This window comes from Carcharodon carcharias, chromosome 6 (genome assembly GCF_017639515.1).
Source record: "Carcharodon carcharias isolate sCarCar2 chromosome 6, sCarCar2.pri, whole genome shotgun sequence".
Classification (NCBI taxonomy): Eukaryota; Metazoa; Chordata; class Chondrichthyes; order Lamniformes; family Lamnidae; genus Carcharodon; species Carcharodon carcharias.
This window is the reverse complement of record NC_054472.1, coordinates 102820437-102959384: the sequence shown is the minus strand read 5'-3', so window position 1 is coordinate 102959384 and position 138948 is coordinate 102820437. Positions and strand designations below refer to the sequence as shown.

The window sequence follows — 138948 nt, the reverse complement described above, 5'->3', positions numbered from 1 at the left end:
TGTAAGAATCCCAACATGTATATTGACAAGTGAAGGTAGTCTTTTGGTAGACTGTGGTAGAGAATCCCCTGACAGATTTCTCAACTAGCACGTCAAGGAATGGGAGTTCATTTGACTGCTTCATTTCAAAGGTGAATTTGAGAGCAGATTGGAGCCCATTAAGAAATTTAAGGAAATTGTTATATGCGGCTGCAGATTTAAATGTAGCAGAAGTATCATCCACATATCAGAAATATGCGAGACGTAGGAGGTTAGGTATCATTCCGTTGAAGACACGTTTCTCGTGGATCGCAACAAAGATGTTTGTGAGAGCTGGGCCGAGAGGGGATCCATGGCAACACCATCTATTTGGGCATATATGGTGTTCTTAAAACTGAATTGAACTGCGTGAGTTGCCAACTTCATAAGTTCAATGAATACTGATTCATGCAATGGTGGCGGGTCTAGATTGCCATGATTTAGTGCTGCAGTGCAAATATCTATGGCTTCCTTAAGTGGAACATTGGTGAATAGGCTAGCAATGTCAAATGAGCACATGGACACAGCATTGCTATCAATATGTAAGTCCCGTATGGTCTTCACAAATGTGAGGCAGCCCTTCACCATGCATGTGGAAAACTTGGAAAGCTTAGACATGTCTTTTTTTTCAGCAGTCTTCAAACACTTGAGAGTGCTGGGACTGTGGGAAGAAATAAGTTCCCAGAGGGGGCTGAGCCCTGCCTTTGGGAAGTTTGCAACAGGTGCAGAAATAACAACCATTTTACAGGGAGACACTGTGGAAAGAATTGCCTGACAGACAGGAAGTTATAGCCATGGAACAGATGAACAAGCAAGGACTAGAGAAGTCATTGTCATCAAAGTTTGGGTGACTAAGTGTGTTGCACTTAAGCTGCAGTCTGACTGCCTATGATTTCAAATAGATGTGAGTGCACAATATAAAGTAATTCCACTTCACCTATACCAAAAAGCAATGAGATTTTAAACTTGAAAAAGTGGAACCACTTATGTCCACGATTATAATTTATGGAAGGACAAGTAGGAATTCTGGTCCAACATGATGACTATAATTGTAAATTGGGCTATGAGTTCATTCATAGCGCTACTATGTAACCTCTGCTAGATAGAAAGGTGTAAATGGGCATGAACATCATTAGGGACAATCATTATGATGAAATTGATAGAACATCTTCAATTGGTGTATATACATGCACAACTATAAACCACTAGCCAAGGACTGTTCAATATTGAACACCCTCGAACATTCAGTGAAAGAATAGGACAAGTTAAGGGAGAGTGCCAATTAGGTTCAACAAGGTAGTAGATTCAGTCCAACACTCCCCATGTTCTATTTTTTTCTTTATTCTTTCATGGAATGTGGCATCACTGGCAAGGCCAGCATTTGTTGCCCATCCCTAATTGTCCTTGAACTTAGTGGCTTGCTTGGCCATTGCAGAGGGCACTTAAGAATCAATTACATGGAGTCACATGTAGGCCAGGCCAGGTAAGGATGGCCAATTTCCTTCCCTAAAGGACATTAGTGAACCAGGTAGGTCTAAGAACAATTGAAGATAGTTGTATGGTCACCATTACTAAGACTAGCTTTATATTCCAGATTTATTAACCAAATTCAAATTCCACCTGGGTCTCTAGATTTCTAGGCCAGTGACATTACTCCTACGCCACCATCTCCCCAAGAGAAAGTGTACCTGCGCCTTTAAAGGATAAGCTGAAGGAAAGACTGGATAGTTTGGTCAGATCATTGACCAGAAACTAAATTGGACTAGCCATTGTGGGCTACAAGAGCAGGTCAGAGGCTAGGAATCCTGCGGCGAGTAACTCATCTCCTGACTCCCCAAAGCTTGTCCACCATCTACAAAGCACAAGCCAGGAGTGTGATGGAATACTCTCTACTTGCCTGGACGAATGCAGCTCCAACAACAATTAATAAACTTGACACCATCCAGGACAAAGCAGCCCGCTTGATTGATGCCCCATCCACAAACATTCACTCCCTCCACCACCGATGCATAGTGGCAGCAATGTGTACCATCTACAAGATGCACTGCGGGAACTCACAAAGCCTCCTTAGACAGCACCTTCCGAACCCATAGCCACTACCATCTAGAAGGACAAGGGCAGCAGATAGATGGAAACACCACCACCTGGAAGTTCCCCTCCAAGTCACTCACCATTCTGACTTGGAAATATATTGCCATTCTTTCACTGTCATCGGGTCAAAATCCTGGAACTCTCTCCATACACCACATGGACTGCAGCGGTTCAAGAAGGCAGTTTACCACCATCTTCTCAAGGGTCATGAGGGATGGGCAATAAATGCTGGTCCAGCCAGTGATGCCGACATCCCATGATGAATTTTTAAAAAGCATCATTGCTCCTGCATCAACATTGACCTCATTGATAAGTTCGATAATAATAATATCTAAAAAGAATGGCATGCTATGCATCTGATAAGATCCTAAAAACTTGAACAAGGCTATCAACAGAGTGCATTATTCTCTGCAAACTGTTGAAGATATAGCTACATGGTGCTAAAGCCTTCACAAATCTTAATGCCCACAATGGGTTTTGACAGGTGAATGACAATAAACAGTTGTCATATCTTACAGCATTTCACACAGACCTTATAGATTATACTGCTGAAAATGTATGGCATTTTGCATCAGCTCTGCAATAGAAGTTTTCAAATGAAAAATAAATGAGCTGGCGGAAGGACTGCAAGGGATAGAGGTCATTGCAGATGATTTTGTGATGGTTAGCTTTGGAAGAACGCTTGAAGTAACAATTTGAGACCACAAAAAAAACTGGGAGTTTTCTTACATTAACACAATGATCATGGGGTGGTGTTAAATGTCGATGAAATGAAACTTCATAAGCAAGAAAGTCCTTTTATTAGACACATTGCTAAAATAAAAAAAACTTCATCCAGCCAAAGTTAAAACTGTTATGGAGATACTGGCACTGATGTAGCAGGGATCCAACGATTGCTTGTATTCATTCAATATTGGAGTAAGTTTCTCCCACATCTATCAGACATTACAAAACCAGATTTAACGTGGAAAGATACAGGATAGGGAGAATTTCTTGAATTAGTGCTGCAACATCTTAAAGTAGCAGTTACCAGCATAACATCTCAAAAAATAAATCGCTGTACAATGTAACGCATCTCATTCTGGACTTGGAGCAACATTGATGCAGAATGGACAACTGTTGTATATGCACTAAGGACATTAATAGCAGCAGAAATGAGAAAAACACAGATCAGGAAAGAACTTCTAGTGATTGTGCCGGCCTGTGATAAGTTTGAAGCTTGCATCTATGACTGGAATGTGATGAATACTGAAATAGATCACTGTCCATTAGACATCAACAGTCCTCAAGCCACTAAATATTACATCTAAGAGACTTCAAACAATGCTGTTAAGACTCCAAAAATAATGTTTGAAAGTATCTTATAAGAAAGGGGAGAAAATAGCCCTTACAGAATTTGCAGCATACATCTGCCAGATGTTAAGGCCTGCAATTTTACACAACCAGAAAGAATTGATTATTGCAAATTGCAATCACAACAACTTAATCATTGCTGCAGCAGAACAACTTAGAAGCAACTGCAGGTTTCATGCAACAAAACTGATCTGGGATCAAATCAGAAATACCTGAATACCTCCAACTCTACTTTGATTTTTAAAATAAGCTAATTGCCCAAGGGGAATTGATATTCAAAGAACAGCAACTTGTGATAATTGCTATATTATGTAAAGAATTAATGTCAGTAGTTCATTCAACTCACTGGCATAGAATGTCATATCTGCAGAATCTGTGGCAGCTTCTATTGGCCAAGGCCAATTCACCACCACCTTCTCAAGGGCATTTTGGGATGGGCAATAAATGCTGGCCTAGCCAGTGATGCCCACATCCCATGATGAATGAAACAAATGACAAAAAAGGATGTTAACAGAGCGTAATGCATTGAAAAATGTGATTTCAGTTTGGCGCATCGTAGTTCTTCAAGCAAGGAGCTATTACCACAGCATGAAATGGTGGCTAGGTCTTGGTTGAAGGTTAGGACTGACTTTTGTGAGTTACATGGCTGTACCCTGTTCATAGGAATAAACAATCAGAGTAACATTTTGTCAAATTAGCCAGCCCCTCTTCCATTGTCAAGCACTGTGTTCTGAGAGAACTCCAAGAGATGATTTCAAAATTTGAGATACCAGCCATCCCAGTCATAGATACTGGTTCACAGATTGTCCCTTCAGTATTGGCAGTGTTTGCCAAGATATATGAATTTAACTACATGGTGTCATTACCTTACTACCAAAAATCCAATGGCAAAATTGAGAATGCCATCAACTGTTAAATTACTTCACAACAACAACTTGTATTTTTTTCACAACTTTAATATAATAAAACTTCCTAAGGCAGGAGCATTATAGAGCAAAATTTGACACTGAGCTAAATAAAAGCAATATTAGGCAGATGACCATAAGTGTTGTCAATGAGGTAGATTTTTATGAGTGCCTTAAAAGAGGAAAGAATAGAGAGACGGAGATGTTTCGGGAGTTAATTCCAGAGCTTGATGGCTTGGCATCGAAGGCATGGCCACCAATGGTGGAGTAATTAAAATCATGGGTGCTCATGAGGGCAGAACCAGAGGAGTACAGATATCTCAGAGGGTTGTGGAATTCAAGGAGATTACAGAGATAGGGTGGGGTGAGACTGTGGAGGGATTTGGAAGCCAGTTAAAGAATTGAAAATCAAGGCTTGCTTAACTGGGAGCCAATGTTGGTTAGCAAGCACAGGGGTGATGGATGAATGGAACTAGTGCAAATTACAGAAAAGAAAGACTTACATTTATATAAAGCCTTTCATGGCCACCAGATGTCCCAAAGCACTTTCCATAACCTTTTTGTAGGAATTTTCACACAACTGAATCCTGACAGTTCTGTCCTGGGAACAAAATCCTGAAATACTCTTAAAGTATAGTCACTGTTGTAGGAAACGTAGCAGCATATTTGTGCACAAACAGCTCCCATAAAAGCAATGTGATAATGGTGTGATAATTTGTTCTTATGATGTTGATTTGAGGGGTGAATATTGGCTAGGACATTAGGAATTCCCCTGCTCTTCTTTGAAATTGTGCCATGGGATCTTTTACATTCATCTTAGAGAGTAGACATGGCATCAGTTTAATGCCTGATCTGAAATATAGTGCCAACAACACTACAGCACTCTAAGAACTGCACTTGAGTGAGAGGCTACATTTGTGTGGAGTGGAACTTGAACCTGCAATCTTCTGACCCAAAGGTGAGACTGCTAGCAACTGTGCTACCAATGTAACTGACACAATCTGGGATGATGCTTCTGTAAGAAATGAGAACAAATGGAACTAATAAGTACGGAGAGTTGAAACTTTTATTTAGTTGACAAAATATGTATTCCTGAATAAGCAACTTATGCAGTTCCCAACATCAAACTCAAAAACACAAAGAGAATATACATTACATACACGTAACAACTCTACCGAAGATTAATCGTCCTTCTGAGGAGGTGAAAAGTGACCAATATGACATTGGTAGATAAAAGCAAAATATTGTGGATGCTGGAAATCTGAAATAAAAACATAAAATGCTGGAAAAACTTAGCAGGTCTGGTAGCATATGTGGAGAGAGAAACAGAGTTAATGTTTTGAGGCTGTATGACTCTTCTTCAGACCTGCTGAGTTTTACCAGCAATTTCTGTTTTTATTATGAACTTAGTAGATGTAGGTTCTCCTGGGTGTTTCTCTTCACTACTGTAAGTCCGTTCCATACCAGTCTCTTATTTTTACTACATCATTTACATTTTACCTCTGACAGCAGTTACCAGGCAGTTCTAGTCTCGACTTCACAAATACTCAATGTAGTGTTCACAACACAGGAGTACATCACGTGACATATCTATCCAGGCAGTTCAATTGGCTAAATAATGAAACAATAACAAAACATACAATCTTACAGTCCTCTCCTCAAGGCAAAAGAAATCTTTCTGATTCCTCACAACATTAACCATCTTAACAATTACGCTATTTGCAAATGGTCAGTTCATCTTAGTAACCTCCCCACATGATACCTTAAGTAACATAATATAAGGCCCAATATTACCAAAGTTACCATTTGCACTAAAATAAGGATAATTGAGACCATCCAAGTCCATGGATGCTGACTGGTAATATGCAGCTTCCCACTTTTGGTAGATTCCTAGTTACTGACCTTTCTGGAAAGTTATATCATTTTCTTCTAGCATTCTAACCAGATATTTTTGAGAGATACTAGCTCATTTAATAATGGAAGTCAAGCTAAGAGTTGGGGGCATGGGGGATGAATTATATATGGTGTCCAAACTAGTAACAGCCTCGAAGCTTCAAGGAGTGTAGTGATCTTTACCTAGATTTTAGTCATATTTTGAGCCTATATCAGGATGAGATGAGAATTTCCATAATGTGCATTGTGGTAGGTCTAAAACAGAAAGCGGGGTTTGTCCATGGTACAGATCTGTCCCATGACTGTATTTAAGGGCAGAAGTAATCACACCACAACTTTCCATGGCCCACATAACTTGATTGAGTCCTGACCTCTTCCTCAGGCCATGTTCATCCAATGTGAGCTAACATGCTGGTATCCTGTTTTACAGATTGTCACATCTACACCGGTTGTGCAAACAACAATCTAAGTTGAGAGCCTCTCAGGTTGAGCCTTTCCAAAAGAAGTGCTGGGGATATTCTGTGTGTTGCTTGTACAGATATCCTTCCATGATTCCTGTAGATTCACTTTAAATATTTCCCAATGCTTGTTGCAATCTGGTGTGGTAACTGAAGGACAACAGGTGCTGGCGCTCTGTGCCATGGTCTCCAGGACATGGGATCATAGCATAGTAGGGGAGGCTGTGTTCTCTTGAGCTACATTGGCCTCTTGTACCATTTAGGCTATCCTTTAAATGGCTCAGAGTAACAAAGTTTGATATTCAATTGTTTTCAATATCAGTGAGGCCTTACCTGATTAAAAAGGAAACTCCAATACATCACAGAGACACCAACATTAGCTATTTCATCCTAGTGAAAAGTTGAATTAGTAATTATCTCATTCACCTTATCCCAGATTTTCCTTAAATGTTGATATAATGTCTAAGATTGATTTAAGGTTTTCCTGTAGCTCTTATTTGGTTATTGTCCCCCTTGCCTATCTTAGTTAGGATTCTATTTAATTAGCATCTTATGTTCTTATTGAGTTCCAACATGCTCTGTATACCTGTGCGGTTCCATGCTGTGGTTCCTTGGTGGCACCTATCCCTATTCATTCTTCTAACCCTTTCTTATGCCAGAATTTTTGTTTATGACTATTTGTTTTAGTATCATTCGCAACAAGGCTAGAGCACTTTTCCTCTCCTGGGAGGCATTGTTGATTTCCATCTCATTCTGCATTTCTTTTTATGAAAGCCCTTATTTTTGAATTTACTATTTGGCTATGAAAGACCCTATATGGGATTTTACACAAGGACCCTGGCACTTGAACAGTGGAGAGATTAAATATTACAAGGATAATTCATATATAACATCATTGTTCAACCCTCATGGCTGCAGCTGACTTCTAGATCATTGATAGGGCCTTCCTCTAAGGCTGGGCATAACCTACCATCTAATCTTTTCCTTTGATTTGGAATGGTCCACATGTTTCATCATGCCTTGATCTTAAACCACCTATCCCCACCGAACGCACTCCATTTCCACCCGTACATCTAATCTCAGCACATTTCTTGACCAACATGGAAACAAGATTGATCGGTCCCACAATTTTCATGTGGGATTCATGTTATTTTCATTTGTTTTCATGCCCTAAGGTTAAAGATAGTGTTTCACTTAGGCATCCATTGATACCATCCATTAAAGTTCATGCTACATAACAAAACATTAAACAAACACCATCTCCCACTGGCACCCATAAAGTTCCACTGAGCCTCTTTCACAATTGACAGTAAATGTGCAGTTGTTTTCATTGTTTATTCCTTTCCCGCATCTCAGGTAGTTGATTGATGACATCATTGCCATCGATTTGGCCAGGAGGGCAACCAGTGGCAGGAACAACCCCAACATTTTCCTCCTAATGATATAAACAACCAGTACTGTATTTACCCTTTCACGCTTTTTAGCTGATTAATATGACATCATTTGGTTTGTTTTACCCCATTTTCCCCCAGCGTATTGCATCAAATAAAGGGCCAGTATCATTGATAGGTGACTACTGTGTAGTTCAAAATAATGCCAATAGCATGAGTTCCCGTTCCGGCTGTGGTAGACTTGGTAGCTACTCACCTTGTTCTGCCCCTGAAAGTGGAAGGCAATGGCAAACCACCACTGACAAAAGCTGCCAAGGAAATGGCTCAGGATAAAGCATCAGCAGACAATGAGCCAAGGATCTGCCTTTGGGCAGAGCACACATGAATGAATGAGTGTATCAAATAAACAGCAGGGCTTGCCTTATCAATTCCCCCAAGCCTGTCTACCATCTACAAGGCAGTCAGGAGTGTGATGGAATACTTTCCACTTGCGTGGATGAGTGCAGCTTCCACAACACTCAAGAAGCTTGACACCGTCCAGGAAAAAGCAGCCCGCTTGATTGGCACCACATCCACAAACATTCACTCCCTTCACCACCAATGCACAGTAGCAGCAGTGTGTACCATCTACAAGATGCACTGCAGGAATTCACCAAGGCTCCTTAGTACCTTCCAAATCCCCGTCTAGAAGGACAAGGACAGCAGATAGATGGGAATACCATCACCTGGATGTTCCCCTCCAAGTCACTCACCATCCTGACTTGGAAATATATCGCTGTTCCTTCATTGTTGCTGGGTCAAAATCCTGGAACTCCCTTCCTAACAGCACTTTGGTGTGCTTACACCACATGGACTGCAGCGGTTCAAGAAGGCAGCTCACAACCACCTTCTCAAAGGCAACTAGGGATGGGGAATAAATGCTGACCCAGCCAGCGAAGCCCACATCCCATAAATTAATTAAAAAAATTATAGGGAATGGTCCATTCCATTTTGTTCAAACATCTGTTCCTTTTTCCCGTAATCGGGGACCATGACAATATCTCGGACTTGATATGGGTATATCTTTTTGTTGAAATATTTCTTTACCTGATTTTTAGATTTTCCTAAGTTCCAAGCAATAAATTGTTCTGTCTGATTGACATGTTCTACCTTCCTTTCTCTTTTGGCTTTTCTCATGTTACATGAGGTTACCACAATGCTGGTTGATCACTCCCTCATATCAACTATCACTCTTATATTTGGCAGGTGGTTTTTTCAGCTAGATGCCCTTCCTGGCATTAACCCTCCCCATTTATCCAGCCTGGGGACCAGCATCGATAGACACTAGCTTGCCTGTACCAATGGCTGGATTCTTTCCTGGCCAACAAGTGCTGAAATGGAAACAGAAAATACTGGAAAAACTCAGCAGATCTAACAGCATCTGTGGAGAGAGAAACAGAGTTAATTTTTCAAGTCCATATGACTCAGGGTAGAAGGTCAGTGATAGGTGGGGGCTAAGGGGAAATTGACAAAAAATTCATGGACACAAGACAATGGGAGTGTTATTGGTAGTGGCAAGGGCTGAAGAAGGTGCATAAAGTAAGAAAATAGAATGTGTTAATATCAGAACAAGAGTCAGCATTCTGTGAAAGAACAATATGGAACAAGTGACAGATTACCCTTTTGGGGATGGGGTTGAGGGATGGGGCAGTGGCTGGGGAAAAAGGATAGAAAAATTGATAAAAAGGGGGATAAAACAATGAATAAATGAATAAAAATAAAAATAAGTAAATTTTAAAAATAAATTTACAAAAGGGGGTGAAGATGGAGGAGAGAGTTCATGGTCTGAAGTTGTTGAACTCAATGTCAAGTCTGGAAGTCTGTAAAGTGCGTAATTGGAAGATGAGGTCCTGAAATGGGACTTGAACCAAGGGGTTTCTGGCTCAGAGGCAGGAGAGCTACCCACTGAGCCACTCCTGCTGCCTTGATTGACACATTCCACCATTTCATTCAAACATTCGTTATAACAGTTTCCCTGGAGTAATGGGCATTCCATACGTACTAATTAGTGTCCAGAAGTACACTTCAAGCATCCTGTCATTGCCTGGTAGGGCAAAATGGCTGTATTTCAGTGTGATATTTATCGCATTGTCATCAAACAGATTGACAAAATACGAGCCCATTGTGTGCGATGATCTCATGGAGTTAATAAAGTCATTATGGCACAGAAAGAGGCCAATTATTCCATCTGAACAAAACTTTAATTTTTGTTCTCAGAGATCTGTTCTCCCTTTCCACTATTTCCAGGGATTAAGGGTGGTAGAAGATGTGTAATTTTTGTTTAATTCCCCTCAATTTTCATAATTCTGTGAAAGTTTTGCCTGTGAAATGTGATCCTTGATCAATGTCCACCTGCATCAACACTCCCCAACTACAGATCACCTCACACAAGAAAATATTAGCTGCAATTCGAGCAGTATGACGGGGAGAAGCATTGATCCATTTAGTAAATTTATCTAAGATAATGAGCATGTGCTTGTGGTTTCCTTGAAAGGGACAAATTGAAATCAGTTTGGCTATATGTCCAAGGTCCCTCCCAGACCAGACTAAAATGTAACAATGCTTGATTGGGATGGGAGATGGGTTGTGCTAGATAGGCCTGGCCACATTGGAAACCATTCAAGGCTACCATATGGTTATATTAATTTTGTGAAGGATACACTCAGTGGAATAGTGTCCTCCTACTGGATAAGCATGGAATAAGTGGAAAATCTCTTCCCTGGGCTTCAGCATGTGCAGACAATGGGAAAGGAAGCAAGATTAGGACAATACATGAGGACACCATCACTGGATTGTTCTGGTAGTATTAAAGCATTGCGAGCCTGGAGGCTGTGGAAGGGATTTATCCAAAAGGCCCCAGTGTACATGCTGGCAATAAAGGATATAGAATACATGCTTGGAAGCAAGGTCAGTGTCCGGTTGGTCAGAATGATTAAGGGCAGAGACCATTCCCTATAATAGAGGATTGTATGGGAGGCTATCTAGGTTGTCTAGCTGCTTGATCCACTCATGAATTACCCACATGATGAGGATCTCCCGTTTTAGAATGGGCCTGCACTTTACCAATTAAATATGGCGCAATCCTGTTCTTAAGTGCTTGCTAGAGGGGCCTCAATAGATCCTGACAGACCAAATACTTGTCACCTACAGCTTTGAAATAATTTTCATGATAAAGAGGAGGTGACAGAATGGTGTTAAGAACATAAGCACTATCAGGCCAAATATTCACCAGCTCATCAAATGTCAGGAAGGCTGCCACTTCCACATATTGGGAAGAACGCGGAATACACTTTTGTTATTTACTACAGTTGGGAGGGATCATTGCAAAGCCAGTGTGTGCTTAGTCCTGAACATGATAAGATGAACCAGTGATGTTAATGTCCAAGCCGTCAGGAAGCAGTGCCTCCCCCGCTGGATGATTGTCAAAGCATAGAATTGGGAGCAGATGCTGAGGTAGATCACTCTGATATTGTAGAAGCTGGGAAAATAATATTGTTTATTGAGTGGTAAGTTTAATCTTCCATTTCAGGAGAGTAAAGGTCCATCAGCTGATGTGCTGAGAATAGACACAGCCTGGTTTCATGAGCAGGTTGACAAGCATGTCTGGAGAATGCAGCATGATAGTCTGAAGCCCAATGATGTAGGTGAAATGATGGACTGCTCAAAAGGTGTCACCCACAGACACTGTAGGACTTCTCGGGTAATTAGCCATGCATACGGGACTCTATTTGTTAGAGTGATAAGTGGTTATATAACTTGGGCATAATTCCGCATGAAGCATTGGACAAGGAGGCAGCCTTTCATGAACCATCACAACTGGTACAAGGATTAAACTCACGCTGATGGCAGCATTCTACACCACACATTAATCATCTATCTAACTGAGCTAATCGAACCACACCCCGCCCCCCCCAACCCCCCCGCCCCCACCAGCCAGGTCTTCCCAACTTCTGTCAAAATACGGGAGGCAAAGGCAATAGGCAAAAGTTTAGCCAGAACTTCCTGAAACAGGACATCTGTAAGACTCTGGTCAGATGACTCCATCTCTAAATGGAAGGGTTTGTAAGGGTCAGGTGTAATGAGACTTGTAGCTTTCATGACCACCTCATTTAATTACTCAACTGACCAGGTGCGATTCTTCACCCACTGACTCTGAATGATCTCCTCTTTACCCTTTAGCAGATTACATAAGGACTTAGCTGGTTTGGCAGAGACAGGGCTAAAGCTATGGTATGGAACAGCCCTAGGAACATTTGGAAGGCCATTTTGGAGGCTGACAATGGAAATCACTGAATAATGTTGATTTTATGCTGATCCAGAAGCTGCCCTGAAGCTGAGACTGAAACCCCTAGAAAGGTCATTGTGGATTGTAGCAGCTGTGTTTTCTTTGAATTTATTTTGCGACTTCCTGGCTCAACAGGCATAACAGCTCTTGTAAGAGATGCATGTGTCCCTCTCCTGATGAAGTGTCCAGTAACAGGTCAACAACATACTCGGGTCTTGAGAATGGTTTTTAGGATATTGGTCATCCTCTGGTGGGAAGTAGGGCATTGTGGAATCCCTGAGGCCGGCAAGGTCTCCATTCACTGTTTAGTGATCTGTCTCTCCCCATCAACAATTGTAGAGCCACTTTATCACATAAATGTTGGTGGAATACTGATGTTAGTCTGTAATGCCAAAACAACCTTATCTCTAGGGCTGGCAAATATATTATGTCAATTCCAACTTTCCTTTCCAACCGTCCAACTGACCAAGGGCAAGTCCCAAGGTGGATCCCTCCTATCCCAACCCTTAGTCCCAACTCTTCTGCTTACCTTTGTAAAGACATCTTGTTAACTTTACTTCAGATAGTTTATTTAGATATGTGACATGAGACACCATCTTATCAAGCAAGGGAATGCTTGCTCAAAGGCCTGTGCTTAAAGTTGACAGAGGCTTTATGAAAAATCCTGACTGTGTTATTTTGTGTATTTGTGTTAGCTCTGGCAGGCTTTCTTAGAGAGAAGGAGAGACAAAATCCTATTTTAATAATTCTCAATTTTGTATAATTTATAAGGCCATAAGACCATCTCTTACAGCCCTCCCTAGGTACTGGATGCCATTTAGTATATTAGTGTGGAGTTCTGTTAAGAGACTCTTTGCCCTCTAAATGCTCATAGTCATGCTTACTCTTCATGATGATTGTGCAATGTTTGTGGATCATGCTAAGAATCCTTGAGTTAGGGTGTACTGGTAAACTGTGTTCCAAATCCAACACTTTAATGGCAGTGCAAAGGCATCTGATATTCCATCCTCCCCAATCCATCCCTAGTTCCATCTCCGAACCATGGGTACCCCTTGGTATAATCTATGATTACATCGTACTTCTCCATTATGTCCAATCCCAAAATGCATCTCCCATCTGGAACACAAATATAAACCACAGATGGGAATGACACAAAAAGAAAACATTGAATCTAATCTGCAGTTGCAGTATGAGCTCCATTAACTGTAAAGTATTCAGTTCTATCTGTACAATGACTTTCAGGGTGCGGAGTATGTATGATGTTCACAGCTAGATCAGTGTCTACTAAAATGATCTGTTGCCCGCCCCCTTTTAGAACCATAGGAAGGTTATGGCATAAAAAGAGCCCATTCAGCTCATCATGTTTGCATGGCCAAAAAAAAACCAGCCGCTCATTTTTAATCCCACTTTCCAGCACCTGGCCCGTAGCCTTACAGGCTACAGCATTTCAGGTGCAGATCTAAGTACCTTTTAAATGAGTTGAACATTTCAGCCTTAACCACCAATTTAGGCAGTGAATTCCAGACACACCCCTTTGGTGAAAAAGTTTTTCCTCATTTCCCCTCTAATCCTTCTACCAATCATCTTAAATCTATGCCCTCTGGTAATTGACCCTCCAGCTAGGGGAAGCAGGTCTTTCCTTTCTACCCTATCTCGGCCCCCTCATAATTTTGTGCCCCTCAATTAGGTCACCCCTCAGCCTCCGTTGTTCTAAGGAAAACAACCCTAGCCTATTCAATATTTCCTCATAGCTGCAATTTTCAAGCCCTGGCAACATTCTTGTAGGTTTCCTTTGTGCTCTCTCCAGAGCAATTATGTCCTTCCTGTAATATGGTGACCAGAACTGTACATAAAATTCCAGCTGTAGTCTAACCAGCATTTTATACAGTTCCAGCATTACATCCCTGATCTTGTATTCAATACATTATGCAATAAATGGAAGCATTCCATATACTTTCTTTACTACCTTATCCACCTGTCCTGCCATCTTCAGGGACCTGTAGAAATGCACTCCAAGGTCTCTCACTTCCTCGACCCCTCTCAATATCCTTCCATTTATTGAGTATTCACTTGCTTTGTTTGCCCTCCCCAAATGCATTACCTCACACTTTTCCAGATTGAATTCCATTTGCCACTTTTCTACACACTCAACCAAACCATTGATAGCTTTCTGGAGACAATAGCTATCCTCTTCACTATCAACTACACGACCAATTTTTGTGTCATCTTCAAATTTTCCAATCATGCCTCCCATATTTAAGCCCAAATCATTCATATATATGACAAACAGCAAAGCCCCAACACTGAGCCCTGTGCAATGCCACTGGAAGCTGCTTTCCATTTGCAAAAACATCCATTGCCTATTACTCTTTGTTTCCTGTCGCTGAGCCAACTTTGGATCCAGCTCACCACCTTTCCCTGTATCCCATGGCATCTCAATTTTCTGACCAGTCTGTCAGGTGGGACCTTGTCGAATATCTTACTGAAATCCATTTAGACAACACCCACTGCACTACCTTCATCAACCCTCCTTTTTAGTTCCTCAAAAAATTATATCAAATTAGTAAGACATGATCTTCCTCTAACAAAACCATGCTGACTAAGCCTGTTTAATCCGTGCCTTTCTAAGTGACAGTTTATCTTGATTCCAAAGAAGTCAGACTGACCAGTCTATAATGTTCTGGCCTATCCCTTGCACCCTTTTAAAATATCAGTACAATGTTCAAAGACCTCCAATCCTCTGGTACCTTACCTCTATCTAGTGAGGATCGGAAAATGATCCTCAGGGCATCCGTTATTTCCTCCCTGGCTTAACAACCTGGGATACAATCAGTCTGGCCCTGGTGATTTATCCACCTTCAAGCATGCCAGTCTCTCCAGTACTTTTTCTCTCATAATGCTTATTGTATCTAACATTTCACACTCTTCCTCTTTGACTAGAATGCCAGACAGAGACAAAGTACTCATTGGGAACCCTGCCCACATCTTCAAGATCAACCCAGAAGTTAGCACGTACCTCTCTGGTAGGCTCTATCCTTTCCTTAGTTATTGTTTTGTTCTTAATGTACTGGTAAAACATCTTACGATTTTCTTTGATTTTACCTGACAATATTTTTTTGTATCGTCTCTTTGCTTTCCTAATTTCCTTTTTTACTTCACCCCTGTACTTTCTATACTCCTCCAGGCTTTCTACAGTATTAATCATTTTGTTACTATCATAAGCTTTCTTCTTTTATTTTATCTTGCCTGTATGCTTCTGGATAACCAGGGGGCTTTAGATTTGGCAGTACCACCCCTTTTCTTTGTGAGAACATGTCTGTTTTTTGCCCGTAGAATCTTGCTTTTTTATATCTCCCACTGATCTGACACTGTTTTCCCTTCTGATACCTGTATTCAGCCCACTTTTACCAGTTCACCTCTCAGCATTGTAAAATTTGTCTTCGACCAATTTAGAACTTTTACTCCTGAACTATATTTGTCATTTTCCATAATGATGCTTAATCAAACTGTATTATGGTCACAATCTCCAAAATGGTCACCCACTGCTACTTCATTTCCTAAGACTAAATCTAGAATAGTACTCCCTCTTGTTGGGCTTGTTACATGCTGGGTGAAAACATTCTCTTGAATGCAGTTCAAGAATTTTGTGCCCTCTGTGCCCTTCACACTGTTTGTATCCCAATTGATATGAGGGCAGCTGAAGTCTCCAATGATTACTACCCTAATGTTTTTGCACTCAGAACTTTGCCTACATATTTGGTCTTCTAACTCCCTTCCACAATTTGGGGGTCTATAGTACACTCCTAGCAGTATGGCTGCCCCTTTTTTATTTCTGAGCTCAACCCATATGGCCTCATTTGCTGCTTCATGTAGTATATCATCCCACCTCAAAGCTGTAATTGTTTCTATAACCAATAATGCTACCCCCACACCCTTTTTTTAAATCCCCCTTCCTATCCTGCCTGAAAGCTCTATATCCAGGGATGCTGAGCTGCCATTGTTGCCCCTCTCTAAGCCAAGTTTCTATTTTAGCGATGATATCATGCTGCCATGAGTCTACCTGTGCCCTCAACTCATTGTCTTTATTTGCTATAATCCTTGAATTTACATATTCTGCCAAATTCCTGTGCTGTGAACTTTTTAACCTGTGCTCCTGTCATTCAGAGTCACTCACTAATTCTCCATCTCCCATTTTCAGCCCCCTGCCAATCTAATTTAATTCCCCGCCCCACCCCCCACTCCCCAACAGCACTGGCAAATCTCTTTGTGAGAATTTTAGTCCCAGTCCTGTCCAGGTGTAGACTGTCCAGATTGTACAGGTCCCACCTTCCCCAGAACCAGCCCCAACACCTCAGAAAACCTCCTACACTAGCTTTCCAGCCATGTGTTCAATCGCTGAATTATCCTATTTGCACTTGCATGTGGGACTGGGAATAACCTTGAGAATACTACTTTAGGGGTCCTACTTTTCAATCTCCTGCCCAGCTCCCTAAAATCTGCTTTTAGGACCTCATCCCCTGTCCTACCTAAGTCATTGGTACCAACGTGGATCACCACAGTCTCTAGCTGATCACCCTCCTCCAGAAGAATGTCCTGCATGACATCTTGGCCTTGGCACCAGGGAGGTAACATACCATCCTGGAGTCATGTCTACATCCTGTCTGATGAAAGAAATGCCTATCTATTCCCCTAACTAATGAATCCCCTATTATTTCTGCTCTTCCCCTCTTCTTCCTCCCCTTCTGTACAGCAGGGCCACCTGTGGTGCCACATATCTGGCTCTGACTGCACTCCTCCAAGGAACCAACATCCAAAATGGAAAACTGATTGTTGAGTGGGACCCCAGCGGCCTCCTGCACTACCTGTCTAGTTCCCGTGGACTGCCTGGTGATCACCAATTCTCTCTCTGCCTCCAGGCTTCTAAGCTGGGGTGTGACCAACTCTCTGAACATGTTAACCATGGAGCTCTCTGCCTCGCGGATGCACCACAGTGGTTCACCCGCTGCTTGAGCTCTGAAACCCGGAGCTCAAGGATCTACAGCTGGTGACATTTCCTGCATATGTGGTCATCTAGGTAGCATCCAGAATTTCCCACATATTCCAGGACATGCATTCCACATGACCGATCTGTTGTTCCATGGCTTCAAGCTGCTTCGCTTATGTTAACTTTATTTTACTTAAACTACTTTATATTAGCTGACCTTCACTTTAACCTTACTTCCCTATTGTTTGTGTTTCTTACTGAAATCTAAGTAGCTCCTTCTTTTAAAAAATGTATTTTTCTAAATTATTAGCTAAGTGAAGATGCTCCCTAACAGCAGTTTCTCACCAACCAAGGAACTTACATTTCTCCTGAGATGGCACTCTTGGATGTTTTCAAAACTCAACCCTTTTGTGCAACTTTTCAACTCTTGATCTCCTGCAGAAAGAAAGAGAAAGAAAAAGAAAAGTGCACACCCCTCCCCACCTCACCGAACTCCCTTCTCACCAAAATTCACAGTAATTCCACTCTGTACCAGTGCACTTTAAAAATGACAGAGACCTGGTCTACATAACCATCATGTTGAAAATATCAACCTCTTTGCGGGTCAGGTTGCCTTCATTGTAGTCCAGACCCATTGGGTGGTGAAGAAGACACCAGATTTTGGATGGCCACCACAGGGCTCTTGACATGGCCCCAGTTCTTCCTACCATCGTTATTATAGAAACAATTTTATTGAGTCTTTGTTCCAGAACTGCTTGGTTACTTTTTGGTGGCCTTGTTTTTTGGCATAGGTTGGTAGTGGGTCTCTTCTATGTCATTGCCATCCTTCAGCCATATGGCCTTGCTTGCCACAATTGTAGCAGGAAATTCTCAGCATCCATTTAATTTGTTGAGGATGAGGCAGCCCCAGATTAGATAGTCCCTCCACAACAATGGGTGTTCTCGGATATTTGGTGTGGAACCTGTGTTTGGGATAAGGTGACTCAAATGCCCAATTGGTGGTAGTTATAATAACTGTGACCCCAATGGACCCAAGATTAATGGTTGGAGCTGACTCAAAAACATTTGTTTATAGACCTCGTAGTCTTGGCAATTAGCCACAGGTTTTCCTGCATCTAGAGAGGGTTGTGTTTGTTCAAAGAAGTCTTGCAAATGGATTCTGAAGGCAGTTCTTGTACAATTTGTGAACACAGCCAGTGGGTTTAAACTCCCAATCCCCAAGATGCTTAACAGTTCCGCGAAAATTGCATCACATTCTAGCTGGTAATGATCAGGGATATTGCAGGTATAGCTCTCCTGATTGTTCCTTCGCAAACCATAACGAGTATTTATTTTAAATCCCCTTCCTGGAACTCCTCGTGGAAATGTTTGAACGATTGCCACCAATAATTTACATCAAGTAGACCATCGGATATGACAATGGGTCCCACCTCACACCAAACTCCAACACGCGTCGGGCTTGAGATATGTTTAATTACAAGTAACTGTCACTATGGCAAGATTAGCCCCTTGTGCCAGAACAGCTCTAGTTTGAGTGGAAATAACATTGATGGGCGCACAAAAGTCAGTTCCAATCAGGACAGTCAGAATTGTGAAGACTAAATCCTAAGTCACACTGTCAATATTTATCCCCTACCCTCACCTGCCTGGACTTACGGCCGAGACAAGATCAGTTCGTTTGCCTCATCTGTCTTTGATGTAGACTGCGCGATCAGCATCTTTAAATGGCTACATAAACAGCTACCTTAGCCCCCCATCAGCATCTACATACTTGTCTCAATTTAGCATTTTCAATCAATAGTCTTTGCTTTTCGGACTTATTTTTTGTGATTTCAGACGTTGTGGTGGTGACTATAATCCTCTACAATGATGTTTTTCCAACATCATCGACAATTGGTCTTTATGCGCCGTTATACCTGCCAATTTGGCACTGAGACTTGTCATTTTTCCTCAGCACTATTTTAAGCAATATCTTTTCTTTCTTTAGTTGCCAACGGACATCGCCTGATTCATCTGTTGTTCTTCAGAACCTCTCGCATGAAAATATGTATAGGCAAGTAACCATTTTCCTTAGATAAAAGCAAAATACTGCGGGTGCTGGAAATCTGAAACAAAAACAAAAATAGCTGGAAAAACTTTTGCTTTCTTCCTGTTTTATCACTCACTTGTTTTTGGATATACTGCAGTGTGTCCTCATAAAATATTGTTTGAATTCGTCAGAGATTCAGACAACAATGTCTTAATGTCTTTTATACTTTTTCCTGGCGCCACATATTATCGTCATTTTATCAATCAAATAATTATTTTATCTATCGCTTTCAATTTTCGTTCTTCAAGAAAGGTTTTAAGGATTGTACACAATAATTAACTGGTTGAGTCTTATAGTGTATTAGGATGATCAGTCCTTTCCCCTGTTCAACTCCATTGTGGTTCCAGCTGGGTTGCCAATTTGAAAGAAACATGAACTAATTGAACACAACGTGTGGAGAGTTGAAACTTTTATTTAGTTGATAGAATATGAATTCTTTTTGGACATAACTTCTGTGTTCTCAAATTCAAAAACACAAAGAGAATATATATGTGCATAACGACACAACTGTAGACTAATTATCATCCCGAGGACGGGGATTGCGATTGAAGTGACCTTGGTCAATGTAGATTCTACTGGGTGTTGTCTTCACTATAAATGTAAGCCTAATCCATACAGGATCTCATATCCTTGCTACATCAGTTACATTAACTCCGACGGCAGTGGCTAGGCAGTTTAAGTCTCGACTTAGTGATATGTCACATGAACCGTTCACAAGAGATGATATACCTATCCAGGCAGTTCACCTGGCAGAATGATGCGAGAATAACAACATGTATATATTCACATTTAAAAGGACTACTGGGGCAGCATTGCACTGTCAAAAGGAAAATGTTAAAGATGTCTTTCCCCTGGGATGGACGTCAAAAATTCCATGGAATCCTTGAAGAAAAGTAAGGGCGTTCTCCCTGGGACCATGAGGGGTAAACCCTGGGCAATCAGTATCACTAAAGCAAATTAAAAGCAAAAAAACTGCGGATGCTGGAAATCCAAAACAAAAACAAAAATACCTGGAGAAACTCAGCAGGTCTGGCAGCATCTGCGGAGCGGGACACAGTTAACGTTTCGAATCCGAATGACCCTTCAACAGAACTAAGTAAAAATAGAAGAGAGTTGAAATATAAACTGGTTTAAGGGGAGGGTGGGACAAGTAGAGCTGGATAAAGGGCCAGTGATAGGTGGAGATAACCAAAAGATGTCACGGACAAAAGGACAAAGAGGTGATATTATCTAAAGAATGTGCTAATTAAGGGTAGAAAGCAGGACAAGCAAGGTACAGATAGCTCTAGTGGGGGTGGGGTAGGGTGAAGGAATCGAAAAGGCTAAAAGGTAGAGATAAAACAATGGATGGAAATACATTTAAAAATAATGGAAATAGGTGGGAAAAGAAAAATCTATATAAATTATTGGGGGATAAAAGGGGGGGGGGGCGGGAATGGAAAGGGGATGGGGATGGAGGAGAGAGTTCATGATCTAAAATTGTTGAACTCAATATTCAGTCCGGAAGGCTGTAAAGTGCCTAGTTGGAAGATGAGGTGCTGTTCCTCCAGTTTGTGTTGAGCTTCACTGGAACATTGCAGCAGGCCAAGGACGGACATGTGGGCACGAAAGCAGGGTGGAGTGTTGAAATGGCAAGCGACAGGAAGGTCTGGGTAATGCTTGCGGACAGACCGAAAGTGTTCTGCAAAGCGGTCACCCAGTCTGCGTTTGGTCTCTCCAATGTAGAGGAAACAGCATTGGGAACAATTAATGCAATAGACTAAATTGAGAGAAGTGCAAGTGAAATGCTGCTTCACTTGAAAGGAGTGTTTGGGCCCTTGGATGGTGAGGAGAGGGTAATAAAGAGGCAAGTGTTGCACCTTCTGCAGTTGCATGGGAAGGTGCCGTTGGAAGGGGTTGAGGTGTAGAGGGTGATGGAGGAGTGAACCAGGGTGTCCAGGAGGGAACGATCCCCGCAGAATGCCGCCAGGGGAGGGTGAAGGGAAGATGTGTTTGGTGGTGGCATCATGCTGGAGTTGGCAGAAATGGCTGAGGATGATCCTTTGAATGTGGAAGCTGGTGGGGTGATAAGTGAGGACAAGGGGGACCCTATCATGTTTCTGGGAGGGAGAGGAAGGTTTGAGGACTGATGTGCGGGAGATGGGCTGGACACGGTTGAGGGCCCTGTCAACCACTGTGGGTGGAAAAGCTCAGTTAAGGAAGAAGGAAGACATGTCAGAGGAACTGGTTTTGAAAATGGCATCATCAAAACAGATGCAATGGAGGCGAAGGAGCTGAGAGAATGGGATGGAGTCCTTACAGGAAGCGGGGTGTGAGGATCTGTAGTTGAGGTAGCTGTGAGGGTCTGTAGGCTTGTAATGGATATTGGTGTATAGTCTATCATCAGAAATTGAGACAGAGAGGTCAAGGAAGGGAAGGGAAGTGTCAGAGATGGACCATGTGAAAATGATGGAGGGTTGGAAATTGGAAGCAAAATTAATAAATTTTTCTAGGTCCAGACGAGAGCATGAAGCAGCACCGAAGTAATCATCGATGTACCGGAGAAAGAGTTGTGGGAGGGGGCCGGAGTAGGACTGAGAGGAGATTAAGGAGAAATTGTTCAGTGTGAGAACAAGTTCAGCCAGACGGAGGAGAATAGTGGTGGATGAGGATTGTTCGGGCCACTTTTCAAGGAAGAAGCGGGGAGCCCTCAGACCATCCTGGTGGGGGATGGAGGTGTAGATGGATTGGATGTCCATGGTGATGAGGAGGCTGTTGGGGCCAGGGAACTGGAAATTGTTGACATGATGTAGAGTGTCAGAGGAATCACGGATGTAGGTGGGAAGGGACTGGACAAGGGGAGAGAGAATGGAGTCAAGAAGCAAGAAATGAGTTCCATGGGGCAGGAACAGGCTGACACGATCGGTCTACCTGGACAGTCCTGTTTGTGGATTTTGGGTAGGAGGTAGAAGCGGGCCGTCCGAGGTTGGGAGACTAACAGGTTGGAAGCTGTGGAAGGAAGATCTCCAGAGGAGATGAGGTCAGTAACAGTCCTGGAAACAATGGCTTGATGTTCAGTGGTGGGTTCATGGTCCAGGGGAAGGTAGGAGGAAGTGTATGTGAGTTGACGCTCAGCCTCCGCGAGGTAGAGGTCAGTGCGCCAGACAACAACAGCACCACCCTTGTCAGCTGGTTTGATGACAATGTCAGGGTTGGACCTGAGAGAATGGAGTGCAGCAAGTTCAGAGAGAGACAGGTTAGAGTGGGTGAGAGGAGCAGAGAAACTGAGATGACTAATGTCACGCTGACAGTTCTCAATGAAAAGATCAAGAGAAGAGAAGAACCCAGAGGGAGGGGTCCAGGTGGAGGGAGAATGTTGGAGGTGGGTAAAAGGATCCATTGAACGGGGAGAGGACTCCTGCCCAAAGAAGTGAGCACGGAGACGAAGGCGGCGGAAGAAGAGTTCAGCATCGTGCTGAACCCGAAATTCATTAAGATGAGGGCGTAAGGGTATGAAACTAAGTCCTTTGCTGAGCACTGAACGTTCAGCTTCAGATAGGGGAAGGTCAGGGGTTATGGTGAATACGTGGCTGAGGCTGGAGTTGGAAGACGGGATGGGGACAGAGGGACAGGCAGGGGTGGAGGGTCCTGGATGGGTGTTGGTGTCAATGAGTTGTTGGAGCTTGCATTCCTTTGCACCTGAAAGAAAGAGACAAAGTTTCTTGTTGAGGCGTCAGATGAGACGAAGAATAAAATGAAACTGGGGACATGTGCAGCTTTGAAAAAGGGTGCAGCGGTGCTGCTGGAGGGAGAGGTCGAGTGTGTTCATATGGCGGCGCATGGCACTGAGTGTGGATCTCAGAATGCGATAAGAACAGCAGTCCGAGGAGCGCTGTATGTCCCTGAGATACCTGTAATCCTGGATGGGTTCGAAACATGAGGGATGGAACTTCAGTTGAAATCCACGTGAGGTAAGTCAGAGACAGAGACAGTCACTGAGGAAGGAAATATGGTTGTGAAAGCGGGTTTTAGTAAACACTTTGTTAAACACCAGGAAAAAAATGGAAAGCAATGAAGGTGAACAAGGCAAAAGAGAGATACGAAAATTCTGTCGGAGAGAAGAGCAATACTTCTTCAAGGTAGGCATTCCTTGAAGAGAAGTGGCAGTCAATTAAACACTAAGGTAAAAGCAAAAAACTGCGAATGCTAGAAATCCAAAACAAAAACAAAAATACCTGGAAAAGCTCAGCAGGTCTGGCAGCATCTGCGGAGAGGAACACAGTTAACGTTTCGAATCCGAATGACCCTTCAACAGAACTAAGTAAAAATAGAAGAGAGTTGAAATATAAGCTGGTTTAAGGGGAGGGTGGGACAAGTAGAGCTGGATAAAGGGCCAGTGACAGGTGGAGATAACCAAAAGATGTCACGGACAAAAGGACAAAGAGGTGATATTATCTAAAGAATGTGCTAATTAAGGGTAGAAAGCAGGACAAGCAAGGTACAGATAGCTCTAGTGGGGGTGGGGTAGGGTGAAGGAATCAAAAAGGCTAAAAGGTAGAGATAAAACAATGGATGGAAATACATTTAAAAATAATGGAAATAGGTGGGAAAAGAAAAATCTATATAAATTATTGGGGGATAAAAGGTGGGGGGGATCGGAAAGGGGATGGGGATGGAGGAGAGAGTTCATGATCTAAAATTGTTGAACTCAATATTCAGTCCGACAGGCTGTAAAGTGCCTAGTTGGAAGATGAGGTGCTGTTCCTCCAGTTTGTGTTGAGCTTCACTGGAACAATGCAGCAGGCCAAGGATGGACATATGAGCATGAGAGCAGGGTGGAGTGTTGAAATGGCAAGCGACAGGGAGGTCTGGGTAATGCTTGCGGATAGACTGAAGGTGTTCTGCAAAGCAGTCACCCAGTTTGCGTTTGGTCTCTCCAATGTAGAGGAAACCGTATTGGGAGCAACGAATGCAGTAGACTAAATTGAGAGAAGTGCAAGTGAAATGCTGCTTCACTTAAAAGGAGTGTTTGGACAGTGAGGAGAGGGGAAGTAAAGGGGCAGGTGTTGCACCTTCTGCGGTTGCATGGAAAGGTGCCCTGGAACGGGGTTGAAGTGTAGGGGGTGATGGAGGAGTGGACCAGGCTGTCCTGGAGGGAATGATCCCTGCGGAATGCTGTCAGAAAGAGTGAAGGGAAGATGTATTTGGTGGTGGCATCATGCTGGATTTGGCGGAAATGACTGAGGATGATCCTTTGAATGCGGAGGCTGGTGGGGTGATAAGTGAGGACAAGGGGGACCCTATCATGTTTCTAGGAGGGAGAGGAATGTGTGAGGGCGGATGCGCGGGAGATGGGCTGGACACGGTTGAGGGCCCTGTCAACCACTGTGGGTGGAAAAGCTCAGTTAAGGAAGAAGGAAGACATGTCAGAGGAACTGGTTTTGAAAGTGGCATCATCAGAACAGATGCGATGGAGGCAAAGGAACTGAGAGAATGGGATGGAGTCCTTACAGGAAGCGGGGTGTGAGGAGCTGTAGTTGAGGTAGCTGTAGGAGTCAGTAGGCTTGTAATGGATATTGGTGGACAGTCTATCACCAGAAATTGAGACAGGGAAGTCAAGGAAGTGAAGGAAAGTGTCAGTGATGGACCATGTGAAAACGATGGAGGGGTGGAAATTGAAAGCAAAATTAATAAATTTTTCCAGGTCCAGACGAGAGCATGAAGCATCACCAAAGTAATCATCGATGTACCGGAGAAAGAGTTGTGGGAGGGGGCCGGAGTAGGACTGGAACAAGGAATGTTCCACATACCCCATAAAGAGACAGCCATAGCTGGGGCCCATGCGGGTACCCATAGCCACACCTTTTATTTGGAGGAAGTGAGAGGAGTTTAAGGAGACATTTTTCAGTGTGAGAACAAGTTCAGCCAGACAGAGGAGAGTAGTAGTGGATGGGGATTGTTCGGGCCTCTGTTCAAGGAAGAAGTGTAGAGCTATCAGACCATCCCGGTGGTCCCATCACTAAATCAGATTATCTGATCATTGTCATTTCATTGTTTGTAAAACCTTGTTGTATGGAAACAGTCTGCCTCGTTTCCTATGTTACATCAGTGACTAGACATTCATACGCAATTGCCTATAAAGCACTTTAAGATGTCCTGAGGTTGGGAAAGGTTTTATAATAATGGAAGTCTTTCTTTTTGCTTTGAAAACAGAGATCATTTGGGCTAGATTCAGACAAGGTAGCAGTAAAGGATTCTGTAATCCAGGGTTTCCTAACTTGTGACTTCAGCTCACATCACCCTTGAATTCAAGCAATTTGGCTTTCAAATTCCTTCCCCGCCACATTTAAATGCTATGGTACAAGATATGAAAATTATTGGAAACACAGACTTAAACTTTCTATGTGGCCCTAGCAACTGAAAGACAAAAATATGGGGGCAAAACTATAGTAATCTACTACACTTATGTAATTACCTTAAAAATGAATCCTAAACGCTGCAGTCTATTCCTGTTTATCTGAAGCTTTCTTCATTTTAAAAAATCCAGCACAATAGTGCAAATGAAGCCATTGTAACATCACAGCAAATTCCAGCAACCAGCAAACTAGTGAATCAAATGATATTGTTTTTCTTTGTTCTCAAAGGCTTTTAAATAAGAGTGGAACTTGACGATCAAAATTCCAACACATTTCCTCTTAACTGCAAAGTTTACTGGTGGAGAATTGCTTTTGCAGCACAGAAAAGAAACTAAAAGCAAAATACTGCAGATGCTAGAAATCCAAAACAAAAACAAAAGTACCTGGAAAAACTCAGCAGGTCCAACAGCATCTGCGGAGAGGAACACAGTTAATGTTTCGAGTCCGTGTGACTCTTCAACAGAGCTAAGGAAAAATAGAAGAGGTGAAATATAAGCTGGTTTAAGGGGGGTGGGACAGGTAGAACTGGATACAGGACCAGTGATAGGTGGAGATAACCAAAAGATGTCATAGACAAAAGGACAAAGAGGTGTTGAAGCTGGTGATATTATCTAAGGAATGTGCTAATAAAGGTACAGATAGCCCAAGCGGAGGTGGGGTGGGGGGAAGGGATCGAAATGGGCTAAAAGGCAGAGATAAAACAATGGATGGAAATACATTTAAAAATAATGGAAATAAGTGGGAAAAGAAAAATCTATATAAATTATTGGAAAAAAAGGGGAGGATTGGAAAGGGGGTGGGGATGGAGGAGAGAGTTCATGATCTAAAATTGTTGAACTCAATATTCAGTCTGGAAGGCTGTAAAGTGCCTAGTCGGAAGTTGAGGTGCTGCTCCTCCAGTTTGCGTTGAGCTTCACTGGAACAATGCAGCAGGCCAAGGACGGACATCTCTCTCCTCCATCCCCACCCCTTTTCCGAAGCCCCCTCTTTTCCAATAATTTATATGGATTTTCCTTTTCCCACCTATTTCCATTATTTTTAAATGTATTTCCATCCATTGTTTTATCTCTGCCTTTTAGCCTATTTCGATCCCTTCCCCCCACCCCACCCCGACTAGGGCTATCTGTACCTTTATTATCACATTCCTTAGATGATATCACCAGCTTCAACACCTGTTTGTCCTTTTGTCTATGACATCTTTTGGTTATCTCCACCTATCACTGGCCCTCTATCCAGCTCTACCTGTCCCACCCCCCTTAAACCAGCTTATATTTCATCTCTTTTCTATTTTTCCTTAGTTCTGTTGAAGATCATATGGACTCGAAACATTAACTGTGTTCCTCTCCGCAGATGCTGTCGGACCTGCTGAGTTTTTCCAGGTATTTTTGTTTTTGTACCGAAAAGAAACTGTTTGATCCAGCATGTCTTTAAGGTGGTGTCAGAGCTGTTCATGGTTACTTTACTCTGTAATTAAAAGATCTATTGCTTGCTTACCTCCAGCTAAATGATCTAGTAGGATGCAACGATATCCCTGCCAAAAATTAAATTCCTAGACCATATTGTCGTTTCTGTGTCTTTAGCTCTAGAGTTGACCTTAAGCTAATTTGAAGTTGCATCCCAATATTTTTCAGTTGAAGCCAGTTTTGGTTCCATTCTGAAAACAATACCACTGGGGTGACCCATGAAGAAGAGAGATTCTGTTCGTTATTCTTCTGCTCACTACTGCAGGAAAATTGACCTTGTTTCAAATATGTTAAATCAATTTGAGATGTTTCCTGAAAAAGTGGAATGCTTTGAACAAAAAAAAATTGCAGTAAAATTTCCTTCCCCTTTAATTAAGTAGCAGCTATGGCTCAGTGGTAGCATTCTTGCCTCTCAATCAGAAGGTTGTACGTTCAAGTGCCACTCCTCGTGCTTGAGCATATAATCAATGCTCACATTTAAAAGCAGTACTGGGAATATGTGGTGTTGTCTGTTGGATGAGATGCTAAACAAAGTAGGACACAAAAGATTCCATGGTACTATTTTGTGAAAAAAAAGCAATAAATTCTCCTTGTGCAAAATCAAAATAATGCAGATGCTGGAGATCTGAAATAAATAGAAAATGTTGGAAATATTCAGATCAGACAGTGTCTGTGGATTAGAAAATGTTGGAAATATTCAGATCAGACAGTGTCTGTGGAGAGAGAAATAAAGTTAATGTTTCAAGGTGTGACTTTTCATCATGAACAATCATGACCTAAAATGTTAACTTTTGTTTCTCTTGGGTGCTGCCAGATCAGCTGAGTATTTCCAGCATTTTCTGTTTTTATTTGCATTCTCCTGGTGTCCTGACCAGTACTTACCCCTTAACTGACATCACCAAAGCAATGAGGTCTTGGGTACAATGAGTAGGTAGTGCCTCTGTCTCTGAGCCAGAAGCTCCAGGTTCAAGTTCTACTCCAGGCCTTGTTGGCCATGGAAGGAGCATTCATGACACAGTTCAACTGATTGAAAATCAGCCTGCTACTCCTTCCCCACTATTTCCCAAAGGATGTGGTGGGAGTAGTATGTGAACATACAAAGCAAACAAACCAAAACTGATCATCGGGTCATTACATCATTGCTGTTTGAGGGACCTTGTTGTGTCCAAAGTGATGATTGTGTTTCCTACATCAGTTAAGTACTTCATGGATTGCAAAGTGCTTTAGAATGTGAGATTGTGAAAGGTGCTTGCTATTACAATTTAAGCTTAAAACTTTAATTTAAAAATTGATTGGAATTTTATTTTCCTAATTTGGCAAAAAAAAACATAGCTTACAGTGGAATAGCATTTAGCTTACTAGTATATGGGTACTGTCTGTTAAAACACTTTACCTTGATAGACTTCTGGTCATTACACTCAAAATGAATGACCAATCTTTAGAGCTGATAGCAGGAACCCTGATAATGCGTTTCCCCCTGGCAGCTTGAAATATTTAGCCAGCCTGTGAAGCACAATAAACTCATGCATCTGAAAAGTGGATATTGGAAATGTTCTTATTACATATTCCCTTATCACAAACTGGTAAAACAAATTACATTTATACTGTACCTTTACTGTAAAGAAAAATCCCAGTGTTTCACAAACATGCATAAGCAAAACAAAAACAAAAACAGAATTACCTGGAAAAACTCAGCAGGTCTGGCAGCATCGGCGGAGAAGAAAAGAGTTGACGTTTCGAGTCCTCATGACCCTTTGACAGAACTAGAACAACAGAACAAGTTCTGTTGAAGGGTCATGAGGACTCGAAACGTCAACTCTTTTCTTCTCCGTCGATGCTGCCAGACCTGCTGAATTTTTCCAGGTAATTCTGTTTTTGTTTTTGTTTTGGATTTCCAGGATCCGCAGTTTTTTTGTTTTTATGCATAAGCAAAATACTGCTGATACTGGAGGGGAGAGGTTCAGATGGGTGACTGAATGCTTGATCACACAAACTGATCATAGAGAGATTTTTGTGGATGGAAAGGAAAAATCCATGATGCCAGATTATTATCGGGCCCCACGAAGTTGCTTGTTCTTCACTCTATGTCCTTGATTTCCCAGTTTGCACATTTATGTAAAAGTATGCCAAGGAAATTAGAGAAAAAATTAACCTTGGATTAAAATATTATAAGTTTAGAATTTAACTTATTAGAAGTTAGTATCAGCAGCTTATCATCAATGCTTATTTTTATTCCAGAATTTTTTCATTATTTCATGGTCAGACAGACACCAGGATGTAGGACTGCAGTGTGGTTAAGGGTTTGTAAGGGTGGCATTTTTCTGATAAAATTCTTCTATATAGATGTATTTTTACAACAAGTTATGCCTTCAAAAATTGCAAATGAGTAATTTCATTCCTCTTAAATGTTGAAAAGGGCACCTTCATGAGGACTGGATGGCATTCAGCGGTGATGTGTGGATTGGAGGGCATCAAAAATGACGCAGGGACTGATTAATTGTATACTGATCTTCCTGAATTATAACTGGGAGCAAGGAAAAATGGTAAGAAAAATGTCCTTACACAGAGAATTGGGTAACACAACGCATCTGAGGCAGTATTTTAAGGAAGAGTGGATAAATATTTGAAGCAGAGTAAGATGCAAAAGCAGGACAATGGGGTAGTTTATATTGGGATGCTGTTGGGATGGCCCCTTTGTGGCGGAAACTTCTATGGTTCTATAATTCCTATCCTTCCAGGACAATGGTATTTTTCAATTGCGGATACAATCAAATGCTAGCGGCTCAGTTTAGTTCAAGTTGGTTTAGATTCAGTTCTTGCAGCTATACCCTATTGAACTGCTGGTAGGTCAGGCTATGGTCAAATTTCATTACAGGATATATTGTTGCTTTCACATCCTGAATCTAAAAGTGTTACTCTTCAATGACCAATACTACAGTATCATGCAAGTGAATATTTACTTCCCAGGCAACAGTTATAATTCCTTCATTTAAAGACAATCCTCTTGGCTATTTAAATTGGAAATTGAAGAACAGAAGCTACTCTCTTCAGCACTGACAAAATTGTGTTTTTGCCAGATTTGAGGATTTAGTGCATTTCACTCACCATTTTTGATTTCAAAGGCAATCATTCCAAATGTTGGAAAACAAAATAAATTTTGCTCTTTGTTCATTTCCCCTTTCAATGTACTTTAATTTTCCATACAACACAACTGATGGAACACTAGATACGCATACAGCCTAAGTTCCAACCTGATGTTTTGTTGCATGCTTCGTGTGCTTGTTTTCACATCACACACATGGCCAATGGGCTTCTGTTTTCTGAAGAAAACAAACTGATGCAGGGAAAAAATCCCTGAAATTTTAGTTTTAAAAAAAAAATTTAAAACACTTTAAAGCAGTTTTTTTGGTCATAAAGCAAATTCAGAGCCGTTTTTGAATTTTTGGGCTTAACTGTCAATCACCTGAAGCCTGATTAGGGCCTGAATAGGTGTTAATTAATATTTGAAGCTCAACTTGTGCTGAGTCAACTCAGCTCTATTTAAGAAAGGGACTATCTAGAGTGGGGCACAGCCAGAGGGGTATTGGCAATTTGGTGCAAAGCGGGAATTCGGTGCATAGGGGACGAGGTGCTCTTTGCATTTTTTCCTTGCTACCCAACTTCTTAAATCTTCAGAGCATGCTGCAGCAGCAGAGGCTACAAGGGAAAGGAATCACTGATAAGTAGTGGGTAAGGTATTTACTACTTTAATCGCTTATAGTTTAAGGTCTTTTGTGGTTTACAGTTTGTATATTCTACAGTAACGAGGATCAGGAAAGAAGGGGCCTAGAGTAATTGATTTAAAAGGTTTAATTTAAAGGGATAAGCCATGGCAGGAGCGCTCAAAGCTGTGGTGTGCTCCTCTTGCTCCCTGTGGGAAGCCGGGGACATTTCCGGTGCCCAGGACCAGCATGTGTGCAGGAAGTGTGCCCAGCTGCACCTCCTGGAAGTTCGGGTTTCAGAGCTGGAACAGCGGCTGGGGACACTGTGGAGCATCCGCGAGTCTGAGAGCATCGTGGATAGCACGTTTAGGGAGGTGGTCACACTGTAGATGAAGGGACTTGAGGACAGAAGGGAATGGGTGACCACCAGGCAGTCCAAGAGAAACAGGCAGGTAGTTCAGGAGTCTCCTGGGGTCCTGCTCGCAAATCGGTATTCCATTTTGGAGGCTGATGAGGGCGCTTATTCCTCCAGAGAGTGCGGAGCCAAGCTTCTGGCACCACAAGCAGCCTGTCTGTACAGGAGGGGAGGAAGGGAGGAAGAGCAATAGTAATAGGGGATTCTATAGTCAGGGGAACAGATAGGCACTACTGTGGCCATCAACGTGACTTCAGGATGGTGTGTTGCTTCCCTGGTGCCAGGGTCCGGGATTTTACTGAACGACTGCAGGGCATCCTGAAGAGGGAGGGTGATAAGGCAGAGATCATGGTACATGTTGGTGCCAATGACATAGGTAGAAAGGGGGATGAGGTGTTGCATCAAAAATTCAGGGAGTTAGGTAGTAGACTAAAAAGCCAGACCTCTTGGGTTGTAATATCTGGATTATTCCTAGTGCCACATGCTAGCGAGCTCAGAAATAGGAGAATAGCACAGATGAATATGTGGCTTAAGAGTTGGTGCAGGAGGGAGGGTTTTAGATTCCTGGATCACTAGGACCATGTCTGGGGAAGGTGGGACCTGTACAAGTGGGACAGTCTACATCTGAACCAGAGCGGGACCAACATCCTTGCAGGTGGGTTTGCTAGAGCTGTTGGGAGGAGTTTAAACTAATTTGGCGGGGGAGGGGACACAGAATGTTAGCAGAATAGGGACACATCATAATACAGTAAAACAATCAAGTCAGAGGGAGTACAGCTGCATTAGGCTTCAAGGGAGTAAGGCAAGGCTGGATGGCCTCTACTTTAATGCCAGGAGAATTACAGGTAAAACGGATGAGTTAAGGGTGAGGATTGACACATGGAATTGTGATATAGTAGCCATCACTGAGAAGTGGTTGAGGGAGGGGCAGGATTGGCAGCTCAACATTCCAGGATATAGAATCTTCAAGTGAGTCAGGGAAGGGGGTAAAAGAGGAGGAGGCATTGCATTATTAGTTAAGGAGTCAGTTACTGCAGTAAGTAGAGATGATATCTTGGAGGGGGCATCAAATGAAGCTTTGTGGGTAGAGCTTAGGAATAAAAAAGGGGCAGCCACATTGTTAGGTGTTTATTATAGACCCCCAGATAGTCAGTGGGAAATTGAGGAGCAAATGTGTGCACAATTTGTGGAGGTGTGTAAAAACTATAACAATAGGGTAATTATATTAAGTGATTTCAACTTTCCCAACATTAATTGGGATAGACATAGTGTTAAGTGCTTGGAGTGGATTTCTTGAAATGTGTACAGGAGAACTTTTTAGGTCAATATGTAGAGGGCCCAACAAGGGACGGCGCAGTACTGGACCTAATTCTGGGGAATGAAGCCGGACAGGTGGCTGAGGTGGTGGTGGGGGAGCATTTTAGTGATGGCGACCACAACATGGTACAGTTTAAGTTTGTTATGGACAAAGAAATCAACAAGTTGCAAAAAAATGTTTTGGATTGGGGGAGAGTGGATTTTAGTAAAATAAGGCAGGATCTGACCAAGATAGACTGAGAACAGTTACTTGTGGGGAAATCTACAGAGGAACAGTGGGGGGGTGTTCAAAAAGGAAATGGAGAGGGTACAGGCTCAACATGTTCCCTCTAGGGTGATAGGAAGGAGTAACAAGCCCAGAGAACCATGGATGACCAGAAGTATTCAGGTTACGATGAGAAGGAAAAGAGAAGCTTTTAGCAGGTACAAGGGGAGCAAATCAGCAAAGGCATTTGTGGAGTACAGAGAGTGCAGGGTGGAGCTTAAGAAAGCAATTAGGAGAGCAAAGAGGGGATATGAGAAAGCTCTGGCTGGTAAAAGTAGGGAAAATCCCAAGATATTCTATAAGTATATCAATGGGAAGAGGATAACCAGGGAAAGAGTAGGGCCCATAAGGGACCAAGGGGGCAATCTATGGGTGGAGCCAGAGGACATCGCTAGAGTGTTGAATGAATACTTCACATCCGTCTTATCCAAGAGAATGAGGATGAAGGTACTGAACTTGGGGAGAGAGACTACGAGGTTCTTAAGCAAATTGATATAGGGAGTGACATGGTATTGGAGGTGTTGGCAGGCTTAAAAGTGGACAAATCTCCAGGCCCAGATGATTTGTGTCCCAGACTGCTGAGGGAGGCAAGGGAGGAGATCGCAGGGGCTCTGACCCAAATTTTTAATTCCTCTCTGGCCACGGGGGAGGTGCCAGAGGACTGGAGAACAGCTAATGTGGTTCCGCTATTTAAGAAGGGGTGCAGAGATAAGCCAGGGAATTACAGGCCAGTGAGTCTCACGTCAGTGGTAGGGAAACTGGAGAAAGTTCTGAAGGAGAGTATCTATCTCCACTTGGAGAGGCAAGGTTTGATCAGGCATAGTCAGCATGGCTTTGTCAGAGGGAGATCATGCCTAACAAATTTGATTGAATTTTTTGAGGAGGTGACCAGGAGTAGATGAGGGTAGTGCAGTTCATGTAGTTTATATGGATTTCAGCAAAGCCTTTGACAAGGTCCCACATGGGAGACTTATAAAGAAGGCAAATGCACATGGTATACAGGGTAATTTGATAAGGTGGATTCAAAATTGGCTTAGTTGTCGGAGGCAGAGGGTGATGACAGAAGAATGCTTTAGTGACTGGAAGCCAGTGTCCAGTGGCGTACTACAGGCATCTGTGCCCAGTTCCCAATTATTTGTCATTTATATAAACGACATAGGTGACTATGTGGGGTGTAGGATTAGTAAATTTGCGGATGACACAAAGATTGGCCAGATGGTTAACAGTGAGGTTAAGTGTCTTGGGCTACAGGAAGATATAGATGAGATGGTCAAATGGCAGATAAGTGGCAGATGGAATTTAACCCTGAAAAGTGAGAGGTGATACACTTTGGAAGGAGTAACTTGACAAGGAAGTATTCAATGAACAGCATGACACTAGGAAGTTCTGAGGAACAAAGGGACTTTGGCATGTGTGTCCATAGATCTCTGAAGGTGGAGGGGCATGTTAGTGGGGTGGTGAAAAAGGCATATGGGACACTTGCCTTTATCAATTGAGGCATAGATTACAAAAGTAGGGAGGTCATGTTGGAGTTGTATAGAACCTTAGTGAGGCCACAGCTGGAGTACTGTGTGCAGCTCTGGTTGCCACATTATAGGAAGGATGTGATTGCACTGGAGGGGGTGCAGAGGAGATTCACCAGGATGTTGCCTGGGATGAAACATTTAAATCATGAAGAGAGGTTGGATAGACTTGGGTTGTTTTCGTTGGAGCAGAGAAGACTGAGGGGTGACCTGACGAGGTGTACAAGATTATGAGGGGCATGGACAGGGTGGATAAGAAGCAGCTGTTTCCCTTAGTTGAAGGGTCAGTCATGAGGGGACTTAAGTTCAAGGTGAGGGGCAGGAAGTTTAGGGGGGATGTGAGGAAAAACTTTTTTACTCAGAGGATGGTGACGGTCTGGAATGTACTGCCAGGGAAGGTGGTGGAGGCGGATTGCCTCACATCCTTTAAAAAGTACCTGGACGAGCACTTGGACGTCATAACATTCAAGGCTATGGGCCAAGTGCTGGTAAATGGGATTAGGTAGGTAGGTCAGGTGTTTCTCATGTGTCAGTGCAGACTCAATGGGCGGAAGGGCCTCTTCTGCACTGTGATTCTGTGAAGTTGTCAGCTTTTACTGATCTTAGCTATCCAGATGGGCCTAATCATGGAGCTGTTGGAGGGTGAGAAGATTCACCTTTACCTACAAAGTCTACAACCTTGGCGACAACCCAAAACAAAAATCACCACTGTAATATCTTTGCAGCCACAAATAGTGACACTGCAGGTTCTCTGGTTAGATTTTCAGTTTAGTCCCTGTTCTACTCTATGCCCAATGAACTGTTTACATGCACACAATGCAACAGGGCAATAAATCTGAGGTAAGTGTGCAAAGACTGGAACAGAAGCGACTGTTGGAAATGCTTGGACAGTATATTATTGGATAGACAGAGTGGAACAAAGTGAGGGCCATCCCACCAACCTGGACAGCAGTGAAGCGTTATTGGGGGATTACATGTGGCCTACTGTATCAGAGTGTGAAGAGGTTGAGAAACAATAATGCACTGTCACAATTGGAATGCTACCTGTGACTTTGATTTGGGCCATTTCAGTGCTGTGAGATGAGTGAAAACCTGTTTGGAGAGGATTTAACTTGGGAGAAGCGGGGGAATGAACACAGACTTGGGTGGTAACAATATATGCAATGATTGGAGAAGAAAGGGTGTAGATAAGGCAACAATAGTTTGCCTTATAGAGACAGAGGTGGAAGGTTTTTTTTTGAGGGTATGATAACTATGAAAGGAGGAGTACAGTGTCTGAGGAGATGGAACAATCACAAGTCAAGGAAAATTGGGTGGTCCACAGTTTAGTGAGAATGGTTTAACGAAGCAGAAGATGGGTCATGGAGGTGAGCATGGAGAGATTTTGTGGGGGGGAGGTGGTGGTGAGATGGGGACAATAGGGAGCGGGTGTATGGCAGTAGTCAAGACACGTGAAAAAAGTGTCTCTATCTGGGTGACAAAATTCCTTGAGCTCCGCACACTTAAGAGATCAGGATGGAATGGGTGGGGGAAAGGGTGTGGTTTAGGACAAGGTAATAGTGGAGAAAAGCCAGAGATTATCTTGCTGTTCCAAACTCTTACACTCATGCATAAAATACAGTTGAGTGATAATACTTGGTTTATGTTCTTTTTAAAAAAAAACTGATTCAGTAACTACTAGAAACAATCTTACACAAATTACTTGCTCAAAGTCTATCACAAAGAAATATTTTATTAAATTCCCTTTAACCATTTTTTCAATGGAAAAACATTTCTTTCATAACTAAAACCTTTAATTTCTGATGTTCTATTGCTGTGGAGTAAACTCAAGAGCAAAAATAAAGCAATGTCAACATGATTAAAGTACTATCTCCATCTCATGCTTTCGTGCAACCAGGCTGTTGCTAGAGCTCTCATTGAGTCAGCACACTGTAGGCTTAATCCCTGTTCCAGAACATAAGCACATAATTTACAGTGACAGCAATGTGGTTGACTCTTAACTGCCCTCTGAAATGGTCTAACAAAATATTCAGTTGTACCAAATTACTAGGACAAAGTATAATAAGAATAAATCTGGACAGACCCAGCCAGCATGGACCTAGACATCGGATTTGACAAAAGGCACACCCAGCCCAGTCAATGCAGCAAAGTCTTTCTTGCTATGTTCTGGGTACCTGTGCCAAAATTGGGAGAGACAGCCAACAACATAGTCAAGCAACAGCTTGACATAATCATATTCACCAAATCATACCTATCAGCCAAAATCCCAGACTTCTCCATCACACTCCCCAAGTATGTCCTATCCTGCAGAGGTGGCAACACAGTGGTATACACTTGGAAGGGAGAGGTCATTGGAGTCCTCAGTCTTGATTCCAAGACCTAGAAGTATCACGTTATCAGGTAAAAAATGGGCAAAAATACCTGCTGCTGATTACCACCTACCGCCCTCCCTCAGTTGATGAATTAGTAGTCTGCCATGTTGAACACCACTTGGAAAAAAGAGGGCAGCAAGGGCACAGAATATACTCTAGGTGGGGCATTTCGATGTCCTTCAGCAAAACTGGCATGATAGAACCTGACTGAGCTGGACAAATTTTGAAGAACATAGCAGCCAAACTGAACCTGCAGCAGGTGGAGAGAGAACCAACATGAGGGAAAAGCCTCCTTGACCTCCTCCTCCTCATTAGTCTACCTGTCACAGTTGCAATTAATCCATGACAGTACTAGTAGGAGTAATTACTTCATAGTTCTTTCGGAGATGAAGTCCTGGATTCACATTGAGGATGTCCTCCATCATGTTAAATTGGATAGGTTCAAAACTGGATAGCCAGCAGATTCTGTTCCACCACAATCTGTAACCTCATGGCCTGTTAAATCCGTCTACCACTACCACCAAGCTAGAGGACCAACCCTGGTACAATGAGTGTAGAAGAACAAGCCATGAGCAACAATCGGCTTCCGGAAAACTAAATATCTGGTGAAACTACAACACAGGGCTACATGCATGATAAACAGCAGAAGCAGCATGCTATAAACAAGAGCTAAGTGATCGGATAACAAATGGATCGGATCGGAGCTCTGCAGACCTACCCCATACAGTCATGAATGATGGTGGATAATTAAATAACTAATGTTCATGGCAGAGATTCCATGGACATCCCCATCCCCAAGGATAGGTCAGCCCAGTACACGAATGCAAGATGAGGCTGAAACATTTGCAACCATCTTCAGTACTGAGTGGATGATCATCTCAGCCTGCTTTTGTAAGTCCCCATCATCATAGAAGCCATTCTTCAGCCAACTTAATTCAATCCATTTGGTATCAAAAAGCAGTTGAAGGCACTTGGCCCCAACAACATCCCAGTTGTAGTGCTGAAGATAGTGCTCCAGAAAAGGTTTTTCCCTTCTAGAGATGTGCCTCTAGCCAAGCTGTTCCAGTTTAGCTACAACACTGACATCTGTCCAACAATGCAAAAAAAAATTGCCCAGGTATACGCTATCCACAAAAAGCTGACAACTTCGATTAACACCCCATCAGCCTACTCTCAACAACAAAATGATCGAAGGCATTTTCAACTTTTCAATCAAGTGGCATTGGCTTATCAATAACCTGTTCACTGATGCTTAGGTTTGGGTTCCAAAAGGACTGCTTGGCTCCAGACCTCATTAACCTTGGTCCAAATAAGGCATCACTTGATGGAGTGTGACATCAAGGAGTCCTATTAAAATTGAAGTCAATGGGAATCAGGTGAAAACACTTCCACTAGTTGTAGTCATGTTTAGCACAAAGGAAGATGGTCAAGGTTGTTCAATGCCAATCATCTCAGCCCCAGGACACCACGGTAGAAACATAGAAACTAGGAGCTGAAGTAGGCCATTTGGCCCTTTGAGCCTGCTCTGCCATTTATTATGATCGTGGCTGATCATCCAACTCAATAGCCTGCTCCCGCTTTCTCCCCATATCCTTTGATCCCTTTCGCTCTAAGAGCTTCATCTAACTCCTTGAAAACATACAATGTTTTGGTCTCAACTATTTTCTGTGGTAGCGAATTCCACAGGCTCACCACTCTCTGGGTGTAGAAATTTCTGCTCATCTCAGTCCTAAATGGTCTACCCCGTATCCTCAGGCTGTGACCCCTGGTTCTGGACTCCCCCATCGGGAACATCCTTCCTGCATCTACCCTGTCTAGTCCTGTTAGAATTTTATAGGTTTCCATGAGATCCCCCCTCATTCTTCTGAACTCCAGCGAATATAATCCTAACCGATTCAATCTCTCCTCATACGTCAGTCCTGCCATCCCAGGAATCAGTTTGTTAAACCTTCGCTGCACTCCCTCTATAGCAAGAACATCCTTCCTCATATAAGGAGACCAAAACTGCACATGATATTCCAGGTGTGGTCTCACCAAGGCCCTGTATAATTGCAGCAAGACATCCCTGCTCCTGTACTCAAATCCTCTCGCTATGAAGGCCAACATACCATTTGCCTTCTTTACCGCCTGCTGCACCAGCATGCTTACCTTCAGTGACTTGTGTACGAGGACACTCAAGCTCGTTGCACAGTCCACTTTCTCAATTTATAGCCATTCAGATAATAATCTGCCTTCCTGCTTTTGCTACCGAAGTGGATAACCTTACATTTATCCACATTATACTGCATCTGCCATGCATTTGCCCACTCATTCAGCTTGTCCAAATCACACTGAAGCATCTCTGCATCCTCCTCACAGCTCACCCTCCCACCCAGCTTTGTGTCATCTGCAAATTTGGAGATATTACATTTAGTTCCCTCATCTAAATCATTAATATATATTGTGAATAGCTGTGGTCCCAGCACCATCACTGCAATACCCCACTAGTCACTGGTGCCATTCAGAAAAATACCAATTTATTCCTACTCTTTGTTTCCTGTCTGCCAACCAGTTTTCTATCCATCTCAACATACTACCCCCAATCCCATGCACTTTAATTTTACACACTAATCTCTTTTGTGGGACTTTATTGAAAGCCTTCTGGAAGTCCAAATAAACCACATCCACTGATGCCCCCTCATCAACTCTACTAATTATGTCCTCAAAAAATTCCAGTAGATTTGTCAAGCATGATTTCCCTTTTGTAAATCCATGCAGACTCTGTCTGATCCTGCTACTGTTTTTTAAATGCTCAGCTATTAAATCTTTTATAATGAACTCTAGAATTTCCTCCACTACCAATGTCAGGCTGACTGGTCTATAATTCCCTGTTTTCTCTCTACCTCCCTTTCTAAATAATGGGGTTACATTAGCTACCCTCCAATATGTAGGAACTGTTCCAGAGTCTATAGAATCTCAGAAGATGACCACCAATGCATCTACTATTTCTAGGGCCACTTTCTTAAATACTCTGGGGTGTAAATTATTAGGCTCTGGGGATCTATCGGCCTTCATTCCCATCAATTTCCCCAACACCATTTCCCTACTAATACTGATTTCTTTCAGTTCCTCCCTCTCACTAAACTCTGTGTTCTCCAACATTTCTGGTATGTTATTCATTTCCTCCTTTGTGAAGACAGAACCCAAGTATGTATTTAGTTGGTCAGTCATTTCTTTGTTCCCCATTATAAATTCCCGTTTCTGACTGTCTTCACTAATCTTTTTCTCTTCATATACCTATAGAAACTTTTACAGTCAGTTTTTGTGTTCCCTGCAAGCTTACTCTTATAGTCTATTTTCCCCTTCTTAAACAATCCCTTGGTACTCATTTGCTGAATTCTAAACTGCTCCCAATCCCCAGGTCTGTTGTTTTTTCTAGCTAATTTATATGCCTCTTCCTAATACTATCTAATACTCCTAATACTAATAGAATCTAATACTATCTCTAATTTCTCAGGGTAACACCCAAAGGCCCAAGTATCTTCACTGCTTTATCAGTGAGCTTTCCTATATCATAAGGTCATAAATGGGGAACTTTGCAAATGGATTTAGGTGCCTCATCTTTAATGCTTTAATTGTTCAGTTCCATTCATACCTAGGCATAATGAAGCGATTGACGCCCATATGAAAAACCTGGACAACATTCAGGCTTGGGCTGGTGTGTGGCACAAATGTTATTTGCCACAAATGCCACCTCCCCATGACATTTAATGACATTATCTTTGAAGTCCCCACCATTAACATCTTGGGGGTCACCCATGACCAGAAACTTAACTGGACCAGGCACATAAATATCGTGGCTACCATAATAGGTCAGAGGCCATTTATTCTGCAGTGAGTCACCTTCCAACTCCCCAGAGCCTTACAAGGCACAAATGGGGAGTGTGATGGAATAGTCTCCAATTGCCTGAATAAGTGCAGTTCTAACACTCCAGAAGCTTGACACCATCTAAAACAAAACAGTCCACTTTATAGGCAACTCATCTACCACCTTAAACATTCACTCCCTCCACTCTGCACACTGTGTCTGCGGTATGCACCAGTTATAAAATGCAATCCAACAACTTAGCATGGATTCTTCAAGTGCACCTCCAAAAACCATGACCCCTTTCAACTAGAAGGACAAGAGCAGCAGGCAAATGGGAACACCAGCACCTCCAAATCAGACAAATCTGACTTGGAAATATGTTGCTGTTCCTTAATTGTCACCATATCAAAATCCTGGAACTCCCTCCCTTAACAGCACTGTGGGTGCACCTTCAACACATGGACTGCAGCAGTTCAATAAGGCAGCTCACCACCACCTTCAAGGGCAATTAGAGATGGGCAATAAATGCTGGCCTTGCCAGTGACACCCACATCCCATAAATGAATAGAAACATATGCATTGGTAGAAAAGCCATCCTTCAAATGAGCATTTCAGCAAAGACTCTGTACTGCTCCAGTACAGTAAGGAGCCAATGACACTATTGGAAGAGAAGCAGGAACTTGTCCAAGAGTCTTGGCCAATACTTCCATTGAACTAACGCAGAAAACTCTCCAACTCAAACTGATCATTTAACTCCTTTTCTCTTTGTGGATCTTGCTGCAAACAATTTTATTTTTTCTAGATAAATCAGTACGTTTTGAATTCATTAACTAGTACTATATAAGGTTCTCCCTAAAAGGTTTAATATCGTGTTCTACACATTTTTGACCCCACAGCAGCTGATATTTCACTCTTCTGGAGCTGTAGTGTCAGTTAGTTCACGTGCTCCTAACGTAGTTCCATTACGTTTAATGGGAGTCATATTGGTACGGTAAAGTTGCTCACTCAACCAGATTTTCTGTAGTTCATTGTTCTTGATGAATCCTAGTCTAAAGCCTTGCCTCCCAATAAAGCAATGGAGCAACTTTGGAGGTTAGCTGACCCAGTCCTGTAGTCTACATCAGTGAAGTGGTTCTATATAGAAGCAGTTCTATACAGAAGCAGTATAGCATGTCTCTGGTCAAACAAAGATGGTAATCTATGAAAGATAATTAAAATAGAAATATCCTAGCATGTTCGCTGAATTTTCTTAAGCTTCACCCACCCCCAAATTTTTTCCATTACTACAGTGCAGGCATTATTCCATCACACTTCAGACTACTCTGGCCATCTCAAATTTCATCCTAACATTAACATTCCTTTCATGGCTTGATGCGGAGTAAATCATAGGCAATTAGAGGACCAACAATCAGATGAGTTTTCCAGCTTTTCTTATGGATTATGGATCATGGATTTATGGAACCCTACAGGCTACATGAAAAGTTTGTGTTTTAGAGTTTCATTACTATGTATACATCTTAAGTTACTGATGCTAACTTTAAAAAAAATCATTCACAGGATTTGGGCAGCACTGGCAAGGCCACCATTTATTGTCCAATCCTAATTGCACTCAAGGTGGTGGTGGTAAGTTGCCCTTTTTGAAAATAATGAGTGGCTTGCTCAGCCATTTCAGAGGGCAATTAAGAGCCAATCACATTGCTGGATTCACATGTAGGCCAGACCAGGTAAGGACAGCAAATTTTCTTTCCTAAAGGACATTAGTAATCCAGTTGGATTTTTAATGACAATCAGGTAGTTTCATGATCATTACTGATACTAATTTTTTTTTTATTCCAAATTTATTTGAATTTAAATTCCCTAGCTGCCATGGTGGGATTTGAACTCATGTATCGAAACGTCGACTCTTTTCTTCTCCGCCGATGCTGCCAGACCTGCTGAGTTTTTCCAAGAAATTCTGTTTTTGTTTTGTATTTCCAGCATCCGCAGTTTTTTGATTTTAACCCCCAATTATAGTTTGGAATGTAGAACAATTTCAGCCTAACAACAGAAGTCAAATAGTGGAAGAAAATGTGAAGAAGAATAACAAGGCACACAACCCAGGAGTTCATTATGGTCTAGTATCAATTGGTTTTATTTTTAAATCATGTTCTTGGTTGATTCTCTGAAATTATTAAATGCACTAAAAATGGTGCACATATATCATAAATTTTGACAAACGTATGTGAATCGAGTGTTCTCAGCACTGCTTCACAGTATGTATATTGTACAGCTACAACAGGATTTATCACATCCATGAATTTAGTTAACAAAAAAGTTATGTTAGTTTAACCTAGGTAGTTAGGTACATTTCATAGAATTGTGAATGCATTACCAAATAACTTATACTTACTGCACAAAATTTCTTTAATTCTGAAACCAGTTAAACATTCCATTAAATTTTTGTGTTGTCAATTGGAATATAGTTTATTTCTCAAATATTTCAACCTTGATGGTAAATCACATTGTTTTGAAGAAGTGCTTTGTCTGGTGGGCATGGCAAATATTTTTTTCACGTGCAATTCCTGTACAAAAGCCATTTTTTTTCCAAAAATAAATTAAACATTGTACCAGTGATAACCACAAATTGAAATTTAAATGCTTCTATTAAATGTCATGTTAGTTTGAGAATCATGAAGCATGTTTGTCATTGAAACCTGTTTGCATTCTAGGATTGTGTGTCACACAAGCCATAATGTCAGACCAAGATGGATCAATATTCTTAAGATAGTATTCAATTTAAAAATGTAACACTTAAACATTAGGTAAATTTCACATCATACAAAAAGTAAATAAAAATACACTAGCCATATCCACCATTACAACATTTGCAAAAATCTAACTGGAATATGTAAAGTTATCCCTGCACAGTTTAGTTCTTTAAAATTGGGAAAATGGACATAGCAAAGACAACTGCAATTCAACTCAGTTGTTTCTTTACTTGGTGTAATACGATATATCAATTTATGTTGTTCTGAGCAAATTGTATTTATTTAAATGATAAAGTACTACACTTTAATGCTGCACTTGGCTTCATGCTCAATTTTGACAGCACTTGTTCTTCAACAGATCACTTACTCCTATTGTTTTTCATCCTGTGCTGTGTGGCTTTAAAACTCACTTCTCAAAGGTGGTTTTAAGTGTACTCCTCTGATTAGTATTTACAGGAAATGCCATTACCTGTACTATTATTTTGGAATAACAACCTTTGGTTATCAATTATGACCTTTATTTGATTTTCTATATCAATATTTGCTGTATTAAAATACCAGCAAGTGACATTCTTTTTAGGAGTTTTTAGAAATTTGTTTCTTGTATCTTTTTTCCATATAAACATACAGATGCCATCACAGTCAAGACAGAACGAATCACATGAACAAAGCCAAAGCAAATTGAATTTGGACAGAGTAAAGGCTAGGGTGCTCAAACATTTGGGTATGAACAGCTTAAACAACACCTGTGATTACTGCAGTATTAAGAATTTATAAACCGTAGCAGGCAGAATCCAACTCATTGTAACATTGAAAGTTCCTTCATGAAAATTACAGAATGTAGATTGGGAAAAATGTGCAAGTATTAAAATGATGGATGACTGATATCTTTGAGTAAATGAAAGGAAGGATTAGGGTCTATCATGATCAGATGCTGGTGCAGCCTCTTAGAAAAATGCTTCTGATGGTCTATTAGTTGATTGGAGGTAGCTGCTTTTCAATGAATTGTTTGACGTCCATCATTTCCTAATTTTAAAACAAATGGTTGTTAAAATTGCTATGTTGTAAATAGTTGAAAGATGGCTTTAACACATGGGATGTTTTGCAATCAGAATAACGGTGTCTGGCCTCCATGTGGAACAAGAACAATACAGACAGTCTTAGAAATCCATTCAAAACAAACTCAGCACAGCACCATATTCATTAGCCATGAGGGGCAGCACCCTGAAAAACACAATTGCCAGCATGCCTGGCTCCTCCACATCATTTCAGAGCCAAAATATCCCCAGAATCCAGGCTGAACAAACTGCCTTTGGATCCCTGACCTAGATGATTCCTAGTTCAAGCAACTTTGAAGGAACCCTGCAGTCAGGGTGTGTCATGACTCAACTTATACAATATTGGAATGTTCATCACCATATGTGTGTGATTAAACACAAATATTCAAGTGAATCCTTAATCACATAGCAGCTTCACAAAATATGAATGTACATTACCCAATTGCCTACAGATGGTGTTTTGATAGCATACATAGCACAGCCAATCCTGAGGAGTGTCTTCCAGTTTGGATCATTTGTATGAGTAAACCTGCTCATTATATCAGATTTGGAAAGTTAAGTTTTCTTCCCCATGAAGCTTGACAGTCAATTAACTTTTAAATTGCTAACTTCCAAAGGTGGTGGTGGAGGGGTGGTGGGTCTAATGGGGTTCAGGATATGAGTCCATGCTGGGGTATCATTCCATAATTGCTAGCAGCCTCTGATATCACATGCAAGTGGCTATTCCTCATTAGCCTTGGCATTGAATTCCGGTACACTATTTGGCTATGGGAAGACATAACAGTTGATCTTGATTTCAAGAGATGTTTAAGCATACGCATGTTCCGAATTGCTCCCTAACTAATGATGAGTAGCAGAATGCTGGTACTTTTCCCTTCCAAAATCCACAAGTGCAGAGACCAACTAGACTAGAGCCTCTACTACCACCCTGGCTAAGAGCAGCTAACTTGGCACAGACCAAGGATAAAATTTTGAACCTTTCTACTCTGACGCTGTACCATGCCAAAAGACACATTTAATCACTGAACCATTGGAGAAGCTCACTTAATTTTTGTAACATGAGGGTCAAAGGAAGGCTATAAAATAAACACAAGAATTACACATTTCAAAGAATATCTTAACATAGATTCAAGTTGAAGAAATTAACAAAAAACTACAATACTATCCTTTTAACAGCTTATGTGCATTGCATTATTATTTCTATAAAATTATAGATATTAAAATATTGCAGTCATGATTATAACCATCAAATTCAACATAGATTATCAACACAATAACTTTGATTTTTCAGGAATACATAACTTGAAATATTAGAAGCTGAATGTAATTGCTGACCTGGGGACAAGAACCATGCATCATGCCTGCGTAGGACTTGAAAATGACATTGTCTGGATTGATGATGGTTTTTAATTTCTCAGCAGTGAGAGTACCAAACATTAGAGGCAGAAGAGAGTCAGCCTCTCCATGACATTGAAGAGCATGAATATCTTTGTTTGGACTGTTAGCAGCTGCCTTGAAAAAAAAGTAAAAATAAGATGTTACAGTACTTTCATCTGCTCTAAATTACGGCTCTCCTTTTACTCAGCAGAAATCTATTTTCAGCTAATATATAGATTAGAACATCGAAATCTTATTTATTTGTCCTACAAGTAGAAGATGAAGCTCAAAGTTGTCACACAACTTTTCACTCTTACAAAAGATCCATCAGTAACAGTCTTTTTCCTTTGCTGAGGAATAATTTTGTTTGCTATAGTGCAAAACTGTTTTGTCAGTACTCACATTTCAAGTAAGCATACACAAAAAAAAATCCCGCTGGGTTGTTCAATCACAGATGGATAGGCTTTGGCATAAGTTTAGCCAAATTAGTGAGATAAAATGCTAGCAAGGAATCTTGTTCAGTAGAACAGCCTCACTAAGCTTTTGCCTGCCATGTAATTAAAAAAAGAGGCACAATCAATGCTTTATAACTAAGAATATGAATATTCTTATGAGCTTGTAGCTATAAAAGAAATGAATAATCATTGTCACTAGTGACTTAAATTTCTTTCAACTTTAAATATTCACAATATAATTAAGAATGGGTACAGAGCCAAGTTATAAACCATGTATTACGTGCTAATGGAAGCTTCTGATAGCATGATGAATAATTAAGTGTTGTAGACACAGATACAATTAAAATACATGCAAATTTTAAAATCAGAAATTGGGGAACAAAAGATAAAAAGAAAACTATGCTGCAGTATGATCCAAATGAATGTAGAATATAGGTGAATTCTAAAACCATCCAAAGCTGCAATAACATTAAAGCACGTCTTTTGGTCTATGTTGGTTTTTAATTGCTCCCCAGCTTATTAACTATGTTTATACAGTTCAGAAACACAATTTTTAAATTATCATTGCCTGACATATTTAGACATAATTTTTTTCTGATTAATGCATAAAATGTCAATCATTTTCAGGACAGAAAAAACTATATTTACTACAAAGAACTGGCATTCAGTTTCAGCTGTGGCTCAGTTGGTAGCACTCTTCCTCTTGAGTCAAAACATTGTGGATTCAAGTCTCGCTCCAGAAATTTGAGCATAAATATTTAACCTGACACTCCAAAGTTCTGAGAGTGTGCTGCACTGTCAGAGGAGCCACCTTTCAAATGAAATGTTAAAGCAAGTCTCACCTCCCTGGCGATGTTAAAGGTTCCATGGCACTGTTTTGAAGAACAGGGGAGGCATCCCCAGTGTCCTGACCAAAATTTATCCCTCAGTCAAACATCACAAAAACAGATTATTTGGTCATTACCACATTGCTATTTATGTGCAAATTGGTTGTCCTACTTTACAACAGTGACTGCTCTTAAAGTATTTCATTGGCTGTAAAGTGCTTTGGGACACCTTGAGGTCATGAAAGGCATTAAATAAAAGCAAATCTTAGGATAGTTCAGCAATATTACATGAACTGATCTTGCGCTGACCAAATTTAAAACATACCACTAGCTAATTGGAAAGAAAAGAATAAAACAAGATTTTAAAAAGTAAAAGTACAATAGCCAGTATATGAAATAAAAGCAAAACAGGAAATGCGCAAGGTGCTGCAGTGGACAAGGATGTTTTTCTTTTATCAAACGGACCTGGGTTCAAATCCAGCCATCTCCTTTGCTGCCAGCAGAAACTTTATTGAGAAAATTAATAAGGATGATTAATGAGGGAATTCATATTGTTACACCAGAGGGTGCTCCACATTTGGGGTTAGAACAACTATAGTTACTTCATATAGATATAAGCAGGAACTATGTTTGATGTCAAAATTTGTTGCTGGTAGAAGAAAATGTTCTTCTCCAAAGCCATGGACATAACTAATTTTGGTCAATGCAAAATATAGATGAGCACAGGCACACTTCTAAAATGTATACCACACTCCACTCTATCATATCACAGAATTGTTATAGCAGAGGCCCTTCAGCCCATCGTGTCTGCACTGGTTCTCCAAAAGGGTAATTCATCTAGTGCCATTCTCCTGCTTCTCCCCATAATCCTGCACATTCATTCTTTTCAGATAACAGTCTAATTCCTTTTTAAATGCTTTGATTGAACCTGCCTTCATCACACTCTTAGGCAGTGCATTCCAGACCTTAACCACTTGCTGCGTGAAAAAGCTTTTCCTCATTTTGCTTTTGTTTCTTTTGCCAATTACTGTATATCTGTGCTCTCTTCGTTCTCAACCCTTTCATAAGTGGGAACAGTTTCTCCCTATCTAGTCTGTCCAGACCTCTCATCATTTTGAATACCTCTGTCAAATCTCTTATCAGCCTTCTTTTCTCCAATCTATCTTCATAACTGAAATTCCTCATCTCTGGAACCATTCTTGTAAATCTTTTCTGCACTCTCTCCAATGCCCTTACACCCTTTCTAAAGTGCGGCTCCCAGGGCACAATACTCAGCTGAGGCCGAACCAGTGTCTTAGTTAATTTCCATCTTAATCATAATGGCACAAGAGGAGGCCATTCAGCCTACTGAGTCCACGCTGGCTCTCTCTCCGTGATATAAATTGTCAAGAGGAGCACAGATTTTAAGATTAGGAACTAATCTAAAACAGGTAGCTGTAGCGGCAGAAATTCACCAGAAAAATCAGGAAAACCAGAAAAGGTACTTAGATAAGTGAATTGGAATATTTTAGGCTCAAGAAGGTATCAAGAATAAATTATTAGAAAAAGAGTTTACACAATTTGTAAGTATTAACCAGCATAGCTAAAGTCAAACAACAAGGCTTTTTCCAAAGTAACATTCCCCAAAGCAAGCTCACCAGTAACTCAATGTAGTGAGAGTCAATTGTATAATGAAATTGGTATTTCCAAACTTTAAAAAGCATAAATAAAAAGCATGAATAAATTGCAAGGCTGAAGAAATGTTCTTCCAAACCAACAAGAAAATGTTATGAAGGGAAAAAAGTTATTCCTTTCCTACCACAATGCTAATAATATCCTGCTATCATTGAATTGATTAGTCACCTAACCAGAAATTCAACTTCCTGTGCAGTAGATTGGAATGTATTGTTGTGCTCTCGATGGAAAAAAACAAGGTAATATGTGTACATCTGCTTCTTTAATGGATAAGATGCAACAAGTATCACTTGCTTTGTAGTTTTACTCCATACAGCTATTCCACTTTCTTAATCACACTGCAGCTAATGGAAAGGTGTTACCAAGTATTCAAGGAGATTTATTTTTAAAAATAGAAATTGATAGAAGGGAAAGTTAGGTTGAATCAAAATACAAAAGAAAATATGATAATAAATAATACATGTTGTTCAGTTTCATACAAACAGAACTAGATAGTTATTGCCAGTATCTTTGTACTAGTTTTGCCTTTGGGTGAGTTTCTCATTCTGTAGTCTGATCCAGTACTAAAAGCATATGTACTGTGGTTTTCCCTTCATGCCTCTTGTACATTAATAAGATAATCAATAAAATTAGTTACATTTTAATTGTGTAGAATTTGAAGGGATGGAAGCAGAACACAAAGAATTAGTCACAAATTTAGGAAAATCTAGCAAAGCTTAGTTTTCCATTATTTTTATAATGGCAAAGTAACACTATTTGTTCTTTCACAAAACAATTTGAGTTCTTGAATTCCAAATTTGTATCATTTCTGTTATTACAAGCTACAATGAGACATCTCTGTTAAACATGTGACAAACCAAACATGTTTGTAATGAAACAAAATTTGAACATTGTGAATCACAAAAGGCATGCAATTATTATTACAGTAGCCCAAATAAGACATATTTCATACTTTAGCATAACACAACAACTACCTATATTTATATAACGCTTTATTTTTTTTTCGCTCGTATGAAACACCTTGAGATACTTCATTACAGGGGCAGAGAGGTGTACGGAAGGGATTCCAGAGTTTGGGATCTTGGCAAGTGTGAAAACACAGCTGATTGGGAATGTACAAGAGGCCAGAATTAAAGGAGGGCAGATACCTCAGAGATTTGTGAGGTTGGTGGAGATTAGAGAGATAGGGAAAGGCAAGGTCTCAAAGGAATTTGAAAACAAGGATGAGAACTTCAAAATCAAGATGTTCCTTGACTGGGAGCCAATGTAGGTCAGTGAGCACAGGGGTGATAGGGAAACGGGATTTGTTTCGAGTTAAGACACTGGCAGCAGAGTTTATGGAGGGTAGAATGTGGGAGACCAACCAGGTGTACAGTTGAATAGTCGAGTCTAGAGGTCACAAAGGCATGGATGAAGGCTTCAGCAGCAGATGAGTTGAGCCAAGGGCAAAATCGAGCCAGGTTACAGAAGTGAAAATAGACAATCTTAGAGATATCACGAATATGAAGTCGGAAGCTCATTTCAGGATCAAATTTGACAAGAAGGTTGCAAGCAGACTGGTTTAATTTCGACTATTGCCAGAAAGAGGCATAGATTTTGAAGTCAAGGAAGGAAGTTTGGAGGGGGATTGAAATGAATAGTTTTGGTCTTTCAAATATTTAATTGGAGGAAACATCTGCTCATCCAGTATTGGATGTCAGAAAAGCAGGCTAATAATTTAGCAACAATAAGGGAGTCAAGAGAGTTGGTGGTGAGGTAGAGTTGGAACAGCATATAGATGAGAAATAGGCGGGGGCCAATGTTAAATTCTTGGGGTAATGATGTGGGAGGAGGAAGAGAAGCCATTCTCTAGCTACTTTTCGATAGATAAGAATGGAACCACATGAGAGCAGTCCCACTCAGCTGGATGATAATGGAGAGGCATTGGAGGAGGCTAGTATGGTCAGTCATGTCAAAGGCTGGGGAGGAGGGAAGATTCGTGATTTTCAAAGTGGAATTTGTCTTAAAGAAGACATGGTGCTTGTGTGGTGTTGAATACTTCAATGGCTCAAATTTCTACTTCTTATTTGTATATAGTTATTTTATTTGTTCAGTGTGTGCATAGTCACATAGTCTTGACAGTGGCTTGATGGAGTTCTTCAAGCCTGCTTTCAAGTTTAGTCAGTGGACACTCCTTGACAATAAGGGTCATTGCATGGACTGCACCACAGCTGCAGCCTGGATGGCTTTGACAACCCCACTGATTTTGGCTGGCTGCACAGAGGCCTTGGCCAGTACAGAAATGGTTTATGGTGGGAGACTGCTACTGAAACTTGTTAGTCATTGAGTAATATTAAGCAATAGTGTGGATTATTTTATTAGTACCTCTGGAAAAGAGTTCCGAAGTGGAAGCCAACAGCTAAGGCCAATCACTCCTCCAAGTTTCTGATGTGTTGTTAGAGCAGTGTACAATGACAGAGCTCCACCCTGTAAATAAATTACACCAAGAATTAAATCACTGTTAAACCATATTATAAATAAACTATTCATGTTAACATTTTCCACCTGAAGCCCTGTTTAAAGTATCTTCAAATTTCATTACAATGAGTGCTGGCTATTACTTTGTTGATCTATGTCTGTAATGGTCAATGAATATGTAATAGTGAATAATTCTACATTTCATTACAAATTCACACTAAATTTTTTAAATTCACAATAATTTAAAGTATATCATATCGTCTAATCTTAAAGCAGAGAACTGATAATAGATTTCCTTTCCATTGCAGTGGTCACAAGCAATGCTTAAAAATCTGAGATTAAATGTGCCTAGTGCAACTTGCAGTTAGTCTTCGCATATTTTACCACATCAGGCTAGTGTTCCTAAGGGTTCAGGAGCATTATTTGGTAACCTGTGGATTATATCTACACAGTTTCATTTATATCCTGTAGAGGTTCTCATGTGCTTTACACAGCACGCAGCAAGGGTAAAAATTGCAGGTTGACAAACCCTAATACCGTACACTCCTGATGACATTTTCTATCCAGACACATTTATGTGCAAATATACATGCTTCCAAAAATCTACTGGAACAGCAGTATTGTTAGAGGAAGCTTCTGCAGGAAGGAAAAGCTCCAGTCTGCAACGACGTTATTCAGTAACCTACACAGGGAGTCAACCTTACAATGGACAAGTGGCATTTACATAGGCCTGACTTTCATTCTTGACATGTGCGCCAAGTTGGCGGGAGTGGAAGCCGCGGTTGTGTTGCAAAAGCGATTTTACGCTGGGTGGCCAATTAAGATCCGCCCAGGGGCAGGAGCCTGTCAGGCACTGGGTCCGATGGCAACCCGGCAGGCGCTTTAAAACCAGCAAAGGCAGCTCCCTGAAGGCAGCCAGGGGAGAATCTTTGAGTCTGTCCAGAAGACTGGGACAATGGCCTCTCTAGTGGCTGGAAACTTAGGGCGGGAGGGTAAGTCGGGTGGGCACTCGGCCCCATTTCTTGGGCAAGTGCCTTGTGGTCCTTGTGGAGGAGATCGGTGTCAGGCGCGGCACGCTCGTACCCAGGGATGGCAGGAGGAGGCCACTGCACCTGACCAAAATGCCTGGGAGGAGGTGGCAGCCGAGGTTAGCAGCCATGACATTGTGCGGCGCCATAAAAGGTTCAATGACCTGCTGTGCTTAGCAAGGATGAGTAGTGAGTTGGCATGGGATCAGTGCGTGAAGTGTTAAGGGCTGGCCATCCCTCCGTGGAGCTCAGGGGTGTTAGAGTCTGAATGCCAACTGTCACTGACGCCAGAGCTGGCCAAGAGGGTGAGCCTGGCTGCATGGCCTGAGTCTTGCAGGCCGAGGCCACGACTTGAATGTGCCCTGCAAGGTGTTCCTCAGGTGGGGTTGGCCAGGCTGCAATTGTGCTGCAGGTAGAATAGACTAATCAATGCTTCTCTGTCCTTTCAGGAGAAGAGAAGCCATAACATCTAGGGATCAAAGACAGTCGGAGGACCCCAAACCACTTAATTTTAATGAGGTACAAAATGGATGCCTTTGGGTTGGAGTGCCGACACCCACCTCGGTCAGCCGGTAATGGAAAGGCAGGGATCTCTGACGAAGGTAAGAGTGCAGTGCACAGAGGTGAGAGTGTCAAACTGTGCAAACATTCTTGTGTAGTCTCATCATTAATGGGAACCTCAAACCTGGAGACTCCATTGATCATTGCCCCGTGATGCAGATCTCCATCGTCTCACCAGGGTGCCTAGCTTGCAGAGTGGCAGTTTGTTGACTTAAACTAATGACATGTCGTTGTTCTCCCTTAGATTCGCCAGCTCTCACTTGAACCCCGAAGAGCCACCCTTGACGCTAGAGGACAACGGGGCTTTAAACGCACCTGTGTCATACACCCTCTCGGAACCAAGCACCAGCACCTCAGTGGGCATTAGATCATCGGCCAGAATGTTGGTGCACAACTGTGAGGGCACTTCACACTCGTTTGAGCAGGTAGAGGCAGAGAGTGCCTAGGATCCCGGCAGTCGGAGGACTGCTGGAGACCAGCATCATGCTGAACCAAAGGCAGATGGGGAGCTTTTGGAGTCATCCAGTAGGTGGCAGATGCTGGATGTCCAGTGGGATGTGTGGGAAGATCTAGCAGAGATCCATGAAGGTATGCTTGGTTTATGCTTTGGAGGAGTCCATGCAGAGCATCATCACCAAATGCACTGCCTCCTTCATGTACAGAATGGCAACTCTTATGGAAAGGCAACTCCAGGAAGAGAATCACAGGTTCCTGGAGTGCATTCGGACCTGCAAGCCCTCACACAGGCACTGACCACCTGAGGTTAGTGCCAGTGTAGGAGGTGGATGAGGCACCCTGTATCGTAGCTAGGTGCCTGTCCATCAATGATGAGCAGGGAGGTCCAGAGTGACCTTATGTTGGTGCACAGCCTGCTTGTCGTCTCTGCAGGCTCCTCTCTGGGCGCCCTGGATGATGGCAGTAGCGGCTCTGCCCCTCTGCCAGTGACCGTGGCATCTGATGAGGCTGCAATGACTGGGAAGATGCCAGCTTTGGAACTGGCCGCTTCCTCCCAGTTGGGGCCAACACAGGCTCCACTGCCCAGAAGACAACCGCCATGGTCATCAAAGCTAACAGATGAGTCACCAGGCTGCCTCCAATGCTGGTGCCAGTGATTGGGCGGGGTGGGGGACAAGACGCAGCACTTGCAAATGTAAGTTTAAGGCACCATGAGCACAAGAGGGGCTGTTCACGGGTGATCTTGTTCTGCCACATTTTGTTAATATGTTTACTGGTGTGACAATTAACACCATATACAGTTATATTCATCAGATGTGTCAACATGATATAAATTTTGCTTTTGTCTTAATGGCCTGAGTATGCTTCATTTGTTCTGTAGGTGCAGGGCACGCCAGTATCTAATACTGGACGTGAGTGGCTCCAAACTTTATTGCACAGGCACTGAGTGAACTTTGGGTTCAAAGGAAAAGGTCAAACATCTGGGATGGAGGTGGCACCCATGACATGAGGTGGCACCCATGACATGAGGTGGAAGCAGATCTTTGGCAGCCTAGCAGAAGGAGCGTTGGATCAAGGCTTCCCTGGTGTCCCTGCCTCACCGAAGCATCCAGAGGTCTGCCTCCATATACTGAGTGTTCTCACCGGGCTCCTCTGCTGACTCATCTGATGACTGGATTCATCCTCTGTAGCCTGTGGAGCTGCCTCAAGACCCTCTTCCTCCATGGGTCCCTCCTTACCAGAGCCAGATTGTGGAGAGTGCAGCATGCACTCAGTGATACATGCTCCGGGGGTAATGTAGTGCTTACCCTGAATGGTCCAGCCATTGGAAGTGCATCATCGGAAGATCTATAGTCATAGCACCGTCCTTGTGGAGGCATGACTCCTATTATAACACTGCTCTGCCTCTGTTCTTGGGTGGCAGATAGGAGTCATAAGCCACCTTTCCAACTAATAGCCCTGGTCACCCAGCAGCCATCCATCCAGTCAAGCTGGAGCAGTGAACAGCCTTTACTCTTGGCATCCGAGTGTCTTAGAATGTAAGCGTCATGAGAGCTGCCAGAGTACTTTGCACAGACTTGCAGAATCTGTCTCTTGTGGTCACAAACTATTTGAACGTTCATCGAGTGGAAGCCCTTCCTGCTGACAAAGAAACCCAGCTGACCTGCTGGCACCTTGACGGCCACAAATGTCATTACCCGTCTGAATAGAGCATCAGTCACTAGCTTGACGCAACTGTGGACAGCTGATTGGGACAGTCCACAAAGACCCCCCACTGACCCTTAGAAAGAGCCAGAGGCATAGAAGTTGAGGGCCACTGTGATCTTCAGAGCCACAGGCATGGGATGTCCACCCAGTTGGAGGTGATCTCAAGCCCAATCGTCTGACAAATGGAGGTCACAGTCTCCCTGGAGAGGTAGAGCCTCCTTCTGCATTGCACCTTGGACATTGCTGCCTGTAAACCCTGGCGGCAGGATAGTGGCCCCTTATGCCTTGAACTACCTGCTGGCTCTGCGCCCCTTGTGCCTGAGTCTCTCCTCCAACAGGTCGCTCCCCTGGAAGCTGCATAGGGACACCTGGCCTCTTCTCCCTTCTACCCCTCTCTTCCTCCTCAGAGGAGGTGCCACCAGTGGAGAGGCCACCAGCGGAGAGCACAATCCCCAATACCAGAGTAACAAAAGGCTGTCTCGTGCCTGGAAAGGTCCACACAGTCAAAGTCCTCCAGGAGCCTTGGAGACACCAATGAGTCCTGAAATGCTAAGAATGAAACACAGAACAGAGATGAAGCTGTCAAGTTCAAATAAGCACCCAGCAGCAAACAATCTCCTGAACTCCTCACTACTCACAATGGCAATGCTGCTGAGCCTTTTTATCCTGCCCTTGGATGAGGTTTTGTTAAAAGTGACCTGCCCATTTTGCCCATGTGACAAGTGTGAAATTGCACGGGGAATGTAAAATCGCAAATAACTACCTTTTTAATGGCCTTAAGTGGCCTTTTTATTATTGGCGGGCACGGCTCCGACACCCACGCATTCCCTATTGCTCGCATGTGGGATGATGTCAGGATGCCCGCCCGACGTCATCTCGCACTGTTACATCCATTTGGGTTGGTCGCGCACCCGCCCGAGAGGCATAAAATTCTGTCCATAGTGTATTTGACTTAGAAAAAGCATTCCAATACGCTTCACAGGGGAGGGGGGTTTAATCAACAACAACAAATTGCTACATTAAAGGCACAACAGAAATGCAATGTCCCAAATGCTTCAAAAACAAAAACTCGCACCACAGTCAAGGTCAGAGGTCATTTTTTAGAGGGTCCTAAAAATGGAAAGGACATGGAGGACTTCAAATAGTAAATTCGAGAGCACAGGGTCTTGACAGCTGCAGCCAAAGCTGCCAATGGTGCACAAGACACCAGGGTTGAAGGAAAGTTCTTGGAGAGGCTGTAATATTCTTTGAATGTTGTCACCTCCCAAATCTGTGTCCATCATTCCCAGATCGCTGTTTGAAAATCTCCAAAATAGGTTTATATCCCTGCCACAGTATTGAAATAGCTCGTCGAAGTCACAAATGGCATCCTGTGACTTCCTTCTTAACCTGTCCTGGTGCCTGGAAAGGTCCACACAGTCAAAGTCCTCCAGGAGCCTTGAAGACACCAATGAGTCCTGAAATGAAGCCTTGAAACGCTAAGAATGAAGCACAGAACAGGGATGAAGCTGTCAAGTTCAAATAAGTACCCAGCAGCAAACAATCTCCTAAACTCCTCAGTACTCACAATGGCCTTGACCAGGTGCCTATGTCATTCTCCTCCAATGCTTCCCCACTGTCATCCAGCTGGGTTGGACTGCTCTTCCCTGGTTCCATTATCATCTTGTTTAATCACAGCCAGAGAATAATCTGCATTGGCTTCTCTTCCTGCTCTTGCACTGTTACCTCTGTTGTCCCCCAAGAATTTATCCTTGCTTCCTCCTACAAACTGCCCCTCAGCAACATCATTCAAAAACAGTGTCAGTTTCCACATCTACATTGATGTTACCCAGCTCTTCTTTGCTCAACCCCTCCACTGATGTAAACTGTCAGGTTGTTTGTTTGACATCTAAAACTGGATGAGCGGTAATTTCCTCCAATTAAATATTGGGAAGACTGAAACTATCATTTCAGTTCCCATTGCAAACTCTATTCCTTAGCCACTGACTCCACCTCTTTCCCTGACAACTTTCTGAGGCAGACACGGATTGTTTGTACCCTTCAAGTCACATTTGACCTCAAGTTGAGCTTCTAAGACCATCTCTTTCCACCTCCGTAAATTCGACCGACTCCCTCCCTGCTTCAGCTCATTCTCATCCATACCTCTACCTCTAGACTTGATTATTCCAATGCGCTCCTGGCTGGCCTCTCACATTTTATCCTCTGTAAACTTGAGGTCATCTAAACCTTTGCTGCCTGTATCCTAACTCACACCAAGTACCTTTCACCCATCGCCCCATGCTCCTGGTTAAGCAATTACTCAATTTTAAAATTCTCATGTTTATTTTCAAATTCATCCAGGGCTGCACACCCTCACCTCCAACATCCCAATCGCTGTAACCTCCATCAGCCCCAAAATTCTTCTAGATATCTCTGGATGATCCCCAATTTTAATTGCTCCTCTATCTTGCCATGCCTTCAGCTACCAAGTTCGTAAAGCTCCGGAATGCCCTCCTGTGATAACCTTTGACCCAAAAGCATTACAGTAAGAAAAAGTTGTAATTTCTTTAAAAGGTCTGTGGAATCTGTAATTTTTTTTAACGAATGTTTGAAAAGGACTTTTAAGAGATTGCATCAATTGTAAAGGGACTAGCTTGGTAAGAAATACTGGCTCCTGACCTGGAAGCAGTACCAACAGGAAGGAAGTTAAGAAAGAAGCATTTGGGTCGGTAGACACAAAGAAGCACTGCAGACACAAAGGAGAGCTACAAGCAGACGAGCTGGAGGGTAAAGGCGAACAGTGCACAGGTGCAGGCACAAAGAGAAAGCAGACAAACAGAAAGAAGAACACAGAATTCTTATGAGGAGAAGCAAATCACTCTCAGGAAGAGGTCAGTTTTTCTGTTTGGCAGAAACTGAGGTAGGAATTCTTGGGGTCCTGTGCGAGCTGGCTAAAAAGACCTAGAAAGTTGTGTGAATAGCTCAGAGATACTGAAGAACTGGATGTTGTCCCAGAAGTAGCTAAACCATTAACCAGAGTGTTATTGGTTGGTCGGCTGAAATGGAATTCTGTAAAGCTACACTATCAAGGCTGTCATGATCCGAGGGAGTGGGGGTTTGGAGAAGTGAGTCTTGCTGATGATAACAGAAGGTGAAAATTGTAGTCAGATAGAACCTCCTGGCCTACCTTGCACGAGCAAAAAACGTAGCTATGTACTCCCACATTTGTACAGGGAATGACGTGAATCCTTGTGGTTACATAAAACATAGCTTGGTTGTATCGATTATTTAAAGTGAAATTTACCTTTTTACTTGAAGTATCATTTGTCTGGCAATTTGCGTTGGTTCTGATTCGTGTTAAAGTAAAAGCTACAAAAAGTGGAATCTTGTTAGTAATTTCTTCATTCGGGATCTTTCAGTAAATTTGGTTATTTTGATTGACGGTTTCCCAGTTACAGGGATCGTAACACTCCAAGTTTTTCAGCTTCCCCATCTTTTCTCCTTGAAGATTCTCCTGAACACCAACCTCTTCCACCATGCTAGTGGTCATTTGCCCTCAATCAACATCACAAAATACAGATTATCTGGTCGTTAGCACATTGCTGTTTTGGGGAGTTTGCTGCCCAGAAATTTTCTGCTGCATTTCCTACGTTACAACAGTGACTACACTTCAAAACTGCTTCATTGGCTGTAAAGCGCTTTGAGATGTCCGTAGTTGTGAAATGCAAATCTTTCTTAATATCACTACATGGTTCGGTGTCAAATTTATATTGCTCTTGTGAAGTGCCTTAGGACGTTTTATTACATCATAGGCACTATCTAAATACAAGTTGGTATCGTTCAACCTATGGTCCAAATGGTTACAGTGCTGAGGGGCGTAATGGCATGATTGGATTTAAGCTTTAAGCTAATTTTAAATTGAAGATACTGGGCCACCAGATGTTACTGGTGTGATAGGCGAGTAGGGCTTGTAGAATAGGACATGGACAGCAGAGGTGTTGATGAGTTTATGTTTATAAAGTATGCAGGATAGGAGGCCAACCAGGATTCTATCAAGGTAATTGAATCTGGAAGTGACAAAGACATATATGAGGGTTTCAACAGATAGCCTGAGGCATGAGCTGAGATAGGCAAAGCTATAGAAGGGGAAGTAAGCAATTTCTGAGACAGAGAGGAAGTGAATTAAGAATCTCAGCTCAGCATTGATTAAAATGGTGAAGCTGTGAACAATCTGGCTCAACCCAGGAAGGGGGTTAGAATGACTGGCAAGGGTCAAAGAGGATGGCTTGTCACTCAGTCCTCCCGCTCCAACACCAGGAAAATTGTATTTGACTGTTGTTTGACAATGCAGAGCAGCGGAGGGGATCACAGAAGTGGTGCAGATTAGAACTGGGTGTCATCAGCACACCTTCATCCCGACCTGGTTAAAAAGTCAGGATGGAGCTCACCAATGGGAAGAACAACTTCCCTGAAGCTATTTAATGCCCAATTGGCTGTTAATGGACTGGAGACAGGATTTCTGCCCCTCAGGGACAAACAGTCCTGCCTCAGAGTTGCCAGAATCTGGCCTGATAATCCAGAGTAGAGTGATGGTCAGTAATTGGCCAGGTTGGATTTGTCCCGTTTTTTCTGGGCTGGACATACCGGGGCTATTTTCCACATTGTTGGGTAGATGCCAGTGTCGAAGCTTGGCTAGGGGTGTGTCTGGTCCTGGAGCACATGTCTTCAGTACTACTGCTGGAATGCTGTCAGGGCCCATGGCCTGGCCTCATCAACCTTTGTTCAAACTATGCACTTAGGTAAATTAAATGTGGTTCTACAGGAAGAGACTGCATATTCAATGGTGAATAATCGATAGCTTTATTGATTTTGCGAATTTTAAGTGGTGTGATAGGTTTCCACATGCTCTTTCAGTTACTCTCATGTTGATCAGGGTACTCTTCATCAAGCTACTGTTCCATGGCTGTCAGGCATCCTCCACTACAATGTGCCAGTGCTTTTCTTCATCTATGATCCTGGGCAGCAATTTTCAGAAAGCTATTTTGACATTAAAAGCATGCAGCAGAGCTCAATCCTATCTTTACCCACCAAACACAGGCATACATTTTGACATGAATCACAGAATAACACAACAAATTGAAAATCTAGGAAATACTTAGCAGGTCCAGCATCATCTGTGGAGTGAGAAAACAGAGTTAACATTTCAGGTCAATGATCTCGTCAATTCTGACGAAAGTAATTGACTTGAATCATCAACTCTGTTTCTCTCTCCAAAGGTGATGCCAGATTTACTGAGCATTTACAGTATTTCCTGTTTTTAATTCAGATTTCCAGCATGTGGGGAGGCGATGGCATAGTGGTATTGTCACTGGACAAGTTATCTAGGGTAATGCTCTGGGGACCTGGGTTCGAATCCCGCCAGAGTAGATGGTGAAATTTGAATTTCATAAAAATCTGGAATTAAAAGTCTAATGATGACCATGAAACCATTGCCAATTGTCGTTGAAACCCACCTGGTTCACTAATGCCCTTTAGGGAAGGAATCTGCCGTCCTTACCTGGTCTGGCTTACATGTGACTTCAGACCCATAGCAATGTGGTTAATTCTTAAAAAAGTCCTCTGAACAATGGCAATTAGGGATGGGCCAGAGATGCCTACATCGCAGGAACAAATAAAAAAAAATCCGCAGTATTTCGCTCTTATAGGAGTAGAAATTTTACCCGTCCAAATTAAGAGGTTACTTGGAAGAAGAAACAATCCTCATTATGTATTGCAAGCCTGCCACAAGACCAAAATCCTGTTTTTGATTTTGATATTGTGTTGAAAATCTGGTGCATCGGTTTTTTTTTATTCATTCATGGGATGTGGGCTTCGCTGGCTAGGCAAGCATTTATTGCCCTTCCCTAGTTGCCCTTGGGAAGGTGGTGGTGAGCTGCCTTTTTGAACTGCTGCAGTCCACATTGCTGTTAGGAAGGGAGTTTCAGGATTTTGACCCAGCGACAGTGAAGGAATGGCAATATATTTCCAAGTCAGGATGGTGAGTGACTTGGAGGGGAATTTCCAAGTAGTGGTGTTCCCATCTATCTGCTGCCCTTGTCCTTCTAGGTGGTAGTGGTTGTGGATTTGGAAGGTGCTGTCGAAGGAGCCTTGGTGAATTCCTGCAGTGCATCTTGCACATGGTACACACTGCTGCTACTGTGCGTCGGTGGTGGAGGGAATGAATGTTTGTGGTGTCAATGAAGCGGACTGGTTTGTCCTGGACGGTATCCAGCTTCTTTAGTGTTGTGGGAGCTGCATTCATCCAGGCAAGTGGGGAGTATTCCATCACACTCCTGACTGGTGAATAGGCTTTGGGGAGTCAGGAGGCGAGTTACTCGTCATACGATTCCTAGCCGCTGACCTGCTCTTGTAGCCACAGTATTTATACAGTTAGTTCAGTACAGTTTCTGGTCAATCTCCCAGCATGTTTATAATGGGGGATTCAGTGATGGTAATGCCATTGAACATCAAGGGGCGATGGTTGGATTCTCTCTTATTGGAGATGGTCATTGCCATCTTGTGTGGCGCAAATGTTACTTATCACTTGTCAGCCCAAGCCTGGATATTGTCCAGGTCTTGCTGCATTTGGACATGGACTGTTCCAGTATCTGAGGAGTTGTGAATGGTGCTGAACATTGTGTAATCATGAGCGAACATCCCCACTTCTGACCTTATGATGGAAGGAAGGTCATTGGTGAAGCAGCTGAAGAGGGTTGGGCCTAGGACACTACCCTGAGGAACTCCTGCAGTGATGTCCTGGATGAGTGACCTCCAACAACCACAACCATCTTCTTTTGTGCTAGGTCTGACTCCAACCAGCGGAGAGGTTTCCACCATCATTCCAATTGACTCCTGCTTTGCTAGGGCTCCTTGATGCCACACTTGGTCAAATGCTGCCTTGATGTCAAGGGCAGTCACTCTTACCTCACCGTGTTGCAGAATATAACTTCTGGTTTTCAGAATTAACTGTAGATAAATGGGGGAAGCTATTTGAGAAATTGATAAGCAATCCTTAAGTAAATGCAATTCAAATAAGCTTGGAGGCAATTACAGTTAAAAGTTAACTAATGCTTATCTTACAAGGTCAGAGGTAAAAGTATAAAACTTGAACATTATTGAGCCATCTCTGGGCTTGTAATGGAGCCAGAAAGTCTACCCTTACTTCAAGAAAAGATTTAAATTAGGTATGTAGCTCTCAGTTCAAGAGAAGGTAAAACCTGGTTGTAAACAACAGAGTTCCTTAACAAAGCCAGCACTTTTGGGAAAGAGTGTTGCAAAACTCCATTAGAGATGGAGATTATTCATATTGGTTTCAGAATATCTGTTTGAGCTATCTCAAAGCTTGCCACGTTGGCATAGAGATAGTGATTTCGGGGGGAGCCCTGGTTAGAAGGTTATTTTGTCTAATTCTGACAGAAGCAAGCAGTTTAGTTTGGAAACAGCCAGAGGCAGTTTTGTGTAGGATGCAACTACACAAGAGAGCCAAAATACATGAGTATTAGTCAGGCCTGCATTCTAGCAGACAAAATATGAACTTTATCATTCACTATGCGGATTGTGGGTGGGGACACAAGCTCAGTTTGGAATTTATGAGGAGGAAAGAAGCTGAAAGATTTTCCTAGTTTGAAGCTAGTGAAAGAAATCTACAGTGGTCCTCACAGAGCCTTGTGGCAGAAAGTAGTCAGCTTGAATAGTTAGCTTGGAAAGAGCTTTACAGAATCTGTGAAAGCGGACTGGGAAAAAGCAGTCTATGTATATCTAAATCCATGACAAGGAGCTGAAGAGTCCAAGTCTTTAAAGAAATTTGGAGCATCATTTAGCCAAAAGTTAATCAAAGGATTCCCATAAAATTTGTATCTTTGAAAAAGCTGGAATACGGAGGAGAATTGAAGTAAATTCCAGAGGACTATGGCATAACTTGGGGTTAGTCCTAGGAAAAGTGAAGATTTCATAAGATAAGGAAACTCTTGGGGGAAATAAACAGTAACACAAAGTTCATCGCTTAAGTAGTTATAAACTATAACTAGGTGGGAATGCGAGTGGTGATGAGGATGCTAAGAGGCTCTAAGGTGATTTAGACAAGTTGAGTGAGCAGGCAAATACATGGCAGATGGAGTGTAATGTGGATAAGTGTGAAGTTATCCACACTGGTAGGAAAAACAGAATGACAGTATTATTTACATGGTGATAGATTCAGAAATGTTGATGTATAAAGGGACTTGAGTGTCCTTGTACACCAATCACTGAAAGCAAGCATACAGGTGCAGCAAGCAGTTAAGGCAGCAAATTATATGTTGGCCTTAACTGCAAGAGGTGTGAGTACAGAAGCAAGGATGTCTTGCTGCAGCTATACAGGGCCTTGGTGAGACCACACCTGGAGTACTGTGTGCAGTTTTGGTCTCCTTTCCTAAGATAGGCTATACTTGCCATAGAGCGAATGTAGCAAAGGTTCACTAGACTAATTCCTGGGATGGCAGGATTGTCGTATGAGGAGAGATTGGACTGACTAGGCCTGTATTCACTGGGATTTAGAAGAATGAAAGGTGTCACAATCTCAGGATACAGGGTAGGACATTTAGGACCGAGATGAGGAGAAACTTCTTCACTCAGAGGGTGGTGAACCTGTGGAATTCTCTAGCACAGAGCGCTGTGGAGGCCAAGTCACTGAATATGTTTAAGAAGAAAATAGATTCCTAGACTCTAAAGGCGTCAAGGGGTATGCGGAGACAGTGGGAGTATGGTGTTGAGATAGAGGATCAACCATGATCATATTGAATGACTGAATTACCTACTCTGCTTCTATTTTCTAATTTTCTATATAAAGTTATAAAGCTTGCTTTGTTTAATTTATCTTTTTATGCAATAAAGTTTGTTTTTATTTAAAAATATGAAATTGTGTGTTGTAGGTCTGTCAGTTAATTGCTGGGTGCTTCGGATTTCTTCTTTCTACTTTAACGGTTCCTAACAGGATCATATCAAAATAAGAAAATACAATAGTAACATAGGAATGCTTCTATAGGAACAATACTTGAAGGAATCTGTAGCCATTTGTTCCCCAATCCTGTGTACCAGAAATGTTACTCAGTTTGGTACTGCACAACAACAAATTAAAGAGAGCCTGGGAGAAGTCTGTTGTGCAGCACTCTTCCCATGAATGAGAATGGAATTAATTTAAAGTTCCTTTAGAGTACATGTTGATATGTTGAAGCTGACTATCCATTGGTAGCTATGATTTTATTTACTCATAATTGAGACTTAATACATTACGGTATTTGAGCAGCAGCTTACAAAGTAGAACTGAGGATTAATTAATGCCCTTCGAGTTGAAGGTGTGCCTATTCCACATACCTTCTACTTGAAGAAGCGTAGTTATGAAACCCAAACTTGCCTTGTTGGAAAGCGCGGAGGTTGGGAGCTTAAACTCCCGACGGACCTTGGAGCTTTAGCACATGTGCAGACAGGGAGCAGGCTGCACATGTGCAGATTGGCATTTTTACATTTATTTTAGGCCCAGTGCTCTTGTGCATAAGAAAACAGTGTGAAAACCTAGGACAGGTGATCGGGAGTGGAGTGCCACTGAAAAGAAGAGTCCCAGGCAGGGGACAGGGGACAGCTAGAGGTTCTAAAGAGACAGGGACAGGAAGAGGTCCCAGTTTAGTTAAAAGGAGAGGGGCAGAGAAACAGGCTGCAAATAGGAAAAGGATCAGGAGCAAACTTTAAGTGAAGAGGACTCAAGGGAAGCCCCGGTATTGAAGAGGGTTCAGAAAAAGCCCTGAAGATCCAAGAAGGCAGTTGAAGGTTGGTGACTCTGTGCTGCAGGCTGCTGGGACAAAGGTACCCTGTTCGAGCAGTAGTGTTCTGCTTGGCGCAATTGAAGAGCTGAAGTTGTGCTTGTGAGTTGGTGTTTCAATGTATACATGGGAGTCCAGGGGAACAGAATCTTGGGACATATGATTGAAACCTTGTGAGGTGGGCCGTTGTTGAAGCCGTATGAGTTGGAGAGAATTCCAAAGTTAGATTTTGGAAGGTGAGGACTGGAATCTCTCCTGAGAGAGATAGTTTCAGGGAGATTGGTTGACTCAGTGTCACTGATGTCTGGGTGGGTTGTTGAGAAATCTGTGGGCTCTGTTTTGATCGCATTTGGCATTTATTGTGCAGAGTAGTGTGTTCAAACACAGTTTGTCTGTTAATTCACATATGCCTTATATACTCAACGTTCAGGGTTAATAAGGCAGATATTTCAAATTGATTTATCTTTCTGACCTTGTATAGTGAAGTATATTTTTGTTTGCTCAAAACTCCTGGAATCTTGTGGCTTTATTCATTGAGCAAGTATCTCACACAAAATGTTATTTGTCCCTAACTAGATCTTACTGAAAACTTGGCGGTATGGCCTCGGGATCATTAACAGGCAGCTACACCCGCCTGGTGTCCTTCCATGCCCTTCTACACTGAAAGTGACCCATACTCACTAGGATATAGTCCAAATATCTGGAACTGTGCAGAAATCTATCCAATCATAGGTTCAGCAAGCTTTGTGTTCAGGCACAGGCCTTAGCCTCCCTTACCTGTATTTTAGCCTTAGCATAATCCTTTTCTATGCCTGTTTTAGTTTCCAGGGTTAATGATACAACCCTGCATCTGGAGGATAATAAGTGTAAGTGCAAACAAAATCTAGATTTTAACATGCCTTTCCCCATTTCTGAAAAAATAAATCTCTCAACTAGCTACCTTCATATTAAAAAGCATTCCAGCAAAGTTTAATGCTGAAAAATAGTACGTGAATCATATTTATCTATACTTAAGCAACTTTCAAAAGTATGTGCATTTCCACACACACAGATAAAGATGAGAGATGAAGCTGTAGACAGTTCCACACCTCATGCTGTTCTTTCTTTTCCTCTTCTAGAAGTAATTAGTTTTTGCAATAACAAGGCCACTTGTGATCTTGCACCTGCCAGAAGTCAGCAGGCAATCCACAATAGTATATTTTTGCAGAACAGTAACTTTAGAGAAAAGCACAAGGTCATTTATCTCTTGCATTGCCTAATTCCTCAAAAATTTCTCATAAACCTATATTCTCACAAGAATTGCTAACCCCATTCATCATAAAAGGTTGCCAACACAATTTTAGGATCTTTCAGCTTTGCTTGATTTGCTGTGTCACTAGCACTTAATATTTTGTAAATGTACTGGTAGGTACTTCAGTAATGCCCACATCTCAAAGACAGAAATTGTGCAAAAATAAAGGAATTAAAATCATGAACATTGACAATGCTCCAAGGTTATTAAAATAGATTATGATGTCACAGTAGGGAGAGTTCTCTTAATATCCTTGGTTGGCATTTCTAAAACATAAAACCAATAACACTGATAAATGCCCAGAGAAACATTTAAATTTGCGACATTGAAAATTATGGGAAAACTGCTTCTCTCTCAATTCAAAGTTAGCAAAAATTAGGGCTCATTATGTTTTTATTTTGGCAGTATCTTTTCTAAAGTTACACTGTAATAGAAAAAAACATCTAATCGATCATTCTGTATTTTGGTGATAATCAGTCACCAATATTACATAGACCAAGAGATTAGACATGCAAACAAAAGCAGAATTCTGTGGATGATGGAAATCTGAAATCAAAACAAAAAATGCTGGAAGCATTCGGGTCAGGCAGCATCTGTGAAGAGAAATAGAGTGAACATTTCAGGTTCAGATGACCTTTCCTCTGTGTTCTTAAAAAGGTAATCTCAACCTGAAATGTTAACTGTTTCTTTTCACAGATGCTGCCTGATCGGCTGAGTATTTCTAGCATTATTTATTTTTATTGCATTAGATATGATGCCTTGTTCATAAGCATATGATACATTACCTGAGAAAAGCCTCCCAAAATAATTCGGTGAGATGGTATCCCATTCTTAACTTCTAGATCTATCATTGCTTTAACTGTAAAACAAATAAAATTAAGCAGATATTACATTGTATTTACTCAGTGCAGACAAAACGATGCAATCTCCTTAAGAAAATTATATATATTTTTATTTTGTATAAATTGTATACCTAAAAGAACAAGACCATCATTGCCCTCCCCCACACGCCACCTCCCCAAAAATCTTACCGTGGGTGTCACCATAATAACTCGGCCTTTGAAGTCACCCTCCAAACACAGTATAAAGATGAACTGCTGGCAAGGGCGTGGGTGGTCACCATTTTGAAATGTCAACAGCATCCGAAGCAAAGAGTGAGCATGTCTTAAACTCCCGCATGTCTTCGCAGTACAGTATGTATCTCCTACTTGATCTATTGTGCCTAGTTATAAGGCATTAGTAAGTATAACATATTTGTGGGGTGAAAAATTGAGGTTGACTACTAATGTGAGTATAGCATGTTGTGCCTTAAAAAGGGGTTGACTTATATGCCGAGTATTTGCAAATCATGATTTTTGGAGCCAGAAAATGGAGTTGCCTTATACGCCAGGTGGACTTGTATCCCACAATTTACTGTACCCTTCACCACAAATCCTTGAAACAGCTGCCCATCTCCAGTATCTCTTTCCTGTCAAAGTCCAGGGTAATTTAGTTCACTGTTAGCTTCCAAATCCATGCTCACCTTTCCCAATTCCCCATTTCAGTACCTCTAATCAGTTTGTGCTCCTTCCATAGCACCGAAACTTCTCTTTTCCAAAGATGCAAATAGATCTCTGTGACTCTGACCATGGTGCAAAATCGCTCAACTTGCCTTTAAACTTTGACAGTGCCAACCACACCATCCCCACCAATGATTCTCCTCCACTCTATATCAGAGAGACGGACATCACTTTGCTATACTCTTCCTTTCCTTATAATAGCCACATCATCTGCTGTAATGGGCTCTCTTCTCACCCCAAGCAAGTTACCTCAAGTCCTCAAAGGAAGTACCCTTGCCACCTTCCTCTTCTACATTCTGCTCCAGCAATGTTGTCCACTGGGGCACATATGTTGACAATAGCCGGCTCCACCTCTCAATTCTTCGACAGCCTTGTTGTTAAATTGTTTTCCCAACATCCAGTTTTGGTAAACTGCAATTTCCTCCATCTAAATATTGGGAAAACCCAAGTCATCATCTTAGGTCTCTGCCACAAGTGCCGCCTTCGTCACCGATTCCAGTTTGAACCAGGCTGTTAGCAATGTTGCCATCCTATTTGATCCGAGCTAAACTTACAGCCCCATATCCTCTCAATTACAGAACCATCTATTTCCATCTCTGGAACACTGCCCACCTCTAACCTTTCTTAACCCAATTGATTACTGAAACTTGCAGAAATGATGTGATAATTTCCTGCCCAGTTGAATTTCCACTTAATTTTTATCACTTTGAATGAGAAATTATTTTCAGGAAGGACACAAAAATTTATAATCTTCATTAACAAAGCTTGTGCAGTCAGGATTAAAAGTATGATTTTGATGGTAACATTCCACAGGATACCACTTCAAAGGCATTCAGTTTGGTTAGACAAGTGAGAAAAGGATGAGTCAATATTGATTCTTACCCTCAGTTACAGCAATCAACGTAAACATTAAAAAGTCCATGTTCTACATACCAGCCAACAAACATTAATTGAACTTAACATTCTATGTGGTAAAATCAACAATCATATCACAATCTCAGTTGCATAATTCCCAGTTCAAATCAAATTGGTATTCTTGCATGACTTCACTCAGGGTTAACTTAGTTGTGAAGATTGTTTACAACAGAAACTCCTCAGTCATTAAACAAGGCAACAAGAAAGTGTATGAAAGGTGAAAGGAAACAAATTAGATGCACAAATTATAATTCTTAAAGTGTAGAAATTTTTGGCTAAAACTCAATTTGAATTTGATTTGACCAATTCAAATTATTGTATGCATAATGTTTTGATTGGTAAAATAAAAACTTGAAATATATAATTAGGAAAGACTCACACAATGAAAAAATACATGAACTAATCTACTAGACAGGGAAATGAAAACACTGGGGCCATTAAAAGTTCAATGTTGAAGAAAGAACTTGCATTGATAGAGTCTTTCATGACCTCAAAATCCCAAAGTGCTTTACAGCCAATTAAGTGTTTTTTTTGAAGTGTAGTTTACTAGTGTAATGTAGGAAATGCCACAGCCATGAAATAATGACCAGGTAATCTGTTTCCCTGGCGTTGGTTGAGGGACAAACTTTGACCAGGGTGACAGGGAGCACTCAATCATAACAGTACAGAAGGAGGCCAATCACCCCATTGAGTCAATAACAGTTCTCTATCGAGTAATCCGTTTAGTTCCATTCCTCTGCTCTATCCTCAAGTTACTATACAATTTCCTCTTGAAATCATTGATCATCTCCACTTCCACCATCCTCGTTGGCAATGAGTTCTAGGTCATTACCACATGTTGCATAAAAAAGTACCTCCTCACATTCTCCTACATCTCTTGTCCAAAACCTTAAATCAGCGCTCCCTTGTCCTTGTACCATCAGTTAATGGAATGGCTTTTTGGACTGCCTTATCTAAATCTGTCATAATCTTGTACACCTCTATCAAATCTCCCCTCAATCTTCTTTACTTCAAGGAGTACAAACTCAGCTTCTCCAAACTAACTTTGTAGTTGTAGTATTAGGGTTGAAAGGGTTAATGTGTGGGACTGTGGAAACAGCACTGCCCATAATAAACATAAAAGACAAAAAAATGGGAGTGGGCCATTTGGCCCATTGAGCCTGTTCCACCATTTACTAAGATCATGGCTGATCTGATGGTGGCCTTAACAGCACTTTTTGCCTGTGCCCCATAACCCTTGAGTTCCTTATCAATAAAAACTTTGTCTAATTCAGGGATTGGTTTCTCGATTGAACATTTCCAGAGTAATAGGCTTACTAATTTTCTTCTCTTCACCATCATCCCCATAATATTTGTGAATATATTTAAAATCAAAACACATTCTACAAAAATTGAACCTTCTCAAGTTTCATTCAGAGGTCCAAGCATAATATAGCATGTTCAGACATCCAGTTGACAACTATAACATTTCCCAAGCTATTTCAACCTGCTGTTTAAAGAAGCACTACTATATGAATCAGGAAATGCCTTTAATTTAATCAAATTTGGGTTGAAGATGTTTGGTTAGTCATGTTAAGAAATTAAACTCTACAGGTTATTACACAACCAGTTGATTGCCTGTTTTATTCACTGTATTCTTTCCTTTTTATTCCTTTCATAATGGTGATGTAAGAGATATAAGACCAAGTGTCGAGAAAGAGAATGCTTCTAGCTTAGGTAGGGTATCACATAGTTGTGCATGTCTGTATATAGTTCCGTTATATCCAATAAACCTGTTACTGTTTAGACATAGCAACATCTCAGCAATAATTCCTCAGCCAGTCCGACCCAACAAAGAACAGCAGCTAAAATCCCCCATTCTTAGAACCAGACCCTCTCAAGGACTCTCACGTTTCCCAAAGTATGGTGACCAGGACTGGATGCAATACTTTTGTTGTAGCCAACCCAATGCTTTGTAAAGGTTCAGCGTAACTTCTCTGCTTTTGTACTGAATACCTCTATTTATGAAGCCCAAGATCCCATTAGTTAGCTTTGCTTTGCTAACTAATCTCTCAATTTGTCCTGCCACCATCAAAGATCTGTTCACATGAACAGATGAAGCTCACATGAAGCTCAGTTCCTTTTGTCCCTGCACACTTAATAGAACTGTGTCATTCAGTCTTTATTGCCTCTCTTATCCTTTCTGTCAAAATGCATCACTTCACATTTCTCTACATTAATTTCCACCTGTCACTTGCCTGCCCATTATGTTAAACTCTATGTCCTTTGCAACAGGTTGGTATCCTCTTCACTGTTTGCCATACGTTCAAATTTGGTATCATCAGAAAACTTTGCTTTGTATTCCAATATCCATGCCATTTATACTTATCAAAAAAGCAGTGGTCCTAGCACTGGTGTCATGAAGGGATATTAATGTATATAATACTACTGGAATTTTTCTTTTTTAAATAGATGTTTAGTCTATGTATATGTTAATTGGATTAAAGGCAGCTAGTTTGAGTGCTTTGATGTATAGTAGTTTTGAGATGTAAACAGTAAGGTAGGGGATACATTTGCATTTTGTTGAACAGAGCATTCAAAGACTGGGGGTGAAATCTTGTACCTAGCTAGGAGACACCAAGCAATATGTTTATATTACTAATAAAGTTGGTACTATGAAAGGGGTTAGAAGAGGTAGAGTTCAAAGGACCTGGTGATACAATGAGAATTTGCATTCAAAGGGAGAGGCTAGGTATAATAGAAAGGAGTTTGTGTGTGCAGGGCAGAGGCATGTAATATCTAATCAGTTGTAAGCCTACAACTGTCTGCAAAGGAACCAAATTGAAAGGAACCATATTCTGAATTTGTAAGGTGAAAATGCTTTGCCTGGTGTCTGTTTAAGTCTATTGGTTATTGTTGCCTTCGTGGAGATTAATTTGGAAATTTGTGAAAAAGTTATGATAGTAGTAATTTGTAGCCAAGTGTATGTGTTTAATTTGTTGTAAATTAATAAATGTTTCATTTAGTTTGATATAAAAACCTCTGGGTGGGTTCATTTCTGAATTCAGAGCTGCATCTCAAACATACCAATTGAAAATATAGGTTATGACAGTTGTTTAAAGTTTCCCTCTGGGATTTTAAATAACAGCCTTTACCAACTGCTGTATCATGAAACTGGCCCTTGGGGAACACCGCTATATATTATCCTGCAATCTGAAAAACAACAATTTACCCTGACTCATGTTTTCTGTCCTTAAGCCAATGTTTTTTTTTAATCTAAGCTGACATTGACCCTCCTCTTCTATGAGCCTCAGTTTTGTTTTATAGCCTTTCAGGTGGTACTTTGTCAAACACTTTCTTAAAATCCACAGACAACATTCACTGCATTCCCCTCACCTTGTGTTTAGCCAAACATAATCTGCCTTTTACAAGTGTGCTGTCTTTGTATTTCTTGTAGTCCTTTGGCTGCTCCTAACTCATATAGTACGACTTCCTTCTCTAGTACAATCCATCACGCTCACTCCTTTATGCATCTTATTTCTTCTATCGGCTTCCATATACTGTCTCCCATCCCCCTGCAATTTAGTTTAAACTCTCCCAAACTACATGAGTAAACCTAGCCACGAGGACGTTACTCCCAGCCCTGTTAAGATGCAACCCATCCACTTTGAACAGATGCCTCCTGTCCTAGAATTGGTTCCAATGCCTTAAGAATCTGAAGCCCTCCCTCATGCACCATGCCTCAAGCCACACATCAATCCTCTCAATCTTCCTATTTCTGTACTGGCTAATGCGTGGTACTGGGAGTAATTCAGAGATTACAACTGCTGAGGTCTTACTTTCAAACTTTCTCCTCATAATTGGACCTCATTATCTTCCCTCTCTATGTTTTTAGTGCTGATATGTACAACTTCTGGCTCACTCCCTTCTCCCTGCAGGACATTCTGCATCTTTTCCATGACGTCCTTTACCCTGGCACCCGGTGGGTGGGGGGGTGGGGGCACAGACCATGTGATATGCACAATGCTGATTACAGATAACTATCTGTCCCCCTAACTATGGAATCTGCTATAATGACTGCATTTTTACACTTTACTGTTCCCTATTGTTCACTGGTTCCATGGTTTGGACTGGGCTCGTCATTCCCAGCGGTCTCCAATGCTGAGTATCAGTTTGATGATGGCTCTCGCTCCTAGTCTTAGGCCAACTCTACCACCACTGTATTTAACCGTGCCAGTCTTACTCCTGGTCTTGGGCTTCCTCTACAGCCGCCATTCTATTTATTCCCCACTCTACTTTGAAAGGATGCCATGGAATGTTTCAAATACATCCAAGAGGGCAGATGGAACATTGGTTTTAATGTCTCATCTGAATGATGGCACCTTAGACAGTGTAGAATTCCCTCAGTACTATACTGGAGCTTCAGCCTGAATTTTGTGCTCAAGTGTCTAGAGCTGGATTTGAAATTTCTGACTCAAAGGCAAGAGTGCTACCACTGAGCCAATGCTGACATCTTGTGCCAGTACAGAGCACCTTCACCCAGACAAGATTTGCCAAGCAAACTAAAGACCACCATAGCAAGTAGGTTTGTCAACAAGATATAAATTTAAGTGGAACAAATGACTTTCCTTATCCTGTATTTTGTGCATCAAACAAAAAATAAAGTGGGAAATTCAAAACTTGAGTGAAGGCCCACCTCAAAGATCAATGCATTATAGATATATTATTTAGAATATATGTATGAATAGTACATCTTATAAAAGGTTTACCAGATTCCAGGGATAACATTGACAATGATGCACAAAGTGACAAGATTTGCATATTTTTACTTTCTCATGTGATTATCATCCTAATAACTGACATTACAAGATACATTCCAGAAGAACTTGCATTCTTTTGCTTCTCATTTTTCTATGAAATATGTCAGGAGTACACTGTGAAGTGGAGAAGAAGGTATAAAAGTTGCATACAGAGCAGGGAATAGAAGAATTTTAAAAGAGGGTGGGTGGAAAGAAGATAATCAAAGGAAAGGGTTCTAGACATTGAAGGCAGGGAGGGAGTAATGGTGAAGTGGTTTTGAAACAGAATTGCAGAGGGCAGAGCAAAATGACAACAACAAAAAAAATCAACTTCAAATATTGGGGAAGAGATGCAAGGAAAACGTTAAGCAGGAGTCCAGGCTAAAAAAGGCAAGAAAGAAAAAAGCAGAATTGATTGGATTCAAATCATGACGTTGATTCCCCGAGGAACCTGGGGATGGAAACTTATTTCACCTCACGGTCAAATTTTTTATCAGGTGAAGGCGGCCAACAGAGAGAAGCAGAAATGCTGTGGGAATACCGAAAAACATGCAAGAACAGTGACACATCTCAGAGTATTGGTACCTTTAAAGAGATGGTTACATAAGTGATATAAATATTTCATATTACCCATCAAACATTTTCTTAAGCAGTTAATGAATGAGGCATTCAAAGCACTCTAGCGCGAGAAAGTCTCAACATGGTTATAATTATTTATCAACACCATCAATCCACGACTTAATTGAGCAAAGATAGTTATGAGAAGTTTTTCTCCCCTACCACTTTCTGCTGCATTTCTGATACCTCCCTCATCTTCAACAGAATCCACAGAAAGTCCAATGATATCAAACCTATGGGAAAGAAAAGTTTCATTGACAAATCTGAAAAGAAACGACTTGCTATTGATTTTACTTGGGTTATCTGTTTGGGGAGACCATGTTGCTCATGTCTTCTTGTGAGCACTTCGTCATTTTGATTAGTTACTATTTTGTATTCTCCTTCAGTTTGAAGCCCATTTTCAGCTTTTAGGTCTTTCATCTCTTCTTGCCCTGTCTTCTTACCATTGATGTATGGTTTCTTCTTTGCTTTTAGACTTGGTTCTTACATTTTATTTCTCAGTGCTCCATTTTAAACGTTTCTGTATTTTTTTTATGTCACCCCAGTAAACTCTTTCTCCCTGCAAGACTTTTAGGGGTTAGTTTGCACTTTTTCTTTGTTAGTGCATTTAGCACTGCTTGTTTAGCCTGGTTGGTTTTGAGAAAGTAGCCCTCTTGTCTTATGAAATTTATTTCTTTAAATTTAGCCGGTTTCAAGTTCTCTACCAGAGCACAAATTTTAAATATTTCTGAACCTCAGATCTTGTTGAAAGTCATCATTGTGATTGTTTTCTCTTGGGGTTCTATACTCCAATATCTGGCTCACCAACACCGGTCAGGTGAAGATGAGCGCTGTGTTGTGCACAATGCCCATTTAAGTGGATATTTAGAGAATAATTTTGGTAATGCCTAGAGGTGCGGTTTTGACCACTTAAAGTGAGCATAATTGAAGTAAAAATATTTCTGGAAAGAAATGTCCTATATTACAAATTGGCTACATTTCAAAAATATTTCATCATTCATGCACTTTGGGACATTGAGATCACGAAAGGGGATAAATAAATGTACAACATACCAAATGCACTGCAGCAACTCGCTAAGGTTACTTTGTTGTGACCTCCCATCCCTACAATTTCTGTCATTACTCTGGCCAGAGACAGCCAATGATGAAGGAAGTCGATATTCAGTCCAATGGTTGGGATGTCAATCAAGCAAAGTGCTTTAATTCATTCTGAGATGTCAATACTGCACCCATCCAGGTGAGTGACAATCATATCTTATTTAATTCTTTATTCATGGGACTCAAGTGTTGCTGGCGAAGTCAGCATTTGTCACCCATTCCTAATTGCCCTCCAGGAGCTGGTGCTGAGCCACCTTTTTGAAGCACTTCAGTCCAAGTGGTGTAAGTACACCCACAGTAGTGTTAGGAAGAAAGTTCCAGGTTTTTGACCCAGTGACTGTGAAGAAACAGCGATAATAGTTTCAAGTCAGGATGGTGAGAGGCTTAGAGGAGAACTTGCAGGTGGTGGTGTTCCCCTGCAACTACAACCCTTTTCCTTTTAGGTGGCAGAGGTCGTGGGCTTGGAAGGTGCGGTCAAGGGAGTTTTGGTAAGTTGCTGCAGTACATCTTGTAAATGGTACACACTGCTGCCAGTGTGTCGTGGTGGAGGGGGTGAATGTTTAAGGTGGTGGATAGGGTGCCAATCAAGTGGGCTGCTTTGTCCTGAACAGTGTCAAGCTTCTTGGGTGTTGTTGGAGCTGCATTCATCCAGGCAAGTGCACTCCTGACTCGTGCCTTATAGATGGTGGACAGGCTTCGGGGAGTCAGAAGGCAGATTACTTACCACAGAACTCCCAGCCTCTGACCTGCTCTTGTAGCCACAGTAATTATATAGCTGGTCCAGTTCAGTTTCTGGTCAATGGTCAAACCCCCAGGATGTTAATTGTGGGGGATTCAGCAAAGGCAATGCCATTGAATGTCAAGCAATGACGGGAGTTAAGATTCTCTCTTGGAGATGGTCATAGCCTAGCACTGGAGTGGTGCGCACGTTACTCGCCACCATAAGACCATTAGACATATCAGCCCAAGCCAGAACATTGTCCAGGTATTGCTGCATGTGCACATGGACTGCTTCAGTATCTGAGGAGTCTTCAATGGTACTAAACAGTGCAATCATCAGCAAACATCTCCACTTCTGACTTTATGATGAAAGGAAGGTCATTGAAGAAACAGCTGAAGATGGTTGGGCCTAGGGTTAAGCCATTCACCATCCTGACTTGGAAATATATCGCTGTTCCTTCACTGTCTTTGGTTAAAATCCTGGAACTTTCTCCCCAACAGCACCATGGGTGTACATTTACCACATGGACTGCAACGGTTCAAGAAGGCAGCTCACCACCACATTCTCAAAGGCAATTAGGGATGGATAATAAATGCTGGCCTAGCCAGTGACTTCAACATTAATTAAAAAATGGAAACTACCCTGAGAAATGCCAGCAAATGCCCTGAGGCTGAGATGATTGGTCTCTAATGAGATGATTAGCAACTTTGTGCTAGCTATGACTCCAACCAGTGGAGAACATTTCCCCCACCTGATTCCTACTGACTTCAATTTTGCTAGGGCTCCTGATGCCACACTCAGTCAAATGCTGCCTTCATGTAAGAATAGTCACTCGCAACTTACCTCCGAAATTCAAATCGTTTGTCCATGTTTGGGCCAAGGCTGTAGTGAGGTCTGGAGTCGAAAGTCCCTGCCAGAATCCAAACTAAGCATTGGTGAGCAGGTTTTTGCCGTGCAAGAGCCACTTGATATCACTGTCATTGACATCTTCCATCAATTTGCTGATGATGGAGAATACAGCCAATTTTTCCACAGCAAGCTCCCACAAACAGCAATGTGAGTGATAAAGGCCAGATAATATTTTTTTTAAAGGACATTGGTTGAGGGATAAGGACACGAGGGATAGTTCCCCTGCACTTCTTTGAACTAGTGCCTTGAACTACACATCCAGGCAAGTGCACTCCTGACTCGTGCCTTATAGATGGTGGACAGGCTTCGGGGAGTCAGAAGGCAGATTACTTACCACAGAATTCCCAGCCTCTGACCTGCTCTTGTAGCCACAGTAATTATATAGTAATTATGTAGTAAGCACATGTGCTTACACATTCAGCTGAGAACATAGAGGGGTGTCAGCTTAACAATTTAGCTGAAGGAAAGGTGCCCTCCCAACAGTGCAGCACTCCCTCGTTACTGCACTGTACTGCCAGCCTACATTTTTGTGCTCAAGTCGCTGGAGACTTGAACTCATACCTTCAGACTCAAGAGGAGAGAATGCTACTAACTGAGCCATGGCTGTCACTGATGGGAGTGGGAAGTTGCAAAGAGACAGAATCATTAATATGAGTCGTTTACAATATTATGGCAGATGGAGTTCAATGTGGGCATGTTGATGCCAACCACTTTGAAACTTATTTTCGAAAGGAGCAAAGTGATTTGGAAGTCCAAATACAAAACTCATTAAAAGCTAGCAGGTGCATAAAGCAATCAAAAAGATATATGGAATGCTGGCCTTTATTTTAAGGGGGCTAGAATACAAATGGGAGGAAGTTACATTACAGTTGTATAGAGTCTTGGTCAGAAACCATCTGGGATACTGAGTTCAATTTTGGGTTCACCACCTCAGGGAGGATAAACTGGCCTTGGAGGGGTGCAGCACAGAATGACCAGTGTAATACCAGGACTGAGAGGATGAAATTATGAGTACAGGTTGGATAAACTTCGCTTATATTTCTTTCGGCATAGGAAGCTGAGGACTGATCTGATCATGATGATTAAAATGTTTAAAAATATTTGTTGGGTAGAAACTGTTTTATCTGGTGGGTAGAATCAAGGACATAATGTTAAATTAGAGCCAGCTATTTAGGAATAAAATCAGGAAGCACTTTTTCACACAAAGGGTTGTAGAAATCTGGAATTTTCTCCCACATAATGCTGTGGCTTTTAGGACAACTGGAGCTTTCAAGGCATTTAAATGGATTGTTGTTAGAAGAAGGTATCAATTGATAGCCTCTTCAAATGGGTAAACAGAGTTGAGGTACTGATCAGCTAAGACCTCAGTGAATGGCACAGCAGGTTTGAGGGGCTGAAAGGGCTTACTTGGGCGAACTTATCCACTTTGACAGGAAGAATAGAAAAACTGTACACTATTTATATGGCAAGAGATTGCAGAATTCTGTGGTATGGAGGGATCTGGAAGTCCTGGTACATTAATCCCAAAATGTTAGTTTGTAGGTACAGCAAGTGATTAGGAAGGCAAATGGAATATTGGGTGTTTATTGCGAGGGGAATGCAATATAAAAGTAGGGATATTTTCCGGCAGCTGCACAGGGCCTTGGTGAGTCCACATCTGGAGTATTGTCTACAATTTTAGTCTCCTTATTTGAAAAATGGTATAATTGCATTACAAGCAGTTAAAAGAATGTTCACTCAACTCATCCCTGGGAAGAAGTGCTTATCTTATGAAGAAAGGTTGATGACATTGGGCCTATACCCATTGGAGTTTAGAAGAATGAGAGGTGATTTTATTGAAACATAAGATTCTGAGGGGACTTGACAAAGTGGATACTAGGAGGATGTTTCCTTTTGTGGAGGAGACTAGAACTAGGGGACAAAGTTTAAGAATATGTAGTTTCCCATTTACAACAGTGATAAGGAGGAATTTTTTCTCTCAGAGGGTCGTTAGTCTGTGAAAATCCCCTCTCCAGGAAGAGGCTGGGCATTACATTTATTCAAGGCTGAGTTAGATAGATTTTTGATAAGAAAAGTGAGTCAAGGAAGGGAGACAAGAAGGTGGAGTCAAGATCACAACCAAATCAGCTATGATCTTATTGAACGGCGGAGCAGGCTCGAGGGGCCACTATGTTCCTATGGTTTTCTTTGTTCAAAAGCCACTGTATGACATTTATATGCTGCAAATATTACCTGCCACTTGGAAGCCTAAGCTTGAATGTCATTCAGGTCCTGCTTTAGATTGGCTTGGACTGTTTTATTATTGGAGGGCTCAGGGATTGCAACTAGGTGTAAGGTCAAACAGAACACTAAGCTCCAAAAACATATTTGACAGATAGACAGACAAAGGGATTGAGGATGGGCAGTACTTGCTTGCAACGCTGCAGAAACTAGAAAATCTTATTAAGGAAGTAATGAATGTTATTAATGCACATCTAAAATTTCTTGCTTCCCCATGACATTTCATATCAACCAAATGCAATGACAATTACAACTAACTTTCATTCTAATCAAACACTTACCAAGATGACATATTCATTCTGAAGTTCATTGTGACAGGAGCAATAGGCCTAAAAGCAAACATAGACCACAAGTTAATTTTTTTTAAAAATTGTTCATGGGGCTTATCACTAGCAAGAACAGTATTTACTGTACAACCCTATTGTGCCCTTGAGAAGATTGTGGTGAGCTGCCTTCTGGAGCCACTGCAGTCCTTGTGGTGTAGTTAGGAAGTTCCAGGATTTTTTGACTCAGAACCTCAAAAGGTTTGGATTGGCATTGGGTCAAACAAATCAGAAAGCTGAAAAGATGATTTCAAAGGCAGTGTGGGAGACAAGGGTTTCAATTCATGGGGCACTGGCACCGGTACTGTTCCTTTGAGACATGCACCACTTAAACTTGGGTGGAACAGTGTCCAGGTAGATTATATAACTCAAGCTGTGAATAGGACTTTAAACTAAGAAGATTGGCAATGGGGGAGTGCGGGTGGTGGAGAACGCAGAGGAGGAGGAAGTGTTCACGTGGGGTAAATTTATAATCTAGAAAGAAAAGTCAAGTTCATTGACCACTGTAGTGTTTTGGCTAAAGATAAGCAGAGTCTCACAGGAAGGGATAACAGCTTAAGTGATAGTGCATCTGCAAAGAGGTCAAATCAGGAAAAATGCTTAAACATTAAAGTGAAAGGTGCTTTATCTGAGTGCATGACGATTTGTAACAAGGGAGACAAATTAATTGCATAAAGATAAATGCGTTTGATCTACTAACCATTGAAGAGATGTGGTTGCACAGTGAGCAAGGTTGGGAACTAAATATTCTTGACAATTCAAAGACAGACAAAGTGGAAAACGGGTAATTCAGGTAATAAAGGCAACATTAAGAACAATACTGAGGAAGAATCTTGGCTTGGTAGAGCAGGGAGTAGAATCAGCAGGAGTGGAAATAAGAAATAACAAAGGGAAGAAAAGACTGGTGGGAATAGTTTATGGACTCCCTAACAGTAAGTATACTGTTGGACAGAGTATTAATCAAGAAATAAGAGCAGTTTGTAATAAAAGCAATAATCGTGCAGAACCCTAATCTTCACATAGGCCAGACATAATAAGCTGGCAAAGGTGTGTGGAGGATGAGGTCATGGAATGCATTCAAGATTGTTTCTTGCAACAGTATGTCATGGAATCAAATGGGGAAAAGGTTACTTTAGATCTGGCCTTGTATAATGAAACAGGGTTAGTTAGTAATCTTACAGTAAAGGCTCCAATTGGGAAGAGTTAATTGTATATAAATTGTGTGTTAATTGCATTCAGATGGTGAGTATTAAGTGGAGTATTAAGTGTGCTCACATAGAGTAGGCTGAAAGAGGGCTGGACTGTTTTGGAGGTACACAATATACAATGTTTCTCTCTACATATAAAAGCTTGTAAATAAATAAAGACTTAGCTTCAACTTTCTACCCTTTACTACCTGGCTATCTGAATTTTGATGAGCAATCATAATATGATGAATTTCACATCAAAGCTAATAAAGTCTGAAACTAGAATATTAAATTTAAAGGCTATTTCCATAGGTATGATAGGCAAATTGATGAAAGTAGATTGGGAAATGAAATTAAAAGGTATGACATTGGATAAGCAATGGCAAACATTTGAAAAGAAATTCATAGTTCTCAACAAATATATACTCCATGGTTAACTAGAGGTTAACAATGATATTTGATTAAAAGAGGTGGCTTAAAATAATGCCAAGAACAGGTAGTAAGCCTGAGGTTTGGCAGAGCTTGAGAAACCAGCAAAGGATGATCAAAAAAATTGATTAAGAGAAAATAAAATTAGGGTACACTAGCAAGAAACAGAAAGATTGTAAGAGCTTCTACAAGTTATAGAAAGGAAGAGAGTAGTGAAAGTAAACAGTCTGAGACAGGAGAAGTTATAACAGAAGCAGGTGGCAGATACATTTAACAAATATTTTGTGTCTGTATTCACAGTAGAAGACACAAAAATCTTGAGATATTGGGGAAACAAGGGTCTAATGAGAGCAAAGAATTCAAGGTTTGGAGAAATTATTGGTACTAAAAGCCTAATAATCCCCTACTCCTGATGGACAACAGCATAGGGTCCTAAGAGGTAGCTGCAGAGATGGTGTATGCACAGATTGTGATCTTCTGATATTCCCTAGATTCTGGAACAGTTCAAGTGAATTGAAAAGTAGCAAATTTAACACTGCTGTTCAAGAAAGGAGGAAGAGAGTAAACAGGGAACTGCAGATCAGTCTCAGATCTACCTTGTCAAGCCCCCTTAGAATCTTGTGTTTTTCAATAAGATCACCTCTTATTCTTTCAAACCCCAACGAGCATAGGCCCAACCTGAACATTACCTCATAAGATAAACCCCTCATCCCAGGAATCAGCCTACGAGCCTTCTGTGAAGTGCTTCCAGTGCAAGTATATCCCTCCTCAAGTAAGCTGACCAAAACAAGACACATTACTTTAGGTGTGGTCTCACCAATGCTCTGCACAGGCGTAGAATGACCGCCCTACTTTTATATAAATAATAACAAAAACAGAAAATGCTGGCAGAACTCAGCAAGTCTGGTTAACTGGCCCATAGTTTCTGGCTTTGTCTCCCTTTCTTGAACCACTACATTTGTGGTTTTCTAATCTGCTGGGACCTTTTCAAAATCTAGGAAATTTTGGGAGAATACAACAAATGCATCTATTTTCTCTGCAGCCATTTCTTTTAACAGCCTAGGATGAAAGCCATCTGGTTCAGGGGAACCTGTCAGCCTCAAGTCCCATTAGTATTCCCATTACTTTTTCTCTAATGATAGTGATTGTAAGAAGCTTGACACCATCCAGGACAAAGCAGCCACCTGATTGGCACCTCTTTGACAAACATTCACTCCCCCCACCACCGACGCACATGGCAGCAGTGTGTACCATTTACAAGATGCACTGCAGGAACTCAGAGGCTCCTTCCTAACCCATGATCGCTACCACATAGAAGGACAAGGGCAACAGACACATGGGGACACCACCAGCTGCAAGCTCTCCTCCAATCCACTCATCATCCTGACTTGGAGCTATATCGCCTTTCTTTCAATATCACTGGGTCAAAATGGCAGAACGGGCTTGTGAGGTCAATTGGCCTATTTCTGCTCCTACTTCTTGAACAAAAGGTTGACGTGGGCCTGACAGGAGTTTCCTAATGTCTGGCAGCTCTGGTTTGTAGGTTTTTAAAAATATGTCCGTAAACTTTAAATTTGATGTTTTGTGAATGATTCCCGAAGTGTCTCTCACTCTGCCACAAAATCGATATCTGTCTCCCTTGGTCAATAATTAGAATTTTTACATTTTCTAATTTTTCAACAAAACTCAGTTGAAAATCTCATTACAGCTGGTAGCTTTCTGTCTGCTGTCAAAATTCAGTCGACAGACATGTATTTCGCAAGTTTGACACAGGAACTAAGATTCAATTGTATAGGAAGCATGTGCCATTGACAATACTTTAAATAATATATCTGTTTTATTGAATTGCAGCAAATGTGTAGCTTTATTTTGGAATGGGCACTCAACCAAGTAAAGAAGGATGTTATAAAATTTTCCATTAAAGTACTTACGCATGTGGGCATATGTATTTCACATGTGGTGTCTTGATAGCTGCCAATCCCTCCGCCCAGCCATGTCTACAAAATATAAAGCATGTAAAGACAGTAACTACAAATATTCCACATAAAAATCTGAAACATTCCCGATGAAGATGGATGCCAGCCACTCTCTTTAGCTCACCCTAGGAGCCAATGTATGCAAATAATAACTAAGCAGCAAGTAACTGCAAACTATATGAACATACTACACATTTACTGAATCTGGTACCATGCTGTGTGCACACAGGCAGTTCCAGCATAGCTCGCAGGGCAGTTCAGAAGTAGAAAACCACCTTTCTTTCTTAATTGAGAAGTGCCAAGGCCCAAATGAAGTGTGCTGGAGAAGTCTGATTGAATTGAAAACAAAATCTGGAAGTGAATTTTCTTTTGCAGCATCTGACAAGACAAATTGATCTTCTGATTGTAGATCTTTTTATAAGGATTGGAAATGAGAAAATGAGTGAACAACTTAATAGTGTTGAACAGAATAGAAAGAGAAAAACCACAGTGATCCAGAACTGAGTACTGTATGCTAATTACTATTGCACAAAAGATGCTATAAATGGACTTCTCTAAAAAAAATGAAACATTTGGGTGGCAAATGATGAATAAAGGGCAAAGATTACCTCAATCAAGCAGGATAAAGCATTGAAAGTGATGGTGAAAACAGCACTTTCAGGTTTTAGAAATGTATATGAAAGGAGAGTGCAACATTTCCAAAATTGGTGGGAATGAGGTGGATTTTGAGTTCTTATTCCTTTTGCTAGAAGATTTCCATTGATATTGCTCACAGGTGGTCCCCGATGGTTAATGCACTCTTTATGAAAGAGTGCATTATAAATGAATGCATTAATGAACCAGATGGGTCTTTATGACAATGGACAATGGTTTCATGGTCACCATTAGACTTTTAATTCTAGATTTTTATTGAATTCAAATTCCACAATTTGAATTCGGTTCCCAGAGAATTACCCTGGGTTTCTGGATTACTAGTCCTGCGACAATACCACTATGCCATCGCTTCCCACTGTGGTGTGGTGTATATAATTCTATTCAATTATATCTATCTATATTTCTGAATATGAAGTGGAAATTATCAAGGTATTTCCCTCTTACCCATAGCAGGGAAAATCCTGTCATGTATTCTCTTGAATTGTCGACTTCGTGTGGCAGAGGAAATCCTCTCAGCGACACAGTGTGGCTTGAGACCTTCCAGAGAAACCGCTGACATGGTCTTTGTTGCCAGACAAATCCAAGAAAAATGTTGAAAACCCTAGGAACTCTTCATTGCATTCATCAGTTTAACCAAAGCATTTGGCTCAGGAAATCTGTGGATTGTGCTTCAAAGATTTGGATGTCCAAGAAATTTCATCAAATCCTGCAACTGGTTCACAATGGTATGACTGCAACTGTCCTGAGCGGGAGATCTGAAACAGTCAACTTCAAAATCCAGACCAGTGACAAGCAAAGCTGTGGGATTACCCCTGTACTATTTGCAATCTATAAGACAGTGGCTATTTACCTCATCAAAGATAAACTGCTCTCTGGTGTAAATATTAAATATCTCCTAGATGGAAAACTCTTTAACCTGTCACTTCAATGCCAAAACTAAACTGGCCACCATAGAGGTACATGATTTACAGTTTGCGGATGACTGCAGTGTCATTGCCCACTCTGCACCAGATCTGCAAGCCACTCTCAATCTCTTCAATTCTGCACACAAGAAACCTGGCTTGTTCTTGAATGTTGCCGAACAAAACTCAATCTATATCTGATCAGCCAAATAATCTGCTTGTCATGTATGGTGATGGGAACACTGGAATATATTGAGCATTTCATATATATTGGCAGACATCTCTCTCATTGACGAGGAGATCCAACACCGGATCGGGGGGTCAGCTCAGCATTCTACAAACTACGGCAACGAGCATTTGACAACAAAGACCTCCGCAAGTCAACCAAACTCCCAGTATACACAGCAGTTGTCGTCAAAACACAGCTGTACTACTGAGAGGCCTGGACTTTATGTATACCTGCGACATACAAGAGCACTAGAGAAATTCCATCAGCAATGTCTCTACACACCCGCCTGATTCATTGAGAAAATTGTTGAACAAATGCTTATGCCCTACGGATGCCAGATCCACAAGCATTCAGGCAAAACTCCAGCAAAATCAACTTCAATGGGCGGACACTGTGTCCAGATGGCCAAAAAGCATCTTTCCTGCCAGTCACATTTTCTCAACGCTCAAATGACCAGCGTTCCGGGAAGGACAAAGAAAATGCTTTAAAGACGCTTTGAAGCTCTGCTTGAAGCACAGCAGCATTGACATTAATGACTGGGAGGAGTTTGCTACTATTCATTCAAATAGCAATAACTTGTCCATCAAGCTGCATCACACTTTTGAGCTACGTTTTCACAATGAGGCAGAGGTGCAGTAGAGGAGGCAAGAAAAGGAAGCAAATCCTACACTACTTCATGGAAGCTACTCTCAATTTCTTCAATTCTGCATACAAGAAACCCGGCTTGTTCTTGAACGTTGCTGAAACAAAACTCAATGTATACCTGATCAGCCAAATAATCTGCTTGCCATGTATGGTGATGGAGACACTGGAATATATTGAGCATTTCATATAACTTGGCAGACACCTCTCTCAAAAGGCCCTAAGTGCCCAAAGATCTGCGGTCGAGAATCGGCTTGTTCAGTCACATGAAGACCCATAGTAGGAACTTGCAACTCTGAGTAGGTGTCATCATTGAATCGACAGATAGCTGATGATAACATATATAGTCTTTCATCTAGCACATATTAAATATACACCAAACATCACACTTTGATAGACACAAACCAATCTTTCTTTTAAAAAAATCAACCATCGGGGATCACTTTGTTAGCAATATCAATAGAAATCTTCTTACAAAAGGAATAGGAACTCAAAATTCCACTTCATTCCCACCAATTTTGGAAATGTTGCATTCAAATGCATTTCTAAAGCTTGAAAGTGCTGTTTTCACCATCACTTTTAATGCTTTATCCTGCTTGATTGAGGTGATCTTTTCCCTTTATCCAGCATTTGTCTCCCAAATGTTTCACTTTTTAGAAAAGTCCATTTCCAACATCTTTTGTGCAATAGCAATTAGCACACAATACTCAATTCTGTATCACTATCTGTGGTTTTTCTCTTTTTATTCTGTTCAATCCTATTAAGTTGTTCACTTATTTTCTAATTTCCAATCGTGAGAAAAAGATTTACAACCAGAAGATTAATTTATCTTTTTAGATGCTGCAAAAAAAATTCATCTTCCAGATTTTGTTTCCAATTCATTGATGTGTACACTGGTTATTAAGATTTGAACAGTTTCTAGGTTTGCTTGGTTCTTAGACTGTGCTCGAATGGTTGAGAAATGCATGGGTTCTTGTAAAGCATTGATAATTTAAAAATATATATACTACTGATGGTGCACATTGTTTAAAGACAGCCATAATGAGGAGTTACCATAGTAAATTATGAGAGGGGCAGCTTAATTTATTTTTAAACTGCCTGCAGCTTGCAGAAAAGCAGTTCTATACTGATCAGGCTCATGTGCAGAAAAAAATACATATTCCATGTACAGAGGAGAACAAGCTCATGAGGCCAATGCAGCACGAAAAATTAGCTGTGATAAAGTATTTTCTAATGGACAAAAGAAATTACATTATAAAATAAATGGATCAAAATTGGTATTTTATGAATGGTTTCACTAATTATCCACTATCTATGCCATTGTGCTTTGTCTACATTTTCAGTTCAATACTGCTTGGTAATGGAAGGCACTAACAGAATTGTCAAAGTTTTTTCTATTCAGTAGTGAATTTGTAGATTATTCATGTAATAATAATTTTGCTGGGGTGGTTGATATTTATTGTGCCAGTAATCCCTTCATAGCTCAGCCATATGCATACTCGTCATATGTAAACCTAGAAAATGAGTTTAGGGGTACGATTTGATCATGGAGGCAGGGACACCACAACTGAGCCCAACCATGTCCTTAATCAACACAGGCATGGGCCCTTTCACTTCTGTAGGCCAATATGTGTATGGAAACTTAGATATTTTTACTCCATCCATGGCTGAGGGACACCAAGGGCTACTGAAGTGCTCTATCCTCACCCTGACAGGGGCTAGTCAACCTATCATATTTCAGGAATGGGACCTCCCTGGTTTTCCTACTACACCACAGTACACCTATTGAGCCAGCAAGGAATGCGACATGGTTGAATATAACCAGGTTTCACAGTATTATCTCTGAATAGTGATACATTGCACACAAGAACTTCTTAAAAAGTCTCCTCTTACCCTGTGTCTCCTAAGCCATGTAGAAAGATAACCTGCAAATAAAGGGGAGAAATGACATTAAGAATTCTTTAAAATGGGTATTAATAAATTATGAAATATCAAAGTAAACACCCTCAATAAAAGTTTGCTTAAATTTGGGCAAATTAACTGTACAGAAAATACTCATAGCAACAATATTGAATTATGTGAAATGAGGACATGCCAATCTTTGTCCTCGAAAGTCAAAATTAAAATTCACAAAACTTAACAACCGGTTCTGACTTCCTGACACTTACCATTGTCCATTGACAATTTTTGTAAAGCTATAACTGATAAATTTACATTGTTAGACAACATTCCTAACAATGAATTAGGGGAACCATTCTTTTTTGTTGTGTAGAAGCATCATATTCAGTCACATTTCTTCACTGCTTAATTACTTGTGGCACAGTTGGGGTTTGTACATTGGCTGTGGCACACCCAAGTCTAAAATTATTTCCATAAATTTCATTTTGTTGTACTACAGGGTGTTACTGACATCTTATTCTAACACAATATAAATATTTTCCAATTGTAACTATAGACCTTCAAAGTTGTTAACTTACAAAGCACCGTTTTACATAAAGGATTGCCCTTCAAAATGTTGCCACAGGCAGTTTCAATGTTAAATTTTCACAATTTGCCCAAAATGACAACAGGAAATTGGACAGGAAGTGCATGCACAAGCATACTTCAAGATTCTAGCTGATCTGCTGTGATATTGTCACAATGCAATGTTAAAGGCTGGGAAAAACTGTTAACAGCAGAGAAGGGAAATGTAGAGCAGGATTAGAGAGCTGCAAAAGTTAAAGTACGAAGGGTCATGAGGACTCGAAACGTCAATTCTTTTCTTCTCCGCCGATGCTGCCAGACCTGCTGAGTTTTTCTAGGTAATTCTGTTTTTGTTTTGGATTTCCAGCATCTGCAGTTTTTTTGTTTTTATTAAAGTAAGAAGGTTGTGCGAGGTTAGGATGAAAAGCAATGGCAGTCTTGATTGTTATATGCTGACAAGTTACTATTTAAAAAGAGACTATAACATCTGTGGAAGGTTTTCTTTTTTAAAAAAAAAATCACAGGCCACAGGGCTGAGGCTGCTGTGATATTGACTACATTGGGAGTCACGGCTGTGGACAAAAGCTATATTGCAATAAAGATAATGGTTCAAAATTTGCTGGGGCAGGGGTGGTGGGGGGGTGTGTGGTTATCTCAGTTCGACTTTTTCTGCACTTTTCAGTTCATTTTTTGCCCTGTAAATAGCTGGCAGTGCAAGCTGATCATGGCATGAGGAGGACAAGAGGGACCTTGTTAAATGATGTGACAAAATTATAGCAGAAGAGGCCATTTGGCTCATCATGCCTGTGCTGGCCTTCAGAAAGAGATTTTCAATTAGACCCACATCCCTGCAAATTCTTCCTCTTCAAGTACTTATTCATTACCTTTAAGTCACTGTTAAATCTGCCTCCACACTCTTTGGCAAGGCATTCCAGATCATAACTCTCAACATCTGGTTTTTCTGCCAATTACTTTAAATCTATGGTCTCTGGTTACTGACCCTTCTGAAATTGGACAGTCTCTCCTCATTTGCTCTTTCAAAATCGTTCATGGTTTTGAAACTTCTATCAAATTTTCTCATAACCTTCTCTGCTCTAGGGGGGACAAGCCCAGTTTCTCTCGTCACTCCATATAACTAAAATCCCATGTCCCTGTTACCATGTTTGTAAATATTCTCTGACCCGCACCCTCTCCTAGATTTTGGCACCCTTCCCAAGTGTGGTGCCCAGAATTAGGCACGCTACTCCAAATGGGACCTAACTAGTGCTTTATTAAAGATTTAGCATAACTTTATAGTTTTTTAAAAAAATTCTATGCCTCTATTTACAAAGCCAAGGATCCCATATGTTTTTTTTTAAAACAGCATTCTCAGCTTGTCTTTCCACCTTCAACATTTGTGTATTTACACCCTTAGACCTATTACCTGAACTTGTATGCTAGCTTTTTGATATTCATGCACGAGGACTTCCAAATCCCTCTGTGCTGCAGCTTTCTTCAGTCTTTCTCCATTTAAGTAATATTCAGCTCCTCTAATCTTCCTGCCAAAGTGCATAACCTCACATTTTCCTACATTATATTCCATCTGCCACGTTTTTGCCCACTCACTTAACGTGTCTTTGTCTCTCTGTAGACTTTGTGTCCTCACCACTTGCCTTCCCACCTATTTTTGTGTCATCCCCAAACTTGACGATAGTACATTTCCCTCATTCAAGTCATTAATATATATATTGTAAAGAATTGTGACCCCAACACTGATCCCTGTGCCACTCCACTAGTTACAAGTTGCCATCCTGAAAATGCCCCCCTTATCCCAATTCTCTGTCTTCTATACTTAGCCAATACTCTATCCATGCTAATATATTACCCCCAACACCTTGGGCTCTTATCTTATTAATTAGCCTTATATGCGGTACCTCATCAAACGCCTTTTGGAAATTCAAATATATTACATCTACTTGTTCCCCTTTATCTATCCTGCTTGTTACCTCCTCAAAGAATTCTCATAAATTTGTCAAGCATAATTTCCCCTTCATGAAGTCATGGTGATTCTGCATGGTTATATTATGCATTTGTAAATCCTCTGCTATTACATCCTTTATAATAGACTCGACCGTTTTCCCAATGATGCATGTTAAGCTAACTGGCCTATAGTTACCTGTTTTTTGTCCCTCCTTTTTAGAATAAGGGTGTTACGTTGGCGGTTTTCCAATCCTCTGGGGCTTTTACAGAATCTAAGGATTCCTGGAAGATTACTACCAGTGCATCCACTATCTCTGCAGCTATTTCCTTTAATATCCTCAGATGCAACCCATCAGGTCCAGGTGACTTATCGGTCTTTAGCCCAATTAGTTTCCCTGGTACTTTTTCTCTAGTTGATAGTTATTGTATTTATTTCCTCCTCCCCTTTTGTCCCTTGATTATTTAGTATTTTTGGTATGCTATTAGTGTCTTCTACCATGAAGACTGATGCAAAGTATTTATTCAACTCCTCTGCCATTTCCTGCTTCCCTATTATTATTTTCCCAGCCTCATTCTCTAAGGGGCCTCTGTTCACTTTGGTCTCTCTCTTCCTTTTTATATACTTAAAGAAACTCCTATTGTCTGTTTTTATATTACTTTCTAGCTTACCCTCAGTTTATTTTCTCCCTCTATGTTTTTTTGGTCATTTTCTGTTGTTTTTTAAAACTTTCCCAATCCTCTGGCTTACCACTAATCTTTGCCACATCATATGTTTTTTCTTTCACTTTGATACTATCCGTAACTTCTTTGGTTAACCATGGTTAACCACATCCCCTTCCTACCATCCTCCTTCTTCACTAGGAACTTATCTTAGTCTAGAACTTATCTTAGTCTAAAACTGACTCCTTGGGAACCCCACTGTACACTTCCCTCCCATTGGAAAATAACTGTTCCCTTCGACTCTTAGTTTTCTTTCTTTTAGCCAACTTTGAATCCACCAGACACCGCTTCTTTAACCCCATGGGTTTCAATGTTGTTAATAAGTTTATTCTGCAGTACTTTGCTCAAACACCTTTTGAAAGTCCATATAATTATCAACTTCAATTGAAAATTGCCTAGGTACATCCTGTCCACAAAAAGCAGACTAAATCCAATCCAGTCACTAACATTAATGATTAATCACTCTCAAAACATCAGCAGTGATGGAAATCACTTAATCATTGATGTTCAGTTTGAATTGTAACAGGGCCACTCAGCTCTAGACCTCACTTGTCATGTTTAGACAGGGATGTAAAGAGCTCAATTCCAGAGGTGAGGTGAGAGTGAATGCCTTTGACATCAAAGCAGCATTTGACTAAATGTGGCATCAAGGGGCCATAGTAAAACTGAAGTCAATGAGAATTGAAGGAAAACCCTCCATTGGCTGGAGTCATAGTTAGCAAAATGGATGATGGCTTTGTTTTTTTGAAGCCAATTACTTTGGCCCCAGTACATCTTTACAGGAGTTCCTTAGGGTAGTGTCCTGGGCCCAAGAAACCTCAGGTGTTTCTTCAATTTCCTTTCCTCCATTATAAGGTCAGAAATGGATATTCACTGATGATAGCAGTGTTCAAGTCTATTTGCAACTCCTTATCTAATGAATGCCCACATGAAGCAAGACCTGGGCAAAATTCAGGCTTCAGCTGACAAGAGGCAAGTAACATTCATGCCACATAAGTGCCAAGCAATAATCATCTCCAACAAGAGATGGTAGCTAATTCCCCATGACATTTAATGGCATTTGCCATTGCCAAATCCCCACCATCAACATCCTGGGGGGCGGTGGTGATGGGAGGAACCACTGATCAGAAACTTAACTGAACCAGCCATATAAGTAATATGGCTACAAGAGGTCAGGGGCTGGGTATTATTCTTTGGGGAATGATTTATTACTCATCTCCTGTCTCCCCAAAGGCCTTCCCCCATCGTCAAGGCTCAAGTCAGGAGTTTAACAGAACACTCTCCACGTGCCTCGATGAACGCAGCTGCAACAACACTTAAGGGAAACTTGACATCACACCATCCAAGATAAAGCAGCCTGCTTGGCTGGCACCAAATTCACCATTTGAACCATTCACTTCATTGACGACCTGCATGGTTTCAATACCTCATCAATCCTCACTGTTACTTCATCATAGGATTCAAACAAGTTTTTTCAAACATGATTTATCTTTAACATATCTGTACTGGCTTTCATTAATTAGTCCACATTTACCAGGTGCCAATTACTTTTGTCCTGTGTTATTGTCTCTCACCACTGGCAGCATGTGATGACTTGGTGTTGCCAGGTTTATACCTCACCCATTTTTGAGCTGGTTGTAACATTTGCTATCCTCCAGTCCTCTGGCACTATTGCACATCTAAACAGGATTAGAAGCTTGTAGACAATGCCGCTACAAATTCCACCCTTACTTCCATCAGTAACCTTGGTTGCACCTTATCTAGACCCAGTGACTTTTTTCCAGAGGAGTCAGTGTGTCTCCTTAATCAATGAGATTGCAGGATTGAGAAATAAACAAAGGAGAGATTGAATAACAGTGTTAATTTAAATGAATGAATTTACAGCAGGTACATAAAAGGGGAAAGAAAGATTGGATTGATGGAAAGAGACATGCAAAGGAAAAGTGAGGAAAAAAAAGTTGAATTTTTAAAAAGCTCCAACTATTTATAACATGCAGGACTGGGATTGAACAGCTAAATTGTTCACTTTCTGGGCTAAAGGAGTTGATTTGCAGTCATCAACAATTATCACATCATTAAAAAGAAAAAAAAAATGCATTTAAATAGGGCTTTCGATGACAAACGGGTGTCTCAAAGCGCCTTACAGCCAATGAAGTTACTTTTTTTTTTTTAAGTGTAGTCACTGTGTTAATGTAGGAAACACAGCAGCTAATTTATGCTCAGCAAACTCCCAGAAACAGCAATGTGACAATGACCAGATAATCTGTTTTTGTGATGTTGATTTAGGGATAAATATTGGCTAGGACAAGAAGGATAACTTCCCTTGAAAACATAAAAATGCTGGAAAAACTCAGCAGGTCTGACAACATCTGTGGAGAGAAAGACAGCGCTAACATTTCAGATCTGAAGAAGTCATACGGACTCGAAACATTATCTCTCCACATCTCCACAGATGTTGTCAGACCTGCTGAGTTTTTCCAGCATTTTTTGTTTTTGTTTCAAATTTCCAGCATCTGCAGTATTTTGCCTTTATTTAAGGTTAACTTCCCTGCTCTTCTTTGAAATAGTGCCAGGGGCTCATTCACATCCACCTAAACAGGCAGACTGAGCCCCGGTTTAACGTACAATGCTCCCTCAGTACTGCACTGGAGTGTCAGCCTTGATTTTTGTGTTCAAGCTGGAGTGGGACTTGAACCCAGAGCCTTGTGATTCAGAACTGCGTGCTACTAACTGAGCCACAGCTGACACTGGAATTAAAAGGATAATTAAAATTGTTACTAGTTGTTAAAGTTAGTTTTGTGGCAGGTTTAACGGGCAATTAATGTGCAAATGCAGTAATTTCATGAAATTATTGGGGAGGTAAAGGGTAAAATGTAACTCATGGGGCTTCTCACCAGAAGTTGCTGGCTGACTTGAATATTAATAATGGCATGTGTCATTCACGGGCATTATTTTTTCAGCAAATACTAGTCCAATGTCATCCCCTTTCTCCTTCCAACCCCCTACCCAGCCCTATAGCAACAGGTGACTATTTATTGAAAGGACAGCTGATTAAATTTTAATTCATTCAGGAGGAACACTCCTGAAACAAATACTATTGTTTAACAGCCTCAGGGATAACTATCTTCCTCCTTTCTTACTTAAAACAAATTCTTAAGAGTGTGGGTGCTGCTGGAAAGGTTGCATTTGTTGTCTATCCCCAATTACTCTGAGAAGGTAGTGGTGTTCAGTAGGTTAATTCGAATACTGAACTAGTGATGAAGGAAACGCACTACAGGATAGTGTGCAACTTGGAGCAGAATTCGGGGATGATTTTATTTCCACAACATTGCTCCTCTTGCCCTTCTCAATGGCAAGTGCTCAAAGGAGGGAAGTGTTTTGGAAGTAAATGTTGGCAAGCAACTGCAGTACATTCTATGGAATGAACACAGACAGTGAGTGTTCCCATGTACAATTGTGATATCTGTCCATAAGGAGAATCCTGATGAAAAACTGCAATGACTTTTAAGATAGTTCCCTGATTTGTCAAAATACATATATAATACGTTGGCGGTATTAAGAACAGCAAGGAACAGGCTGAATTTTGCTCATAATCAACGACTGTTGCTTTATATAAAATCCCTCCAAGAATAGTCAGTAGACTCAAAGAACCCTTTTCTTTTGAAAGAGCGTTAAGGCAAGCTTGTTCCTAGTTGATGTTTAAAAAAAAAAGCAATAGGCAGTCAAAGCTACTTTGTATGGTCACCCACTGTCTTGAAGGTTCTCTAGTTATCATCCAGAAGCTTCTCAGGTGAGTAAATAGACCCCAAAGTCAAGACTAGTAATGAAAAATTTTGCACTATACTGTTCATAAACTTGGTACATTTGGCGCTTTACAGCCAATGAAGTACTTTGAAGCGCAACCACTGTTGTAATGTAGGGAATACAGCAGCTAAATTCGGCACAAGGTCCCACAAACAGCAAAGAGATAGTGACCATGTACTCTTGTTTTGGTGCTGCAGCTTGAAGGCACCAGGGAGAACTTCTCTGTTCTTCTGCAAAATAGAGACATGAAATCTTTTACAGCAATTTGAGAGGGTATATGGGGACTCAGTTTAGCATCCCAACTGACAAAAGGAAACACCCAATAGTGTACAGCTCCTCAAGTACTATATTGAATGTCAGCCTAGATTTTGTGCTGAAGCTTCTGGTGTAGGACCAGCTTGTAATGCTAAAAACCACCTTCACCTACAAAAGACTATCCAAGCACACTCAGATTTCCACTGCAAGTTGTTTCTGTTCAGTGAGTGATGAGCCACACCATTGGTCCCATTGATATTTGGGTTCATATTTTTTTTTAATTATTTGGTATTCATGTTTCCTCAGGAGATGGCCATTGATGCACATATTTTCTGTGCAAGGCCAAAAATCTCTCAGGAAAGGAAAAACTTGATCTTTGGCTTACCACTCAAGGTGTTACATTATTCCAGGTGACAAGAAAGTTCACTTACAACATCAACTCTTTTGGCTTAAGAAAACCCGCCAACAGAAATGTTTACGGTCTGCAATCAAGCATACTCGGAGGCAAGTTGCAAATGTTGGCAAATATAACATCCAGTCAAACATCCATTGCCAGCCATGTTCATCACCTGCAGCCTTAAGCGCAACAAATGCACATTACTATCATCTTTCAAGCCCAGATTATGAATCAAACCTTTTGAGGAATATAATGGCTAGGAATGGGTTTTAGAAGGTGGCCCTTGAAATCAAGGAAGGCAGGATATGGCCGACCTCTACCCTAAAATAAAAGGCTGGAAATTCTCAGATCAAACCAGGATGAACACAGCTTGCATTTGGAGGGGCTTTGGTGCATGACTCAAGCTGTCCAACTCTCTTCCACAGTTTTGTCTGCACCTGGGTGGCCCCTAGAAATAGAACCATATATTGGTACATCCATGGCCTTTGTAAACCAGTGGGCATCACAAGAAATGGAATGTCTTATTAACACGCGTAATAATAATATTGGTGTTACAACTTTATTTTTTGTTAAAAGTTTCACTTATCTTCAAGTTCTTTTATTAGTTGTGCCCTTAAAAAGGGGGCATGGGTGTTATTGATACCAACGTAATCCAGTGTCATCCTTGTGGATCACTTTCTCTTTCAAAAAGATGGTAGTTGATATTTCAACCCTTTGACCCTTCCTCAGGACTAGGAACAGCAGTTAAAAAGGAACACAGAAGCAAAGGGGTAGGGAAGAAGAAAAAGACTCACTGGAAAGAAATAGAATCTGTTAAGCATTTTGGTACAGAACAGTAGGTGATTAAATGACATACTACTATTAATAGGACGTGAAGAAATTAGAATGAAATAAATTAAGGAATTGGAGACTAAGAGAGTTGCAAGGAAGTAAGCAGAAAGGGAAGCATGAAAAATTGGCTTGGTAGTAAGATGAAATAAAAAAGGAAGCAGATGAACATTAAGGCATTAGACCACCTCACCATATCTGTAGTTACGATGAGTGCACATCTGGACTGTTCTCTCAAGGGGGGAAACATGAACTTATGCAGACATGTATCCTATTCTTTCTGGGCAGAATATGTGCAAATGGGGGTTGGGGGCAAAGGGGATAGGTGAACAAGGTGAATCCAGGAGAGAATTGTAGGTTTGCCAACCATGCAGAGTTTTTAACATCAGCTAACAAAATAAAAGAGCTCCACCTAACCAGTCAAATGCCACATCTTATCACCAAATGGTTTTAGTTCAACCACTGACATAAGTTAAAGAAGTTAAGCAATGTTAAACTATAATTAGCTAACATTTTCCAAACTAAGCAAAAATAAAAACTGAAACAGAAACTAAGTGAGAAACAAGTCCAATAACTGAAAATATGTGAACATTTGAAAAGTAAAGATACATAAAAAGCAAATGAAACTTAGGATAAATTGAGTGTACCAAGGGGGAAGCCACACTTGTCTCTATAGATTGCTGGCATTTTTGTGTGACATTTATTTTTTGAGGAGTTGGAAGAAGTGCAACACAAAAACAAATAGGAAAAGTCATGTCACCTAGGTGACACAGTCTCCTGGGAGAGATGAAAAACCAAATCAAAAACCCACAGTCAATTAGGAAAAAAGCACATTGAAAATTCCTGTTGGATCCCCCAAGCAACAAAACTGCTCCAAGAGACTATACTGAACATCACTGATATTCATTGGTTCCTACCTCTATAATGTGATCTTACCCCAGCCAGGAACAACACAATCCTACCCCTCAAAGATCCATTCATCACAGGTAAGACAGCAATTTGTCTCATTGACTTACTGCTCTACAAAATAACCTGTCAACATCTAACCTATTTCTTCCTTTGCATAATTAATATATATAACTCCATTATTCAACCTAATAGTTGAAATAATGTGTCACTGTTCACTAATTATTGTTACTGTCTCAAATTGTTTGAGTCTACACCTCTCTAAAAGACAGGCACCAGTATTTTGAATCTATCTTGGTAGCTAAAATATTTTAAACTACAAATCATTCTTATGGCCCTCCCCTAAACCATTTTCAAAGCCCATCACTCATTTGAGTGGCCCAGGCCTAAACACCATAATCTAAATGGGGCCTAACTCTAGGTCAAGAACAAGCACAAAATGATGTTTCATTTTGTATGGATGGTCCTATAGATACAGCCCAGAATTAAGACTGACACTCCAGTGCAGTACTGAGGGAGTGCCGCTCTGTTAGAGATGCCATCTTTCAGGTGAGGCGTTAAACCGAGACACCATCTGCTTGCTCAAGTGAATGCCAAAGATCCCATGGCACTATTTTGAAGAAGCGGGGAGTTATCCCTGGTGTTTTGGTCAATATTATCCTTCAATCAACATCACAAAAATACATTATCTGGTCATTATCACATTGCTGTTTGTGGGAGTCTGCTGTGTGCAAATTGGCTGCTGCGTTTCCTACATTGCAACTGTGACAAAACTTCAAAAGTGCTTCATTGGCTGTAAAATGCTTTGAGACATCAGGTGGTCATGAAAATGCTATATAAAGGCAAGTCTTTATTTCCTTTAGCTATAGCTTCACAGTATTGTCATGAACTTTTAGATTTACGAATCATGATCTTTTTATTTCACCACATGCATCAGCTCTGTTCCTTGAAGTGTACATATGCTTAGAGTTGACCTTGCCACGTGCGTAACACTGCACTTCTCCAAGCTAAATATCATTTGCCAAACATGGTCCCATTTCCCCAACACACTGTGATCTGCTCTTAGTTGTTTAGGCTCCTTCACAGGCCTCTAACCAATACAAATCTTCATGTCACTCCCCTCAATATCTTCATCATGATCATTATAAGACCATAAGACATAGGTGCAGAAATTAGGCCATTCGGCCCATCGAATCTGCTCTGCCATTCAATCATGGCTGATAAGTTTCTCAACCCCATTCTCCCGCCTTCTACCCGTAACCTTTGATCCCCTTACCAATCAAAAACCTATCTACCTTGGTTTTAAATACACTCAATGACCTGGCCTCCACAGCCTTCTGTGGCAATGAATTCCATAGATTCACCACTCTCTGGCTAAAGCAGTTTTTCCTCATCTCGGTTCTAAAAGGTCTTCCCTTTACTCTGAGGCTATGCCCTCGGGTCCTAGTCTCTCCCCCTAATGGAAACATCTTCCCCACGTCCACTCTATCCAGGCCTTTCAGTATTCTGTAAGTTTCAATCAGATCCCCCCTCATCCTTCTAAACTCCATCGAGTATAGACCCAGAGTCCTCAAACGTTCCTCATATGTTAAGCCTTTCATTCCTGGGATCATTATTGTGAACCTCCTCTGGACCCTCTCCAGGACCAGCACATTCTTCCTGAGATATGGGGCCCAAAATTGCTCACAATATTCTAAATGTGGTCTGACCAGAGCCTTATAAAGTCTCAGCAACACATCGCTGCTTTTATATTCTAGTCCTCTTGAAATAAATGCCAACATTGCATTTGCCTTCTTAACTATCGACTCAACCTGCAAGTTAAACTTAAGAGAATCCTGGACGAGGACTCTCAAGTCCCTTTGCACTCCAGATTTCTGAATTCTCTCCCCATTTAGAAAATAGTCCATGCCTCTATTTTTCCTACCAAAGTGCAAGACCTCACACTTGCCCACATTGTATTCCATCTGCCACTTCTTTGCCCATTCTCCTAACCTGTCCAAATCCTTCTGCAGCCTCCCCGCCTCCTCAATACTACCTGTCCCTCCACCTTTCTTTGTATCATCTGCAAACTTAGCCAGGATGCCCTCAGTTCCATCATCTAGATCATTCATGTATAAAGTGAAAAGTTGTGGTCCCAACATTGACCCCTGCGGAACTCCACTAGTCACTGGCTGCCATCCTGAGAAGGACCCCCGTATCCCCACTCTCTGGCTCCTGCCAGACAGCCAATCTTCTATTCATGCTAGTACCTTGCCTCTAACACCATGGCTCTTATCTTACTAAGCAGCCTCCTGTGCGGCACCTTGTCAAAGGCCTTCTGGAAGTGCAAGTAGATAACATCCATTGGCTCGCCTTTGTCTAACCTACTCAAAGAATTCTACCAGATTTTTCAGGCATGACCTCCCCTTGATGAAATCATGCTGACTTTGCCCTATTTTACCATGCACTTCCAAGAATTCTGAAATCTCATCCTTAATAATGGACTCTAAAATCTTACCAATGACCGAGGTCAGGCTGTTATTTCCCGTCTTTTGCCTCACTCCCTTCTTAAACAGGGGGGTTACATTAGCGATTTTCCAGTCCTCTGGGACCCTCTCTGACTCCAGTGATTCCTGAAAGATCACCACTAACGCCTCCACTATCTCTTCAGCTATCTCCTTCAGAACTCTGGGGTGTAATCTATCTGGTCCAGGTGATTTATCCACCTTCAGACCTTTCAGTTTTCCTAGCACCTTCTCCTTGGTAATGGCCACCATACTCACCCTCCCCCCCCCCCCCCCCCCCCCCCCCCCCCCCCCCCCCCCCCGACTCTCTTGAACTTTGGGGATGTTACTCGTGTCTTCCACCATGAAGACTGATGCAAAGTCAGTTCTTCCGCCATTTCTTTGTTCCCCACTACTACTTCTCCAGGGTCATTTTCCAGCGGCCCAATGTCCACTTTTGCTCTCTCTTACCATTTATATATCTAAAAAAACTCTTGCAATCTTCTTTTATATTACTGGCTAGTTTACCCTCATATTTAATCTTTTCCCTCCTTATTTCTTTTTTAGCTGTCCTCTGTTGATCTTTGTCGGCTTCCCAATCCCCTGGCTTCTCAATGTTCTTTGCCGCATTGTATGCTTTCTCTTTAGCTTTTATGCTGTCCCTGACTTCCTTTGTCAGCCATGGTTGCCTTGTCCTCCCTTTAGTATGCTTCTTCTTCCTAGGGATGAATTTTTGCTGTGTCTCCCAAATTACTCCCAGAAACTCCTGCCATTGCTGTTCCACTGTCTTTCCTGCTAGGCTCATCTCCCAGTCAATTCTGGCCAGCTCCTCCCTCATGCCTCTGTAGTTGCCTTTATTCAACTGTAATACCATTACATCTGATTCCAGCTTTTTCCTCTCAAATTGGAGGGTAAATTCTATCATATTATGGTCATTCTTCCTAAGGGTTCCTTCACCTTAAGCTCCCTTATCAAATCTGCCTCATTACACATCACTAAATCTAGAACAAAAACAGAAACGCCTGGAAAAACTCAGCAGGTCTGGCAGCATTGGCGGAGAAGAGTACAGTTGACATTTCGAGTCCTCATGAAGGGTCTTGAGGGCTCAAAACGTCAACTGTACTCTTCTCCGCCGATGCTGCCAGACCTGCTGAGTTTTTCCAGGTATTTCTGTTGCTGTTTTTGTTTTGGATTTCCAGCATCCGCAGTTTTTTGTTTTTATCACTAAATCTAGAATTGCCTGTTCCCTACTGGGCTCCACCACAAGCTGCTCCAAAAAGCCATCTTGTAGACATTCCACAAATTCCTCTTCTTGGGATCCACTACCAACCTGATTTTCCCAGTCTACCTACATATTGAAATCCCCCATGATCACTGTACTCTTGTCTTTCTTACATGCCTTTTCTATCTCCTGGTGTATCTTGTGCCCCACATCCTGACTACTGTTCAGAGGCCTGTACATAACTCCCATTATGTTTTTTTTACCTTGGCAGTTCCTCAACTCTACCCACATGGATTCTACATCATCTGACCCAATGTCATTTCTTGCTATCGATTTAATTTAATTTCTTACTAACAAAGCAACCCCACCCCCTCTGCCAACCTGCCTATCTTTTCAATTGGATGTATACCCTTGGATATTTAGCTCCCAGTCCTGATCCCCTTGCAGCCCTGTCTCCGTGATGCCCACATCATACCTGCCAATTTAAATCTGCGCCACAAGCTCACTTACCTTATTTCGTATACTGCGTGCATTCAGATACAACACCTTCAGTCCTGTATTTCCCATCCCCTTTGTCATTGTCGTCCCTTTATCTGATGTGCTTGAAGTTAGATTCCTAGCCCTTTCCAAACACTCTGTCCTATTTTGTGTTCTGGAGATTTTAATAGCCTCTCCTGGGCTCTCCTTTCATTTCAGATTTTTCATAATTTTCCATGAAGTTGAATCCACCCCCCACCCCGCCAAACGCTAACCTGCAGCTTTGTTTCCCATTAGTCATACTTCTTGGAGTTTTACCCTTCCCTCCCCACCCACTTTCTAGTTTCTAGAATCATTAAACTAAGGATCCAACACTGATCACTGCATGATGGTGTTGGTCTTCAAGCAAACCCACATTCTTTGATAAAAAAAACTTTCTGCCAGAGGGCATGCAGCCAATGATTTGTCGACAGTGACAATTTACTGCAAATTCCATAAATATTATCTTGTGCAGCAACTGGAAATTATGCTTTCTGGGAATCCAGATAGACAATGTCTATGAGGGAACATAATAGGATTGAATTCAATATGTCTAAGAGGGAGGAAGGACAGTCACAGCCAAGTTTTAAATTCAAGGTACAAGAAAAGGCTTACATAAATATGAGAAAATGTGGAATCGGCAGACTGGGAGAGCTGTAAACAGCAACAAAGGGACAAAAACAACAGGGGCAAAAAAACAAACATGAAGGAAACACTTGCAAGGAACATCAAAGCTGAAGGTCAAAGATTTTATAAGTATAATAAGGGAAAGAATGGTGAAAGGGGTTGTGAGTTCACCAAAAATAGACACAGGACAAAATGGGGCAGTGGCAAACTTTATAAATGAGTACTTTGTGTGTGACAGAGGAAGAGAATGGATAGGAGATTGGGGAAAAGTGGAAAACCAGGCACGGCAATGACATACCCATCAGTCTAACATCTCTGTTATTATGGGCAAAACGTTTGATCACTTGGACAAGTATGAACTGATCAGCGTAGATTTTTGAAGGTCATATTTGACAAATCAAACTTTTGTTTTTGAGATCGTCACTAACATTTACCTGAAAAGAAAGAAAGTGCAGGACGACAGGTAAAATACAAGGGAGTGGCACTAAGTGAATTGCTCCTTAGGAGTCAGCATAGGCACCACCGGCCGAATGGCCTCTGTGATGTTGTCTCTAAATGTTATTTATATGGGTTTCTAGAAGATATTTAATAAGGTTCCATATGTGAGCTTGGTAACAAAATTAAAAGTGCACAAAATTGGGGCAGTCTTACAACATGGGTTGGAGATTGGTTGGGAGGTAGGAGACTGAGACAAAGTGAATGAATGAAAGGATGTGACAAGTCATGTTTTCCTTTTCAGCATAGATATCAATTTCTTGGATGAAAGCTTAGTGAGTTATATGTTCAAGTTTGCAGGTGACAATAAGTTAGGAGGCACAGCAATTTGTGCAGATAGGAGCAGGATTACAAAGGGACATTTTTTTCTTGCAGAACAATGCACTGCTGGAAGTTGAACATAGCTTTCAAAAGTGATGACTGCTATGAAGTATGCATTTAACCTTTTACCATCCCAAGAGTCCATTTGAACCTGTCCCCGGAAACATGTCAATTTTTTAGTCTTTAATGGTCCTCTGACTTAGTTAAGAAAGCTCTTAGCATTTCTGTCCCAATTACCTAATATCCTCTTCTCCAGTGACTTTTTAAACTGCTCTGATAGCTTTTGCTTTCTCCAATTGTATATAATGTGTTTGTTTTTATGACAATTGCAGATGAGGAAGTCGCTTAAATAGTGTACAATTATTCACCATAATTGGCAACTACCGAGACACATCAGTACCGTTTCCCCTCTCCACTGCGCACCGGGAACACGTTTTCTCGGTGGGTCAGTGCATAATTCTGGTTGCGCTGTGAACCAGGTATTGGAAGCTGCACCCGCCCTTTGCCCAACGCCTTCCAGGTGAGACTCACCGCGGCCGTGGCTTTCTTTGCAGCAGGGATAATGGCAGGAACCGGCGCTGACATGTTGTTACCGCACATACACAACAAAAAGGAAAGTGTCCAGCTAAACCCCGAGTCACCTCTACAACACACGGCTCACTGCCACTATTCACGCTCCTCCTGCCCGCTCCTGGGCCGTTACGTCCACCCCCCCCCGCGCGGCCACAGGATGTCCCGCCCCCTCCTCAGTCCTCATTGACGCCTCCACAATCAGAAACCCAGACTGGGCGTTGTGATTGGCTGATCGGGATGTCAATCAGAGGAAGCGCTTGGTGGCGGACTACGCAGGTGCAGCTCGAGAGCGAGTTGTAGTTAGAATCGTGTCGTCGTCAGTTCATAACCCAGCTTCTATCTCTCATTTCTCAATCTATTTTGTAATGCATGTGTATAAATATTAGTGTAAAGCGGAAATACAATAAACCAAACTGTCTCTGTTGGTCAATCTTCAGTCACTTGCTACTCGCACACTTTACATCTCGAAGCCTTGAAAGATCCCAAAAAAGGTTGCTGGGAATCACACATAAAATCAAATCAGTGACTGGATATTAGAGGACAAATCGGTCATTCCGAGGCTGGGATTTACCGTTCCTGCGCTTGTCGTAAAGCAGCGTTCGCTTGGCTTTTACGGCAGTCGTAAGTTGTGGCTGCTGGTGGTTGGGGCAGATGGCGGCGCGTGGGGGCGGTTCGGCTGGGCTCGAGCTACTACGGCGGCTACCGCGAGTGTCACTCGCCAACCTGAGACCGAACTCCGGGGCCAAGAAAAAGGTCAGTTCAGCAGCACCCCCGGTTCCTCACTTGCCTGGAAGGCAAGCCTGGACATTCTGGCCATCCGTCCCCTGCCGCCTTCCGGAGAGATAGAACCCGACCGGCAGCTTGAGTAGTAACACCTGTCACTGCACAGCAAGATCCCAGATTGTATTTCGAAGATCCCTTGTATTTTTCGGTTGGGGTGAATGTTAGTTGAAGCACGGAGTGAACTCAGCAGGTCTGGCAGAATCGGCGGAGAAGAAAAGAGTTGACGTTTCGAGTCCTCATGACCCTTCGACAGAACTTGAGTTCGAGTCCAAGAAAGAGTTGAAATATAAGCTGGTTTAAGGTGTGTGTGTGGGGGGCGGAGAGATAGAGAGACAGGGGTGGGGGGGGGGGGGGGTGTGGGGGTGGTTGTTGGGACAAACAAGCAGTGATAGCAGATCATCAAAAGATGTCAACGACAATAGTACAATAGAACACATAGGTGTTAAAGTTGGTGATATTATCTAAACGAATGTGCTAATTAAGAATGGATGGTAGGGCACTCAAGGTATAGCTCTAGTGGGGTTTTTTTATTTTTTTTTATATAATGGAAATAGGTGGGAAAAGGAAAATCTTTATAATTTATTGGAAAAAAAAGGAAGGGGGAAACAGAAAGGGGGTGGGGATGGGGGAGGGAGCTCACGACCTAAAGTTGTTGAATCCAATATTCAGTCCGGAAGGCTGTAAAGTCCCTAGTCAGAAGATGAGGTGTTGTTCCTCCAGTTTGCGTTGGGCTTCACTGGAACAATGCAGTAAGCCAAGGACAGACATGTGGGCAAGAGAGCAGGGTGGAGTGTTAAAATGGCAAGCGACAGGGAGGTTTGGGTCATTCTTGCGGACAGACCGCAGGTGTTCTGCAAAGCGGTCGCCCAGTTTACGTTTGGTCTCTCCAATGTAGAGGAGACCACATTGGGAGCAACGGATGCAGTAGACTAAGTTGGGGGAAATGCAAGTGAAATGCTGCTTCACTTGAAAGGAGTGTTTGGGTCCTTGGACGGTGAGGAGAGAGGAAGTGAAGGGGCAGGTGTTGCACCTTTTGCGTGGGCATGGGGTGGTGCCATAGGAGGGGGTTGAGGAGTAGGGGGTGATGGAGGAGTGGACCAGGGTGTCCCGGAGGGAGCGATCCCTACGGAATGCCGATAAGGGGGGGTGAAGGGAAGATGTGTTTGGTGGTGGCATCATGCTGGAGTTGGCGGAAATGGCGGAGGATGATCCTTTGAATGCGGAGGCTGGTGGGGTGATAAGTGAGGACAAGGGGGACCCTATCATGTTTCTGGGAGGGAGGAGAAGGCGTGAGGGCGGATGCGCGGGAGATGGGCTGGACACGGTTGAGGGCCCTGTCAACGACCGTGGGTGGAAAACCTCGGTTAAGGAAGAGGGAGGACATGTCAGAGGAACTGTTTTTGAATGTAGCATCATCGGAACAGATGCGACGGAGGCGAAGGAACTGAGAGAATGGGATGGAGTCCTTACAGGAAGCGGGGTGTGAGGAGCTGTAGTCGAGATAGCTGTGGGAGTCGGTGGGTTTGTAATGGATATTGGTGGACAGTCTATCACCAGAGATTGAGACAGAGAGGTCAAGGAAGGGAAGGGAAGTGTCAGAGATGGACCACGTGAAAATGCTACAGCTCCTCACACCCCGCTTCTGTAAGGACTCCATCCCATTCTCTCAGTTCCTTCGCCTCCATCGCATCTGTTCCGATGATGCTACATTCAAAAACAGTTCCTCTGACATGTCCTCCCTCTTCCTTAACCGAGGTTTTCCACCCACGGTCGTTGACAGGGCCCTCAACCGTGTCCGGCCCATCTCCCGCGCATCCGCCCTCACGCCTTCTCCTCCCTCCCAGAAACATGATAGGGTCCCCCTTGTCCTCACTTATCACCCCACCAGCCTCTGCATTCAAAGGATCATCCTCCGCCATTTCCGCCAACTCCAGCATGATGCCACCACCAAACACATCTTCCCTTCACCCCCCTTATCGGCATTCCGTAGGGATCGCTCCCTCCGGGACACCCTGGTCCACTCCTCCATCACCCCCTACTCCTCAACCCCCTCCTATGGCACCACCCCATGCCCACGCAAAAGATGCAGCACCTGCCCCTTCACTTTCCTCTCTCCTCACCGTCCAAGGACCCAAACACTCCTTTCAAGTGAAGCAGCATTTCACTTGCATTTCCCCCAACTTAGTCTACTGCATTCGTTGCTCCCAATGTGGTCTCCTCTACATTGGAGAGACCAAACGTAAACTGGGCGACCGCTTTGCAGAACACCTGCGGTCTGTCCGCAAGAATGACCCAAACCTCCCTGTCGCTTGCCATTTTAACACTCCACCCTGCTCTCTTACCCACATGTCTGTCCTTGGCTTGCTGCATTGTTCCAGTGAAGCCCAATGCAAACTGGAGGAACAACACCTCATCTTCCGACTAGGGACTTTACAGCCTTCCGGACTGAATATTGAATTCAACAACTTTAGGTCGTGAGCTCCCTCCCCCATCCCCACCCCCTTTCTGTTTCCCCCTTCCTTTTTTTTCCAATAAATTATAAAGATTTTCCTTTTCCCACCTATTTCCATTATATAAAAAAAAATAAAAAAAACCCCACTAGAGCTATACCTTGAGTGCCCTACCATCCATTCTTAATTAGCACATTCGTTTAGATAATATCACCAACTTTAACTTTAACACCTATGTGTTCTATTGTACTATTGTCGTTGACATCTTTTGATGATCTGCTTCTATCACTGCTTGTTTGTCCCTACAACCACACCCACCCCCCTCCACCTCTCTATCTCTCCGCCCCCCACACACACACCTTAAACCAGCTTATATTTCAACTCTTTCTTGGACTCAAACTCAAGTTCTGTCGAAGGGTCATGAGGACTCGAAACGTCAACTCTTTTCTTCGCCGATGCTGCCAGACCTGCTGAGTTTTTCCAGATAATTCTGTTTTTGTTTTGGATTTCCAGCATCCGCAGTTTTTTTGTTTTTATTTTTATAACGGAGTGAACTCCCCGGCTCTTTGAGACATGCTGGGGGCAGGAGGACATGGGCCGCGCTCTAAAGCCCCATTGGGACAGTATGGTACTCCCTCACTACTGGAGGTCAGCCTGGAGATGGGGGAACTTCACAGAATCATTACAGCATAGAAGGAGGCCTTTCGGCCCATTCTATCGGTGCTGGCTCTTTGCAAGAGCAACTCAGCTCATCCTAAGCCCCCGCCCTTTCCCTGTAGCCCCGTGAATGTTTTCTCCAGATTAATATACAATTTGCTTATAGATACCCACGGTCTCTGAATTTTCATCAGTCTCGAAGGCAACAGCCTGCAATAATGAAGTTCCTTCAACATAAACATCCTAAGGTGTTTCACACACAAGGAGAGAGAGGCTCAGCCAGAAGAGGACATATTGAGATATGTGACTAAAGGCTAAAGGAAGATTGTGTTGAGCAAAGACAAAAAGAACTTCCAGAGCTTGAGGTCTGGGCAGCTGAAAATGTAGCCGTCAATGATGGGGCAAAGGATGGGGTCTTGAAAATTTGATGTGGGAGAGGATTACTTAAACTAATGCTAAGACCTCCTTGAATCTTTCACAAAAAGCTTTAAAATGTTATTCAAGGTGGTGACTAGAATGCTTTGGCCAAATTGGGAGTATTTCTTAGCCATATTTTCATACTGAAGCAAGCCCAAAACACAACATCTTTGTGACTTCTGAAATGATTATTATCCTGTTTAGAATTTTTTTTAGTAAGAATGTAAAAAGGCTTGTGTTTCACAGCCAGCCATCTTTGTCATTCTGTTTTTAGGTTCAACTCGGACAAAGATGAAGAAAAATCTATGGTAGATAGTTAACTAATAAATAATGCTTAATTTCCAGGAAAAAAGACGTGGCAGGGGAATCCATGGAGGGAAAAAAAGTGGCCGAGGTCATAAAGGCCAGACGCAGCGTGGAAACCGGCCACGATTAGGATTTGAAGGTGGACAAACTCCATTTTATATTGTTATTCCAAAATATGGATACAATGAGGGGCACAGGTTGGTGAATGAATAGCTCTATTGACTATGACTATAGTAGTCATCCTAATTACAAACTATCATCTGTATCCCATATTTTGAAAAGCATATAGTTTTTCATGGAGAAAATTCTGAGGGGGCTTGACAGTGTAAATGTGAGAGGATATTTCCCCTTGGGCACAATTTAAAAATAAGTCGTCTCCCATCTACGATGGAGATGAAGAGGAATTTGTTCCAGTAGATGGTTGTTAGTGTTTGGAATGCTCTCCCCCAGTGAGCAGTGAAGCTGGGTCATTGAATATATTCAAAGCTGAGTTAGACAGATTGTTCCTTGACAAGGGAGTCAAGGGTTATGGGAAACAGGCAGGAAAATGGAATTAAGGCCACAAAAGATCAGACCTGATTTTATTGACTAGCGGAGCAGGCTTGAGGGACCGAATGGCTGCCTCCTATTTCTAAGTTCTTATGTTCAATCCATTATCCATATCTATATATATATATATATATAATATATATGCGTGTGTGTATGTGCATATGTACAGACATGTATTTGTTACACATCTGTTTGTTTGCATGTGGTTGTATATTTGCATGTATACACACATGCATATATGTGAGTATGCACAGGTATACACATATGTCACATTGATGCAGATTTATGGGTGTAGGCACATGTATGTGCGTGCATGTATAGACGTATAGGATATTGGCCATGACTAATTTCTAAATCATAAGATTGTGGGTTTAAGACCCACTCCAGGAATGTGAGCACAAGTGGTCATTATCGCGTTGCTGTTTTTGGACCTTGTGTGCAAATTATCTGTTGTATTTTCTGCATTACAATAGTGCCTACACTTCCAAAATAGTTAATTGGCTGTAAAACACTTAAGGATGTTCTGAGATTGTGAATGGTGCTATATTAATGCAAGTCTTTCTATATGTGTGTGGTAATGTCAATTTCCATGCATCTGCCTATAGGTGGGTCAGTGTATCTACGTATAGTAGGTACTGCACTGAAGAACAGATGGTCTGTGGAGGGAGAGTCATCTCTTACACAGAATTTTATCAATGTGATATTCTTATGGTTAAGAAAAACAAGTATTCTTTTAAATTTCTTCCCTCAGCTCTAGGCGGCAATACCAACCACTAAGTCTGAATCGACTTCAGTATTTGATAGATCTGGGCAGAGTGGATCCCAGTCAACCTATTGATCTGACCCAATTAGTGAATGCAAGAGGAGTTACAGTCCAGCCTCTCAAACGAGACTATGGAATCCAGCTAGTAGAAGAGGTAATACAAACCTTTTATCTTAATACAAACCAAACATTATTCTGTTAATGGCACAAAGTCACAGCTTTATTTTGCATGTAAGGTCACGGATTTTCTAGTCCTCTCTTTGTTATTTCCAGGAAATCTATTGGTCTTTATGTGCAGATAATAGGAGATAAATCTGCTGATTGTTTTTGAATTCTTAACAGTTATAGTATAACTGCGATATCAACAGTGGAATTCAGAAGACTGAACTTCATTGAGATATTTACTGTTTGTCTCAAGAGTTACAGAAATTCTGACTCCTACAAATAGCTACAAATTACTCCATATTATTTAATGAACAAGGTCATCTAACTACTAGTTAAGCCTTTGGCTTAGTGGAAGCATTTCTTCCCCTGAATTGGAAGATACAAAGTTCAAGCCCTGCTCCATATGGTCCCAACAGTATGAGACCAGAGTTCTGGTTCTTCACTTTCTCCTCCTGCACTTACAGTTCCCTTCTCTCACACTCTGTTCCCATTATCTTTCTCCTCTGATCTCTCTTCCAGCCTCACCCCTTCTTTCCTCTGCTCCTATTCAGTCTCTCCTACTTTCCCCTGTCCACTGGCCGGTTCTTCCCCTGCCCTCTCTTCTATTCTCCCCACTTACTCTTCCAGTCCCCTTCTCTCCCTGTTTGTCCCTCCCTTAGATATGAACAAATGGATCAGGAGCAAGAGTAACCCATTCGGTCCTTTGAGCCTGCCCTGCAATTTGATAAGATCATGGCTGATCTGATTGTGACCTCAACTCTACTTTCCTGCCTACCCTCTATACCCTTAGATTCTTGATTGACAAGGGAATCAATCGAATTTGGCCTTAAAATTATTCAATGACCCTGCCTCCACTGCTCTCTGGGGAAATTAATTCTACAGACTAACAACCCTCTGAGAGAAAATAATTTCTCTTCATCTCTGTCTTAAATGGGAGACCCCTTATTTTTAAACTGTATCCCCTAGTTCTAGCCTCTCAAGGGGAAATATCCTCTCAGCATCCTCCCTGTCAAGTCCCCTCCAGCTCTTACATGTTTCATAAGATCACCTCTCATTCTTCTAAACTCCAATGGATACAGGCCCAACCTGTCCAACTTTTCTTCATAAGATAACTCTCTCACTTCAGGAGTCAGTTGAATGAACTTTACCTTCTTGTTTCCCCACTTCCTTGCTCATTTTATAATGTTTACAACTGAATGTTGCAACAGCAACTTAGGTTTACATAACACCTTTAACTTTGAAGTGCCATGGAACATTTCTCTGAGGTGTAATCAGCCAAAATGGATGCTGAGCCAAAAAGATATCGATGTGTCAAATGCTTAGTTAAAAGGGATGGGTTCAGAGGAGAGGAAGGTGGGGGAATTTAGAGATGAAATTGCAGAACATTGGACCAAAATGGCTGAAGGCAAGGGCAACAATGGTGGGAAACAGGAGGAAGGGATGCCGCAGAGGCATTTAGAAATCTGGGGTTGTAGGGTTGGGGGAAGTTTTGGCGGATATTTGGAGGTGTGATGCATGAATGTAATGTGAATGTTAGTATTTTAAATTTGAGTTTTTGGGGGACCAGTAGCTAGTACAGGTCAGGAAGAACAATAATGATGAGTGAGTGGGACTTGGTGCCAGATAGGAAAGGGCAGCAGAGTTTTAGATGAGCTGAAGTTTAGTGAGCATGGAAGATGGGAGGCTATCCAGGAGAACATTAAAATAACAAAACAAAAACACCTGGAAAAACTCAGCAGGTCTGGCAGCATCTGTGGAGAGGAGCACAGTTAACTTTTTGAGTCCGCATGACTCTTCAACAGAAGTAAGGAAAAATAGAAAAGGGGTGAAATATAAGCTGGTTCAAGGGTTGGGGGGGGGGGGTGTTGCTGGGACAGGAAGAGCTGGATAGAGGGCCAGTGATAGGCGGAGATAACCAAAAGATGTCACAGCCAAAAGGACAAAGAGGCGTTGAAGGTAGTGATATTATCTAAAGAAATGTGCTAATTAAGGGTAAAAAGCAGGACGAACAAGGTACAGATAGCCCTAGTGGGGGTGGGGTGGGTTGAAGGAATCGCAAAAGGCTAAAAGTTAGAGATAAAACGATGGATGGAAATACATTTAAAAATAATGGAAATAGGTGGGAAAAGAAAAATCTATATAAATTTTGGAAAAAACAAAAAGGAGGGAGAAAATCGGAAAGGGGGTGGGAATGGAGGAGAGAGTTCATGATCTAAAATTGTTGAACTCGATATTCAGTCCGGAAGGCTGTAAAGTGCCTAGTCGGAAGATGAGGTGCTGTTCCTCCAGTTTGCGTTGAGCTTCACTGGAACAATGCAGCAAGCCAAGGTCGGACATGTGGGCATGAGAGCAGGGTGGAGTGTTGAAATGGCAAGCGACAGGGAGGTCTGGGTAATGCTTGCGGACAGACCGAAAGTGTTCTGCAAAGCGGTCACCCAGTCTGTGTTTGGTATCTCCAATGTAGAGGAAACCGCATTGGGAGCAATGAATGCAGTAGACTAAGTTGAGGGAAGTGCAAGTGAAATGCTGCTTCACTTGAAATGAGTGTTTGGGCCCTTGGAAGGTGAGGAGAGGGGAAGTAAAGGGGCAGGTGTTGCATCTTCTGCGGTTGCATGGGAAGGTGCTGTGGGAGGGTGTTGAGGTGTAGGTGGTGATGGAGGAGTGGACCAGGGTGTCCTGGAGGGAACGATCCCTACGGAATGCCGCCGGGGGGTGGGGTGGTGAAGGGAAGATGTGTTTGGTGGTGGCTTCATGCTGGAGTTGGCGGAAATGGCGGAGGATGATCCTTTGAATGCAGAGGCTGGGGGGGGGTGATAAGTGAGGACAAGGGGACCCTATCATGTTTCTGGGAGGGAAAAGAAGGTGTGAGGGCGGATGCGCGGGAGATGGGCCAGACATGGTTGAGGGCCCTGTCAACCACCGTGGGTGGAAAACCTCGGTTAAGGAAGAAGGAGGACATGTCAAAAGAACTGTTCTTGAAAGTGGCATCATCTGAACAGATGTGACGGAGGCGAAGGAATTGAGAGAATGGAATGGAGTCCTTACAGGAAGCGGGGTGTGAGGAGCTGTAGTTGAGGTAGCTGTGGGAGTCGGTAGGCTTGTAATGGATATTGGTGGACAGTCTATCACCAGAGATTGAGACAGAGAGGTCAAGGAAGGGAAGGGAAGTGTCAGAGATGGACCATGTGAAAATGATGGAGGGGTGGAAATTGGAAGCAAAATTAATAAATTTTTCCAGGTCCAGACGAAAGCATGAAGCAGTACTAAAGTAATCATCGATGTACCGGAGAAAGAGTTGTGGAAGGGGGCCGGAGTAGGACTGGAACAAGGAATGTTCTACATACCCTATTAAGAGACAGGCATAGCTGGGGCCCACGTGGGTACCCATAGCCGCGCCTTTTATTAGAACATTAAAATAGTTGTGTCTGGAGATGACAAAAGCATGGATGAGAGTTTCAGCAGCAGATGGATTACTTTTCTGTCAGAGATGGGTTATGTATTCAAAGTGAACATTGTTTTGGAGTTCCTGCAGTTCTCTCTTTAGTTTTTTAATCAGTTGACTGTTCTTTATCAGCTGCTTTGTTTAATCCCAACTAACCTGTGTACCTAATGCAATGAGCAAACTGATAAAAAGCTAAGTGGTTACCGTTTATTTGGATGGTTGTTTCTCTTGCTGCCATTAGATGGAAGCAAAGGCACACAGTTTGCGAATGTGTAGACAATCCTGTTAGATTCTTGTAGTTTATCAAGGATATTAGAAACTGAGAAATTTTTGTGCATTTGTTAGCACACATCTTCATATCGATCATTATAAAGTATAACCACCGATATGAGCCAATAATTGATTGCATTAATGAAAATAACTGAGACTACTGCAATCCACTACAGTTTTTGTTTCATTTTTCAGGGTGTTGACAGCTTTGCAGCAAAAGTAAACATTGAAGTCCAGTGGGCATCCGAGCTCACTATTGCTGCGATTGAAAGGAATGGCGGAATTATAACTACTGGATTCTATGATCCACGAAGTTTGGGTAAGTACAGTTCTGTTTTAATTATTTGTGCATAGATTTGTTTAAAACAAGGCAGTGCCTTTTCTTGTGTCTCTTGAGAATGATCTCAGATCAAATTCTCATACTGTCATTTTTTTTAAGGTGTAGGTTTTTTGATCTAGAAATTCACTAGCTTTGTTTTTAATTTTCAGGATATACACAGATGTTTAAGCTGCCAATATGGCAGTCTGGAGGCATGCTTAGAATAATTGTTAGACTTCTTGCATAAGCATACAAGGTGCCTAATGCCTGTTTGAGGTCCCCTGTGCAAACTTGGGTTATCCTGAATGTAGCTGGCACAAATAATTAGCAAAAATCTAAAACTGCTAATGTCCTGCTTAGAATTACTGGCCAACTTCAATGCGGTTTATAGTGGGTATAGATCGACAGCACAAAACTGCTCACCAATTGGAGCTAAATTGAAAGACTTAGAATGACTGAGATGAACAAAACAAGTAAGTGAGTGACAGTAGTTTTGCCATTCCTGATGAACAGAATTTAGTAATTAGCCCTCACATAGAGCATGGTACTTTTATTAGAATGAAGTGTTTGGAACTAGCATGATATATCCAGACATTAATGGAATTGAGCAATAAACTTCTTGTGGATTTAAATATCTGAACTGGTATTCAACAAACCAACAGTGTAGAATAATTTAATCGTCTTATTGCATCAGCATGGTTAACCATTTGGCAATGTTTCTGCATTCAAACAGATATTTTATGTAAGCCGGTGCCCTTTTTTCTAAGAGGGCAACCAATTCCAAAACGTATGCTTCCACCTGAGGAACTGGTTCCTTACTATACAGATGCTCAAAATCGTGGCTATTTAGCAGACCCAGCAAAAATTCAAGAAGCACGGATGGGACTTGCTAAGAAATATGGCTACATTCTACCGGACATTACCAAAGATGAGGCGTATAGCATGTTAGCAATGCGTAAGGATCCTCGACAAATTTTCTTCGGTCTTACTCCTGGTTGGTTGGTGAACCTGTCTGAAAAGAAAATCTTAAAACCAACTGAGGAAGAGCTATGTAGTTACTATAGCTCTTGAAACTGATGATAATGATTTAGATGTAACTAGACGATGATATCAATGTTGATTACTTGCCTGTGTAAATTGAATTATGTATTAAAAGACTATTTGTTTTCCATTTCTGAGTTATTTGTTTCTAAATTCAATTTTTCTGTTGACTTTGATAAATAGTTCTTGGTGTTACACATTGAAAATTAGCAGCTAGTATCTGGTGGTGTTGGTCGTGGAAAGTTAGCTTGCACTCAGAGTCTGTTTTCTTTGATCTCTGACCATTTTACACATTAAGATATGAATCAACAGGGGCTGGATTTTAGATGACCGCTGAGACATAGTAATCAGTCTTTTGTCTCTGCAACCACAGGAGATTAAAGTTCAGTCTTTTGCATCTTTCCTACCTCCCTTTTAAGTCTGTGCTTGAAGAAGGCCATGATACCTTTTCAGGTGTGACATTCCATGCTCTCAGGACAGATCTGTCAGTATAATCCACATAGGGATTTTTCCAGAAAGTGGTCACTTTACATTATCAGCCACCTTTTGCTCAGTGTCCTTGCTTGTGTTTCTTTTAAAACATGCATGTCTTCCTTAAAAGGTTCAATATGCCCGTAAGTAATTCATGGCAGTAATCGGCTTTTCATGACACCACAATATTGCATTTTCACAGGCACAACTCACACCTCGGATATATCTCAGTTGTTCAACCATGCGAGGCATTGAATACGTACAAACACACCTGCCAATACATTCATTCACAATCACCACTCTCTCATAGTTAACGTGCAAGCAAGACCTGACTAGGGGAGGAAACATGACTCTACGATCATGACCCATGAGGAGGCAATGCTGGCACAAATTGGGAGGGAACGACACACATCTTGGCCATAGGCAGAGCAGGGGATACCTTGCCTGGAGGTATGTGGCCACTTCAGCCTCTTTACAAACGTGCAGCTAGCCCGATCCCTAATTCCTCCAAATCTAATGGGACAGCTCCTTTCTATTTTAAGCTATGTTTAGCCATAATATGGCTTTTGGCTGCACTCACCCCATATCCCACTGCTTTGTAAGGTGGCAAATGAAGTATATTAGCTCCCTAGGTATCTTCGCGAGCAATGCATCATCTGTGAAAAGAGATGTTGCATAGTTAACAATGTTAAAAATTATTTCTATGTGCTATAAAACATCTTGTTACACAAAAATGGGATAACTTAAACATTGGAGTGGTTGGGATGGGGAAGTTTAGTTACAAATGAATGCGTATTTAGAAACTAAAAATGGTTTTATATTTTATATCACTTCTAGCGAAAAGGTTTCTCCTCATTATTCTTTGCCCCATGTAACAGTTGATTCTGAAACTTTTACGTTAACAAAACTTCTTTGCATGTTTCAAATTTATTTTACAACATTAAAAAGCAGGGAAATTAAGTTAATCCTGTTTTCTTGATTGGTCCACACTCCGAGTACTGTGTACATTTTTGGTCTTCACGATACAAACAGGATTTCGAAACACAAGAAATATTTACAAGGATGATAACAGAGCTGAAAGGTAACTATCAAAAAAGACTGAAGAGGCTAGGGCTCTTTACTGTGGGAAACAAGAATGAGTTGTAATTTAATAGAGTCTTTAAAATTATGAAGGAGCTTGATCAAGTAGATGAGAAAATGTTCACTTTAGGGCCAGTCGAAAACTAGGGGCTGTAGATGTAAGAGAGTCACTAATAAATTCAGGAAAAACCTCTTTACCCTGAGAGTGGTGAGAATGTGGACCTTGCTACCACATAGAATAGTTGAGACAAATAGCATAAATATGTTTAAGGAGAAGCTGTAGAAATAAATGAGGGAGAAAGGAAAAGACAATGCCCTGATAGAATTACTCAGAATATACCGCACAGAAGCACGCAATTCAGCAAAACTAGTCTGAGGGTGTTTACACTCCATACAACTCTCAACTCATTCCATCTGCCACATCTCAGCCTTTAAACATATCTTTCTACCATTCCTCTCATGTGTGTTGACTTTTTAAAAATTAATTCATGGGATGTGGGTATCGCTGGCTGGGCCAGCATTTATTGCCCATCCCTAGTTGCCCTTCAGAAGGTGGTGGTGAGCTGCCCTCTTGAACAGCTGCAGTCCATGTGCTGTAGGTAGTGCTGTTAGGAAAGGAGTTCAAGGATTTTGACCCAGCAACAGTGAAGGAACGGCGATATATTTCCAAGTCAGGATGATGAGTAACTTGGAGGGGAACTTCCAGGTGGTGGTGTTCTATCTGCTGCCTTTGCCCTTCTGGATGGTAGTGGTTGTGGGTTTGGAAGGTGCTGTTGAAGGAGCATTAGTGAATTCCTGCAGTGCATCTTGTAGATGGTACATACTGCTGCTACTGTGCGTCCGTGGTAGAGGGAGTGAATGTTTGTGGATGTGCCAATCAAGCGGGTTCTTTGTCCTGGATGGTGTCAAGCCTCTTGAGTATTGTGGGAGCTGTAGTCAACCAGGCAAGTGAGGAATATTCCATCACACTCCTGACTTGTGCCATGTAGGTGGTGGACAGCTCTGGTGACTCAGGAGGTGGGTTACTCATCATACGATTCCTAGCCCCTGACTTGCTCATGTAGCCACAGTATTTATATGGCTAGTCCAGTTCAGTTTCTGGTCAATGGTAACCCCCAGGATGTTGATAGTGGGGAATTCAGTGATGGTAATGCCATTGAACATCAAGGGGCAATGATTGGATTCTGTCTTGTTGGAGATGGTCATTGCCTGACACTTGTGTGGCACGAATGTTACTTGCCACTTGTCAGCCCAAGCCTGGATATTATTCAGGTCTTGCTGCTTTTGGACATGGACTGCTTCAGTACCAGAGATGTCGCGAACGGTGTTGAACATTGTGCAATCATCAGTGAACATTCCCCCTTCAGACCTTATGATGGGAGGAAGGTCATTGATGAAGCAGCTGAAATGGCTGCGCCGAGGACACTACCCTGAGGAACTCCTGTGGCGATGCCCTGGAGCTGAGATGACTGACCTTCAACAACCACAACCATCTTCCTTTGTGCTAGGCATGACTCCTACCCGTGGATTTTTTTCCCCCTGATTCCCATTGACTCCAGTTTTGCTAGGGTTCCTTGATGCCACACTCCATCAAATGCAGCCTTGATGTCAAGGGCAGTCACTCTCACCTCACATCGGGAGTTCAGCTCTTTTATCCATGTTTGAACCAAGGCTGTAATGAGGTAAGGAGCTGAGTGGCCCTGGTGGAACCCAAACTGGGTACCAGTGAGCAGGTTATTGCTAAGCAAGTGCCGCTTGATAGCGCTGTTAATGGCGCCTTCCATTACTTTACTGGTGATGGAGCGGTAATTGGCCATATTGGATTTGTCCTGCTTTTTTTATAAAGGACATACCTGGGCAATTTTCCATAGCCAGGTAGATGCCAGTAGCTGTACTGGAACAGCTTGGCTATGGGAGCAGCAAGTTCTGGAACACAAGTCTTCAGTACTATTGCCGGAATATTGTCAGAGCCCATAGCCTTTGCAGTATCCAGTGCCTTCCGCCGTTTCTTGATATCACGTGGAGTGAATCAAATTGGCTGAAGACTGGCACCTATGATGCTAGGGACCTCTGGAAGAGACCGAGATGGATCATCCACTGGGTATTTTTGGCTGAAGATTGTAGCAAATTCTTCAGCCTTATCTTTTGCACTGATGCACTGGGCTCCTCCATCATTGAGGATGGGGATATTTGCAGAGACTCCTCCTCCAGTGAGTTGTTTAATTGTCCACCACTATTCACAACTTGATGTTGTAGGACTGCAGAGCTTAGATCTGATCAGTTGGTTGTAGGATTGCTTAGCCCTATCTATCACTTGCTGCTTATGCTGTTTGGCATGCAAGTAGTCCTGTATTATAGCTTCACCAGGTTGACACCTCATTTTTCTAACGTATGCCTGGTGCTGCTTGTGGCATGCGCTTCTGCGCTCTTCATTGAACCAAGGTTGATCCCCTGACTTGACGGTAATGGTAGAGTGGGGGTTATGCCATGCCATGAGGTTACAAATTGTGCTCGAGTACAATTCTGCCGCTGCTGATGGCCCACAGCACCTCATGGATGCCCAGTCTTGAGTTGCTAGATCTCTTTGAAATCTATCCCATTTAGCACAGTGGTTGTATATCAACAGCACGATGGAGTATATCCTCAATGTGAAGGCAGAACTTCGCCTCCATGACTGTGTGGTTGTCATTCCTACCAATACTGTCATGGACAGATGCATCTGCAGCAGGAAGGTTTGTGAGGATGAGGTGAAGTATGTTTTTCCCTCTTCTTGGCTCCCTCACCACCTGCTGCAGACCCAGTCTAGCAGCTATGTCTTTTAGAACTCAGCCAGCTCTGTCAGTAGTTGTGCTACTGAGCCACTCTTGGCGATGGACATTGAAGTCCCCCACCCAGAGTATATTCTGCACCCTTGCCATCCTCAGTGCTTCCTCCAAGTGGTGTTCAACATGGAGGAGCACTGATTCATCCGCTGAGGAAGGGCAGTATGTGGTAATCAGCAGGAGGTTTCCTTGCCCATGTTTGACCTGATACCATGAGACTTCATGGGGTCCGGAGTCGATGTTGAGGACTCCAAGGGCAACTCCCTCCGGACTGTATGCCACTGCGCTGTCACTTCTGCTGGGCTTGTCCTGCCGATGGGACAAGATATACCCAGGGATGGTGTTGGTGGTGCCTCGAATATTATCTGTAAGGTATGATTCGATGAGGATGACTGTGTCAGGCTGTTGCTTGACTAGTCTGTGAGACCTCTCGCAATTTTGGCACTAGCCCCCAGATGTAAGTAAGAAGGGCTTTGCAGGGTCAACATTGTCGTTTCTCGTACCGAGATCGATGCCAGGTGGTCTGTCTGGTTTTGTTCCTTTTTTGTGACTTTGTAGCAGCTTGATACAACTGAGTGGTTTGCTAGGCCATTTCAGAGGGCATTTAAGAGTCAACCACATTTCTGTGGGTCTTGAATCACATGTAGGCCAGACCAAGTAAGGATGACAGATTTCCTTCCCTAAAGGACATTAGTGAACCAGATGGGTTTTTACAATGATCAACAATAGTTTCATGGTCATCGTTAGACTTGTAATTCCAGATTTTTATTGAATTCAAATTCCACCATCTGCCGTGGCAGGATTTAGACCAAGGTCCCCAGAGCATTCTGATGAAGAGTCATACGGACTCAAAACGTCAACTGTGTTCCTCTCCGCAAATGCTGTCAGACCTGCTGAGTTTTTCCAGCTATTTTTGTTTTTGTTTCAGATTTCCAGCATCCGCAGTATTTTGCTTTTACCCCAGAGCATTACCCTGGGTCTCTGGATTACTAGTCCAGTGACAATGTCACTATGCCATCACCTCCCTTTTTGAAAGCATCTGAGCTATTTGCCTCAATCATTCCTGCTGTAGCATGTTCCACATTCTGCCCTGCCCCTGACCTGTTCTTATAGCCACAAAATTTATATGGCTGGTCCAGTTAAGTTTCTGGTCAATGATAAACTCCAGGATGTTGATGGCGGAGCACTCAGTGATGGTAATGCCATTGTACATCAAGGGGAGATGGTTAGATTATCTCTTGTTGGAGATGGTATTATGAAATCCATGGTCTCAAAGCTTGTATTTTTTGGGTCAGACCCTAATCTAAAGGGAAATAGAACTTCCCTTTTCTAGTTGTGCAGAGCAGGAAGTCTGAAGGACAGGAGGACTGGGTCTGGGAGCGAAGATAAAGGAAAAATAAAGTTACTGCCACTGGTTCAGTTGTTTGTCATGAGCAGAGCTGAGAAGGTTCTGCAGAGGTGCATTATTTTGGTGAAGACTGTGCTCATGGAACTAGGGTTGGTTGGAAGCTGTAGTCAGATGAGGATTGGTGACTACATCCTCAAAGAAAAGGAGCTGGAATTCTACCTGAAGAAGTTCAGAGCTTTGAATGACTTGCTGGATAAAATTAGTGCCATATACGATTAGTGGACTGCCTAGTAAATCCATGCGATCTACCTTTGTTGTATCTACTATTTATTGTCTAATTTACGGTCATATTGATTGCTATTTGCCTCTTAATTCATGTTTAATTTGTATTGATTTTGGTTTGATTGTTCAAGTAAAAGCTATATAAGTGAAATCTTGTCCACTGGTTTCCTTGCTGGGATGATTTGGTTCTTTTGATTTATTGGTCTCCACAGGGATCAAAACAATGGTCATTGCTGGCACATGTGAGGAGTGAATGTTACTTGCCTCCGATCAGGCCAAGCCTGAGTCTTCTCCAGGTCTTCCTACATGCAGATACAGACTGTGTCAGTATCTGAGGAGTTGCAAATGGTACTGAGCACTCTGCAATCATCTGCAAACATCTCTACTTTTGACCTTATAACAGAGGGAAGGTCATTCATGAAGCAGCTGAACATGCTTGGGCCAGGACACTATCCCAAGGAACTCCTACAGGGAAGTCCTGGCGCTGAAATGGTCAGCCTCCAACAACCATAACCATCTTTCTTTGAGCTAGGTTTGATTCCAACTAATGGAAAGGCTTGCCACAATTCCCATTGACTTCAGTTTTGCTAGGGTTCCTTGATGCCACACTCAGTCAAATGCAGGCTTGATGTCAAGGGTAGTCAATCTCACCTCATCTCTGGAATTCAGCTCTTTTGTCGATGTTTCAATCAAGCCTGTGATGAGGTTTGAGCTGAGTGGCCCTGGCAGAACCCAGACAGAATTGGTGATCAGGTTATTGCTGAGTAGCTGCCGCTTGATAACGCTTCAATGACACCTTCCATCACTTTGCTGATTATTGAGAATTAGACTGATGGGACAATAATTGGCTGAATTGGATTTGTTTTGCTTTTTGAGGACAGAGTGCAAATGGGCAATATTCCAGCATTATCAAGTAGCTGCCAGTGTTATTGTTTTACTGGAACAGCTTGTCTATGAGTGCAGCTGTTCTTGGAGTGCAAGTCTTCAGCACTGCTGCCAGGGCATTTATCCTTTGCTATACTCAGTGCCTTCAGTTACTTCTTGACATCATATGGAGTGAATTGAATTGACTGGAGATTAACATCCGTGATGTTGGGTCCACAGGAGTAGGTGGGGATAAATTAAGTATATGCAATTTTTGGCTAAAGAAGGTTACAATTGCTTTAGCCTTGTCTTTTGCACTGAATGGGCTCCACCATTATTGAGTATGGGGATGTTTGTGGAATCTGCTGCTCTGTTTAATTGTCCACGAACATTCATTATTGGATGTGGCAGGACTGCAGAGCTTTGGTCTGATTCATTGGCTGTGAAATTGCTTCACTTTGTCTATCACTTACTGCTGTTGTAGCTTCACCAGGTTGGCACATCATTTTAGGCATGCCTGGTGCTGCTCCTGGCATGCTTTCCTACACCCTTCATTAAATCAAGGTTGATCCCTTGGCTTGATGGCAATGGTAAAGTGAGGGATATGCCAAGCTATAAGTTATAGATTGTGGTTGAATATATTTCTGTTGTTGCTGATCGTCCATTGATGCTCAGTTTTGAACTGCTAGATCTGCTTTAATCTATCCCATTTAGCATGATGGTAAAGCTACATAATACAATTCTCATTGTGCAGATGGAACATCCTCTCCAAAAGGACTGTGCGCTGGTCAGGCCTATTAATACTGTCATGGACAGATGCATCTGTGACAGGTAGATTGATGAGGGCAAAGTCATGTGTCTTTTTCCCTCTTAAGACCATAAAACATAGGAAAAGAAGTAGGCCATTCAGCCCATCGAGTCTGCTCTGCCATTCAATCAGATCATGGCTGATCTGAAAATTCTCAACTCCACTTTCATACCTTGTCCCCATAACCCTTGATTCCCTCACTGATTAAAAATCTGTCTATCTCAGTCTTGAATATACTTAATGACCCGGCTTCTACAGCCCTCTGTGGTAAAGAATTCCACAGATTAACTAGCCGCTGAGAGAAGAAATTCCTCCTCATCTCTATTTTAAATGGGAGACCCCTTACTCTGAGATTATGCCCTCTGGTCCTAGACTCTCCCACAAGAGGAAACAACCTCTCAGCATCTACCTCTCAAGCCCCCTAAGAATCTTATATGTTTCTATAAGGTTGCCTCTCATCCTTGTTATGACACAGCAGTTGGTAAAGGCTGTTATTTAAAATCCCAGAGGGAAATTTTAAACTACTATCCTAACCTATATTTTCAAGTGGTATGTTTTGAGTTGCAATTCTAAATTCAGGAATAAGACCACCAGTTCTCGAGAGGTTTTTATATCAAATTACCTGAGACATGTATTAATTTACACAAGTTAAACATATACACATGGCTACAAATTAATATTATCATAACTTTTTAACAAATTCCCAAATTAATCTCCACTAAGGCAACAACAACCCATAGATTTTAAGCTGACATTTAAGGCAAAGCATTTTCACTGTACAAATTCAAAATGAACTTCCTTTCACTTTGGTTCCTTTGCAGACACAGTGGTAGGCTTACAGGCTTTGATCTTACATTGCCTCTGCTCTGCACACACAAACCTGCTTTCTGTTATACCCAGCACTCTTTGAATGTAAATTCTCATTGTATCATCAGGTCCTTTGAATTCCAACTCTTCTAACAATAAAACCCCTTTCATAGTACCAATTTTATTAGTAATATAAACATATTGCTTGGTCTTTCCTAGCAAGGTGTAAGATTTCACTCTCATTCTTTGAATGCTCTATTCAACAACATGCAAATGTTCTCTACTCCTGTGTTTACATCTCAAAACTACTATATATAAAAGCAATCAGAGTAGCTGGCTTTAATCCAATTAAGACACCCAAAGGCACACCCATAGACTAAACCTCTATTTAAAAAAAAATCCAATAACAATATATACATTAATAGCTTAATGACATTCTTCTAAACTCCAATAAATACAGGCCCAACCTACTCAACCTCTCCTCATAAAAACATCCCTCCATACCCAGGATCAACTTAGTGAACCTTCTCTAGACTGTCTCCAATGCCAGTATATATTTCCTTTGATAAGGGCACCAAAACTGTTCACAGTATTCTAGGTGTGGTATAACTAGTGCTTTGTATAGTTTTAGCAAGACTTCCCTATTTTTATATTCCATTCCCTTTGAAATAAAGGCCAACATTCCATTTGCCTTCCCTATCACCTGTTGAACTTGTATATCAGCTTTTCGGGATTCATGCACAAGGACTCCCAAACCCCTCTGTGCTGCAGCCTTCTGCAGTCTTTCTCCATTTAAAATATTCAGCTCCTCTATTCTTCCTGCCAAAGTGCATAACCTCAAATTTTACCACATTATATTCCATATGCTACTTGTTTGCCAACTCACTTGACCTGTCTATATCCCTCTGTAGATTTCTAATGTCATCCTCACCACTTGCCTTCCCACCTATTTTTGTATCATCCACAGATTTGGCGATAGTACATTCACTTCCCTCATCTAAATCATTAATATATATTGTAAATAATTGAGGCCCCAGCACTGATCCCTGTGGCACTCCACTAGTTACAGGTTGTCATCCTGAAAATGCCCCCCTTATCACAGGATCACAGAATCACAGTGCAGAAGAGGCCCTTCGGCCCATCGAATCTGCACCGACACGTGGGCAACAGCTGGCCTACCTACATAATCCCACTTACCAGCACTTGGCCCAAAGTCTTGAATGTTATGATGTGCCAAGTGCTCATCCAGGTACTTTTTAAAGGATGTGAGGCAACCTGCCTCCAACACCCTCCCAGGCAGTGCATTCCAGACCGTCACCACACTCTGGGTAAAAAAGTTTATTCTCACATCCCCCCTAAACCTCCTGCCCCTCACCTTGAACTTATGCCCTCTTGTGACTGACCCTTCAACTAAGGGGAACAGCTGCTCCCTATCCACCCTGTCCATGCCCCTCACACCTCGATCAGGTCACCCCTCAGTCTTCTCTGCTCGAACAAAAACAACCCAAGTCTATCCAACATCTCTTCATAACTTAAATGTTTCATCCCAGGCAACATCCTGGTGAATCTCCTCTGCACCCTCTCCAGTGCAATCATATCCTTCCTATAACGTGGCAACCAGAACTGCACACACTACTCCAGCTGTGGCCTCCCTAAGGTTCTATACAACTCCAACATGACCTCCCTACTTTAGTAATCTATGCCTCTATTGATAAAGGCAAGTGGCCCATATGCCCTTTTCACCACCCTACTAATGTGCCCCTCCGCCTTCAGAGATCTATGGACACACATGCCAATGTCCCTTTGTTCCTCAGAACTTCCTAGTGCCATGCCATTCATTGAATACTTCCTTGTCAAATTACTCCTTCCAAAGTGTATCACCTCACACTTTTCAGGGTTAAATTCCATCGGCCACTTATCTGCCCATTTGACCATCCCGTCTATATCTTCCTTTAGCTCAAGACACTCAACCTCACTGTTAACCACCTGGCCAATCTTTGTGTCATCCGCAAGCTTACTAATCCTACACCCCACATAGTCATCTATGTCATTTATATAAATGACAAATAATAGGGGACCGAGCACAGATCCCTGTGGTACGCCACTGGCTTCCAGTCACTAAAGCATCCTTTTATCATCACCGTCTGCCTCCTACAACTAAGCCAATTTTGAATCCACCTTATCAAATTACCCTGTATCCCATGTGCATTTGCCTTCTTTATAAGTCTCCCATGTGGGACCTTGTCAAAGGCTTTGCTGAAATCCATATAAACTACATCAACTGCACTACCCTCACCTACACACCTGGTTACCTCCTCAAAAAATTCAATCAGATTTGTTAGGCATGACCTCCCTCTGACAAAGCCATGCTGACTATCCCTGATCAAACTTTGCCTCCCCAAGTGGAGATAGATACTCTCCTTCAGAACTTACTCCAATAGTTTCCCTACCACTGACATGAGACTCACTGGCCTATAATTCCCTGGCTTATCTCTACAACCCTTCTTAAATAGCGGAACCACATTAGCTGTTCTCCAGTCCTCTGGCACCGTGGCCAGAGAGGAATTAAAAGTTTGGGTCAGAGCCCCTGTGATCTCCTCCCTTGCCTCCCTCAGCAGTCTGGGACATAAATCATACGGACTTGGAGATTTGTCCACTTTTGAGCCTGCCAACACCTCCAATACCTTGTCACTCCCTATATCAATTTGAGTGCAGGGGGAGGAGTTTGGGAAGAGGGGCTGCTGAGTGAGTTAGTGTGGAGGGGGAGGGGGAGAGGGGTTTGTTGGAGAGAAGTGCTGATTACAATATGTGTGTGTGTGTGTGTGTTTGTGTGTATGTGGTGGCGGGGGGAGAAGGACTATTACAGTATGTGTAAGCGTGTGTGGGGGCGGTGGTTGTGGGGGAGAGGGGCTTCACTGAATCTTTTATCACCGGGAATATGGAGAGTTTGGTTGAAACTTACATAATATAATAAAATTTTTACAAAGTATTTTAAAAAACACAGATTATAATGTTTCTATGATGTATTATTAAATGTTGATCTATAATTATATAAACTTTAATAATTATACACTGAATGTTAATACTGCTGTATTTTTGCTGGCATCTGGTGTCACATTAATTTTCAAGATTATTTTTATATATTTGTTCATGTTGGCATTGCTGGCAAGGCCAAAATTTGTTGCCCATCTCTAATCTCCCCTGAGAACTTGTCATACTGGAAAATAGTTTGCTGTGGTCCTTTGCTTCACTTCACATGTACATAATCCAGCAAGGTCACATTCTGTTGTTTATTATGGGCACTAACTGCATTGAATGCTGAAATGCTGAGGTCACTTTGATGATTTGATACAAATGCATTGGTCCACAGTCTTGACAGTTAAAGAAGGTAAACAAAGGGAAAACTAATGTTTCTACTCACTTGAAGTCTAATTCCACCCATTTTAAATGGCTAGAGGTATTTGCATTTCATTACAGATCATAAAATATGCTAAAATTACATGATTCCTTGTCACAAAACATTTCCAGGCCTTTTTGTATTTGGCCACTAATTTTCAAATCATATTGCCTTCGGCAACTCTCCTTCCTGATATCCTTCAGGAATCAGTCAATCTGCTCAGTATTGGTGCTACCGAGCAGTTCTTGGTGGAGGATGTTTCCCATCCGGACTAAAATTTGTGCCTTTGCTATTATTAATAATGTGAGGTTTTATAAGATGATTATGTTTTGGGACTGTCTTCTTAATTCAAGGTAAAATGGAGGCATGATGAGAGTCATGTGATCTGCTTTGAATTCTGCCCAACAAGAAGCCTGAGTGGCTTGGTTACCATGGGAACAGGGGACTTCAGGTTGAGACATTACATGAGCAAGATGCAAAATGTCACACCTGAAAACAAAGGCAAGAGCAGTTGGGATAAATGTGGACAGACTTTCAGTCTCCAAGCTTTTGGACAAAAAAGAGAGGGAGAAAGGTCTCACAGAGAGACAAAAGGTGGCGGCTGGGATGTGATCAGTGGACAAAAATAGGCTATGAGCTCTCTGCAAGCTACCAGGCAGAATGTGGAAAGAAGGATGGTCTCTGGTCGAAGAGATGCATTCCGTGACAACCTAAAGACTCTGGAAGATTTGTCCTGTTGAGGGAAGGAGGAGAAATCATTGGAGTAGATCTTACTACTGGTAGTTTGCAAATTCTCCAAAAACTGAGTGAAGCACCTTTCAATGATCACTCAAAGTTATGACTCTGTGAAAGAGGGAGATGTTAACCCATTGGAAGCTGAAGGTGACTGAGGACTGTTTCCTATAAAGATTTAATTCTGTGAAGAGCATGTTGTAATGTATATGTATGTGGCATGATGTTATCCACCATGTTAAAGCATTAATAAGGGCTATCTTTTTTGTAATTTAGAAAGCTAGCTGCTTGCTAGATAATGTATAGTTGTGGTTGCTTTTAGTTGGTTTGTTACAGTAAAAGGCTTAAAACTTGAAATGTTGTCATGAACTTCCTCTGAGATGGTCACTGGGCATTCAAATCTTTTGTTTAAAGTTATCGGTCTCAATGGGGATTGTATCACTACTTTGATCTTCAAAGGAGTGTTCAACATGGAAGAGTACTGATTCATCAACTGAGGGAGGGTGGTAGGTTGTAATCAGTGGGAGGTTTTCTTGCAAATGTTTGACCTGATGCGGTAGACTTCATGGGATTCATGGATTTCATGTTGAGGACTCCTAGGACTACGCCCTTCTGACTGTATACCACTGTACCGCCACCTCTGGAGGATCTGCCCTGCTGGGTGGGACAGGACATCACCAGCTTTGTTGATGGTGAAGCCTGGGACATTGGCTGAGAGGTATGATTTGGTGAGCATGACTATGTGTTGATTAGAAAGCTGTGAGACAGCTCTTCTAATTTTGGCACAAGTTCCCAGATGATAGTGAGGAGGGTTGACTGGGCTGGGTGTGCCCTTGCCATTTCTGGTGCAGAAGTCAATGCCAGGTAATCTGTTCAATTTTGACTCTTATTAAATTTTGTGGTTTGATACAGCTGAGTAGGCCGCTTCAGAGGGCAGTTAAGAGTCAGCCACATTGCTGTGGATCAGAAGTCACATGTAGGTCAGACAGGGCAAGGACAGCAGATTCCCTTCCCTAAAGGGCACTGGACTAGATGGGTTTTAATGACAATCAGCTAGTTTTATAGTCACCATTACTAGGGCAAGTTTTTTATTCCAGATTTATTAATTGATTGAATTTAAATTTCACCAGCTGCCAACACATCCTCAAACCTTGCAATTGCAGGAGTTAGTTTAAATCAGTTATCTGCAAGTTGGATGCCTGACCCTTTAAAAAGGGCAAATGGGTTTCCCTCTTGCAGCAGAGGCATGTTCTTGGGTGAATGTGTTGAGTGGACCTGTGTAATCCAAAACAAAAACAGAATTACCTGGAAAAACTCAGCAGGTCTGGCAGCATCGGCGCAGAAGAAAAGAGTTGATGTATCGAGTCCTCATGACCCTTCAACAGAACTAGTTTTATCTCTGTGTAATCCAAGTCGGGCATATATGTGTCAAATTAGTCAGAATGACCCTTCAACATCACAATCTGGCCAGTTGGGCAATCTGTCCAACTGAATAATAAGAAAATGAGTCCACCTGAGTTCCCTTTCCAGAATGTGGTGCCGCACAGGCCGCACTGGAAAAAGCCAGAAGCACTGCATGACACACTCAGAGGGCCAAATTTCTAGCCTAAGAAGTCTTGGGAAGGGCAGTAGTATGGTGCTGTGTATTGTGCTTTTTGTATATATTGTATATAAGGTGCTGGTTAGGCATCTTTGCAGAGAGATAGCTAGGTGATCAAATGAGTATTGAAGAGCATTCCATTCTCTTAGCTGTTCTCATTGCAATTAATTCAAAACTGAATAATAAGAAAATGAGTTACTTAAAACAAAAAGGATATTTGTCTCAGATTTAATATCTCATGGCCCATAAGTAAAGTCCATTCATTGGACTGGACTGCAACTGCACATCAATCAAGTTTTATTTAAGGAATTTATCATATGCTTCTGCATTGCAGCATAACCTCCATTTTAATTTAGAATAGTGTGGGGAAAGTGAAAATATACTTGGAAATCTAAATATAATTGTTCCGGTTGGTCTGTTGAACTGTCATTGCCAAAAACATTCAGACATTGATATTCATAATAGGAAAGACTGCTACTTTGGAAATAGAAATTAAGCAGCATTTTTAGAGCACTTCTTTAAAAACTGTTTCAAACCATCTCCTACTGATCTAGATTTCAGTCGCGAGATTGGAACCAATACATAAGCAGCCTGAGTTTGAGGAAAGTGAACTTCTTGTGCCAGGATTTGATTTGTATAGATGGAATACTTAGGGAAATGCATCCATCTGGGAGTTTTGTCTTCTGAAGATTAGTGTGACATGTTATATAACAATACTAATCATTGTTGCCAGCACTTCTCAAATTGAAATGCAGATCAATCCCACCCCCAGTGGCTAGAATGCCACAGACACACACCAATCCTTCCCCATTTAACTTTCTGCAGAGGACAGCCAGAAATCTGTTTCACCCCTTCACGTCCACTGCCACATAGGTCATTCAGAACTTTACTAGAACTTTGTGCATAAAATAATGAATGGTATAGAATGGAATTGAATACCACAGGGAGATTTTGAAAGGATCTAAGATGAATAATAGGTTGATTCCTTACAACTATAAGAAAAATGTCAAGGATGAGTAAAGGTCATTCAACCCATTAAGAACTTCCCTTCAATATTTCAAGTCAGTCTGGCATTCAAAAATACCTTCAACTTGATTCACTACATTACTTGGTAAATGATCATTCTTGGAGTAAGGATTTTTTTAAAAATCTGCTTTAAAATGTAATTTGTGCTTATTCAAGTTCTGTCACTTTCCACTTTTGTTTGACTTGAATTGACTCATTATTAGCTGTAGAAGCACTTAAATAATCTCATATAAGATGGTGATATCTTCCTTTATGTTTCATGTAAGTTAACCACAGTCATTATGAAGAAAAGAAAGAGCATGGATTTATACATCATCTTTTACATCCTTAGGATGCCCTAAATTTATTCATGTTCAATAAATGTGGCTTTGTAAGTAGAGTCCTAGAGGACAAAATCAAAGATTTTTGTTAAACCTTTAAAAATCTTTAATTAGGCCTCAGCTGGAGCACTGAGCCCAATTCTGGGCACCACATTTATGAACGACTTCAAGATTTTGTGAGGATGTTACGAAAGTATAATAATTTTCATAATATTTGTCTGGTTTATTGTAAAGTAGTTTTATGGGGGTGAGTATAGTTGGTTCTGCCTGTGTGATTTAATTACATTTGGAGACAGGTAGACTGCAAGCTTGAAATTATCAAAATAAGCTAGGTGTAGAAATGTGTTTGAAATGTTAACGAGTAAACGTGGATGCTGGCTTAGCATGTAAGGTGTGAAGGGAATTTGCATTTTTAGATAAGTGAAGGGATTGTTTGGACTTCAAAGGGATGTTAGTCTGTTTACAACTAGCCAGATAAGCAAGGCTAAAGTATGTGTTTTTTTTTTTCCAAAGGTTACTGACAATATTGGCAACATAAACGTTTTTATATTATGGGAAATGTACCATTCCAAAGACACACAGAACAATAGAATTTACATATTAAAGAGAGATAAAAACATATATAAAGGAGAATGAAAGGCTATGTGAGGTGAGGTAAGAGGAGTGCATGAAACAGCCTTCAAGAAGCCACCAGCCATTTGTGCATAAACTGGCTGTGTTCAGTAACTGAACTTGGAGAAAACCGTTTGGAATGCCACTGTCAAGTGGGTAATGTGTTAACTTGCTGGTTTTGTTTCAAATCTAAAATCTATTTTGGACTGTTGCCATTAAGGGTGTGTGTAATTGGAAGTCAGGTTAATTAGGAAATTTAGGAGTTGTTATAGTTTTAAGTAAATGTAGTCTTTTATACATGATTGAAACGTTTTATTTTGTTAATAAATATTTTAATTTAATTTTTTAAATCTCTAAAGGTCTTGGTGGGCTCATTACTTCAGAATGCAGTGCACCCATCATCTCGTAATAAACATAAATTGCAAAATTGTTGTGATAGTGTGACCAAGTTTCCCTTGTGGATTTGGTCCACCTGGTACACATCTGCTACATCATAACAAGGGGTTAGAGAAGATTTCTTAGAATGGTACCAGGGATGAGGGACTTCAGTTACGTGAAGAGACTAGAGAAGCTGGGATTGTTTTAGTGAAAGTTAAGTGAAAATTTAATAGAAGTGTTCAAAAATAAGGGCAAACTGGCAGGAGGAACAGTAACCACAGGACACAGGTTTAAGGTAATTGACAATAGAACATTACGGGTGGGGGAGGGAAGATGAAAACTTTTTAAATGAGTTATGAACTGGAGCACACTGCCTGCAAGGTCAGTGCAATCAGAATCAATAGTACTTTTCCAAAGGGAATTGGATAAAAACTTGAAAAGGAAAAAAATTGCCTCTGTGGTAAGAACATAGTGGGACAAATTATATACCTGTTTAAAAGAATTGGCACATGCATGATGGGCTGAATGGCCTTCTTCTGGGCTGTTAGATTCCATGATACCCATGTACAAAAGATAATCAGTTAAAAAGAAATTGCATTTATATAGCACCTTTTATATTCTCAGGATGTCCTACAGCACTCCACAACCAATTGATTACTTTTGAAGTGTAGTTATTGCTGTTATGTGAACCATGTGGCTGTCCATTTGCACACAGTAAGGTGTCACAAACGGTAAAGCGGTAAATGACTAACTAATTTGTTCTGATCATATTGGTTGAGGGATAAATATTGGCAAAAGTCCATGCTGTTCTTTGAACAATGGCATGGGTCTTTACATCCACCACTAACAGCTAGATGGAGCCGCGGTTTAACTTCTCATCTAAAAGGCAGTACCTCTGACAACGCAGCCATCCCTCAGTACTTCTCTGAAGCGTAAGTCTCAATTATGTGTTGAAGTAATGTTGTGGGACCTAAACTCAGTCTTCCTACTCAGAGCAGAGAATGAGCCTAAGTTGATATTTTGACTACTATAATTTTTGCCAAGTTGAATAGTAAAATGTTTTAGCAATTATAACCATTGAAGAGAAAAGCATTTGTTTTAGACTCTAATGTGTTAATTCTTATTTTTCTTGCACAATGACATCATGTACCATGGAGATTATATTTTGTGTAATATATACAGTAAATAAATTTACACTTTTGGTTAATTTTCAAATGTTGCTGCAGGTGACATGGAAATGAGGGGGGAAAATAGTTAATTGTGTAAATGAAAACAGGAAACAGATGCTTGCTTACTGGAGGTGATAGGACTGCACTGATTGAGTGGACGTGATGTTAGACAGGGAGCAGCTGCATCCTGGTTACAATGTTGTCTCCTTTTGCATACTTAGAAATTGCATCAGAATCTGAGATGCAATGAGTTGCTTTCTTTTCTGAAGTTGAATATTAACTAGGCATGAAGCCTTAAGTCAGTAAATGGTCTTAATTGGCACAGTGTGCACCACATCATTTTTAAAAAGCAACATAATGCCTGCACATAATGTCAGTAGGCACAAGGTCTATTGAGATGTGTATGAGTAATTTAAGAATTGAGATTATTTTAATTAGATCTTTTTTATACTTAAAACCCTTTTAAAACCTTCTGTTATGCCATTCCAAACTAAAGAATCTTTTATCAATGTAAAATCATGAGCTCTCTTAATTTACAATTTAATCCAAATCAAATTTTATATAAGAGTGCGAAATGGCTGTGAATTTGACTTGTTGAGACAACAGTTTGCTGAACACAGGCATTGGCTTCATTTCTAAGTACAATACATCTTTAATTTATCTAAAACTGGCAATTGAATATTTTCTTTACTACAATTTATCGCATTTTCACCAATGTAAATAAATCATGATTTTGTTTATTTTAATTTAAACAGCAGTTATTATTGGCTTCATTTAAGTTTCTCAAGAAAGTGTCTTGTACAGGACTTGAGGCTAGTTATTGTATAAGGACTATTTGATGCCTTTTTTATATTTCAGAGAAACTTAGCCTATTTTGAAGATAATATGATATACAGAACCTATGATTTACAAACCTATCAGGCAGTTAAACCTCAACGTTTTAGGTGATTGATTGTGTCATGTGATGTTGTATGTGCCTCCATGCCACAGTAATGTAAAGATGCTCAGTAGAGAAAGGGTCAATGTGGGACCGGAGAATGGCACTGGCCACAGTATGATGCATAGAGCCATATGGTAATAGACTGAGAACAGTCTAGAGAGAACACTCTAGAACCAGCCTGCATGGAGGTATCAGCACCATGTATGACACTAACTTGGGATCTGTAAATAGTTGAAGGTTAACAATAAACAGTTCATGTTTAAACATACAGGTCCCAAGATATCTAAAGAACCCATATTACAACATAGTGGCAGTAGGGTGATATTAGTGCTACCAGCATAGTACAACATGGCTGGCAATGATGGCCATGTCTACAAGAGAGATAGTACCATAATCCAACATGCTGATCCATGTTGATATGAGCTAAATGCATAAACCCAGAACAGCATCCTAAGGCATGAAAAACTGAAAGCAATTGAAACCTAACTAGAGACACGTGGACCTAAGAAGAAAAAAAAAGAAGAAAAAGTTGAAGAAGCTTCACTACAGACTTGGAAGTGAGGAATTCACCAGAGTGAGTGGAAGTCCATTACAGAAAATTGCAAGAACCTGAATGACACAATTCACAAGATGGTGAGCAAAAATACAAAACAAAATAGCTCATCATCCAGAGGGCAGATGGGGGCAAGCTGCAAGTAAAGAAAAACAAAGGTTTTAAAAAAATTAACCTGTAAAAATTGGCTGGCAAAGTCAAAAGTTTAAGTAGAACCTGCAGAGAAGAAGGGCAGGTAGAGCAGAGGAAAAGCTGCAGAGTTAAAGAAAGAAATCTGCAGAGTTTTAAAAGGCCTGTAGAGTATAAAAGAAGAAATCAGTGCAGAGTTGACAGCTCGCAAGCTCGCAGCTTTAATAAAAGGAGCATGCACCCACCCACTGAGACTCTCGGAACATGGGACATTTGGGGTGCAATGCACCTGTAGAGTAAATGAAGGGCAAGGGAGAGTTGCCTTCAGGTCAATATTTGGTGCCCAAACAAGAAATCAGTATTTTCTTTGAAGGGGGGTTTGGAAAGGAAAAAGGTGCATGATCACTAAAGAGCCTGCCAAGATCAAAAAAGTGTGGCAAAATCACATACAGTGAAACCGGCAGCTGCAGGAACAACCTGAAATGAAAACAATGGTTACTGCATTGACAGCCTTAAAGAGGTAACAAAATTTAAAGCTGTAACTACATGAAAAGAAAACAGCCATGAACAGACAATTGGAAGAGATCCCAGAGAGAGGGCAACTCTACTGAGGGCAACAAAATACTCCAGAGCAAGGGCGATGGAAAACCCCAGAGAGAGAGCCAAAAGATCCCAGAGCTAGGGAGGCAGATGGCAGTGCAGAGTGAGCAGATGGCTATGAATGAAGGAAGGCTACCTGAGGTAATTCATAAGAAGCAAAACATGCAAAAAGTAAATTAAGCTGCTCTATAAGAAAATGTTCACATCAGAGCTGAACTGGAAGATTTGAAGTGCAAGATTCAAGCTGAGTGTACACCTTTGAAAATGTATAATGAACTGAAGCCTTCAATGAACCAAGCCGTTCGGGATCTGAACACATTTCAGAGATGACACAAAGGTATCAGGAGGAAATAAGACCCTTAATTCCACCGTTGGCAAATCAAAGCAGGAATTGGAAAAACCAGATGTACAGCCAGGCAAAACAGCCAGCAGAAAAGGCATGCAAAGAAGTTGCGACCCTGAAAGACTCCTTGAAGAATCAATATGTAGCCATGGAGAGACATGAGGAACTACAAAGGATGTTGAATATTACTTCAGAAAAAGCTGCATTGGAATTATGTGGCAACCAAACAATGCACTGAAGACCAGAGTGAGCTGGCAAAAGGTAAGCTAGAAAATAAACAGTTGAAAGAACAGTGGATCATCCTTCAAGGTCAAATGCAAAAGGAATGTGTAACCATTCAGCAACATGAAGAGATGAAGATAAAAACAAAAAACTGCGGATGCTGGAAATCCAAAACAAAAACAGAATTACCTGGAAAAACTCAGCAGGTCTGGCAGCATCGGCGGAGAAGAAAATCCTCTCCACCAATGCTGCCAGACCTGCTGTGTTTTTCCAGGTAATTCTGAAGAGATGAAGACTGTCTTAAACAGCAGAGTGGAAGCACAGCAGAAGAAACTCGAGGAGATTACGCCAAACTACAGGAAAGTTCAAGACGAAGCAAGCGAGCTTTGCAAAGTAAAGGAAATCCTGTTGAAAGACCTTCTCATGTTACAAGAAGCCCTTAGGTCCAAATTTATTCTTCCAGAAAATTATGAAGTGCACGGAAATTAATTTAAGGTCACTTTGAGTAAACTGAAGAACCAGTTGGCAGATAATACTTGGCAATGTTCTATATTCCAGGAGGAAGCCGAAAGCTACAAGGAACAGACTGAAGAGTTGAAGAAGCGGTTGAATAGAAAAGAGTAATTGAAAGGAAAAGCATAGCACTTTCCAAACTGTGAGCAAATATTGAAGCCATGAATTGCACAATTAAAGAGCTGAAACAAGTTCAGACTTCGCCAGAGACAGACTAGAAAATATAAACCTGACACTGAAGCACAAGTAATTAGAAGAAAAAAAAATGAGCTGAAAGAAAAGAATCATAAAGTTGCAAAATGATTTGAAAATAAAACAGAAAACAAGTGTTTGGCCGAAATTGTGAAACAAGTGGACATGAAGGTTCCATTTGTGAAACATATACATCCAGCAAGAACACGGCAGACAACAAAACATGGAAAACAAAACTTCAAGTCCACCCTAGGAATGTACAGAGTTCACGTCCCCTTTGGAAGGAATGGGGCAAACCGATTGTGTCTTAAAAAAACAGACGAGTTGTTAATAAAGAGAAACACAATTCGAAGGAGTGCAAAAAGTGAATCAAATGGAAGTAGCCAAGTACCAGAAACAGAGTGCCACTACCATTCCTCTAATTGCTCACACCTTGCTCCCATGCTGCTGATTCTATCCCACTTCTCAGCTATTTGTTCAGGCTGAATCAAGCTATGCAAAACCTTGCTGTTCTGTTCAACACTAAACTGAGTTTAATACCCTGTATTTCATTAATTACCAAGATTTCTTGCTTCCACCTCTACAATATCACCCACTTTAACCTTTCCTTCAGTCCTGTTGGGGCTGAAGACATCTTTCCATATTTCTGACACCTCTATATTTCAATTTCTCCAGCAGCTTCCTTGTCATCTTCCATAAACTCTGGCTTGTCCAAAACTCAACTGCCTGTACCCTGTCCCACTTTACTATTGTTCCTGTGCCTAATGAATACACTGGCTTCATACCCCCTAATGCATTGAATTTAAAATCTTTTCTTCATCTTCATATCCCTCCATGGCCTCACCTAAACCCACCTCTGCAATTTCCTTCAGGCTCACATGTCCTCCTACATTCTTTGGGCCCTGACTTTGGCTCTCTGGCTCCTATTCCTTTTCGCCCCACCATTAACACAGCATTAAGGTTTCTGTGCTTTATAAATAGAGCACAAAAACAAAGAAGTTATGATGAAGATGCTCAGCATCAACTGGAGTATTATGTCCAATTCTGGAAGCACCTCAGTTGAATTCCACAGCACTTCATGGATGCCCAACTTTGTGTTGGTAGATCTATTCGAAATCTATCCCATTTAGTACGGTGAAGTGTCACACAACTGGGGGCGGGGGAGGGGAGGGGGGGGGGTGCATCCTCAATGTGAAGACAGGACTTCGTCTCTACCAGTACTGTGAGGAAGGATGTGAAGGATATAGAGAGGTTGCAGAAAAACTTTAAGAGAATGGCTCCAAGGCTGAAGGACTTCAGTTACATGGATAGATTGGAGAAACTAGGGTGTTGTCCTCAGAGATAAGATGGTTTAGAAGAGATTTGAAAGAGATGGAGTACATTGAGAGAAATTTTTCCCATTGGTGGGTGGATCTAGAACCAGAGGGCACAGATTTAAAGTTAATGGCAAAAGAATCAAAAGCAACTTTTTTTACGCAAGTGGTCAGGATATAGAATACATTACCTGAGAGTGTGGCTTAATAGAATTGGATAAGCACCTGAATCCAAAAGCTTGGAGAGATAAGGGGAAGGGCCGGGAGTGGGAATTGTTCTTGTAGAGAGGTGGGACAGGCTTGATGGGCCAAATGGCCTCCTTCTGCACTGTGATATATGATTCTAATTCCCTCCCTATAGCCTTCCACCTCTCTAGTTCCTGCATCTTTAAAAATTGTCTTAAAAATATCACTTTCTCTAACTTCTTCACGTTCCCCCACCACTGAGAGTGAAATTAATCTTTGATGAAAGGACAGAACTGGCAATAGTTAAACAGCAGTCTATATTATGTCTGCCTGATTTTCTTTTCCATTCCCTCTGGTGTAAATGGGTTCTGTATTGCAGTTTTGCCAACCAACAAAGATCAATTTCCACCACCACCACCATGTAAACGCATGTTTGTGTTGGAAGGACATGTTTATGGTGGAGACCCTTCTGTTCATGTATGCAAACCAGGAATTAAGCTTGTGATGCTGATTGGCTTATCCTTGTGAGCCAATCAGCATCCATAACGAAATGAGGAGTGGCATTAATGAGCAGTAAGGGCAAATTTTATTGAGCCCGCTGGAGCTGGCATGATGGTATGTAAACCGAGACAATTGGGTGGAAATACCTGCATTCCCAGGTTTCCCAGCATTGGTAAGACTGTCCCTAATTAAGTTGGGGCCGGGAAGGGCCTAATGCAGGAAACCTGCCTGTCAGTGGCAGAATGTCAATTAGGCTCATTAGTGAGCCAATTACACCAATTATTCCTGAGCACACCACAATTTAGTGGTGGCTCAGGGTTTAAATGGGAGCTGCACAGCATCCCCCTTACTTCTGAAGACTGTCCAGCAAACCCTGTTCTCCACCAGTTCTCCAACTGATGGGTGAAATCCCCATCAGGCCCATTAAAACCCTCTCTAAGCATGTAATAGTTTGCATCTTCAAGACAGAAGATCTATCAGATAGCATAAGGTTTAGTGCTGTAAGTACTGTTTCTGCAAATCATGTTTTTGATTATTTTAGTGATTACAGCGACTAGTGAGTTTTGTGCCCACTATAAAATAAACCTTTTTAATGAATTTAGATGTAATATAAGCTTGAAACTACTGTTTATAATAATTCTGGATAGAAAGTTAATGCATCTGTATGACGTTGTCCTGTCTGTTATTCTAATTATGCTATGTAGATCTCTACTGTATCTCAGTTGGTAGTGCTTCCCATCTCTGAGCAGTAGGTTATGTGTTCATATCTCATTCCAGGAGTTGAAAATCTAGGCTGACATTCCAGTGCAGTATTCAGAGCATGTTGCATGGTTGTCTTTTGGATGAAGTGTTAAATTGTGGTCCAGTCCACACTATCAATGTGGATGTAAAAGATGTTATGATGCTATTTCAGAGAAGAGCAGGGGAGTTATCCTGGTGTCCTGGCCAATATTTGTCCCTCAACCAACATAACACAATAAGATTAACTTGGTAAGCAAGGCGGTAATAGGTTACTGGGGGTAGGTGGGATGCAGATTTCACGTTACTATCAGATCAGCCATGATCTTATTAAATGGCGGAGCAGGCTTGATGCATACTTCTCCTCCTTGTTCATATGTTCATTATTCCATCGCTGTTTGTGGGAGCATGCTGTGTGTAAATTAGCTGCCGCATTTCCTAAGTTACAATAAGGGATGAAATCAGACGGACCATCCAGCATTGACCTAGGCACCGGAAACAACAACAGCAAACTCAGCCCTGTCGACCCTGCAAAGTTCTCCTTACGAACTTCTGGGGGCTTGTACCAAAATTGGGAGAGCTGTCTCACAGGTGAGTCAAGCAACAGTCTGACATAGTCATACCCATGGAATCATACCTTATAGACAATGATCTAAATTTTCCGGTCCCACCTGCTGCAGGAAGAAAAATTTGACGGACCAGCAAAAGGCCCATTGACTTTGTCTTGGGATCAGAAATCCTACCCAATGTCCCAGACATCACCATTACCATCCCTGGATATGTCCTGTCCCACTGACAGG

At 41.6% G+C, this 138948-nt stretch overlaps 2 protein-coding genes across 4 annotated transcripts; one reads left to right on the top strand and one right to left on the bottom strand.

Annotated features, from left to right (window-relative positions):
* Nucleotides 1-42911: 42911 nt before the first annotated feature.
* On the bottom strand, nt 42912-103209 carry LOC121279139 (acyl-protein thioesterase 1-like). 3 transcript variants are annotated; one of them, XM_041190106.1, is made up of 9 exons: nt 102999-103203; nt 87365-87396; nt 83000-83065; nt 79411-79458; nt 74284-74354; nt 67037-67110; nt 51307-51408; nt 45945-46121; nt 42912-44577 (listed from the first exon to the last, which is right to left on the bottom strand). In XM_041190106.1, exons 1-9 carry the CDS (start codon nt 103065-103067, stop codon nt 44524-44526), a joined length of 693 nt encoding a protein of 230 aa, XP_041046040.1. In that variant the 5' UTR covers nt 103068-103203; the 3' UTR covers nt 42912-44523. The 3 variants fall into 3 exon arrangements, with proteins under 3 accessions (XP_041046040.1, XP_041046041.1, XP_041046039.1); XM_041190107.1 differs by having other exon boundaries at nt 103109-103175; XM_041190105.1 differs by lacking the exons at nt 42912-44577; nt 45945-46121; nt 51307-51408 and adding an exon at nt 56127-56629 and having other exon boundaries at nt 102999-103209.
* A 92-nt stretch (nt 103210-103301) lies between these two features.
* mrpl15 (mitochondrial ribosomal protein L15) lies at nt 103302-114332 on the top strand. Its single transcript, XM_041190046.1, has 5 exons — nt 103302-103793; nt 107693-107850; nt 108954-109119; nt 113038-113161; nt 113895-114332. The coding sequence occupies exons 1-5, from the start codon at nt 103692-103694 to the stop codon at nt 114230-114232; spliced, it is 888 nt and encodes a 295-aa protein (XP_041045980.1). The 5' UTR covers nt 103302-103691; the 3' UTR covers nt 114233-114332.
* The last annotated feature ends 24616 nt before the right edge of the window (nt 114333-138948 follow it).

Excerpts from the sequence above, each read along its gene's own strand:
- mrpl15 (XM_041190046.1), top strand. The coding sequence starts at position 103,692 with ATGGCGGCGCGTGGGGGCGGTTCGGCTGGGCTCGAGCTACTACGGCGG. Across the intron at positions 107,851-108,953 it reads GGATACAATGAGGGGCACAG|CTCTAGGCGGCAATACCAAC; the intron begins GTTGGTGAATGA and ends TTCTTCCCTCAG. Across the intron at positions 109,120-113,037 it reads GAATCCAGCTAGTAGAAGAG|GGTGTTGACAGCTTTGCAGC; the intron begins GTAATACAAACC and ends TTCATTTTTCAG.
- LOC121279139 (XM_041190105.1), bottom strand. The coding sequence starts at position 103,067 with ATGTGCGGTAACAACATGTCAGCGCCGGTTCCTGCCATTATCCCTGCT. Across the intron at positions 74,355-79,410 it reads AGAATGAATATGTCATCTTG|GTTTGATATCATTGGACTTT; the intron begins GTAAGTGTTTGA and ends TCTTTCCCATAG. Across the intron at positions 56,630-67,036 it reads TTTTGGGAGGCTTTTCTCAG|CGTTTCAAGGCTTCATTTCA; the intron begins GTAATGTATCAT and ends CTTCATTCTTAG.